The sequence below is a fragment of the Microtus oregoni genome, unplaced genomic scaffold (assembly GCF_018167655.1).
Source record: "Microtus oregoni isolate MIOR12 unplaced genomic scaffold, Mior012 000044F_ref0000062, whole genome shotgun sequence".
Lineage (NCBI taxonomy): Eukaryota > Metazoa > Chordata > Mammalia > Rodentia > Cricetidae > Microtus > Microtus oregoni.
Genome location: NW_024543218.1, coordinates 15,297,974 through 15,442,152, shown reverse-complemented (window position 1 = coordinate 15,442,152; position 144,179 = coordinate 15,297,974). Strand labels below are relative to the sequence as shown.

Genomic DNA, 144,179 nt, shown 5'->3' with positions numbered 1-144,179 from the left:
CATTCTTCCTGAGTCACGTGTGCATTTGTCTTTTGCTATTTTGTTAGGTTTTTCTTTGTCTTAAAATCTAGCCTCAGGACTGGTATAACACATAAAAAGGTGATCCTTAAATAATACAATCTGAGTCTACCTAGATTGTCTTTTATCTATCTCTTTCCACCGACTTAATTAGTATTTTTATAATTCAACATTGATTTGGTAATATTACAATTCCTTTTTAATATATATTCTATGTTGTATGCTTTGGTTTACAAGAGATCCTTAACCCTTAAGCCATTTTTAAATATAAAGCTCTACTTAATCATATTTCAAATTGCTAAGTTTGGTAAGTTCTAACCCCTCATGTCTGAGAGTTGCTTCTACAAAGTAATTGTAGAAATGAATATGGAGATTATAATATATCTTTACCAAATGTCTCCAGGGATACATAAGTGCAATGTGTTAGAATCACTTGCTACTATCAACATTAACACTACTATTTAACTTTTAAATTTCATCCTCAAACAATATTTTGGTAATTTTCTCTAGATTCACAGAGTTTAAAATCTAGGTAAAGCCAGAATCAGTGATTTAAGTAGTTTACAGGGCTAATGGATATCTTGAAGCCTCCTGCACCCCTTAAGCAGCAAAGTCATCTCTCCAGGCCATTTGTTAGTTCCCCAAGTGGGGGGGGGGGCTTACTCTCTCTGAGTAGTGAATGGGAGGGAGGAGGAACTGGGGTTGTTATAAAACATTTTTTAAGTAAAAAATGTTAATATTATTACATAACATAATAGTTTGCTGCTGAAAATATTTCCAGAAGCCTAAGATCCTTACCTGTCTGCTGTGGGATTTGTCACTTGTATTTTTATAAAAAAACACTGATTGGCCAGTAGCCAGGCAGGAAGTATAGGTGAGGCAACCAGACTAGGAGAATTTTGGGGAGAGGAAAGGCTCACTGTGCAGTCACCACCCAGATACAGAGGAAGCAAGATGATAATGCCTCACTGAGTAAGGTATCAAACCATGTGGCTAAACATAGATAAGAATTATGGGTTGATTTAAGTTGTAAGAGATAGTTAATAGTAAGCCAGAGTTAATAGTTAAAGCAATTTATAATTAATATAACCCTCTGTGTGTATTGTTGGGACTGAACAGCTGCAGGACTGTTGCGGGAGGTCCTCCCACTCCTCCAGCCTATAGCCGCTGAGATACCAGCCCATTGGGGCGTGGTCTCTCTCCCTTTAAAGAAGCGGCCACTTCCCTCTCCTCTCTCTCTTCACTTCCTGCTCCGCTGGCGACTAGACTCCCTTCCTGGTTGCATAGAGGGCTGTTGTCCGGGACAGTGATCTGTAAGTTTTTTCCCCTTTAAATAAATACCACCCTATTAATCATAATTCCAAACTGGCGTGGTATTGTTTGTGACTTACGCCTTCACAGGACCAGGGCAGGACAGAAAATTCCATCTATGCATGTCTCCACTAATCCCCTTTATACAGGAGCAAAACCAATGTAGTAGATAAAACACCCTGCAACTGCTCAGAACTCTGGGACCATATCATGTTCCAACAAGAATGAGCAGGCATGGGGATGTTCAGATTAATGATGGGGAAGGAATGAGCTAAGTTCATGTGATTATACCAACAAGTCTGTGGATCCCTGCTCTTCTGAAACTATCATGGCCTTGTATAGAGTATGGAGTGAAACTCAGCATGGTTCATCTTCCGTGACTCACTTGTGAGGCTGGAGTCATTTGTTAATCTCTCACATCAGTAGCTCATGTCTAGGGTATATATACCCTGCTCAGGAAACATCTACAGAGGCATGGATTTTTCCATGGTATAATCTGAATATATGCCTGCAAGGATTTTATTTGTCTTGAATTTTAATTTAGCATACAAAGTAATAGGTTTCATTATTGCACCTTTATATATTTGCAGCTTTATATCCTGCTCTCCTTTGGTCTTTTGCTATATGGACAAGGTCTTAAATTAGCCTTTCATTTATCGCTATCCAACATCAGCATAATAAGTAAACAACTTATATCACTACTTCATGATCTGTTAACTGAAAATAGATAATACAATATAAGGACTAATGAAGAATTGTGAGACAGTGTCCCCTAAAATCAAGGGGCTGTGTAAAGACCTAAGTGTAATCAGATGATGTGGGAGTGTCATATATCAATCTGTTGATTTCATTGGTTAAGTAATAAACAAACTGCTTGGCTCATAGCTTAGAACATAGGTGGGTGGAGTAAACAGAACAGAATTCTGGGAGGAAGAGGAAGTGAGCTCAGAAACTCGACAGCTCTCCTCTCGGGAGCAGACGCATCAGAGAGACGCCATGCCCCACTCCCGGGCAGATATATGCGATGAAGCTCCGACCCAGGATGGATGTAGGCTAGAATCTCCTTGGTAAGCCACCTCGTGGGTTACACTAGAAATGGGCTAGTCCAGGTGCGAGAGTTAGCCTAGAAGAGGCTAGATAGAAATGGGCCAAGCAGTGTTTCCGTGAAATTATTTAGGGTAAAGCAAGCCGTGTGGGCAGCCGGGTGCCGGGGATGCAGCCCCGCCGCTCCTATTTCAACAATCAGAGATGCTCCAGCAGAGGGGTACTAATTAGTCTGGGTAAAAGAGAGGTAGACAAAGAGAGGTAGTCATTCAAGCAAATGACTTTCCAGTTAGAAAAAATGTGAAGAAAGGCAAAGTCATAGTTTCATGAAATGAAGAATATTTTTCTCAAATCAGAAGGGTCAAGAATTTGGGATGGAGATCTGTTTGTGTTGATTGCTCTAGTGAGCAGAGTCCACATTCAGTAGGCTATAGGCTGGCAGAAGGACACACTGGGGAGAAAGAGGAGGAACTATGGTATTGCATGGGAAGAGAAGAGAGGCAGGACCCTATTTTGTTCACTCTGAGAAACTCTCGGGTTTATTTCTTATATTTATCCCTGGGTTTTATTTTTTTAGTAAATGATAAATGGAATCTCAATAAAAAGTTGAGAATTCAGAAATGTTGTTTAAGTCTGAAGCTAGATGTTGTCATTTAACAAGGCTGATCATCCCACAGGTGATAATGTTTTTTGCACAAGGAAATAAATATGTATCTGGTACTGATTAATAAGATGAGTAGATTGCTCAGAAAATGAGAGATCTTTTGGTGCATAACAACAATTTTTCTTGGGAATCTGTTTATCAGATAATACCACCACTATCAACATCCTCACAAAGAACTAATTAGTTATTACTTCCTGGCTTTGTTTTTTTCTTGTCAACAAACTGCCTAAAGCAATTCCTCACATAAATTGATTACAGTAATAAATAAAGATTATTCTGAAAGTTTCATCACATTGCAATTGCTTGTAATGTTCTCTGTTACTGTGCACATTTCCTGATTTGGCTTTATTGTTCTGTACCCAGAATAAAGCTATGATCTGACCTGTTCTACTTCTGCTACAACCTTAGTCTTAGTTTCTGTTCTTCTGCACAGGGACAGGTGCTCCATCACCTCACACTTCCAGCTAGTCTGACTTTGTCCATCCCGTTCATAGGCCACACCAAATCCAAGACCAAAACACGTTTGGAATTAAACTCTCTATCAATGACTGATCTATAACTGCCACGATCTTAGCCATGGTCCTCACCACCAAAGATTGCTAAGATACACTTCTACTGCATTTCTCTAATTTAACCCTGGCTTTGTAGAGACCCCCAAAGAGTCTTTAAATCCTAAGTACAAAAATGCCCTTACTTATCTGTTGAAGTACGGAGCGGCGGGCTGTGTCCCGCCACCCAGCTAGCTTTACCCGAAATAATTATACAGAAACTGTATTCTTTTAAACACTGCCTGACCCATTAGTTTCAGTTTCTTATTGGCTAGCTCGTACATATTGATCTAACCCATTTCTATTAATCTGTGTAGCCCACGAGCTGGCTTACCAGGAAAGATCTTAACCTGCGTCTGTCTGGAGTGGGAGAATCATGGCGACTCCCTGACTCAGCTTCTTTCTCCCAGCATTCCGTTCTGTTTACTCCGCCTACCTAAGGGTTGGCCTATCAAATGGGTCTAGGCAGTTTCTTTATTAATAAGAAATCACTACCACATCATTTCCCCTTTTTCTGTTTAAACAAAAAAGAAAGGCTTTAACTTTAACATAGTAAAATTACATATAGCAAAACAGTTATCAAGCAAGAATTACAGTTACAATATTTATATCTATTTTATCTTTTATCATAACTAAGGAAAACTATACCTACCTATTCATTCTTCAACTCCATCAAAGACTCCAGAAGGATATAATACTACCTAAGTAAACAAGAAATAAGAAAACTCTAAAAATGACAGAGACATCTCGCTGCCTAGACAGTCACCCAAAATTCTTTTGTACCGTTGGGGCATCCATCTTCAGCCTTCAGGCCCAAAGTATCCAGCAGACATTTCCATGAAGCAGGAAATTCCAAAGACAGTTCAGTCACTATCTGCTGTGTCCTGTAGAATGTCTCGCAGACTCTTTCATGAGTCATGAACCCCAAAAGACCGTCTCACCTTTAGGCAAGTTCAGTAGTCCTCTCTCTGTGGGTTCTCTTTGTCCAGTTTATGCAACAGTCCAGTCAAGAACAGTTTCTTGCCCAAATGGCTATCAAACTCCATAAGGATCCTCTTTGATGCCTATCTTCTTCTTGAAGTAGATTGGTGCTGCCAGGAGCAGAGTTTCTCATTGTCATGAAAAGTCCTAAGTTATTAAAACATTAAATGTCCTATTCTGTAACCTTTGAAAGACATGAAGAATGTCTATCTAAAATATATCTCTATATATCTAGAAAATCTAACTAACATGACTATAAGCTTTACTATTATCGATGATTATCCATTAACAACCTATATTTCTTAATTATACAGTACATATTTAAATGAACTACACAATCACAATACCTTAATCAAAATCAGAAACACTTATACATATAACAAAATTGACCTTAAATCTCTATCAATAAAGCAAAATCTATACTAATGCAAATTATTCATATCTATATCATATCCCCTTTAAATGTAAAAGAACGTTTATAAACCATATTTGGGAATATGGGCGCAGTTATTTCTCTCCAAACTGCTTCCTGCTGAATGGGGGCGTCGTTAATTAGGTCTTTCATGGTATAACCTGTGTGCTAGTTTCATCTCAGTTGGCAGTTGAGTGAAGTAATTTTTTGAGGGTGTTCACAGGAACTTTTCGGGAGGTCGTGGTCTATCATACCATATCGGGATAGATGCAATCCATAGGGTCTGGTCCTCTGTGAAAACAAAAGAAGACCCTTTCCAAAGCATCATATCCTTAGACCCAAATTCTGAAGTCATACCCTCATGATATCCGTTCTGGTTACACTTGGCAGTCCATATAATGAAATGTCTCTCTGTACTTAGCTCCTTCACCGTCAAAAAATTTAAAGAAAACACAATGTACATAATCCAGACTCTCTGTGAATTTTTCATTTTTACGTGGCTTATTTTTCTTTATTTCTTTTAATCTCTTAACTATCTGTACTCTGTCTCTTTAAAGACTTTACCCTTTTTTTAAGACATTTACTTTATTCTTTATATTCTTATTCTTCTCTCTCTCAAGCCTATGTACATTCATCCAACATTGTGATCCACTGAGGTCTGTTATGTCTGAATCTGTTTTATTGTGAATCTGTAATATTTTTACTATCCAGGAGCATTTCTTAAAATGTTAAGCACTTCTTAAAAACTTAAGTTGCACCATGTACAGGTAATACGGTACCACCTGTGTCCTGCCCAGTCTAAACCTTAACTGTGCTGTTATTATGGTAATTACGGTAGTTCTGCCTGAGACCAGCACAGTTCAGCATGGCAGAGCTGAGCCAAGCCGCTCCTGCCTCAGAACCATTTGGTGACCCTGAGCAACACAGAGTTCCAGGCACACAGCAGTCCACATTGCCATCAAGCAAGCCGTAGAGCTTTACTCCAAATGCTCCATTTAAAAGCTCTGTCTCCCGCAGGAGCCAGACAGAGATCGCAATGGCGGCACAGCCCAGAAAGCCGGGATTTTAAAACAGCCAGTTTTTTTCCTGCTGCTGAGTCAGGACAATTTCTTTGCGGCACGCAACCCACAAACAGCAAAAAGCTGTCTTAAATTCTCTTTCTCTCCCTTTTAAGCCCTCTCAGGTTTTACGTGGAGTTCATTAGCACGATACGGAGCGGCGCCACTCTGTTGAAATACGGAGCGGCGGGCTGTGTCCCGCCACCCAGCTAGCTTTACCCGAAATAATTATACAGAAACTGTATTCTTTTAAACACTGCCTGACCCATTAGTTTCAGTTTCTTATTGGCTAGCTCTTACATATTGATCTAACCCATTTCTATTAATCTGTGTAGCCCACGAGCTGGCTTACCAGGAAAGATCTTAACCTGCGTCTGTCTGGAGTGGGAGAATCATGGCGACTCCCTGACTCAGCTTCTTTCTCCCAGCATTCCGTTCTGTTTACTCCGCCTACCTAAGGGTTGGCCTATCAAATGGGTCTAGGCAGTTTCTTTATTAATAAGAAATCACTACCACATCACTTATCACAGTGCAGAAGCTCCTTCCTTTCATAGTAAAATCTAAGATCCCTGCACCATGCTAACAGCTTTCCTACTGTTATTAAATACTTTCTGCAGAGCATAATAGCCACCATGTTCATCAGAGCAGCTGTGACTATATACAAGGGAACCCTGAAATGGGGCCTGTTAACTTATGACATTCCCTTACAGCCTGGGATGGTGGGAAGAGTCACTGGACCCTCCCTTGAGAGTTTATGCCACTCTCCACTATACCTCTCAGCCAGTGTATGAGATTCTTTTCTAATTATGAGTAGTCCTGTGGTCCCAGGAGATGCTAAAGTATATAGAGCGATGAAGATTAATGAAAAGGAACACTTCTGCTTTGCTGGTGGAATGCAAGCTGGTACAGCCCCTTTGGATGTCAATGTGGTGATTTCTCAGAAAATTAGGAAACAACCTTCCTCAAGACCCAGTAATACCACTTTTGGGTATATCCCCAAAAGGATGCTCAATTTGCCACAAGAACATGTGCTCAACTATGTTCATAGAAGCTTTGTTTGTTTTCGTAGCAAGAACCTGGGGACAACCTAAATGCCCCTCGACCAAAGAATGGATAGGGAAAATGTGGTACATTTACACAGTGGAGTACTATACAGCAGAAAAAATAACAACAGCTTGAATTTTGCAGGAAGACAGGAGCTAGAAAACATTATTTTGAGTGAGGTAACCCAGACACTGAAGGACAATTATCACATGTACTCACTCATAGGTGGTTTTTAAACATAAAGCAATGAAAACCAGCCTACAAACCACAATCCCAGAGAACTTAGACAACAATGAGAGCACTAAGGGAGACTTACATAGATTTAATCTACATGGGAAGTAGAAAAAAATAAGATCTCCTGAGTAAATTGGGAGCATGGGGACCTTGGGGGAGGATTGAAGAGGGGAGGCGAGAGGTAGGGAGGGGAGCAGAAAAAAATTTAGAGCTCAATAAAATCAATTAAAAAAAGAAAAGGAAAATTCATTCAATACAGCCATATGGAAGTTAACATCCACCCAGTGATGAGAGTGTTTTGTGGGGTAAGGGTCACCCACTAAAGGCAGATGTTTCTTTCCCAATCCCAGCCACCAGTGCCAAATAACCACCAGAGATGTAATATTACTTATAAATGCTCAGATGATAGTTCAGGCTTGCTACTATCCAACTCTTACAATTTAACCCATTTCTACTAATCCATGTGCTGCCCCAAGGTTTGTGGCTTTTACCTCTTTCCCATTTTGTGTGTCTGATTTGTTCTCTTGTTCGCTGGTGACTCCTGACTCTGCTCTATTTCATCCCATCATTCTCAATTTGGCTTCCTTGCCTAACTTTATCCCATTAAGCTTTTAACCAATCAACTTATTTATTAAACCTGTAATAGCTACATATGTTCACACAGTGTACAGAAGGATTATTCCACAGCAACCCATGGTACTATTTACTTAATTTCTATAAGTAACTTCAATAAACTCAGTGGTTTTCCAGATTGGTCTTTGGTTGTAATTCTATTTTAATTTGTTGTTGGTATTTTCTAAGCATGATACCCCGCTTGCCTCCCAATTTTCTTTCAAAACCTTCTGTCCTCTGTATATTTGATAATATAGCCATTTATGCTCAGAGTTCTCCCTGCCTCGATGATCCACGTTTATTCCACCCAATTCCCTCATCCTTATGAAGTTTGCTCTGAGCTCTGTCTTGTTCTCCATATCACATTCTAAGGCACTATGCTGTTACCAACTTACTGTGTTTGTTTCCATGTTCTTCTAGAACATCAAGTCTGTGATAATAAGGTCTCTGGACTGTCCCTATTATGTTCTTTACCATGCCCCAACAAGCATTCTCAGGTAAGAGATCTGAGATTGATAAGCATTTTTGAATTAATAAAGTAATTTATATTTACTCTGTGGAATAACTTCGTAAAAATATTGAAAAGTGCTTCTTTGGGCAATATGATATTTCCCATATAGAAAATTCAGCTATACAGCTTGTTTAATTTGGACACAATGTTTTGGTGATACTAATATCAAGCATATAATTGGACTCCAGTGCTCTAAAATATTTTCATTTGTAAAGTGTTGTGATTCTAATCAATCGGGAGAATCAATCACAAGATCATCAATAGAATAAAATATTAAATATGTATTCAGTAGCTACTATGTGCTGCTCAGATTTTCAGAATTGAGCCGTAGAAAGAGGTCTTGAGACAAATTCTACTTATGTCTAGTTAAAACCAGAGACAAGGTGGACAATAGGCAAATAAAAGAATATGATCGTGTTAGAGAGAGAGAGAGAATCTCTACTGACGGAGTGAAAGTGTAAGGTATCAGAAAGTACACCAAAATTAACACAACTAGTTGGGCAGTGTGATCAAAGAACAAAATCTGGGATTCTGTGAGTAGCTATAGCCAGTTCTTAGGGAGTGGTAGGAGGAAGAAGGGCAAGTAAATAAAGGACCTGAGGGTAGCTTGGTGTCTCTGAGGTAGAGGAAGAACCCCTGTGGTTAGAATAAGGAATGTTGAGGGAATTCAAGAAGGTCACTAATCTTTTTCCTTTTAGGTAGCTGATTGTTTGGGGTGGGGGGGTGTTTAGTGTGAAAGAGAGCAAAACAATGCAAAATACATTATGTATATGACTGTATTTTAATTGTACACTTGTCACTATGAAGCCAAGGCATAATAAAATAATAAAAATTATTTTTATTTTTAACATATGGTTTTATTCATATCTGAAATAAAATGGCTCTTTCAATTTTTTTCCTAAACTAGATTTACTTTTCTGGTGCTAAAATATTCTCCCTTATTTGATATTTTTTTAGTCAAATGTGCAAAAACCAATCGTCTACTGTATGTAACTATTTTTTCTGAGCATTCCAAAGAAGACATTATTCTCAAATACCCTGAATATTTATTTGTAAAAGTTCTATACGGAAGGAAGGAAAACCACAGAAAATTTTGAAGCGAGAGATGAAAGGTAAACACAGTAGCTTGTTGAAACATGGTTAACAAATGATGAGGCCAACTGCAGAAAAGGTACTGAGAATTCTCTTTGGACATGGAAAAATTTTAAAGTTGAGACCCACAGATTGATAAATTAGGGAGGGAATGTTTAAGTTACTGTAAAATAAATAGTTTTCAAGAGAAAAGAGAAATTGTGAATCTCTTCCAATTTTGACTATCAAAACCAGACAGAACTCTTCATTCCTTTAACATATAACTCAAATTAGACATTTTGAAATACATTTACAAATGCCTTTTAGCCTTTAATATTACTAAATTATACAAGATAATAAAATGTTTAAATTATTTTCTTGATGTTCATTATTTTCTCGAAATAGTATCTTGGATTATAAAACAGTTTTTCCTAAAAGTATAAGAGAATTGGGGCTCACAGTAGTTTGAATGTAATTGGCTCTCATAATCTCATAAAGACTATTAGGAGGTTTGGCTTTGTTCAAGTGGGTGTGGACTTTGAGGATTCCTATGCCCAGTGTCTCAATCAACTTCTTACTGCCAATAAAATGAAGGACTCTCAGCTACTCAGCACCACATCTGCCTGCATGCTCCCATGTGTTGGTGTACAAAAGAGTTTCACAACAGCCCAGAATGGAGTATAACAAAGCTTCATTTGTTTGGGGATAAACTTGTAAAAAGAGTATCTATCCTCAGTCCTCTGTGTGTGCTGGGAAATGGAATGAAATCCAGCAACCAAGAGGCCCACACATGCTTTATATCTGCATTTATAGTACATGAGACTATGCCCAAAGTGGGCCAGTATCTTAAAGGCCATTAGCTAAAGGAGTTCCAACAGTACCCATGCTCCCTGCCATGATGATACTGAACTAAACCTCTAAAATTGTAAGCAAAGTCCCTCAATTAAATATCCTTCTTATAAGAGTTGCCATGGTCAAGGTGTCTTTTTCACAACAATAAAGTCTTAAAACTAAGACAGGACTTTTAAAGAAAAGGACAATATGTTAGTAAGAAAATGTTTAAAATCAATAAATTTGTTTTAAAAAATGAAGATAGCACAATTAAATTTTTACTAAGAACAGTATAAGTATAAAAACTTTTAGTCTCAAAAATCTTATGCACTTAGTGTTTTTCTTAGACATAACTTTACAATTCAGAGTAGACAAGCTACTCATACCTAGACAATAGAGTTTAACAATCGATATATTTGTCTAAATCTATATTAATAAAAATTAGAAAATGATATTTTTATTTTCACTAAATTCTATAAATTTCTATGTTTCCTTCCTGATTTCTTACTTTTCTCAATTTTGGTAAAGTAGCAAGATGGTGAGCACTCATGATCTTGTAGACTTTCTACTATTTCTCTTATTGTTAATATCCAGATTAAATTCATAGTAGTCTGATTTCAGGTCATAGAATTCAAGATGTAACTTCAATTTTCCTGTTTGCCGAAACTTGGTTTTTCTCCTAATATGTGGTCTGTTTTCGATAAAAGCCCATAGATGGCTGAAAAGAATGTGTATTCTTTAGTATTTGGGTGAAATATTCTGTAGAAGCCTGCTAAGTCTGTTAGATTTATGATGTCATTTAACTCCAGAGTTTCCTAATTGCTTGTTTTTTTCCTAGGTGACCTCACCCACTCAACTGTCTAAGAGTTGATCCCTGGCTTTAAATCAGTGGGGGTTTTTGTTTTTTGTTTGTTTTTGTTTGGGCTTTTTTGTTTGGTTTGATTTTTAAATTTGATGATTAGTATTAAGTGTATATATGTTTAGTATTGTTACATTCTGTTTTGAGAAGTGTTTTTCTTTTAATGACTATAAGGCATAGCTCTTCTGAATACACTAACTAAATATCAATTAATTTTTATTTTAAAAAATATAAAAATGATATAAATAAACAAAGTAAATGCTAAGGAACAGAATCTTACTATGGACATTTATCATGCTTTTTTATTAATTCCCCAAACTTGAAAGTAACCAAGATATTCTTCAGAAAGTGAATATCTGAATAAACAATACTAGATCCAAAGAACAAAATGTGATTTGATCTAAAATATTATAAACAACTAAACCATGAAAGACGTGGAAGAGCTTTAAATACATTTTGTTGAGTGAAATAGGACATGTATAATTCCAACTCTAGATGATATGAAAAATATTAACATCAATAGACTTTATGAAGAGAGTTAGAATAAGAAGAAAATGGAATTTTAGTACTTGAAAGTGCTCTGTATAATATTCTAATGATGTATACCATTTTACATTTGTTTAAACCCAAATATATTAGCATGAAGGATTACTCTAGACATTGTATGATAATATATTGTCAAAGCAGATTCACCAATTGTAACAACATGCCATTGGGCGAGAATTGTGATTATGGAGAAGGCCAGGCTTGTGTCCCCTCAAGTTTGTTATGATGTGATAGAGATAATAAAATGCTTATTGTTCTGCCCGCGTAAGAATTACTCTAATCCCTCATGAAAGATGCTTCTTTTTGGCAACAAATGGAGACTATGTCAGAGATCCACAACTGTCTAATTGCAGAGATTGACTACATGTTGCATGGCCCAACTGTTACAACTGCCATGCAACCCCTAGACACAAGAATCAGGGAGAACTGCCCACTAGGAAGCAGAAGGAAGGTAATATCCAGAGTATCGTCCCCACTGTAACTAGGTAATATCCTCCAGATACAACTAAGAAATTGCAGCCATAAAATCTCAACAACAAGGTTGCCTGAACAAGACCTACATTTTGACATCAGTTGAAATGCTAATGTAGACAGAAAGAAATTCACAAGGTCCCTCACCTAGATTTAGAACTACAGTTGGCAAATGTCTGCTGAGAACAGAAGAATCAGTTTCTCCAGGATCCTCATCTCAATCCTGTACACCTGTACATATGAGCAATGCCTAGGAGTATCAATGGGTTGTACACCCCACCCCATACATAGACACATACACACAAGAATGGTAACTAAAGAAGGGACCACGAATTTTGGAGGAGTCAGAGTTGGGGAGGGAAGGACAGCTGTAATATATAGTGTATGAAGTTCTCAAAAAATAAAATTTTATATATGCTTCTAAGGTGACTTAAGATCACTTTTAATATTTTACTGTTAATGATATTTTTAAAAGCAATCTAATTTGAAGAGAAACTCAGAATGTAGTGATTCATACCCTCTCAACCCACTCAGTGAATAAGTTCCCAAAGAACAGAGACCTCCTTGCCAAGATTAAGTCTTTTTGAAATTTGTATAGGTGCATTATAAGGACTTTATGGATATTTTTTGACATTAATTATGGGAAAACCAAATGAATCTGTTTAATAAAACATACAGTAGATCTGGCTTCTGTACAGTAATATGTACCTCAGCCATTTACAACCCCAAAGGCTTATTATTTTAAGACATAGAATTAGACCTTGACATACAACCATGGCTGATATAATGGACTCTAAATACAATTTTGTTTTATAGTCATGGAAAATATTCATAATTGATTTGGACTGCTTCTTTGCTATAAGCTGCAACATTATACAGTAACTGTTCAGCCATCTTTTCATGAGCGATTTATCAGAACTAAGGGATTTGATAAAGGTTAAACCAAAAAACAAAGGTTTTTTTGGTGTTATTGCTTTGTGAATCAAGTGGTTGTCCTCTGCTGTAGATTTTTCACTCTAGCTGACTTCCCTTCTGTTACATATTTGAGAATTAATTCCCACAGTTCAGAACTGTTTCCTATGCCTTTGAGCTATTTGTGGAAACAGTCTCTCACTGCCAGGCCTCAGTTTCTCTTTCCTAGAAAAACTGAGATCTGCCTTTCTGCAATTATCTTTATCAGCTGGCATTTGGTCAGTGCTTAGGGTCCAGGCAGAGAGCATCCATTTAAGATATTCACAGATTTCCAAGTACCTGGAATTGTCTCACTTAAGAGATTCTTAACCCCTATGCTCACTTTCACCTCAGTTTACTGATGATTTGAATTCAGGAAATTCATGGCTTTTGCTTTACATTCAAGGACAGCAGAAGAGAGAATTAACTGCAACCTAGAGAATGACCCACAACACCCATGATCAGAATGGCCAATAAAAGCAAAGCCTGGAACAGATAATTTAGAGGCCCGGGTCTCTTCTTTGCTTAGAGCAGTAAGTCTAAGTCCAGACCTAGGCCTGTAGAAACTATAGCACCTGGTGTATGTGCTAACTGATCAAGAGCCATCAGCTTCCCCCTGACATACGTTGACTGATGCACACTGATTTAAACAATCTATGCCCAATTCGTAATATTACTGAAAATAAACCTTTATAACCACCTAAAAATGTAGTGTAGTGCACTAACCTTCCCCCAATAGAATATCCTGATTATTTAATGCCTTTCTTAACTAACTTTCTCCATTAAGGAGTTCTCCACTAGCCACTCCCATAGATCTCTCTCTTTCTCTCTTTCTCTCTCTGTCTTTCTCTGTCTCTGTCTCTCTCTCTCTGTCTCTCTGTCTCTCTCTCTCTCTCTCTCTCTCTCTCTCTGTGTGTGTGTGTGTGTGTGTGTGTGTGTGTGTGTGTGTGTGTGTGTGTGTGTGTAAACCCTTTTCTGATTTTCTATGAGGCAAAAGAATTCCGGCCCTGGAACTTACTAGGGCTGGAGAATTGCTGGTTTTGAGGGTATATACGGCTGGAAGCATTTGTAATGGGTAGAATAAGGGAGAACAAGAAGGAACAATGAGAAATGGTGGACTGAAGAGGAAAGAATAAAGAAACATGCACAGATGATTCCTGGTGTGAGTAGACTTCTTACCCCTCGGATCTTTACCCCCACATTTTTAGCCATCCCTTAGCTCATCCTGGTGTCTTTAATTGAACCCTGAATGGAAGCCTTGAAGGCTAGAAATTTAAGGCTCCTGTAACTTCTTATGTATTTATATAGTGGTTTTAAAATTGCTTATTCTTGTTCTGCACTTAAATGCTCTTAAACTTTCAATTCAGAGCAACCTTTCTGAAGAGGCAGGCATTGTACTTCAGCTTTCTAACTTAGTTTAACAAGTTGAAGGAAGACTGAAAATTCTTTACTGCTATTATCATCTAGCATTCTTTAAATACCTGTGAGTTAGAACAACAGTACATATCATATAGTTCCATTCCAACGCTTATCAGCCAGTCTTCTTTCTATACAGTTCTTATATTATTGTCTTTATGGGAAAAAAACAGAATAAAATAACCACACAGCATACAGAAAAGTTAAGAAGAATTTCCCATGAGCCAGTATAAGACTGCTTCTTCTCATCAGATTCTTCTTGGATCACTTGGAGTATCTTAGGAAACTTGAAACTTATCTAATTAGAAAGTCTTGGATCCATATACAGGCAAATGTTCAGACTTGTATTTCTCCTTTCTTTGAAGGCATGGTAGATTGAAGGGGATGGAAGAAATATTTAAAACACTGTTTTGAAGAAAAAAATGATTTAAAAAAATATGTGAAAAATTGACATTACTTATGAGTGCTATCTAGAATGCTGAAAGGCTAAGATTTTACAAATATTATTTCAGATCTGAGCAAGGAAGAAACAATTGGCTTGGTTGTTCTGTGGATATAAAGACATCAGAGTACAAAAGCCGGTATCCTTTAGGAGAGTCATTGAATGAATCCCTGTGGTCATCAGCATACAAGACAATAGAATTTAGAGACAAGGTTACTCAGTGTAGGTATGATCTAGTCTATTTGTATTTGTGAATATTCATTCATTTGCTCAATATCTGTCAAGTAAACAGAACACTGATAATACAATAACTAGGGCATCTGTGGTGTATGCCTACAAAGTTTAGACTGTGAGTCTATAGGACTAGGTTAATAATATCATCTTGATAAAATGTGATTTTAGGTCACATTTTAGATATTCATTTTCAGGATTCTAGATTAAGTTCTGTTCATTAGTAAAGGGAAACCTTCACAGAAAGTAGCATACAAGACAGAAGATGTTGTTAAGAAATGTAAATAGAAGTTTCTTTCATCTCCCAGAAGCTATCCTCAGATCAGAAGGGTAGTGCCTGGTCATGGCCACTGCATAGGAAACGGCCCTGGTTATCAATGAAAGATATGATTATAATTAAAATATAGGTTTACCTCTTACTCCAGATTTTCCTAGTGATGTGTTAGCCTATTTTATTTAAATGAAGTTTGCCTAGGAAGTAATCTCTCATGACAAGCAATTTTCAATTCTTTAAAGTCCAAGTTCTGTCAAATTTCTATGCCAAACTTTACTACTGAGCCTCTACATGGGAACGTGGAGCAGTTTGTTCCCTGCCTAGCACTGGTGGAAGAGTCCCAAAAGGATGAGCAGCTTGTGAATTTTATAGAAATGACTGTGGTCCTGTTATTCACAGCTCTCTCTAACATGGATGGAAAAGAGGAGCTTACATACTTGTTTTCTTACTCAAGTGTCCCAAAAGATGCTTGACTCTCCACGTGCCCCTTAGACTAGACTTATACCTTCAGTAAATGAGATTTAAAAAACAAGTTATTAATTTCTTATTGCTTTTATTGAGCTACACCAGTTATTAATTATAGCAAAAACTGTCAATGCAATGGATCAGGGTCTACTTTCTCATATGAAAGACATTGGTGCCCCCATTCAAAGTCAGAATGAATAAGAACAGTGTGAGTGTCCTGCAATTTACTCTCTGTATTTCTGACTTTCAACTTGATTCTTTTATAAGTGGCTGAAATTCTTATCTAAAATTCAGAAAGCTCCTGGAAATAAAAAGGTTAAGGAAAATCTCTGTAGGAAAAGTCACATCTTCCTCCAAGGAGGAAGATCTCTGGGTTCAAATCTGATCTCTTCTGGGTTCAAAGTAAATAAACAAAAACAAGCCTGTTAATACTTCCTTTGCTCTCAGAAGCAAATATAAGATCAGCTCAAGCTCAGTTCTGTGCCACTATCTCCTCTTATTGGGTTACCTCACTCAATCTTGATAGGCAGGTTTGTGTCTAGTCTTAACAAAATTTTGCCATGTTCAGTTGGTATGTTTGCTAGGCCTGACCTTTCCTGAAGGGAAAAAAGAAGAGTTGTGGATAGGAAAAGATGGGACTGGGAGGAGAGGAAGGACAGAAGGCTGTAGTCAGATGTAAACTATGAGAGAAGATAAATAAATAATAAGATTAGCTAAATTTTGATTTCTTATTTTTGTGTTTTCATTTACATTTTACTATCTAAATATATCTAATATATCACATAACTATATATAAATTATATACATATAAATATTATATAATTATATATTGCTTATAATTTATTAAATTTTATTTTGAAATTTATTAAAATTTATTTAAAAATAATAAACAAAACCTATATGTATACTATTCAAAATAGAATGATCAATCAAAGACATTCTTTTAGGGTTTTTGGTTTATTGAGAAGTAAAAACATAACTACATGGAATCTAAAATAACTAATGTTTTGTTATCTCTTTTCCAAAGACTTCCAAAAAGGGGCAATAAATGCATTCCATTCTTCTAGGTATTTAGAGTATCTTGTGATGAGATTAGTCAGAATATTATAAACATATCCAACAAGAAAAAATAAAACATTTCATTTGATGTACTGAATATATATGGACCAATACTAAGTAGCCAAAAGTTATTTTAATGCCTGAAATTTATTTTATATGAAGCAGACCTCAAAATAGTAATATAGCTTCATGCGATGTCTCCCTCAGGTGCTTCAAACCTTCTGGTTGTAGAACCGATTATGGACCAGGCCTTTCATCCCAGCATTCAGAAAGCAAAGGCAGGCCAAGCTCTGTGCAAGAGAGGCCAGCCTGTCCCTACAGTAAGTTCTGTACCAACAAGAGCTACACTGTAGATCCTGTATAACAAGAATAATAACAGCAAGAACAGAACAATATATTTTGGAAAATGTGAGCAGAAGTCCATTGGACGCAAACACCCTGTTCTCACTCCGTCTAACATACCCTGACTCAGAACACAGATATATTTGCAACTCTTCGTTTTTCCACATAGCATTGTATTGATTCTCTGGTAGGTTCACATCATGCACCTGCAAGATCCTTTCCCTATCCTTCCATGTCTGCACCCCCCTGTGGTTTCCCCCACCAGAAGAAGTGAAAATAAGAAGGAAAATACCCACTTTCTAATATCTATAAAGTCACTGGAGCATAGTCAAATTCTCAATTGCCTGCCCCTTAAATAGAACTGAGTCCTTCCCTTCCCACAACTTTTCCAGAGGCTGTCAGTTGTGGAGAGCTACTCTCTATCATCTCTTTTACGTTTTTTTAAGCTCTCTTTGGTGTCTTCCCATCTGGGCTTTTACTTTGGGGTAGAAGAGGGAGTTGGAATAGGGTAGGGGTTGTCTCAGAAGCCTCGTGTTTGCAATCTGTTCTGTGGGCAGAAACCGCATGGAGGCCACTGGTCAGAGTCCCCACTGACTGTGAAGGGAACGGAGGCCACTTTTGCTGGGATATCAATGACCACAGGTGCACAGATCTGCAATTCGTTAAAACCCATTGAGAGGTCTTGTGTTTTAAGAAGCCTGAGTTTATGCTTGAGGCTCTTTGATTTTCTTGAGACTCAAGTTTCCTGAACTTTCCAGAAGAGCATTGTTTTCCCTATTCAAGAACACGGGACATATCTATATATTTCTATATCCCATAAAGCTCAGTTGATCTGGTTAGAAAAGCAAAGGCAACGTGCATCAGTTTCCCTAGAGCCCAGTGAAACACATCTAATGACAACACACAGTAGAGTTTTCATAGGTCCCCTATCCACGAAGAAACAACATTTCCAAAGCCTGGTCATACACATCTAATAACAACACACAGGAGAGTTTTCATAGATTCCTTATCAATGAAGAAACAACATTTCCAAAGCACTTAGAAGTTTCCAGATTGGATCAACTACTGTGAAAAGTAGTTTGGGAGTGAAGAAAGTGACTGCTGAAGGAACAAAGCAGCCTCACAAATTTACAGAAGTGATCTGAAATGCAGGTTTGCACAGAAGTTCCCAGGGTGCGGCGGCGCAGAGTCTTGGCCTGTAACGCGGGCTGTCCTTGATCACTCTGTTTCAGCTGTCTTTAGTCTCCAGCCTCCCTGCTATTCAGACACTATGCACGAACAGTTCAAGGAAAGTGATTCTCTAAAGCATGCAAATATTGATAACTGTTCTACAACTCAAAGAGCAACTGGCCCAGCAGAAGCACACAACCAGGTTTCCCTGCACATCTATTGTTAGTGGAGTCATTTTCAAAGTGTGGTTTACCCATCAGCTACCTTGGAAGTCCAATAACAATGGGGGGATTAGACACCTGATATCTATTAAGTGGATTATAAGAAATAAATCTACTTTTTTATTTAGATGTTTCAGTGCTATGGAAATTATTTGTTATAAAATTAAATATTTGAACACACACTTAAAGAAATGTTGCGCAAGCAATGTTATATAAGACAAATACCAGCATAAATATTGACAATACATTTTGCTACTCTGACTTTTCACTATTTTTATATTAAGTCCTTTAATTATTTTTGTAATTTTTACAAGTTAATTTTTTTCCTAGTAAAGAGATGCCTTCATTGGCATGAAGAGACACACACATAGCACATACACACACAGAAAGACGTTCTGCAAAGCAGAGGGGAGCAGGGACTCACAAAAAACCCAGAAGCCCTCTTCTTGAGGGCGGAGGATTTCTCAGTCTCCGAAGGGTCTTCCTCCCCTAATTTAGTGTTGATCATTTTGAAGAAAGACAGGATGGCTGATTGGCCCACTATCGTGTAAACCTGTCCTGACCAACCTTGAACTTGTTGAGACAGTCCCGTCAGCAAGGAAACCTATTAGAAGGAGAAAAGTCCTGCAATTCTTTTGTTCCAAGCGGCCAAGATTTTGTCTCCGAACAGGAGGATGAAGAAGCAGCCAGTTATCTCTGAAGTTCTCTGTTACCTGGTCATGCATGTCTCTTCCTAGCTGTCTGCCTACAAAGGAATCTGATTATTTACTCGTCGCCGTTTCCCCCTCTCAGAGGTAACCCTAACTGTTGTTAGGAACTTGGAGACACCGGCCTGACAACTCGAGCTTCTTCTGTCTGGCAAACGGTCCAGTGAGGAAACATAAAGCAGTCAGAGTCGCTCAGAAGAGGACTGGTCTGGGGGCTAAAAGAAAACTGGCGGCAAAGATGAAGACCGTAAGACAGCCACTCGGTGGTAGAATATGCTCTTAGGCCTTTATACGTCAGTGGGGTAGGAACTGTACACAAAAGGTGAGCCGGCTAGTGCAATTATAATTGCTTCTCAGAGAGTAGTTAGGGAGATTTCTCACCTTTCAACAAAGGCTGCTTAAAACGAGAGCGAAAGGAGGCACTAATGAGAAAGCTGAATGCTCCCCCTAGTGGCCGATACACGTTTAGCGTCCCAATGAAGGGATTTTTTTTTTCACCTTATCTTGAGTGGTGCCTAGCATCAGACTACTGAGGTCAACTGGCCCTATTAAGAATTTCAGTTTAGGAGAACACTTTACTTGTGCTTTTCTTGGAGGGGGGGATTTAAAATTATGTCAAATATCTGTTTTCATATGGATGCTCAACAATATTGAAAAGACGTCTTTTTTTTCCTTTTATTTGCCTGCTTCTGCCTTTACAGGTTATTAACTGGTAATTAAATAAAGTTTCTAGTCTGCTTAGTGACACTTTCCTGCAGTACCAACTGCTTGTTAAGCTGAAGGAGAGGGTTTACGTGAATCCAAGAATTCCAGACCAAGCTGAGCAACTTAATGAGACTCCGCCTCCAGAACAGCAAAAGAAGTTCAGTATGGTTGCGTCTCTGGGGTACGGTTGTATAACAAGAGGGTCTTTGAATGTTCAAGGAGCATACGCACATGTTGTGATTAAACAGTATATTTGGAAAGTAAATGATATATAGAAAGAAACTAACAAAGTAAAACTTTAAGTGTGATTTTAAAATATATGATTTAAAACAAATTAAGGGGGGGGGGGCTAGAGGGATGGCTTCATTGTTAACAGCAATATCTGCTCTTCCGGAGGTCCTGAGCTCAATTCGCGGCAACCACACAGTGGCTCACAACCATCTATAATGAGATTTGATACCCTCCTTTGCCTTGCAAACATACATAATAAGTATCTTTAAAAAAAAAAAAGAGCAAATTCGGAGGTAGGGAAAAGGTGAAATGATAAGACAGAAAAAAATTCCACTGTTCAAATGACTGTATTCCAATATTGTGTAGCTGAAGCTACGATAAACGTCGGTCTTAATTCATACATATGGATGAACATGAGTCACTAATGCCTACGCAGCCCCCTTCCCAGTTGTTCTGAACACCACTGCGGCCTCTCCATCACAGCTGTAATCGCTCCCGTTGAGTCAAGCGGAAGAAAACTGGTTGCCTTTAGGGTGCGTCTAAGGCACACGCATCATTTGTTTCAACTGTAAATAGTGTTTCATGTTTGAAATTAATCACCAACTCATCATAGTGTGATTTATTGTTTTGGTTTCCCTTGAAGAGTTAGGAGCTTCAGAATATGGAGTCCACATTTCTGCGTGGGAACTAGCTCTGGGAAACGCGCAGACGACGTTTCCGACATTTCCTCTGCTCCAGCCATGCTCTCCGTGTGCTCTACTGCTTCAGCGCTGCTTCACCCACTTAAGCCGACGACCTGACTTCTTAAAGGCAGTGTTTCAAACCACTGTTTCTCAGCCTGTGGGTCGCAACCCTTCCGGCCATTGTTTAAGATGCGTGGGTCGCCCTAAGGAGGGGAAATATGTGAGATCTCCTGCGTAAACTGGGGCAGGGTTGAAAGGAGATAATAGGAGCATGAGGGAAGGGAAGGAGAGGGAGAGCGATGAAAGAGATATCTTGATAGAGGGAGCCATTACGGGATTACAGAGGAATATGGGGCTACCGAAACGCCCAGGAATCCACAAGGATGACGCTAGCTAGGACTCCTAGCTATAGTGGAGAGGGTGCCTGAACTGGCCTTCTTTAATCAGATTGTGACTACCCAAATTGCCATCATATAACCTTCACCAGTAACGGATGGAAACAGGTGCAGAGAATCACAGTCAAACACGGGACCGAGTTCCGGAAGTTCTGTCGAAGAGAGGGAGGAGTGGTTATAGGAGCAAAGGGGGTTAAGATCATGATGGGAAACCTACAGAAACAACTGACCTGAGCTCATGGAACTGAACCAACAGCTGGGGAGCCTGCATGGGGACAAACTGGGCTCTTTGCACGTGGGTTGTGTCTAAACTCTCTAGGCTGAGTGCCTTAAGAATCCTGTGCAACTTGGTTAAGGAAATTGCCCTTTCTCTTGATGTCTCCTCTTGACTCTAAGTTCCCACTGCCCGTGCTGTATTAGTATTTCTTCCCAATCCCCACCACCGCAAATCCTTTCGCTATATTCTGCGTATCTAGTAGAGTAGTCCTAAATAAAACTATTTTCTCTCTTTTAGCAATTCCCAATAAAATGTTACTTCTAACAATCTGCACTACTACATACAGAAATACTGGATGAGTTCATAAGACAGTTACGTCATAGAAGACCGCACAAGCAACATCACTGGAATCCACTCTGTCCCTTCAGACATAGCCATAGCACGGACATTGGGTGGTAATACGTTCTGCAGCGCCACCTGCTGTTTCGTTGTACTATTGCATGCTGCTTTTAGTAAATACTGAATTTAATAAAATGCTGATTGATATTTCAAAACCTAACTTTGCTAAATAGAGTTACAGTTAACACTGTATGAAACATATAAACATCCTGTCTTTATCTGTAAAAAACCCTTTCCAATCTCAAGCAACGGTAAGCCATTCTCCACCTAACAGCTCAAAGAAAGAAAAGTCTAGGATTTAATTTTCAATATTCTTTTTGAGAACAAATTTATCCAAGGCAAAAAATTAAGTGATATGCCATTAAATCAAAATTGGTTAATTAAATTGTAGAAAATTTCTTCAGCAAGAGGCATATACAGCGTCTAAGCAAGAGTGTGTTCCAAAAAGAGAAACATGGGAGACCACACATATCTGAGGGTCCGGCATTTCTAACCACACGTCACTGTCTTCAGCTGAGACACGTATATGGTACAGTTTTGATGTGGGGTCTCTGGAAAGAGCACATCCGGTCTTCTGGGCTATCAACGGAATAAAAAGTGGATTTTAAGATCTAAGTGAGTGGAGGTGACAAGGGTCAAAAAGGAGAAAGTGCAAGATGCCGAAAATGGAAGGATTGTTCCTGCATTTTGGGATGCTTTCTGTGACATTTGGCAAAACCACTTCACTTTCCCAGGTACTGTGTCGTGTGTTCCTCCTCGTTACAGCAAGCGTTACTTCGGGCTTCACACTGTGGTTGTTGCGGGGAATGGAGCAGCGGGAGCAGTGTGCGCGGCTCAGCCTGGAATGCGGCTCATTCCATCTTCTGGAGTGTGCCTGTGCGACTGGGAAAGAGCAGGCCTGGATTTCTATCCTAGCTGAACACACACGGTCGGGGATTTTCCCGAGGTGAGTCCCTTGTGCACAGAAGACTTGTTATCCTCCATCTGTCCCCTAATCTCTCAGAGCTTCCGATCTGGCCTATCACCAAATGCTCCCGGGCCCCACCTTCGCCATGTTTTGTAACTAGTCTGTTCTCTGTGTTCTCCACAGAAACTTCACTCAGGCTTCTTTCCCTTATCCCGTGACAACTCTTTCTTTTTGTGCATGCATTATTCTTACTTACATTAGTGAATTTATGGTTAGAATAACATATCTGCTCCTCAAAATAAGAATATATGCCTTTTATTATGAATGGGCTAACCATTATCTTATAATTGGTACAAATGTCATATAAAATTCAAATTATTTATCTTAATAAATATTAAATGTTAAATTATTTATCTTTTCATAATACACAAATTTGACAGTGAGCCTTCCTTTAGCTCACTTCCTTTTTCTTTGTCTTACTTTTTCCTTCATCCCTTGAAGAAGGATGCTAAAAAAAGAAATCCCACACTAGCTCAGAATTTAGTATAATAATAGGTTATTTATTTAATGGCAGACTCACAGGTCACAGTCCTCTGCTGGAATGGGGGAAAGCAACTGAATCCCACAGCCAGTAAAGAGGCCAGACACATGCTTTACATTGGCATATATAGTATAAGCGGCCACGCCCAAGTGTGCGGGTAACTCAAAGGCTACTGGTGGTAGGAATTCCTACTGCACCAGTGATGCGGGATTTCCCCTCTGTGTGCTGTGATTCCCATTGGTTAATAAAGAAGCTGTATTGGCCTTTGCAGGGAATAGCGGTAGGCGGGGAGAACTAAGCTGAATGCTGGGAGAAAAGGAGGTGGAGTCAGGGAGAAGCCATGTAATCCCCACTGGAGACAGATGCCAGAACTTTAGCCAGTAAGCCACAGCCACATGGCGATACAAACTACTAGAAATAGGTTAAATTAAGAGTTGCAAGAGTTAGTCAATAAGAAGCTAGAGCTGATGGGCTAAGCAGTGACTTAATTAATACAGTTTCTGTGTGATTATTTTGGTTCTCAGCAGCTGGGACAAACAAGCAACCTCCTTGCAACAATCCCTCTCTCCACCCTCTCTCTCTCTCTCTCTCTCTCTCTCTCTCTCTGTCTCTCTCTCTCTCTCTCTCCCTCTACCTTTCTTTCTTTGTTTGTTTTCTTCTGTTGTCATTGATACTTGGGATTGAACGCAGGCCCTCATGCATGAGCCTAGGTAAACCTCCAATTCCTAGCCCTTGTGTTTTCTCAAGTTTTATTTTCAAATAGTCTTTATAAGTTGTCCAGGCTTTCTTAAACGCATTTTATATTCCGGGTCATCTTGGAATATGTGATCCTTTTTCTTCAACCACCAAAGTAGTTGGGATCACAGGCTTCTTCTTCGCAGGCCCAGACAACTCTCCTTGGTGTTTAGATCCTTTTCAAAATAAACACACGTTAGTCTCTTCTGCCTGTGTCGTTTCTAACAACAAACAGACCCACCAGACTTAAAGTCTGCTCGCTAGCTGCAGCCTCCCCCCCTCCCCATTACAAACCATCCTTAAAAAGCAACAAACACCTCTGGACTTTTTTCTTCTTAATTCCCCTTCCATTTCTGTTTACAAATGTTACAATCACTTTGTACTATCATGCCCAGATAGCAGGGTCCCCCAAAAGCTATCACAGAGGAGTCTGCACTCGTACCCAGAAGCAAAGAGACTTTATTCCATCTCGAGGTTGGACCCTTCGTCCATGTGACTTAGTGGTGAGTTCTGAGAGCCATGAGCCTAGTTAGGGTGGGGTCTTTAAGGTTCAGGAGCCCTGATTGGCTGATAGGTGTCTGGTGTGTCTTGGTGAAAGGAGATGGGTGTACAATGGGCTAAGAGACATCAGATGATCCTATCTTTAATGATTAGAATGTTAATTAATTCCCCTTTGGTGATCTGTTCCAGAGTGGCACCTAGGTGGTCTCTATCGAGACTGTAGGGCTAGGCCCTACAGTACCAATGACTTGGATGTTCTAGTAAGGAAAAGGCCTTTTGCCCCTTGATTTTTGAAACTTCTTAGCTTTCAATCTCTCATCCTGTGAAGTAACTGGTCTCTAACATTCCTGTTTCTTATCCTACATTTCAAATTTGAAAGATAAATTAATCATAATTTAATGTTTTACAAATTTCAGTCAGATATAATGGATGCACGAATCCTTTGATTCTGAGCTTTTAATACCTGACTAGTTTTAAGATTATTTGAATACATGTCTCCAAACAATTTGGATTTCACCTCAGGGTATCCTGGAGCACTACAAAGACAGTGCAGTAACTGGGCTGAACACAGCCAACTCCATTTTTCAGGCATCACTATCCTATGCCGCTTGTGAAAGTGTCATCCAGTAATTGAGTCCTGAGTCTAAAAACACTAAAAAATGCATATATTGTTTCCAAACAGCAAAATATATTACCATGGATAATCAATTGATTAACTGTGATTTGGGATTTTTGTTCTAAATAACATTTATAAAAAATTAATCCTGTTACAGTAATTCTCCTAAACTGTTGCCGACTGGGCTACAGACATAGTGAGTATCCTGGGTGTAACATGTACTATAATTCATAACTACATGTATGGCCAGCACTCAAACCAAAGTAAAAGGATAAAACCCCATCAAAACCTCAAAGAGAGGGTAAAATTAGAGAGACTTTTCCATATACCATATATCATTGTGATATTAGATAGTCACCAACATTAATGAGGCCTAACCACTTTTGAGTGGGGTGAAGTACAATTCCTATCTCAAGGTTGTCTGCATGTTCCCTGTATGCCTAGGTGCTCTTAACCAGGAAATCTCACTTCGGGGTTGAAGCAGTGTTATCCCTGCTAAATCTGATTAGGATGATAATTGGTGAAAGAGGCCCTGACTTTTTGTGCCCTTGATCTTAGTAAACTCAGCATACAGGGTTGTCTTCCCCAAGTCAATGATCCCCACCTTTTCAATCTGAAGAAATATTTTGTCATTTTCAATGCTAGAAGCAACACTTTTATGTCTTTTCCTATTAAGAACATCATAATTTTCTTAAAGAAAGCACTATGATACTGGGAAGATCCACTGCTGTCAATGGAGAAACTGTAACTTACAGGCAGGGAACATAAACTACATAGACGTGTTTGACCAGGGTATAGTTCACGTTAGGAACAACACTGCTGATCTTACCATGCTCCTCCCAACAGTACTTGATTTGACTTATGGATTATTCCTGAAATTGTCCATCTAGTATTTTTTTGAGTCATGGGGCACACAGCTAAAACTGCAGAAAGTAATGCCAGAGATAAGAGAGAGAAGGGTACTATATGTTTAGATTTTTTTTTTTAACTTCATTGGTAACAAAGTAATGAAACCGAAATAGTGAGAATCAATTCAAAGTTTATAATATAAACAGAATAGTACATTAGTGTTGTATGAAGGCTGCTTGTTTGTTTCCTGGCTGCCCAGACTCCCAAAATAGTTACACAGAAGTCGTATTATCTGCAATACTGTTTGGCCAATAGCCTAAGCGTATTTCTGACTAACTCTTATCTTAAATAAACCCATCTCCATTATTCTGTGAATCGCCATGGAGCCGTGTCTTACCGGGTCAAGTGCGGGTGTCTGTCTCCAGCAGGGCTACATGGCTTCTCGCTGACTCTGCCTTCTCCATCCAGTTTAGTTTTCCCCGCCTACCTCTATTCTTCCCTGCGCAGGCCTAGGACATTTTATTAACCAATGGTATTTACAACATACAGAAGGGAATCCCAAATCACCTGCCTTTTTTGTTTAAGCAAAAAGGAAGGTTTTAACTTTAACATAGTGGAATTATATATAACAAAAGAGTTATCAAGCAAGAATTACAGTGACAATATTTATATCTACTTTATCTTTTATCGTAACTAAGGAAAACTATAACTATCTATTCTTTAACTTTGATCAAAGACTCCAGAAGGATATAATATTACCTAAGTTAACAGGTAGTGCATTATAAGCAATTTCCAAAACTCTAGAACTGACAGAGACATCTTGCTATCTGGACAGTCACCCAAAGTTGTTTTTTTTTTTGTATTGTTGGAGCATCCATCTTTAGCCTACAAGCCCACAATATCCATCAGACTTTTTCATAAAGCAGGAAATTTTAAAGACAATTTTGCCTAAATTGGCAGTTTGTCAGTAACATTTTTTGTGTTTCCTGCAGAATGTCTAGCAGACTATTTTATAAAGTAGGAACCCCAAAGGATCATTTCACCTTTAAGCAAGTTTCACAATCATTTTTCTGTGGGCCCTGCATGTCTGCTTCATACGGCATAGCATCATGCAGTCCAGGCAAGAGCAGTTTCTTGCCCAAATCGCTAACAAACTCCATAAAGAGCCTCTTCAATGCCCATTTTTCTCTTGAAGTAGATTGGTGCTGCCAGGAACAGATGTATCTAATTGTCATGATTAGTTCTAAATTCTTAAAGTATTTTAAATGCCATATTCTGAAGATCTCTGAAAGATTTGAAAAATACCTCTATAACTGAAATATATCTCTATATAATTAGAAAACCTAACTAAAAGGACTACAAACTTGACTACTATAGATAAATATGTGTTAACCTATATTTCTTAATTATACATTACATTTTTAAATAAGCTGCATAAACACTATATCTTAATCAAGAGCAGAAGTATACATATATAACTAAATTGACCTTAAATTTGTATCAATAAAGCAAGATTAATACCAATGCAAATCCCTATAACATATCACCCATTAAATGTAAACAAACATTTATAAACAATATCCTCTTGATGCCCTGTGTCATGGAGATCTTACAACTTTGGATCTGAAATATTGGCACCATATTACATGCTCTGCAGATCATAGATGAAGTGGGCCAATTCATAGCCCTTGTTCAGAGCCTGGCTGGTAGCTATGTAGTCCAGCCCACCAGCTCTCTCTCATCCTTATCACTAGCATGAGCTCTCCAGCACTGCCCTGTAGTAATAAGAGTGGTGGGCTGTGTCCCCAGCACCCAGCTGCCCACATGGCTAGCTTTACCCGAAATAATTACACGGAAACTGTATTCTTTTAAACACTGCTTGGCCCATTTCTATCTAGCCTCTTCTAGGCTAATTCTCACATATTAATTTAGCCCATTTCTAATCATCTGTGTTGCACCCCAAGGTGCACTTACCGGGAAGATTCTAGCCTATGTCCATCCTGGGTCGGAGCTGAATCGCATCTGCCCGGGAGAGCAGAGCATGGCGTCTCTGTCTGAGGCGTCTTACCTCACTTCCTCTTCCTCCCAGCATTCTGTTCTGTTTACTCCTCCCACCTATCTTCTAACCAATAAAATGGGCCAAGCAGTTTCTTTATTTAACCAATGACCTTCCTCCATCATTTCCCCTTTTTTGGTTTAAACAAAAAAAAAAAAAAAGGCTTTAACTTTAACATAGCAAAATTACATATAACAAAATAGTTATCAAGTAAAAGTTACAATAATCTTTATCATAACTAAGGAAAACTATAACTATAACTAACTATTCTTTACTCCATCAAAGACTCCAGAAAGATACAATACTACCTAAGCAAACAAGAAAAAAGCAACTTTTAAAACTCTAGAAATGACAGAGACATCTCACTGCCTGGACAGTCACCCAAAGTTCCTCTGCACCGTTGGGGCATCCATCTTCGGCCTACAGGCCCATAGTTTCCAGCAGACATTTCCACAAAGCAGGAAATTTCAAAGGCAGTCACTATCTGCTTGTCCTGAAGAATGTCTTTCAGACTCTTTCATCAATTAGGAACCCCGAAAGATCATCTCACCTTTAGGCAAGTTCAGTAGTCCTCTCTCTGCGGGTTCTCTGTGTCCAGTTTATGCAATAGTCCTGGCAAGAGCAGTTTTCTTGCCCAAATGGCTATCAAACTCCATAAGGATCCTCTTTGATGCCCATCTTCTTCTTGAAGTAGATTGGTGCTGCCAGGAGCAGAGTGTCTCATTGTCATGAAAAGTCCTAAGTTATTAAAACATTAAATGTCATATTCTGCAGTCTTTGAAAGATATGAAGAATGTCTTTCTAACTGAAATGTATCTATATATATCTAGAAAATCTAAATAACATGACTACAAGCTTGACTATTACTGATGATTATCCATTAACCTATATTTCTTAATTATACATTACATTTTTTAATAAACTACACAATCACAATATCTTAATCAATAGCAGAAATATGCATATACATATAACAAAATTGACCTTAAATCTCTATCAATAAAGCAAAATCTATACTAATACAAATTATTCATATCTATATCATATCCCCCTTTAAATGTTAAAAAACATTTATAAACAATTTTTGGGAACATGGGCACAGTTTTTTTTTCTCCAAACTGCTTCCTGCTGAATGGGGGCATCGTTAATTAGGTCTTTCATGATATAACCTGTGTGCTAGTTTCATCTCAGTTGGCAGTTGAGCGAAGCAATTTTCTGAAGATGTTCACTGCAACCCTTCAGGAGGGCGTGGTCCATCATACCATATCCGAATAGAAGAAATGAACAGGGTCTCATCCTCTGTGAAAACAAAATAAGAAACTCCTTTCCAAAGCATCATGTCCTTAGATCCAAATTTCAAAATCAAGGCATTTTCAAAATATCTATGTTGGATTAGTTCAGCAGCATTTATAAACAAATATCTCTTAGCAGCAGTTGCTCTTTTCTCAGCATTCAAACAATTCAAAGAGAGCATAATAGCATACAGTATCAAAAGTCTCTGCGTATTTTCCATGTTTGTGCGCTTTATTTTAACCTCTATTTTGTTTATTTTTACTTTTTTTTTTTGCTTTTTGAGACAGGTTCTCTGTATTTTTGACCTGGAATAACTCTGTAGACCAGGCTGTCCTTGAACTCTCAGAGATCTGCCTGTCTCTGCCTCCCAGGCATTGGGATTAAAGGTGTATGCTAATACACCTTGAACTCACAGAGATCTGTTTGTCCCTGCCTTCTAGGCACTGGGATTAAAGGCGTGTGCTACCACACCTTGAAGTCACAGAGATCAATCTCCCTCTGCCTTCCAAGTGTTGGGATTAAAGGTGTGTACTACCACACACAACAACTCTCTTCCTTTTTTTTTTTTGTTTTTTACTTTAAGAACTTCAACTTTTAGTCTGCATATATTTTTAACACACTGTAAACCATTTAGAAATTTTCTTTATTTTTGAATCTCTCTTTAATGTATATCTCTCTTTTTCTGACCACAAGAGCCTTTAAATTACTGAGCAATATGGGTGGGATTAAAGCCGTGGCTTTGTCAGCTAGATCCAGACCATTCCTTAGCTTTCCAGCCTCATGGCGTATATACAGGCTGCAGTCATTTTTATAGCCACAACTCTATGGCATTTCAAGGTCCCTGCCAGCAAGCGAGCTTCAGGAGCCTGTGCTTGCAAACCGCCGGAACCGCCTGCATAAAAGAGTCAGAGTTTGCCCTGGCAGGACATCCCAGAAAGCCAGCATTTTTAAGCGGCGCAGCTTTTTTCCTGCTATGGCTGAAAACCAAAAAGCATGCTTTCAGCTTTTCGTCAACACCGTTTAAGTATTTCGTGGCAGGACCTCTTAAGAGCTGCAGGGTTTTGCAGCTGAAGCTGAGTCAGGAAGCCTCTCTTAGATGAAAGCGCTTGCTTGACTCTAGCAAGCAGAGCAGACCCAAGAAATTGCCATAAGAAACATGCTTTACTCTATTCTTTTCCAAGCTTTCTCAGGCTTTCTGTGGAACAATGGGAAGAGGGCATCGTATTATAAAACAAGGAAATAATCTAGTACAGAAGAATAATTATTGAACTGAACTTGCAACTCTCTTTGTGGTTGAGAGGCATCAAAAGTTTCAGTCCTTTAGATTTCCAAGAATTGTACTAACAAGGAGAAAGGCACCAGGAACGTGCAGGAACCTTAACTGTAGGCCACAGCTTTGTGGCAATACATAGATAAATTTAAAAAAAATTAAGATATAAGAGCTAGATAGAAAGCTGCCTAAGCTACTGGCCAAGCAATGTTGTAGTTAAGATAGATTCTATGTGATTATTCAGATCTGGACAGCTGGGAACCGAACAAGCAGTTTCCACCTACAAAATGGCTCCCATACATTTGGGGCTAACCCACGTGGAAAGCCACACACTTCAGATCTGGGTGCTTGTATGTCTGCTCAGGGGGGAAACAGCTGAGAGCATGCCTACCGCACGGTACCAACACCTGGGAAAGCTGCTGGGTCGTGTCAGCTAGGCACGCATAGCAGAAAAACATGGCAGATTCTACCACCATACATGGAGACATTCCCAGGCCACGCAGCACACTGCAAGACAGATTTAGCTTTTACTCAGACTAAAAGGGTTTATGTGCTGCACAGTGCCTCCCAGGGTAGAGACGGTGAGCATGGCTCCTACCCAGAAGTTCCAGAGCTGGTGGTAAATGTACCTCTGCCATATTGAAAGGCCAAGAGAGGTGGAGCCAGCATCCACAGCTGCCATAACGACATTTCAAATGTTTTAAGGACTTCAACTTTTCTTGACAGTGAGACAAGTCTGTTTCTGAAAACACAAATTACTTCAAGAGGAAGATGGGCATTGAAGAGTCCCCTTATGGAGCTTGTTAGCATTTGGGCAAGAAACTGTTCTTGCCTGGACTATTTGATGGTATGCTGTATGAACTAGATATGCACGACCCACAGAAAATGACTGCTGAACTTGCCTAAAGAAGGTAAGACAAACTTTCAGGTTTCCTGCTTCACAGGAAAAAAAAAACTGCCAGACATTTTGCAAGATACAAAAGAATACAAGTGATGAACTTTGCCATTACAAAGCAGAACAGATCTTCAAATTTCCTGCTTCATAGAACAGTCTTCCAGATACTATGGGCCTATAGGATGGATCCCCTAATGTTCCAGAAGAACTTTGGGTGACTGTCCAGACAGCAAGATGTCTCTGACAATTCTAGAACTTTGGAAGTTGCTTAAAACGTGCTTCCTATTGACTTAGGTAATATTGTATTCTCCTGGGGTCTTTGAAGAGTTGAAGACAAATAGTTATATTTGTTGTTAACCTTAGTTACGATAAAAGATAAATTAGATATAAAACTTTAGACTCACAAAGATAGGATAGATGATAGAATATTTTCCCACAATTTGCCAAATGTAAATGAACTAAATATTGTAACTATGATTCTTTCTTGATAACTGTTTTGTATGTGTAATTTTACTATGTTAAGGTTAAAATCTTCCTTTTTATTTACAAAGAAAAGGGGAGATGATGTGAGATTCTCCTCTGTATGCTTGAATATGTTTTATTACTATTGGTTAATAAAGAAGTTCCCAAAAAGAGGAACATGGGATGTACTCACTCATATTTGGTTTCTAGCCATAAATAAAGGACATTGAGCCTATAATTCATGTTCCTAGAGAAGCTAAATAAGGTGAATCCAAAGACAAACACATAGGCATCCTCAGGAATATTAACCTTCATCAGGCGATGAAAGGAGACAGAGACAGAGACCCACACGGGAGCACCGGACAGAAATCTCAAGGTCCAAATCAGGAGCAGAAGGAGACGGAGCACGAGCAAGGAACTCAGGACCACGAGGGGTGCACCCACACACTAAGACAATGGGGATGTTCTATTGGGATCTCACCAAGGCCAGCTGGCCTAGGTCTGAAAAAGCATGGGATAAATCCGGACTAGCTGAACATAGCGGACAATGAGGAATACTGAGAATTCAAGAACAATTGCAGTGGGTTTTTGATCCTACTGCACGTACTGGCTTTGTGGGAGCCTAGGCAGTTTGAATGCTCACCTTACGAGACCTGGATAGAGGTGGGCAGTCCTTGGGCTTCCCACAGGTCAGGGAACCCTGATTGCTCTTCGAGCAGATGAGGGGGGGGGTACTTGATCGGGGGAGGGGGAGGGAAATGGGAAGCGGTTGTGGGGACGAGGCAGAAATCCTTAATAAATAAATAAATTAAAAAAAAAAGAAGTTGTTTCAGCCAATGAATTAGCATAGTAAAGCCAGAAATAAGAAAAGAGAGAGAGATTAGGTGAAGTCAAAGAGACGCTGAAGGAGACAGTCACCAGAACCTTGCCAGAACTTTATCAGTAGGCCACAGGTTTGTGGCAATACATAGATTGATAGAAATGGGTTAATTTAAGAGGTAAGAGCTATCTAGAAAGATGTCTAAGATATTGGCCAAGTAGTGTTGTAGTTAATATAATTTCAGCATGATTATTTGGGTCTAGGCAGCCGGGAAATGAATGAGCAGTTTCTACATAGCGTCGAGGCAGGCTTTGAGGCTTCGTATGCCCACAGTACTTCCCGGTATCTCAGTCAGTTTCATGTGGCCTGCAAGGTTGGCACTCTCAGCCACTCTTCCAGCACCATATCTGCTGCATGTTGCCATGCTCCCTGCCATTACGATATTGGACTGAACCTCTGAAACTATATGTAAACTGTCCCAATTAAATGTTTTCATTTATAACGGTTGCTATGGTCATGGTGTCTCTTCACAGCAATAAAAACCCTAAGTAAGACAACAACCATAATATTTATGCAGAGGGCCTAGGTCAGTCCCATACAGGCTCCCTGGTTGTCAATGCAGTCTTTGTGAACTCCTAAAAGCCCATGTTAGTTGATTCCATGGGTTTTCTTGTGTTGTGCTTGACCCCTCTGGCTCCTACAGTCCTTCTCCCCCTTTTCTGGAGGATTTCCTGAGATCAGCCTAATGTTTGACTGTGAATCTCTGCATCTATTCCCACCAGTTGTTTTATGAAGCCTATCAGACAGCCTTTGGGCTAGGTACCAATTGATGAGTATAGCAGAATATCATTAAACATCATTACATTGACATTCCTTTTTTTTCCAGTGGCATCTGTGCTTGCTGGGGGCCATGTCAGAGAAGCAGTAAGTGGCAATTCATATCCCATAGGTCAGACGGATTTTAAGTCAAAAGTTATGTGGCTGGATTTATGTCCCATTTCCTCCGCTGGTAGTCTTACCTGTCAAGAAACTAGACACAGAAAACTAAATAATCTAATTTAAAAGGGGGAAACAGATATAAATGGAGAATTCTCAGCAAAAGAATCTCAAATGACTGAGATGCACTTACAGAAATGCTCAACATTTTTAGCCATCAGGGAAATATAAATCAAAACAACTCTGAGATTCCACCTTACACCTGTAAGAATGGCTAAGATCAAAAACATAAGTGGCAGCTGATGCTGGAGAGGATGGGGAGCAAAGGCAACATTCCTCCGTTGCGTGTGGGAGTGCAATGTTCTGTACCCACTCTGGGCGTCAATATGATGTTGCTCCTAAAATTGAGAATCAATCTACCTCAATACCCAGAAATACCACTCTTGGGCATATTTGCAAAGGATACTCTACAAGGACACTTGCTCAACTATGTTCATAGCACCTTTATTCATAATAGCCAGAAGGTGGAAGCAACCTAGATGTCGCTCAACTGAAGAATAGATAAAGAAAATAGTCCATTTACACAATGGAGTATTACTCAGCTGTTAAAAGGAATGACGCCGGGAAATTCAAAGTCAAATAGATGGAACTCGAAAAAATCATCCTGAGTGAGGTAATCCAGATCCAGAAAGATAAACATGGTATGTATTCACTTAAAAGTGAATGTTGGTTGTAAAGGATAACCATGCTACTATCTACAAACCCAAAGAGGCTAGATATCAGGTTGGGCTCAAAGAGAACCCTTGGAACTTCCTGGGAAGGGGAAATAGAGATTTTGGGGGGTTGACAGGGGCAGGTGGGGATGGGAACATGAGTAAAAAGATGGGAGCAGATTGGAGGAGAGTACTGAAAGAATTGACAGGAAAGGGAGTCATTTCAGGGACAGGTAAAAACCTGGTACAAGGGAAACTCCCAGGAATCTGCAAGGATGGTCCTAGCTAAGACTCCTAGTGAAAGGCTGAACTGTTATTATTAGAATTTTTTTAACCTTTGGACTATCTCATCAAAGTAGATTCTGTCATGGTAGTAGCCTAATCTTGAGCTTAGTAGAAATTCTTTATGTCTCTCTTTTCAATTATTTTTATGCTAATGTGATAATTAGCTTCAAACACATAACTTACAATAATTAAATTCTATTGTTGGAAGAAGATAATAATGGAAATCCCATGAGTAGGATAGAAGTCAATGTAAATCAATTCACGCTTAAAGGTTTGCTTGCCTGAGAAGGGAATCTTGGGAGATTCAAATACCAGAGGTGGTTTTATAAATAACACTGAAGTTCCTCTAAAGGTGAATCTATAATTAGGGAGCATATATCCTTTGACTTTTACAGTGATTCCCACTGCTACATACAAATTATTATTTTCTATTTGTTTTTGGTTTCTATTTATGTAAAATTGCTAATATGTGTATATAATAAGGAAAAAAACATAGAAGTGATCACTTTTGAATTAAAAAATACTGTAAAACATTAGGTTGAGTGGTTTGAAATTTCCTTTCAATTTTAGTCTACAAAAACTGTCAATTTCAAAGTCTCCAAATAACACATATCTTTTGCACAAAATTGATAAAATGGAAAAATATAAGCAAAAATATTTTAAGCATTTGATTTTAATTATGATCTAAGCGCATATTTTATATTTTCATTGACATTTTATTTTACACACATTAAATTATACTGTCTACGATATAACTCCATAAACTATTACCTTCTGTAAAATGTTGAGGATTCTCGCTGCCTTTGGACAAGTGTTATGCTGCTTGCTTATGCTTATTCTGCTTCCAATATTGTTGCCATTAGTTCTCAGTGATACTTTCATAATTCACTTTTGCAAATATTGAGAAATTCTACTAGATTCTTTAGCAAGCTGCTTTTCAGAAACTTTATTTTACTACAATATGGAATACTGCTTATAATTTTGGTAAGAATGGTTACATTGGCATAATTTCTAACATGGATGAATTAAAGTATTCTTATATTTACTGAAGTTTTAGAACATTTGTAGTTTTGGCTATAGTTTCTAAGAATCAAAATGGCAAAACAGGGTATGTATCTGTTTCTTGTGTTCAAAGTTTAAGTTATATTAATTATGATAAAAAAAACTCATGTCATAGAAATTGGAAGAGGTTTCCTGTGGTATTTCATTGGAGCTATTGTTTGTACATAATGATTTAGAACTCTCTGGTGCTATTGTTTCAGTTTGGTGCTGTAGGCAAGCATCGCTTCCTGCACACACAGCTAGTCCATGGCTTGCTCCTGAGACAGCAACTATAAAACCATTTCAGATCTCCAACTGGTTAAAGTGAAAATTAAAAAATAAGATACTTATAAAAATAACATGCATCTCAACAGCAATTTATAAGTACTTCATTATTCCTTTATCACCAGTGTTTAGTACTGGCTGGAAGAACTAAAACCCAAGTAGAAATGATGTTTCCCTTTAGCTTTCCTTAAAAAGTGGTTGTAAGATGTCTAAAGAAGACAAAACCATGGGGTTTCATTTAAATAGAATATTCTACACTGTAGAAATGAGAAACATAAAGAATCAAAAGAATAAACTGGTAAGGGGCATTCTACAAGGAGGAGGATATACAATCATAACTTTACACATTAGTATGTCTATTGGTATTGTCTTTGCTCAGCTCATGTTTAGGTACTCATCTTGATAAGACTTTATAGGTGTAGCTACTGACATCCTAAGAGACACAGTCTCCCAAAAAACTCCTGATCCTCTGGCTCTTATAAGTCTTCATATCTCTGAGCCATAGGTACCGTGTTCTGTAGATGTATCCATTGTGACTGGTACAACTCTGCATGTTGATTTGTTGTGGCTCTCTGTAATAGTTTTTGTTGGAATTAAAGTTTTCTTTGTTCCAGGTAAGGACCACACTTACATGTGGATATAATGACAAATATTTAGAGTATAATTAGAGATTTTGTTCCTTGGAGAAGAATAGAGGGAACCCAGGAGGCCTTAATGCTACAAAGCAAACCAAAGGAAGCTAAGAAATGCTAATAGCAATAAAAATTGTCTGGACAAGAGAAGAGAATTTTGTAATCAGTTATCAGATGGTCAACCTAGAAAACTAAGTAACATACAGACAGAATAAGTTGTACTTATGTATTTAGGATGTGTATGTGTGTGTTTCACAGAGGAATTGATGATAAAAGATGAAATTAATATTAAAAAGAGGAGAGTGTTCATGATAGGCTTTGGATTAAAAAAAGGAAGAAGATTATACAATTATAATCTTAAAAGAATTTATTTAAGGTTATTCGTAAAACAATGTCTGCTGCCACTAGATGGCAGAAAAGAGCTGAGATCTCATATTATACAATGTTCTTAATTCATTGCATCCCAAAAATCTCAAAATATAGCTAATTAAAATAACACACACACACACATATATAAATTCAAAACAAATATTTTAAATACAGAAAAATAAAATGCAAAACCATCAATACTGTGACCTGATCCTGTCTACAATATTCTTTCTGGCATATTCAGTGGCTTCCCTGCATGGTGCTCAATAAATACACAGTAATAAATAAAAGCGAAAAGATACATTCTTTCTCCTACATATCAAATGTATGCACTTAGTAGATTCCAATTTTCCTGATTGTATGATTTTTTAAATGGTAACAAAATTTATTTCTCAAAAATGGCAGATTAGGCAACAATTATTCTCACATTGAAATAAAATTGAATAGTAATAATATAGATTATTTCTATATTGAGTTAAAATAAAGAGGGTTCATTTCATTCATAGATAATTTCCTATCCTCTCTTATAATTTGGGTACATTTTATTTATTTTTCTTATCTGATTCTCCTGGACAGTATTTCTAGTACTACACTAGATAGTAAGATCAGGTGACCTTATTTTCTTCCAAATCTTAGAGTAAAAATTTTTGGATTTTACCCTTCAAATACTATTCTGCCTGTTCTCCTTATTATGCTGAGGTAAATTCCTTTTACATCCAGTTGTAAAGAACACTTTTTTCAAGTAATAGATTACCTTCTTCTTCAGCACCTCTTCAGATGAGCCTGCCATTTTCATCTGCAGTTGTTAGTGTGATTCATTTTGTTAATTGGTTTATATATGCTGAACATTCCTTGCATCATGTTAAATCCCATTTTCTTTAAATGTATAGTTCTTTTTATATGTTGCTTATTTCTGCTTTCTATTATTTTGTTGAAGATTTAAAGATTTATTAATTTGTGTGTGTGTGTTTGCATGTGTAGGTGGCGTGTGTGTGTGTGTGTGTGTGTGTGTGTGTGTAGTTTTATGGGGTAGAAGGGGGCTTTGGTGTCCTCTTTATCAGTCTCCAACAATTATTTTATGTAACTGGAGACCGTTTGCTCCTGACCTCCTAGACCCGGATAATCACACAGAAACTATGTTAATTACAATACTGCTTGGTCTATTAGCTCAGCTTTTTAATTAACATTTTAAATTAACTCATTTCTACTAATCTCTGTGTATCACCATGAGTCTGTGGCCTACTGATAAGGTTTTAGCATCTGTCTTCTTCAACAGCTACTTGGTATCTCCCTGACTCTGCCTACTCTCTCTCTATATATATATATCTCTTCCAGCCTGACTAGAGTCTGCCCTCCCATAGGTCCAAACAGCTTCTTTATTAACCAATGGTAATAAGATATATTCACAGCATTATCTGATTCTGGCTCTTTTGGGAGTCTCCAAAATGTCACCCAACATCTGAAACATGGATCCACATAAGACCTTTTTAAAAGCTTTTTAAAAAGGGTTTCTAGACCCACAAAAGCAGGAGCCAGGCACAGATTCTTGGTAGCCACATTTTTTTAGATAACTTCTATTTTGCTGATGGTGAACAAAGGTGTAGCTCCTTTAAAAGAAAGCTTCCCGACTCAGCATTAGCAGCAAAACCTACATGACTTCTTAAAGAAATGGTGGCTTCTTGGTTCATGCTGACCGCACAAACATTGGCTCTTTGGGGAGGCCCTTCACCTAAATAGGGTTAATGAGCAATGTACTACAAGTTCCTTAATGGCAACATAGACCTGCTGCATCCCTGGAGCTGGGGTGGTGAGTATAGCTAGCAGAGGCAGTGACGTAGCTCCACCAAGTTGGATGGGATGGGGCCAACAGGCATAGTCATAGAGTTGGTCCTAGCCTCGCCCACTTCACATTAAAAAACAAAGAAAGACACTCCTGGACAGAAAATTATTACAGATACACAATAAGACAGATTCAGACAAAATTTTGCATGGATGTACATGGACTTATGAGAGAGAAGAAAGAGTATAGAAAGTCATAGTTTAAAGGAGTAAAGATATTTAAATATTACAAAGTAATAAGTTTAAAAAGGCCATGTAAAGATGAAAGATACATAGAGTTTGGATTATGCATATTGTAGTGTTTTCTTTGAATTTTTTTTTAAATGCAGAGAGACATTTGATTCTGGAGGCTGCTAAGTTAAATTGACATATATATTTTAAACAAACCTTGACTTCAAAATTTGAACCTAATTTAAAGGCATATGGTGTGGAAATGAACATTTAACATTGGTAAAGATCTTGGTCTATTGATATAAATTTAAAGTAAATTTTGTTACATGGTGTATGTGTATTTTTGCTCTTGTTTAAGGTATTGTTTTTGTGCAGCTCATTTAAAAATTTAATGGATAATTAAATACAGATTAATAGATAGTCATCATGTTAATTAGGTTTTCTAGATATATACAGACATATTTCAGTTTGGTAGATAACTTTGAAAGACTTCAAAGACCTACAGAATATGGCATTTAAAATTTTTAAGAATTTAGACTTTTCTCTACTGGGAGACATGTACTTTTCTGACAGCACCAATCCAATTACTTTAGAGAGTTTGATGGGCGTTGAAGAAACTTGTTATGGAATTTGCGTTCAATGTGACAAGGCTAGCCATTCGGAAAAGAAACTGGTCTTGCCAAGACTGCTTGACTATATGCTGTTTGAACTGGGTATGCAGGACCTATAGAAAAATGACTGTTGACCTTGCCTAAAGAAGGTGAGACATTCCCTCAGGGTCCTGCTTCATGAAAGAGTCTACATCCTGCAGGACCCAGAATAAAGTAACTGACAAACTGCAAATATAGGCAAAATAGTCTTTCAAATTTCCTGCATCATGGAAAAGTTTGCCAGATACTATAGGCCTGTAGGCTAAATATGGGTGCCACAATGTTATATAAGAACTTTGGGTGACTGTCCAGGCAGAAAGATGTCTCATCAATTCTAGAGTTTCAAAAGTTGCTTACAATGCACTTCCTTTTAACTTAGGTAATATTGTATCCTTCTGGAGTCTTTGATAGAGTTGAAGACATATAGTTATAGTTATAGATTTCCTTAGCTATGATAAAAAATAATTTAGATGTGAAACTTTAGACTCACAAAGAAATATTGTAACTGTAATTCTTGCTTGATACATGTTTTGTTATATGTAATTTTATTATGTTAAACTTAAAACCTTCCTTTTTATTTAGACAAAACAGGGCAGATAATGTGGGATTCCCCTCTGTATGCTGTGAATATGTTTTACTACCATTGACCAATAAAGAAATTTTGGCCTATGGCAGGACAGAATATAGCCAATATAGGGAGAGAATTCATGGAGTCAGGGAGACATTATGTAGCTGCCAAAGGAGACAGACGCCGGAACCTTACCAGAAGGCCACAGCCTCATTGTGATACATAGATTAATAGAAATGGGTTAATTTAAGATGTAAGCATTAATTAATAAGAAACCTGACCTAATCAGTGTTGTAATTAATACAGTTTCTGTGCGATTATTCAGGTGTGGGAGGCTGGGAATGAACGAGCAATCTTTAGTTACAATTCTAAGGTAGGGTCTACCCTTAAATCTGGGACTCAGATTTACTAGTTTAGGCTGCAAACTAGTGAGCCTTAGCTATATTTTTATCTCTTTCTCTCTTAGAGCTGGGGTGCCATATGTACAAGGCACGCCAGGCCTGTCTCTCTTAGAGCTGGGGGTCCATTTGAATGCGGGATGTCAGGCCTGTTTGATGGGTCCTGGAGTCTGAATATTTAGTCCTCATGGTTACACAGTACATGCTTTTAATCACTGAAACAACCTTCTTGTCCCTATTGAGGATTTTTGCATAAAATTTGTCATGGATCAACCTAGGGTTTTCACATCTTATGATGTCTTTGAGAAGCTTCAGAATCAATGCAATGCTGCTCTCTAAGAAGTGTCCTCATCAATGTTTTCAAAGAGTTTGGAAAGGAATGATATTAATTCTTTAACTGTTTGGTACAATTCAGCAGTAAACCATTTGATCCTTGGTTGTTCTTTGATAAGTTGTTTTGCTTTGTTTTTCTTCTGATCCAATCTTCTACTTGATACTGAACAGCATAGGTTTTCGTTTTATGACTACAAATTGTAGTAGATTTTATGTTTCTGGGAATTTACCCATTTCTTCTAAGTTACATAATTTGTGGTAATTGTTTATGATTTCTGACAATGCTTTTGGCTTTTATCAGTAGCAATGTCTTCTCTTCCATTTTTGAGTTTACATGCGCTTTCTCTCCAGTTTTCTTTATCAGACTAAAGATTTGTCAATTTTACTTACCCTTCAGAAAAACAGCTGTTGGTTTTGTTTATTTGTGTGCTGATTTCAAATGCCATGATCATTAAGAACATGTCCTAAAGATAACAAGACTTCAGAAAGCTGCTGTTAAAAGTAAACCAGTTTAATAAAAGTTCAAGTCAGAAAATTAACACAAAAAGTCCATTGCGTTTCTGTTTATACAACTACCAAATAAGAAAATAAAGACACTTTACAACTAATAGGAGCAACAGAAAAAACTGAAAGCCTGCATTTAATTTCTTTTCTTCCAATCTGATTATTACACCTTTTCTTTCTTACATTATTTTTCAGGATAAAATTCTAGCACAGTTACAGTAGAGTGGACTCTACCTCTAGGTGGAGACATGTCTTTGCTAGACCTTAGGGTAAGACTGGCTGGTCAGGGACCTGACTAAGGTACTGTCCCAAGAAGGCAATTTCATCCTTGAGATAATGTACTTTTTCTCCTTAGGGCTCCTGCCCCTCACCCCTCAGTGCTCCTGAGAGCTATCCTGGTGGTCAGCTGTGTCTGCCTGCCTTCCTAAGTCCTAACTCATGAATGTGTACCTATTATCTATTTTCCTCTTCTGTCCTCTTCTTTCAGAAAGTAGCCAAAACCTGAGTATGTGTTCCCTACCTTGTCTTTGGGCTTTCTTACTGTTCCTCTAACTCGCCCCTTGATATCATGTGGCCTGCTTGTCTGCCATGTAACTGATTCCATGCTGACATAACTCAAGGAAAATTTTTTTCTTTCTTTCTCTTCTCCATTCTCCTCTAGGCAACTGCCAAGACTTACAGGTCATCTTCCCTAAGGTTTTTCTGTTGAATACTAATTGTCTTTGAGTTTCTGACCCCATGCTTAAATTCTTTTACATTTTTATAGATTTATTTTTATTTTATGTGTGTGGATGTTCTGCTGCATGCATGTCTGTATAGCATGTATATGCAGGGTACCCACTAAAGCCTGATGAGGGTGTTGGATCCCCTGAAGCTGGAGTTACTGAAGATTGTTATCCAGTGTGTGGGGGCTGAGAATTGAACCTGGAATCCTTCAAAGATGAGCAAGTGCTCTCTGTCTTCCCAGCTCCTTAAATTCTTTCTTTAAATTAGACTAAGGATCCAAGAGCAGACCCCAGTTTTTCTGGTATTGTATGGCATTCTGCTGAGACTCCCCAAAATTTCTAGTTTTGTGTATTCTATACCCAAAACACATAAGGTTACAGTAAGAAATAGACCTGGGCTTGGTGGGACACACCTTTAATTCCAACACTTGGGAGAAAAATTCAAAAGAAATTCTGGGAGTTCGAGGCCAGCCTGGTGCAAATAACTCTTTTCAGAATAGTCAGTGGTATACAGTGATGTCATGTCAAGAATGATAATGAAATAAAGCAAAAATATATATACAAAACTACATCGAACTAAAACATTCTGTAGAGCAATAAACAGAACAGAGTGAAAGGTCAACCTACAGACTGAGGGGAGGAGGAGTGAACCGTTATCCCTAAGACAACTACAAAGCACCTACAACCCAAATGCAAAACACAATGATTGACTTCAGTAGGCATTCCTCCAAAGAGAAACGTGTTACTATCTGGAAATCAACGATTGAAAAGCAGTTACTTGGGAACTAACCAACAAGAAATCTTCATGAATATTGATGTTGAATGAACCTATTTTCTATAGAATAGCACAACTTAAAAACCACTGTGTCTTCGAGGGGACTGTCTCAATAATGATTACTGGAGTGCATGCCTGTGGCAAGGAGGCATTCTCGTCCTCCCTAACAGCCTGAGACATGTATACAGAGAGAGATGAAAGACAGCAGGAAGGAAGTTGGGGCCTGCGTTTCTCTGAGCCTTGAGCTCTCATGTATAGCCTTTAAAGGCCAGGAAAAAAACAAGCTGGCTCTGCACATAACTCTAGGGTGTGGGGTTCCAGTAAAACCTCAGTTCTCAGCTGTGGCAAATCTCTTCTACCAAGGTCAAGACCTTATTTGGAAAGAAGTGAAACTTGGAATCAAGACATCTAGAAGGCATTCCGCTTGAAACACAGTCTTTTCTGAACCCCTTAGCCCTGTGGAAATGGCCCAACCCACTCTGGAAATGAGTAGCAGTCTCCATTAAACTGGAAGGCAATGCCTTAAAATTTCCTTTGCAGGTAAGTGACAACTGACTTTCACGTTCTCGCCTGGTTACCAGACTATTAACTAAGATCCAGAGGACATACATCCTTGGGGGGGGGGGGGGGGAGTTGATTTTGCCATGGAAGAAGAAATGTATTTCAGTCAAGTTGCAAAATGGAGCAAGCACAGACTAGAAGGAGCTTCAAGTGGACACGTGAGATTAACTCCTGAGGATGCTGAGCTTGACAGATTTACAGTACTGTTACAAAAAAAAAAAAAACTGATAAGGTAATTCATCAGTTTGAGAGTAGAAACTACGAACCTCGCACAAATCACAAGGGACAACATTTTACTACTAAATTTCCCTTTAAGATGGAAAAATAAAAGGGCCTCATGAAACTAAGTAAAAATAGAATTTTTTCACAGAAAATAGACAAAAGCAACAAAATGATTTTTAAAATGTGATTATAAATAAAAATATATTAAAAAACAAACGTTATCTGTTGTCTATGCTCTATAAGGGAACTCCAAAATACTGCATTATTCAATATATCAGTAAAGAATTCCTAATGTACAGTGTCCCTGCTGAGAATCCCAGGGGGGAGCTGCCGTCTGCAAGCCAACGGTGGCAGCAGACATTTGACAGACTCATCACGATTGCAGTGGGGATGAAAGCATGCTAATACGACAGAAACCATCCACGTGAAGAGTCAAGATCTAGAACAAGCCATTAGAAGCAGTGTGGTGACATTGAAGGCTGGGAAAGTCTGTCCCGATGCAGGGTGAGGATTCTCACTAGGGTGAGATTCTCTGCTGCATACAGCAGTTTGCAGCCTGCCCAGCTGTGCAGGTAATGGAACACTCTCTCCTTCAGTGCTAAAGGCACTTGTACACACATGGTTAACATATAGACAAGGAGACAACACCCATACACACAAGTAAAAACAAGTTTATCAGAAAAGTGGATTGTTGACAGATAAGAAATTGTCACACACGTTTGACCTTGTCTTTCAAAAATAAACATTTCCCAGAGGTCTAATGAAGAATTTAGTATTATAACATATATTTTATTTTCTAAATTAATTCATACAATGATTACCATTTTTAAATACATTAAAACAGTTATTGAGATATCATTATAATCTGAGTAAAATTTCAGTCTATTTTTTGCCTGCTTATTAGGATATCACAGTAACTTTCTTAAAGGCACACAAGCAGATCTTTATGACATATAAACCTTAGCACAGATGCAGTAGTAAAATTCAGATGCATCAAATCATGTGACAGGCTACACAAAAGTACTTGGATATGTTGAAAACCCTGGTGCTGTTTTATTGTGAAAAAGCTGTGTTTTCAAAGACCTTTTCAAACAGAGCAAGTGACATGAGGATATAGTGACCTTTCTTCTAGTTAAAGTCAAAATGTCTTCTGTTAAAATTATTTTCTCTTCTTAATAGTTCAACTTCTTGACATCCCCTGTCTGGCTGTTGAATAGATATTACATTCTGTCACTGGCGAAAAGGAAAACACTGGATTAAAACCTTAGTAAAAAATTGAATATTAAGTATTAAAATATAACTTGATTAATAAAGATAATGCCAATGAAATATTGAACAATATTAAGATTATTGTTATTGCTATTGTCACATATGTTTTAAAACTTATTAATTATAGTGAAAATGATAATGCACCCCATGATACCAGGTTCACCAATAATTAACCAAAATGCACCCCATGATACCAGGTTCACCAATAATTAACCAAATAATCTCAACTGTATGTTCATTGGATTATGTATATAATGTATGAGAAAGAATAAAGACGAGGGATTTAGATTAAATTTAATTGCCTTAAAAATCATAAGCATATATTAATTTCTTCTTATCATTGCATTCTGCCAATGAAATTCCTTCACTCTCATTAAATTGCATGAAGCCGCTTGGATCCTTCAGGAACTCTTCACTCCACTATCACTAACATCTTGTTGAGTCCATTTGTCAAGGTCTTGAAGAGCATTCTCACTGAGAGACTAACAATGAATATTAACAACGCAGTATTTGAAAATCTCTTTTACATTCTAAATGACCATAACCATTGCTGGAGCTCACAACTGAAGTGAATAATATGCCTGGAAGTCACTTAAGATTTAAGACTGCCAGCCTACTGTGTAATCGAAATATTTGCTTAGCCTGCCTTTATGAGAACATTGTAACAGCCAACTTTACTTGCTTTGAGCATCCCATGTGTCAACTTTCTCGACCTAATCTAATATAAAGCTGCAATCTTTAATTCTATACTGCTCCATGCCCTGACCCAGAGTAATAGGTATCATTTCCTAAAGGCAGTAAGTACAGAAGTTTAAAGTAACTTCCCAAACTCTAGTATAAGAGTTAAATGCAGAGACCCTGTCTCAAGGAAAAAAATTTTCATTTCATTTTGACTATGAAATAACAGAATTGAGATCATGATGTGCATTTAATGTTAACCAAGGTCAAGGAAAAAGAGGGCCTGGTAGTACAAGCCTAACATTCCAGCTACTGTGGAAGCTGGAGCAAGATGGTCAAAAATTCTAGATTTTTCTGGGATACTCAGTGAGTCCCAAACCAGCCTGGGTTACAGAGTAAAATGCTAAAGAAAATAATGTAGAGCTCAATAAAAATCATCTCAATAAATATATATATTTTTTTTTACATCTTTCATGGAGCGGTAGCACTCCATATGGAATATCTGGAGAAGAAGGCATTCTTGCAACTCTTGTTCCAAGTTGCACAGAGTGGTAAGGAAGAGCTTTGGAAGGGCAATCTTTGATGGGAGATAAAGGTAATGCCATGGAACTTGGATTCCTTATAACAAAAACAATTAGAAACAAAATTAACCTGTGAAATTGGCAAAACTGTACTAGCTTTTAATCAATAAAAAAATTAACAAAATTAATGCTCTATTTCAAATAAGAAGCATATCATTCCTTAAACACAAAAATGAATAAAGAGCATGAAACAAATAATTGGATGTTGATGATAACCATGTCTTCCTTCCTAGGGTCTACTACCCTGCACTTGTAGAATAATGGCTTCCAAATATGCACACACATAATCCAGTGGCCATAGGAAGTTTGCTGTGATTTGTTTTCAGTGTTTTAAAGTTCACATCTTTTCTTGTACTTTGATGTAGAAGTCAAAATAGTGTAGTAGTCCACATATACACACTCATGTGTGATGCCAAGAGGCATTAAACTTGTTCCTGGAAATGGGTCATGTGTTCCCTGACAAAATAGGAAATGCATGGAATATAACAAGAAAGCAAATAAATGCCATGCTTGAATTCCATTTAACTCGTCATCAAACTGTATTCATGTTATGTACTGCATGCCTTGTGCCCCAGAACCTAATGATGGTGATGTGGGAGTGAAGAAAGGTTGGACACACAAGCACACATACAGAGAAGCTGCGATCAGTTGGCCCTGGTGGAGAGACACCAAAACTATACAGCAACCTCATGTTCCAGCACATTTATCATGTTCAGCAGAGGAGAGGAGCCAGCTAGCCTCCATAGGGGCACAGTCTCAGGGTTCAGTTACCAGACAAAAGGAAGCTGTGCTACTAGTTTAGGAACTTGCTGGTCAGTCATTGGTAAACTATTGTATGTTGACCAAAGCGTGGCTTTCCAAGTCTTCAAAGTTGACCCCATAAAGGCTTTGTAAATTCCCTTTGGTGTGTAATGTTGGGGTCCTTGTCAATAAGACTCATTCATTTAGGACTTCATATGTTTCTTACACATGTACTCAGGACTTCCTTCACTCAGCAAATATTCATATAACCATAACTATGTGTTATGGATGGCAATTTATTAACTTGAAGGATAAAATAATGGTTGCTTATAGAGACAGAGAGTAAAACTTATAGTACACATCTGAGTCATCAGAGGCATAAAGTGGTGGTTCCTTTATTCCACCCTCATCAATCCAAAGTGTTGTTTTAGGTACAAGTGTCAGTAACTCCTGACAATAATGACAGCTACAGATTACAGATGAAGGGACAGACTAATAATTTACGGGAATTAAACAATGAAATTATGACTCCAAAGTATTCCCAAACTCCAGCCTCTCTACACCTTCCACATATGAATCAAACAGTATATATTGTTTACCTCACTTCCTATTTCAATAAAATATCCCCGTAGCTTATCATTACACATAAGACAGAGATACAGAGACACACGGAGATGGAGTCCAGACGTAGAGCCTTATGCTATCATAGGACAAAGATAAGTTATTACGTGATGTCCTCTATGCTGTTTACCCTCCTCTCTCCTAAATTACACTTTAAAAAAATCTATGGAAAAAATAGGTTGTACCAGATTGCACATATTGTTGTGACTAACCGTTTAAACTATGAAATTTACTTTCTTAAAGGGTACCAATAATATCTTAAATAGAAAACCCCCTTTAATCAAACACAATTTGAATGTCTAGTATTTATTTAACACAAGGCATAATAGTTTAACTGGCATCCCATACCGTCTTCAGAGATGTTTGTAATAAGGTTAGCAGAGATCAGTGTTATTATATATGCTGGTAATTATTTTGTAAGCACAGTGGAGACATGTACATTCAATAGAGTTTATTCAGAGGCTATGAATTCTATCCTGCTTTTTTTTAGATATTTAAGAAAGTTAAGTGGGTCAGAGTAATCTAAATTTTGAAAACTACATAACCAGCATGTATTCAAAGATGTCCTTTACCAAAGAACAAGGGCCTGACACATTGTGACAGAGTTACAAACCGCAAATGTCACGACAGTATCAGAAGTGATGAGATATATTTGGGGCTCTCGATGCTTAAGAACAGTGAAGACATTTTCATCTCTGTCACCCAGTGAGTTTGACAGTATGTTCTTTGCCTCAAACCTTTACATCCTGTAGGAAAAACTAGAATATAATTATTTCTATCTTTGTAGACTGATCAGGAAGGAATGAATATTGGAATGCTTTTTTGATCATGTGGGCTTGGATTTGTAACAGGTTTCTCCAATGTTATTCATGGATAGCTTGTGTCAATATGCAATAGAAATGGATATAGTATTTGAACTGTTAAAAATTACAGAAAGGAAAGAGTAAGGCAAATTAGGGGTAATTTCTAGGCCTGAAAAAAAATTAATTAAGGCTGTTCAGGTAAAAATTGAGATTAATGGGAGATAATAGAAGTACTCAAAACTACTTAAATCAATAATGAGGTCTGTGAATTTTTGAAATATACATTTCAAGAAAAATGTGATCACAAAAGGAAGCAATGGCTATTAAAGAGTAAAATAACTAATAATGCATTTGGATCTTTTAGCATAAATGAGCACCTAGAGTTCCCTTCCTCAGTATCTTTAACATAAAGAAAACTTGACAGTGTGATACAGATCACCCAATAACGCACTGTTATGAATATTTCCATGTGTTAAAATCAGGAGCTTCTTTCCAGTATCCATTGCATGTCCATCATAAACTACTGATGGAAGAAATAAATTTATAACTATTTTATTCCAAATTTTTATCACTATATAAAGTTATTGATTTTATTAACCACCTCATAAATGTTAATAAGAAAAATGCTTTACAATATATTCTATTGTCCCAGAGTCCTTTATACATCAAGATATCTGACAACAGGGTACTTAACTTAATACTATTTACCATTATTAAATAATTATTTATAACATTCAGAAGACTTCCTTAGAGTTTCAAAGCAATTTGCTGGTTAAAACATCACTCAGTTCACTGATTACTGTTACACAGTTTCTCCAGGATTCTTAGAAGGAACATGTAGTACTACCTTCCTATTGGATTTCTTACAATAGGCTTAGAGAACTCAAAACTGGGCCAATTCTTTCCTAAACTGTGTGTCATAGGGACCTGAGTAAGAGGTATACGAAGAAAATATTGATTATGTGAGAAATATTTTTGAATTGGGTGGATATTTGGAGGTTAGCATCAGTAGGCAGTCAGTCTCCTTCCTAAGGTTTGTATGATCCCTAAACGGATGAATGAAGTCTGGAGAAGACCTTGAGAGAATAGTGGGAAAAACAAATAACAGTGACTACCATCTCAGTTCTTGCAGTTAGGCAGCAGAAACAGGGCAAAGAAATGTTTTGATGAAATCAGCAAGGGGAACACTTAGCATAAAAAGAGGTGATGAGCAGAGGGTGCATCTCAGCACCTAGAGGGTAGAGCAGAAGGTTTCTGAGGTTGCTTTTTAAGAGCCCATGAGAGCTTTTAAAAGCTTTACATTTTTAATTGTGTGTGTGTGTGTGTGTGTGTGTGTGTGTGTGTGTACAGGTATCCATTAAGACCGGAGGTATCTGATTCTGGAGAGTTGGAGTTACAGGCAGTTTTAAGCTAATGGTTGCAGGTTTTGGGAACCAAACTTGTGTCCTCTATAAGAGCGATATGATCTGTGAACTAGTAAGGCATCTCTCTAAGCATGTCTGAGAGAGTTGTAGAAATAATTTTGTTCCTTTTTATTGTTTGAGAAGTATGCAGAGATATCACAGTTCAAAGTGAGAAGACAGAGATGTTCTGGAAATAAGGAGAGAAGAAGGACTACGAAATGACATCATTCAAAGTAGGAAGGTTAATTTACTATGAATCTATAGTTAGCGTGGTTATGTTGAGCTGTCGTTCGAAAGCATTGTCTTAAGTTGTATTGAGTTCAGAGGACAGAATTACATTATTTTCCTAGGAAACACAGGGCAGCTTAATATTGCCACGCAATAAACTGATCCATGGATTTCATTAGGACTGGAAAGTTTCCCTAAACGAGTTTAAATGAGATGGTGAAAGAAAAAAGTGAAATGATTGTTGGTAGAGTCAAGATGCTAGAAAGTAAATCCCAAGAAAGATAGAAGCAAAGTGCAACATTAGATCAGTAATAAGGAAAGAAAATGCATGGCATTCTGGAGATGGCTCCAGGGTAAGAGCCACTGTACTGTGGTGAGCCCACAAGTATTATACAGTTTGAGTCTCTTGTACACAGTTAAATGCTGGCCATGGTCAAGTATGTCTCTAATCCTAGACATGGGGTGGAGAACACATAACTCAGAGGAATCCCAATGTTAACTAGTAAGCCAGCCTAGACATTGAGTTCTGGTCTCCAAAACTAAGACAAAAGGTGATTCAGAAAGATATCTAACATTGACATCTGTCTTTCATATGCCCACCAACATGCACGCGTGTGTGCGTGCGCACACACACACACACACACACACACACGGGGGGGGGAGGCCGACAGAAAGGAGAGATAGAAAAATGCACTACACACAACAAAGAAAAAATTAAGAAGCATGACTATCAACATAAATGAGAGGGGTGAATTGATAAACACCTGAATATTTTTTTAATCAAATTGGAAAATAACCAGGGAGGATATATTTTTAATCTGTAATTTTGAAAGTGTTAAAATTTTTCATGGCAGTAAAGTCTTGAGGGTAGCTATAAGAAAACTTTTCTAGACTAGGGAGAATGACTGAAGAGGAAGAACAAAGGAATTAAAGGACTCATTGGTCATGATATATGTTGGCCAATTTTTGAAAAAGTTTAATATTCCATGAAAGATGCCAAAGACACACTGGGAAAGACACGTTGGAGCCAGAGAGCAAAGCGTTCAATTAGTTCAGGGGTAACTTGAACAGGAATAGTGTTTGTAAATGGTACCTATGTCATAATACAGTAATTTGGAGGAGGAAAGAAATGTGCACAGGAAGAGGAAAAAGGATTTAAAACTAAGTTAGTGATTGCCTCTACATTCCTTGAGATATTATGATGTGGCTGTGCATAGGACTTCAGTGGTAGTGCTCTTCAAGTGAACAAACAACCCTCTGTATCAGTGAAGGCAGAAGAAATCACGTGGACAATGCACACATGCCTGTGCCTACGACATGACAGAGCAAGAGCGAAGGATGTGGAGACTTCTGTGGACGTATTTAACTTAGACTAGTCGGGAGAATCAGAGACTAAGGGACTGTGGCACTGTGAATATGCACACAGAGTCCTAGAGTATAAGAAAGGCAAAAGAGAGGAAGGCTGCCCAAGTGGAAGGAAAGGTTGTGAAACATCTTGGAGTTTGTAAACCAAGTTCTGTGCCAAGATAAACATGTGTGATGTTTCTCCATTTCCCATCTAGAAGCAATGCAACTCCTTTGTGTGAACACTCATGCTAAGTTCCTGTGCAGTTTTCCTAGATGTTCTACAGCACAGGAACTTTGTAGATCTCTGAAATTCTGTGGAACTTACTACGTGCAGAACACAATTGAGAATGTATCAAGTACCAGCATTATTCCTTCCAATATTTTATTTATTTTTTTCTCCTAGCTGAAATATGGCCTTAGAAACAGTGAAATTCATGTTCAATATCTCCTTTATAGTTAGATATTGAATAGTTGTCCATTGAATTAATATTATTGATTGTCTTCGTGTTGACTTGAAAACGTTTTACTTGTCAAAGATACTGAACCACATATAGTTTTAGACAAATCTATTTCTGTAACATCATGGTTTAAAGTTATTCTTTTAATGGCAATCTACGTCACATCTCCTCTTCCTAAGGTGAAGAGGGACAGAAAGTTTGTAAAAGCCAGTGGATGGCTACAGGACAGTGTTTATGAGACACACATAACAGCTTGGCATATAAAACCACAGCAATTGGCAAAGCACATACAAGAGCTGCACATGATAAAGCCAGACCAAGTCCCAGCAATGAGAGGGAAGGTGGTCATGTAGTCCCACCCCTAGCTGAGGAGCTATTGACAATCCGTGGTCTCTAGGAGAGGAAAAGTTAATTTTCTCTATGGACACAGCTCTCGTGTGGGCTAATCATGCCTCAGTAGATAACCCTTCCTTTTTTTCATTTTTTTTATTTTTTTTAATTTTTTTTAATTTATTTATTTATTAAAGATTTCTGTCTCTTCCGCGCCACTGCCTCCCATTTCCCTCCCCCTCCCCCAATTAAGTCCCACCCCCTCAGCCCGAAAAGCAATCAGGGTTCCCTGTCCTGTGGGAAGTCCAAGGAACCCCCACCTCCATCCAGGTCTAGTAAGTTGAGCATCCAAACTGCCTAGGCTCCCACAAAGTCAGTGCATGCAGTAGGATCAGAAACCCATTGCCATTGTTCTTGAGTTCTCAGTAGTCCTCATTGTCCACTATGTTCAGAGAGTCCGGTTATATCCCAGGCTTTTCCAGACCCAGGCCAGCTGGTCTTGGTGAGTTCCCAGTAGAACATCCCCATTGTCTAAATGTGTGGGTGCACCCCTCACGGTCCTGAGTTCCTTGCTCGTGCTCTCTCTCCTTCTGCTCCTGATTTGGACCTTGAGATTACAGTCCTGTGCTCCAATGTGGGTCTCTGTCTCTGTCTCCTTTCATTATACACATATTTGCAGCCCAGTCTGAGAAGAAACCACCTTGGTTTGAGAAGAAATACTGATATTCCCAGCGAAAGGATCTCTAGGGGGATTTGTAGCAGGAAGAATGGGAAGGGTGGACTTGATAAAACCACATCACATGCATGTATAAAATTCTTACTTAAATAATAAAAATGCAATAAAAAGAGCATATACTCAGTGAATATCCCAACAGAAACTTTTTCAAGGACAGTTTGACACGTGACAAGTATTCAGTGAATAAGTGAATTGCATAAAGATGAACAGGCACCACAGTTACTCTTAGCAATGACCCTGCTAGATTATCTATGTAATTTAATTTCACCTAAAGAATGAAAAAAGGAGACCCGAAACTATCTCAACAATACCCGAAATCAATTTGACCTCTACAGATGTATCAGCACTGTCCCTTGCCTCCTCATTGACATCATGAGCATCAAATCATTGAAAAATGGGTGGGAACTCTACCCCCTCCAAGTTTTGCTTACCCTTTGAATTGAATTAACTAAACTCTCTATTCTGTTTATGAGTTCCTATTCACCAGTTCTTACTCACAAGTGCTTTTCTGTCATCTAAAGTCTATGAAATGGAAAAAAATATATAAATACTCTGAACTCTACAGCTTGTTTTTTTTTCTTTTTGTCCTTACTTTATCATTTCCAGGCAGCAAGTTTGGTCTTGTATTCAGTCTGAAGCCAATACTCAGTGAGTCTTCATACCTATTACAGAACATATTTGAAACATTTACTTTACTCATTAACACAAAATACATTTTCCCATGCTAATGTGAGAAAACAATGAATAACAGTCTACTTTTATAAATCACTAAGTATACCTACCCTACATATGCAACACTTAGACAGTGTTAAAAGTAGCTTTAATAGCTTCTGATATGTTATCAGAACTGGTTGTGTTTAAAGTTCAGACTGTAGTTCCTATTGTTAGTGTTTTATATTATCTCTTACATAAATAAGTAATGTGTTTTGATGGTATGCTAAAAAATTCTATAAAATACTATATTCTTATTATTCTAACCTGAATTCCCCTTGTCATTGAATAAACAAAATGATTTATAAAGTACAATGATATTACCAGTAGTAAGATACCAGGACTATATTATAATTCTCATTTCAAATCTGACTTTGCTCTCAGCTATGATCCCAGACCTAGAAATAAATATTGATGAGCAAGGCTACTTTAAAAATCGATGTAAAATTTACAGGTAAGATTTAACATTCCAAAGCCCCAACTGACATTACCTATATCTAAACTTAAAATAAATTGAATCACTGAAGATTCAACTTGTAGGGCCTCAAACTTCTTTGTCTAAATCACTAAATCTGCTTTACCTTGGTACCTGTGCAGCTTCCTTTTCAGTGAGACGCGGTTGACTCTGCTGTCTGTAACAGTGAGGAAACAGTCGTGAGCAGGCAGGAACACTGGAAGGAAGGAATCAAATGCAGAGAGTGTCAGTGCAAGGGAAATTCAGTGCTCCCGTTTCTTCCCTGTCCCCTGCTGCTTTCCTTTGCAACAGTGAGTTCTCTTTTTAGACCATTCAGTCCACTTACTATTATTTGTATGTATAAGAATGAAGAAAAATTTACGGGACATGTATAGCCTTTCAAGGCCTGCATCCCTGAAGAAACTGACTCCCCCACCCCAACGCCAACAGCAGTGAATTGCCAAGAGCTTATCAATTAGGGATGGGAAATGCATCCCCCCGCACTGCTGCGATTCTGGTTGGCTTGATCTTGTGCAGGTGTTATGCATGCGGTCTCTGATGTTGTGAGCTCTTGTGTGTGACGGCCCTCCCATACCCATCAAAGGATTCTTACATTTCTTTCAGCTGTCCTCTTTTTTCTTTCTTTTTTTTCTTTTTTCAAACCTTCTTGTTAACCCTTCCTTCACCTTCGGGTGCTGCCATTTTTTTTTTTTTTGATTTTTTGAGACAGGGTTTCTCTGTAGCTTTTTGGTTCCTGTCCTGGAACTAGCTCTTGTAGACCAGGCTGGCCTCGAACTCACAGAGATCCACCTGCCTCTGCCTCCCAAGTGCTGGGATTAAAGGCGTGCGCCACCACCGCCCGGCTAAATATTTATTTATTTATTTATTTGTTATGTATACAATATTCTATCTGTGTGTATGCCTGCAGGCCAGAAGAGGGCACCAGACCTTATTACAGATGGCTGTGAGCCACCACGTGGTTGCTGGGAATTGAACTCAGGACCTTTGGAAAAGCAGGCAATGCTCTTAACCGCTGAGCCATCTCTCCAGCGCTTCCTTCACCTTCGGATCATGTCACTTTGTCTTTCAGAATATATAGTCAACTTTTCAGGATAAGGCCCATGGTTGTAAAAAATAGATTCGTATGAACACAGTTGCATTGTTATGCTTATGAAAAGGAGAACCAATTGCCCTTGGTGTAGATAAAGTGTTTTCAGCATCCTTCCTTTATTTTTGCTTCCAATTGCTCTTCAAAAGACCATTGTGATAACCCTTTCTCAGCAAAACTTTCTCTGGCCAATTTCATAGAAAGATGCTTGCGTTTCGGCCACACCCTTATCACCCTGCTCTATGATCTGATTCTTTCTCTGTTAAAGGATGTGTTTGTGCAAAACACACACTGTCTGTTACTGTGCCCTTGTGTTGCTCACCTCTCCTCACCCCAACCACGAGAGATCACAAGATGCTTACTGGGTTATTTCAAGCTTTCTCTGATTACCCTTCAATTGCTTTGGTCTCTTTGTGACTGCTGTCGGTCCTTTGATAAGCAAATATAACCAGGGATCCTGACCTTGATTATGCATATGGGTAGTTAAAATCTCATTTATGATCATTTTTAAAAATCAAATGGCTCTAAGCTAGAATCATTTCATCAACAATTTTGGTAACAGATATTGGTTTTCAGGCAGGAAGGTTTTCCTTAGCACTCAAAATCCACATGTAAAGCAGTTGTCGTGATGAAGCCAGAAAAGCAACACAGAAATTTCTCCCAAGTCTTTGTCTCCATTTTCATCCTTTTCCGAAGGCATACTTGATAGATGTCATTGTAAACTGATTCAAAGGGAAGCAAAAAGGAAAATCTTACTCTTTGAAGAGGCACCAGGCAACTGCGTACAGACACATCGCCAAGAGCACTCCCGTTAGAGTGAGGGCTGCAGGAAACCAGCTGTCGGGCTTCCAGTAGTGGGAGATCTTCCTTAAGACGGAGGTAGTAATCTGAGGGAATGCAAGAAAAACGTCCTAAGCATCGGAAGTACAACTGTCAAAAATATAAAATACAGTGTATACTGAAAAGATTTCTCTATATTCGTTTTCTTTATGATTATTCCTGCTAGGGAATAAACTCTTTTTGAAGAAAAAAAAATATGCCTTTGTGGAGTCTATGAAAATCTTGGCAGGAACATTAATGACTCCTGGCTAAATGACATAAAGAATGAGTCAGCAAGTATTACTTCAAAATGAACCGCAGCATTATTGGCCTTTTCTGCCTCCTGCCAAAAAATCTCAGCGTGTTTTTCCTCCCAGCATATAAATTCCTATTACTATCTCAACTATGACCATTAAGAAACCACTAAGGAGGAGAAGGTTTTCATGGATGTTGACTATCGCCCTTGCCTAAGGAACAGTGGCATCCAGCAGATGGCAGTGTAAGCTAGGGTAAGCTTGCAAACACGCGCATTAGGTGTGACATTTAAGGTAAAGAAATATATAAAGCTAATTTCACAAAGATGGCATGGAAATAGGGAACGCCAAAATTGGAACTTAAGGGAGACCTTTGCCAGAAAGGATCTGTCAGCAGGAGAGGTGGAAGAAGTCTCATTGCTTATCTGGCTGAGTAAAAGGAATCCTTTCACTGTTGAAAGTGTTGAATGTTGGTAGTTGTCAAGATTAAGCATTCTATGACTAGTCATTCTGCTTTACAATACACAAGTGTAGGCATGTCCAAACAAAGGAAGATGGGGAAAACAGATTAAGCTTAAGAGATGCCCATTAAAATGCTGTGATCTAATTTTCATGAATAAATAGTGTCGTGCTGTGTTTCTAAATAAATAGATTGAAAGGTTGACAATTTGCTAGTCACTTGGTCATATAGCTTTATTTTCAGATCGTTAAGAAATAGCTCGGTGTGATGCCACACCCGTACAGTTCCAACTACTCCGGAGGCAGAGAGGCTCAAAGATTACTAGTGCCAAGGAGTTCGAGTTCAGAATAATAATGCTCTCACAAATATATTTTCCACCGTATAAGAAGATAGATTCTAACTTGCACTTGCTCATTCTTTCTCCCTACTGCCCTTTCTCCCTCTCTTTCCTTCTAATAAGCACTTATTGAATATTTGTTGTGCTCTGGGAATTAACTGATAAAGGTCATACACAATCGGAATCCCGGGCACAACATTAATCTACCAACCACTGTGAACCACGATTCAGCAAAAACACTTTTAGTTAGTTATTCTCCTAATTCTCATCTCAGAGGAGTGGGGCTCACTTGGAGGAGGAGCTGAGCTGAGTGGTACCAGGCATCCTGGACAGGGCCAAGTTCAAGATGGCAGCAGTGGAGTTCACACAAGTCTGCATGTCTCCAAAGACCACAAGCTTTTTACACATTCTCAATACATACTCTCAAACTTAACAATTTTAATGTTAAAATAGTCCACCCTATAGCAAGGCACTAAGCTACACTATTTCAAGAGCTGTTGTAGCTCCCTCTTACACACAGCCATCTGTAGGAAGTTGACAGCTCTTGACACCTGGTGTGTGTCAAGCTTACTTACTTGACAACAAGCAAAGATTTTTGAAGTGGGTTTTATTTTCTCATGTGCTCACGTAAAATTTATATAATGCTTTTTGTTTGCAAAATGCCATGCTTCATTGTGAAATATGTCAGTCTTCTAAGGTGAGTCAGGATCATACCGAGATGTGGTGTAAAAAGAGCAAAATCTTTCTACAGTTATTAATACAATGTCAATGGATTGCATTTACATAACATGCTTATTACAAGACCTTTCATTTCTCTGGCTTCATTTGATACTTATAAAACCCATTGTACAACACATAGAATTATTCTAATCCATCTAGTAATCGCTGTAGACTTAGTAAATATTTAGAAGTGTATTTTGTGTTGGCTGGACGCCCTTGCTACACCCTTCTCATGGTGTGACTCAAAACAAACTTGAGAGTACTGGATGTAGGACTTTATATTCTTATCGCCCTCTCACAAGGCATATTAAGCTATCACTTTATGTTTTAAATATTTTCAAGTTTATTAGAGACACCAGAGCCCAGAAGTCACAACAGAGCTCAGTGCTTGCTTGAAATTTCGTTGTAGCACCTTCCTGTCTAACTTTCTTGTCTCTGTTCCTTTTTTTTCCTTTTTCTTCCTTTTTTTTCTTTTGCATTTTGCTGCTCTCCAAGCTTTGTTGATCTGCCTAATATCTTCATTATCTCTGTATCAGACCAACCGCGCTCTCCATCTCAAGACACACTTGATCACCCTCCTTTTATGAATAAACCATGTGCTCTCGCATCTACCTTTCCTCATCAGTGGTTGTTTCTTAATGTCTGCTCTTCTCGTTCTGTCCATCAAGACCTACCTAAAATTCCACTATCTCTCCTGGGACTTTCTCAGATCCTTCAGGCCAGAATTTGATATGATGTCTGCCCTACGTTTGTTTAGAGTGCTTGTCAAAATGACTTGTAACTTAATTTGCTGGAAACCACCCTCTGGACTCATGGGAACGTCTTATATGCTAAGAACACTTTCTTCTATTTTATACCTCAGTTGCTACACTGGTCACATGATTCCTCAAACTTCAAGCTTCACTGTTTCTTTAAGGATTGCTATTGATCTCCCTGGTTCTATCATTTAGTAAATCTGTGAGCTTTAGAAAATAATTTGACCTCGAGAAAAGAATTTGGACTTTCAGCATTTCAGTTTCAATTTTGTAAAGAGACAAAAACCAAATCTTTGTGTTTGACTAAATAAAATCACTTTTTAAATGTGAAAACTCAAATACGGATGTATTTAGAAACATAAATCTCGTTCCTAGGTAAGAAGTCTCATTCAAATATTAGTTACACAATGTTATAAGAAGAAAACTGACTTTAATTATTAAACCCCAAACTTCACAGAATCCCTCTTAAATTGTGCATTCATTGTTGTACAAAGTGCATGGTTTCTATATTTGTTTAGAAATAAAGCATGGGAGATTTTCGAATGCTCCCAAGTTTGCCTAAGCAGACAACCCAAAGGCACTCATAAACTTAGACACTGGAGTGATGTCTCCTCCTGGTGAAGAAGCTGAAGACTGAGGTCACGACCTGCTCAGGACTGGCAGACCATATGTATCGTCAAACATTTCTCTCACCCGAAGGTAAATCACTGGTGAAAACAAAAGAATCCCATCTGTCACTCGGCTATGCTCTAAGCTTCTCTGCTGCATGCGACTAATTAATTTTGCGTCATAACCTTAATTACTTTACAGAAAGGACAATAATAATGGTGTTCCCTGTCATGGAATCTTTCGACCGTGTTCAGAATCTGAGTCACAACAAGTGTCCAGAGCTGCCTGGTCTACCGCCTTTCATGTTATTCCACTTAACGCTCACTGAACCACACATTGTAGAAAAGATGTCAATAACAATTTTTTTATTAACTTTTTGTTCTCAAATATTTTATTAAATGCAGACTAGGTGTCTACTGAAAATGTCAAGTAACATTTAATAGTAAAACTGCTGATTAGAGCAGAAACAGTGTTTTTTTTTCTACTTCCTTAGAAACCACAAATAGTAAAAGTTGTGAAATTAAATATTAGAAAATTTTAGTATTATAAAGAAAACATGGAAACTTGTTTTTCCTTAGTGGGAGCTGTAAATGAGAAGTAAGTGGTTTGTGCCTAATACTTCAAAACAAGAAACAATCTATTTCTGTATGTTTTCCGTTAATAAAATATATTATAAAGCATGCTATGTATTAATGACATCTTATGTTCTGGCCAACACACTGGGACAGGCTGAAGACATCTCTGTTCATAATCCCTATGACAAACTGGAAACTGAGGTGTAGTATGCTAAATGACTCAGCACAGGTTTACATGGTGATGGGAAGGGCAAGCTAAGAGTCAAGCCGGGACCTGCCTTATCACTAAGGCCACAACCTGCCCCTCCATTTGGGCCTAAGATTGTTTACCATCAGGATAAAACTATTTTAGCAAAATCTACATGACCTAAGATCATTACATAGTCTTGCATTTCAATCTTTATTTTCTCTTAGCATGGGGAACCTGGTCATAATATGAATGAACGGCTATGCAGAACATTTTCAGATTTAAAGTTACAGGTGTTTGCTAAGAATTCTTATAATTAAAGGACACCTGCCACACGGATTTTACATCTTTAATAATAATAATGGTATTCAAGTTTCTTATCTACCCTTGCATATTAGGTCCTAGTTCAATTCATACATTCCACTAATGGAAAATAACTGCATGAAAAGAAGGAAAAAAGGACTTTAAAACATAAAGAGGGACACTTCTTCCAGAGGTCCTAGTGCCCACCTGAAATTCTAGCACCTGGGAAGCCGAGATGGATTCAAGGCAGCCTACCCCACGCAGAGTTTGTAGCCATTTAAAACACTTGTTCTCTTACAATTCATTTGTAATGGGTTCATTTCCTAGCATTCCCATGATATCTGAAATCCATCCTAAGTCCACTTCCAGGAGAACTAATGTTCTCTGACTTCTGTGTATGCCAGGCATGCATGCCGTCCACATACATACATGTGGGCGAAACACCCGGTCCCATATTAAATCTAAAAAATCTAAAAAAAAAGAAAAAGGAAAAAAAACTACAATGAAAGTTTAAAGCAAGCCTGGACTACATAACAAGATTGGTTAAAACAAAACACAGAACAAAAATTTAAAGCTATTAATCACCTGTCTTCCTTTTCAAACATGAAAAAAAAAAGAACAGGGAAGATAATGTTTAAGAAGTCCAATAAAAATGATGTTAAATGAATTAATTTATTTCTCGAGTTTCTGATTTGTCTCACTTCGGTGGCTTAGTCTATTGCTGTGAAGAGAAATGGCCAAGGCAATGCTTATAAAAGAACACATCTACTTGGGGCTTGTTTACAGTTTCAGGTGCCTACTGAACTATCACCTTGGTGAGGAGCAAGGTGGCAGGAACACAAACAGGGTGCTAAAAAAGCAGTTAAGAGCCACATCCTCATCCATATGCAGTATATATCCCAATCCCAAATCTTTCAAATTCAAAACTATTCTCTAAATTTGATTGCTCTTCGAGCTGATGAGGGAGAGGATCTTGATCGGGGGAGGGGGAGGGAAATGGGAGGCGGTGGCGGGGAGGAGGCAGAAATCCTTAATAAATAAATAAATTTAAGAAAAAATAAACACGACAATCACCAAAAAAAATAAAATAAAATAAACATTTAAAGCAGTTAGAACAACATATAAAAGATTAACATAAGGAATGTTCTCTCTCTTTCTCTCTTTCTTTGTTAGGGAAGACTCTACTTTCCTTAAAAAACTAGGTCGAATTTTTTTTTTTGTAAGGATAAGTCCAGTGGGACTTAATTTGTACTTTTAGGCATAGGAGTAATCAAGTACAATTATTAAAAAGAGAATTAGATATCTTTTCTCTAGAATGTAGTTCACTTATGAAAAAACAGACATGACAGATATATACCTGATTTTTTGGCTGATTTTATTCTTTTTTAAATCATTTTTATTGAGTTACACATTTTTCTCAACTCCCCTCCCTTTCTCCCCTCACCCATTTTACCTTCTCCCATAATTCCCACACTCCCAGTTCACTCAGCAGAGCTTGTCTTTCTCACCTTCCTATGTAGATCCATGTATGTATCTCTTAAGGTCCTATTTGTTGTCTAGTTTCTCTGTGGTCGTGCCCCATAGGCTGATTTTTTTCTGTTAGTTTTATCACTCTGTAGTACTCCATAATGCACTTGTATCACATTTTCTTCATCCATTCTTCAGTTGAGGACCATTTGGTTGTTTCCAGGCTATGACAAACAATGCTGCTATAAAACATAGCTGAGCACAAGTCCCTGTGGTAAGATTGAGTGTCTTTTGGGTATATACATAACAGTGGTATTTAGCTGGGTCTCTAGGTAGATTGTTTCCTAATTTTCTGAAAGAACTCCATACTGATTTCCAAAGTAGTTGTACAAGTTTGTACTCTCACCAGCAACGGAGGAGCATTCCCTTTACCTCATATCATCTCCAACAAAAACTATCATCAGCGTTTTTGATCTTGGCCATTCTGACAAGGGTAAGATGGAATCTCAGAGTTGTTTTGATTTGCATTTCTCTAATGGCTAAGGATGTTGAGCATTTCCTTAAATGTCTTTCAGTTATTTGAGATTTATCTGTTGAAAGCTCTCTATTTAGGTCTATACACCACTTTTTTTTATTGGATTATTTGGTATTTTGATGCCAAGTTTCTTTGATGATATGCAAGATATTCGTCAGTATTGCTATAGGATAGGGTCATTTCAGGTTCCCTATCCTCAGCTGCCCAAGGAACTAACTGGGGACCTTGGCTTGGGCATCTGGGAGCCACTCTAGGTTCAAGTCTCTTGCCAACTCTAAGGTGGCTCCCTTAACTAAGAATTGTGCTTCCGTGCTCCACTATCCAACCTTCCTTTATCCCAATCCTCCTTTTTCCCCAAGTTCCCCCCATTCTCCCCTTCTCCCTTTACTCTCCCCATCTCCCCTTACCACCATCCCACCCCACCCCCAAGATCCTAATTTTCTCCCCGGCCATTTTGTCTACTTCCCATAGCCAAGAGGACAACTATATGTTTTTCCTTTGGTTCACCTTCTTACTTAGCTTTTTTGGGATCACCAATTGTAGACTCCGTGACCCTTGTTTGTGGCTAGAAACCAATTATGAGTGAGTACATCCCATATTCATCTTTTTGGGTCTGGGTTACCTCACTCAGGATAGTGTTTTCTATTTCCATCCATTTGCATGCAAAATTTGAGAAGTCATTGTTTTTTACCGCAGCGTAGTACTCTAATGTGTATATATTCCATACTTTCTTCATCCATTCTTCCATTGAAGGGCATCTAGGTTGTTTCCAGGTTTCTTTAAAGTTTTTTTGTATATTTTAGAGATCAGCCCTTTGTCCAATGTGGGGTTGGTGAAGATATTTTTCCATTCTGTAGGCTGCCATTTTGTCTTGTTGATCATGTCCTTTGCTCTACAGAAGCATCTCAGTTTCAGGAGGACCCATTTATTAATTGTTTCTCTCAGTGTCTGTGCTACTGGGTTTATTTAGGAAGTGGTCTCCTGTGCCAATGTGTTCAAGTGTACTTCCCACTTTCTTTTCTATGAGGTTCAGTGTGGTTAGTTTTATGTTGAGTTCTTTGATCTCTTTGGACTTGAGTCTTATGCATGGTGATAGATACAAATAAATCTATCTTCATTCTTCTACATGTTGATATTCTGTTATGCCAGCACCATTTGTTGAATATGCTTTTTTTCCATTTTATATTTTTAGCTTCTTTCTCAAAAATCAGGTGATTGAAGGTGTGTGGATTGATATCAGGGTCTTTGATTCAGTTCCAATGGTCCTCTTGTCTGATTTTATACCAATACTAGGCTGTTTTTATTACTGTAGTTTTGTAGTAGATTTGGAAGGTAAGGACTGTGATGCCTTCAGAAGTTCCTTTATTGTATTGTATTGTACTGGATTGTTTTGGTTATATTGTTTTTCCATATGAAGTTGAGTATTGTTCTTTCAAGGTCTGTAAAGAATTTTATTGGTATTTTGGTGGGCATTGCATTGCATCTATAGATTGATTTTGGTAAGATTGTCTTTTTTACTATGTTAACTCTACCTACCAATGAGTATCAGAGATCTTTCCATTTTCAGGTGTCGTCTTCAATTTCTTTATTCAAGGATTTAAAGTTCTTGCCATACAGGTCTTCTACTTGTTTGGTTAGAGTTACTCCAAGATATTTTATGTTATTTGTGGCTATTATGAATGGTGATGTTTTTCTGATTTTTTTTTCTCAGACCATTTATCATCTGTGTACAGGAAGGCTATTGATTTTTTTAAGTTAATCTTTTATCCTGCTACATAACTAAAGGTGTTTAAGAGTTGTAGACATTACTTTGTAGAATTTTTGGAGCTACTTATGCAAACTATCATATCAGCAGCAAATAGTAAGAGTTTGACTTCTTCTTTTCTGATTTGTATCACCTGGATTTTCTTTTGTTGTCTTATTGCCCTAACTAGAACCTCAAGCACTATGTTGAATAAATATGGAGAGAGAGTAGACAACCTTGTCTTGTTTCTGATTTCAAGGGATCACTTTGAGTTTCTCTCCATTTTGGTTGATGTTGGTTGTTGACTTGCCATATGTTGCTTTTTTATGGTTAGATATGTTTTTGTATCCCTGCTCTCTCCAAGACCTTTATCATGAAAGAATGTTGTATTTTGTTGAAGGCATTTTTGGCATCTACTGAGATGATCATATGTTTTTTAAATTATTTTTTTTAATTTTTCGGTTTGTTTATATGGTGGATTATATTGACAGATTTTCATATGTTGAACCATCCCTGCTTCTCTGGGATGAAGCCAACTGGATCATGGTGGATACTTTTTCTGATGTATTCTTGGACTCAGTTTGTCAGTATTTTATTGGAGTATATTTTCAACAATGTTTGTGAGGGAAATTGGTCTGTAATTCTCTTTCTTAGTAATATCTTTGTATGGTTTGGATATCAGGGTAATTGTAGCCTCATGAAAAGAGTTTGGCAGTGTTCCTCCAGTTTCTATTGTGTGGAACAATTTGAGCAGTATTGGTATTAGTGCTTCATTAACAATCTTGTAGAATTCTGTGATAAAACCATCTGGTCCTGGGCTTTTATTTTGGTTAGGAAACTTTTATTGACTGTTTTTATTTCATTAGCAGTTATAGGCTTGTCTAATTTGTTTATCTTGTCTTGATTTAATTTTGGTAAGGAATATTTATCCAGAAAATTGTCCATTTCCTTTAAGTTTTCCAATTTTGTGGAGTACAGGCTTTTGAAATATGATCCCATGAAAAATAATTTCTTCCATGTCTGTTATTTCTGTTTCATTTCTGCTTTTGTTAATTTGGATATTCTCTCTCTCTTTTGGTTAGTTTCGATGAAGGTTTGTCTATTTTGTTGATTTTCTCAAAGAACAAACTGTCTCATTGATTGTATTGTTTTCTTTGTTTCTATTTTGTTGATTTCAGCTCTTAATTTGATAATCCTGCTGTCTAGTCCTCGTGGGTGAGTTTGTTTCTTTTTGTTCTAGAGTTTTCTGGTGTTCTGCTAACTCACTGATGTGGGATTTTTTCCAGCTTTTTTAAGTAGACATTTAGTGCTATGAATTTTTCTCTTAACACTACTTTCATCGTGTCTCATAAATTTGGGTATGTTGTGTCATCATTTTCATGGAACTTTAGGAAGTTTTTTATTTCTTCCCTTATTTCTTCCTTGGCCCATTGGTGGTTCAGGTTAGCATTGCTTAGCAAGTGTTTGTGGGCTTTCTGGAATTAGTGTTGCTGTCAAATTATAATTTTAAGCCAAGGTGATCCAATAAAATACATGGGGTTATTCCAATTTTTATGTGTCTCTGGAGGTTTGCTTTGTTACCTACTATGTGATCAGTTTTTGAGAAGGTTCCATGATGTCTGAGAAGAGGTTTTTTTTTTTTTATGTTTGGATGAAATGTTCTATTGATGTCTGTTAAGTCCATTTGGTTTATAACATTTATTAGTTCACTTATTTCTCTGTGAATTTTCTGTCTGATAGACCTGTCCAGTTGTGAGAGTTAGTTGTTGAAATACCTCACTATTATTGTGTGGGGTTTAATGTGTGATTTAAGCTTTGGTAGTGTTTCTTTTACATATGAGGATGCTCTTGTATTTGGGGCACAGATGTTCAGTTTTGAGATTTTCTTTGATGGATTTTTTCCTGTGACTAATATGAAATGTCATTCTTTGTCTCTTTTGATTAATTTTAGTTTGAGTTCTATTTTGTTAGATATTAGGATAGCTACACCAGCTTGTTTCTTAGGTCCATTTGATTAAAAAAAAATTTCCCAACCCTTTACTCTGAGGCAATATCTGTCTTTGAGGTTGAGGTGTGTTTCTTGTATGAAGCAGAAGGATGAATTCTATTTTTATATCCATTCTGTTTATAGGTGAGTTGAATCCACTCATATTAAGCAATATTAATGACCAGGGATTGCTAGTTCCTGTTATTTAAGTTTTCATTGTTGGTGATGTTATTTTGTGTGTTTCCCTTCTTTGGGACTTGCTGCTGTGAGATCATCTATTGTATATGTTTTTGTAGATGTATCTAACTTCCTTGGGTTGGAGTTTTCCTTCTAGTACTTGGTATAGGGTTGGGTTTGTAGCTAGGCATTGGCTAAATCTGATTCTGTCATGGAATATCTTGTTTTGTCTGTCTATGTTGATTGAAAGTTTTGCTGGGTGTAGTAGCCTGGGCTGGTATCTGAGGTCTCTTAATGTCTGCATGACATTTGTCCAGGACCTTCTGGCTTTCATTGTTTCCATTGAGAAGTCAGGTGTAGTTCTGATAGGTCTGCCTTTATATGTTACTTGGCCTTTTTCATTGCCACACTTAATATAAGTTTTCTTCTATAATTTTATTGAATATATTTTCTGTGCTTTTGAGTTGGACTTCTCCTTCTTCTATTTCTATCATTCTTAGGCTTGGTATTTTCATAGTGTCCCATATTTTCTGGATGTTTTGTGCTAAGCTTTCATTGGATTAATTTTCTTTGGCCGATGAGCTTTATTACTCTATTGTATCTTCAGCACTTGAGATTCTCTCTTCCATCTCTTGTATTCTGCTGCCTATGCTTGTATTTTTGATTCCTGATCATTTTCTCATAATTTCTGTTTCTATAATTCCCTCGGTTTGTGTTTTTCTTTATTGTCTCTATTTCAGTTTTCAAGTCTTATATGGTTTCTTTTTTATATGTTTGATTGCTTTTTCTTGGTTTTCTTTAAGAGATTTGTTGATTTTTTATTTTTGTTTGCCTTTTCCTCCATTTCTTTGAGGAAATTTTTTCATTTCCTCTTTAAGGTCCTCAAGTATTCTCTTAAAGTTATTGTTTAGGTCATTTTCTTCTGCTTCATCTGTATTTGTTCAAGTCTTGCTCTTGTAGGACTACTAGTTTTTGTTGGTGTCATGTTGCTTTTTATGTTGTTGAGTGTGTTCTTACCTTATCTACCCATCTTTTCCTCTGATTGGTGTAGTTGGGGCTCTGACTCTGGTGATCAATCTTCCAGGTGCCAGTAAATCTAAGGCTCAGATGGCCTCTCCTCATGGTACAGTAGGACCATGGTTCAGTCACCCTAGAAGTCACTTGGTGTTTCCAGAGGTAACTTAGCACTCCCAGGGGTTACTCTGCAATCGGTGGTATCCTTTGGTCCTGCCTCCATGGAGGTTGCCTATTTGGGGCTGCTCCCAGTGAGGTTGCTGTCTTGGGCCTGCTCCAGCAGAGGTTGCTGACTCAGGCCTGCTTTGGTGGAGGTCATTGACTTGGGCCTGGTCCTAAAGAGGTTGCTGGCTTGGGCTTGCTTCCTTGAAGGTTGCGGATTAGTGCCTGGTCCCACAGAAGTCTCTGGCTCAGGCCTGCTCTCTCAACAGTGGCTCCCTTGTACCTGCTCCTGTGGAGCTCATTGCCTCTGGCCTGTTCCAGCTGAGGTTGCTGGCTCGGACCTGTTCCCACAGATGTCCCTGGCTTGGGACTGCTCCCATGTAAGTTCATGTTTTGGGCCCATGAGGTCTCTGGTTTGGGCCTGCTCCCTCCGTGGTCACTCCCGTGTATCAGCTCCTGTGGAGATTGCTGGCTCAGGCCTGCCCCTGTGGAGGTCCCCAATTTTTTTTTCAGTATTGTCATTGCTTTTCCAAATAGTTCCTTTCATACATTCCTTCAGTCATTCTGTATTCATTTCTTATGAGAGTTACATGAGTACTAAGCCAAGAAAAGACTAAAAATGCACAACTTATGCATGCATATTTTTGTATTTGTTTTTTTTTTACAAGGCGGGATTTTTCTTTGTAATCCTGACTATCCTACAACTAACTTTGTAGACCAGGCTCTCCTCTTACTTGGAGATCAGCCTGCCTCTGCCTCCCAAGTGCTGGGATTAGAGGCATATACCACCACCCAGTTATGTATCTTATCATTTAAAAAATGGTTATTGTGGCATAACACATAGAAGTGAATTCTCATTCACTTGTCTAACATGTAACTTCCCAATATAGCAGAAAATGAAATGTTTTCAGGGTCTTTAAGAGCCTACTCACCAGGTACACCTGAGAGAGAAAGGTGCACTTTTTCACAAGTGCTCATATCTGCAAGTTAAGAACAGTACATAGTCCAACAAATAGATCTTGAATACTGGAAGGCTCAAGCTATGTAGTAAACATTTCCACCCCTATACGCTCAGGGTACCTGTTATTATTAGTTGTATGATAAAAGCAACTCTAAAAAATCAGAAAAGCAAAATCCTAAGAGGTGGCATTTGTCTACCGCTGCAATATAAGCTCCTCCACCCTGATGAGTTTATTAATTTCAGTTTATACCAGAAACATATCAGGAGGACATTAATTGCAATTGGTTTATGGGGTCCATATTAATAAGTATTGCTTTTCTGGTGATAGGGAATCAGTCTTGGAAACACAGTGTGCACTACAGGGAAACAGAACACAGAGCTACATGTGTACAGGAAAGGCTCAGTATTCATTTTTAAAGATCAGATTCAGGAAACCCTGTCTCGAAAAACCAAAAAAAAAAAAAAAAAAAAAAAAAGATCAGATTCAGTAAAGGCCATAAAGATTCAGTTTTTGCCACTTTGTACTCTAATGTCTTTTCTCATTTTTTCCCCCTGATAGGATAAAAGCCTTTCGGTTATACTGATGTGCACAAGGAAGTGTGGATGTGCTACTCAGGGCTGATGACAAGACAGGACAGTCATGCACGGACTTTCTCTATTCTATGAAAAAAGAATAAAGATCATAGTTACAAATGAGGATGATTTAAAGTCTCTACCATCATCCCTTCTGTCAAAATAGACATTAGTCCTGGAATTTTTATTCTGGTCTCAATTTGCTGCACACAGTCTCTGGAATTTTGATTCATGATTCCTTTGGGGAATTGTATTTGCAGGAAATAGTGTCTAGCCAGTTACCTCACTGTCTCTTTAGACAACATGCATTTAAGCTGAAGAATTTTATTCACTTCTTGAAAGATGACTTAGTGTCTCTCTTCTCTACCTTCTCGCAAAAGTCTGAGTGAGGTTTGGGGTGATCTTGGGACCCTTTACAACAGCTCTGTTTATTTTCATTGGTCCATGTTCGGGCTTGTTTGCTATCAGCCCTTTATCTAACTTGCTCCGTAGTTGAAGCCATTCGATCTTGCTTTCTTCCCTCCTGGAATCGTGTTACTTATTCTAATGTCTATCTTGACAAGTGTTACCACCTTTAAGGAGTGTTTTATAGTGCTCTCAGGGGCTCTGTACCCTGTCTTCTCTGTTTACTTTGTTCCAAAAGACATATATTTGTTCATTGAAACCTTTTTTTTTTTCACAAATTCACAGGCAGGGAATGCTGTGATGTTGCTTTCTTTAAGGGGTTTTTAATCTGGGTTCCAAGGATGATCTTTTACAAGTCTCTGAAATGAAATGTAAAATTGTGCATATGCAAGCGTCTTTTTCTGCATAAAGGGAGCAAAGATTTCATCTGATTCTTCATGCACCACCACCTTTCTCAACTAAAAAGTGCCACATGCTTTCCTTGTAACATATAGCATTGGTTCTTTGACCATAATTGTGCCATACTTGGCACTGTAAAATATGCAGAAGTCTGTGGAATGTCCTCAGTACGTTGCAATTTCTGAGATACCCTCTATCTTTTTTCCAATAGATACAGGAAACATTTGTTGATCTCTCTCTGCATTTACAATGAGTTTCAGACTGAAGATGCACTCTAAAGTACTTATAACATAATTCAATAAAATGAATTCCTTTAAGCTTTTTATCATCCGAACCTCATTTCTCTAGAACACACAGGCAGACATTGTTAGCTATCTGTTTTTAAGAAAGTTCTATTTTTATAACTTGTGTTTGAGGTTGTACTTTAGGAGCAGATAAAATTCTGGCAGTGTACTTTGACCATTTAGAAGTGTTTTTAAGTTTTCATATCTAATTCAACACGCTAAGTAAAAAGATCTGCTTTATATTAATAATAATAAAGATATAGCTTATTGCTATTTAGAGAAATCTTCTTTCTAATGACGTATTATATTCATATTCTTTGACCTGTTCCTATAAAAATGCACGAAAACTGTTTCATAAACATGTTTTTGATGTAGCAATGCAAAGAAAAGACAAAGGTCTTATTTTCCAGGCTCCTGTATCTAAATCATTACTACAAATGACTAATCGCTACTGTGGGCATTTCTTCCACAATCTGCCAATATTCACTTAGAATTTTATGTACCCTTATTAAACCCTACCAAATATAGAAACACTGTGTCTGGCACAAGTATCTCCACATCTCTCTGAAGACCCTCCATAATGGAATATAGAGTCAATATTCCTTAGACTGGCACATGTTTCAAAATGCTTCCATGGGAGTCTGCTACAATGCTGAACACAATGCTATTATTGAAGCCATATCTAGTCACATCTTTTGTTATCTATTTTTCTTTAGCATACTCAACATTGTATACTAACAGCTAGCCCAAAGTCTGCAGAAGAACTAAATAAGCAAACAGCTAAAGGCACGGGTGAATTTTATCTGATAATTTTATAATATCTTTAAATGAAATACTAGCTAGCTGGTGATCCTTTTAATGAAACTTTAGAAATATTCTATTTTAAAACTATTCTATAATATGTAATTGATTTTGCATATGTGTCTACCCACTCTCAAGCTAGCATATGGAAGTAGAATTGTTTGAGCAGCATTTATTTTTTTCCTCTATAATAAACAAGTTGGACTACAGAACTTGTAAGGTAATTTCTGGTTTGGTAAAATTTTTCTGCAAAAAAGAAGTACATATATCTCCCTGTGGAGATCTGTGTATTATGTTAGTGCACATACAAACATTAACACTGATATGGCTTGTGTGGAAAACACTTACTTATTGGAAATGACTTCGTAGATTACAAGTTGGAAATCACTTCCAGACAGCTTTAATTGCCCTACCTCTCTTAGAAAGCCTATGTGTATCACCAAGGGAAGTGTATAGATTACAATACCACTTAGCTCTACTACAAAAAAAAAAAAATCTTGTACATTTTCATGTAGAACATCTTTATTTTATCTAATACATTTTACTATAATGGCTTCTGCTTTGCTAGATGTTGCTTTCAGCCTCTTGAGTGGCAGAAATGTGGATATAAAAGTAAGTTTGGATGGACGTATTTATCCCCAATAGCAATGTAGGCTAACATAATCTCTCAGAGAAGAGCAGGATCCATTAGAGTAGAATGATTCAGAACAAAGAGGTGAGGTTCACATTGACCCAGGAAGGAGAAACAATGCATTTTAACCCTTTGAAGGCTACTCTAACGTCTGACCGCATTACCAACAAGATAGGCTTTTGGCAATGTTTGCCTGACTGATAAAATCACAGCATATTTGTGGAAATTCTATGAACATATATCCTGGAGTGAGAAAGAGAGACTAAAAACTAATTGCTTATGACCAGATGAATATTCATATTTAAAGTAAAAAATGATGGAGTTTAACTGAATAAAATGTATGACTAGAGTCCCTGAAGCAGAAGACAGAGCTTCAATCAATGAGTAAAACCAGTTCAGTTATGAAGGCTGCATAGGAAGGAAACTCGAACTCTTAAATACTAATACTTTATAATAATTCACTTCACTTCATTAAACACTTGGGAGAACAGTCAGTACTGTTCCATCAAAATTTCATTTATTTTCTTTAAATTTAGAATAGCAAAATTTGGATTACTATGTTTTTCTACAGCTAACACAAAAGTTAAATATGAAATCAAGAAATATTTTCTAAATTCATTCAACAAATGACTATTTTCTTTCAAGTGTGTCTCTTTGGGTTAGTATTGTTACATAGACTGTATCAAAGACATGTTAGTAAGATCACAAATATGCAAAGAGGCGTGGCTGTCGCAACTTGACTTGTCTGAAGTCATACAAAAAATCAACTCTACCACATTGACCATGCTTCTTTGAATATTATTAAAGTCTACCAAACACTATGGATTTATCTTCTCTGCTGTGAAATGGTTGCAATTTCAGGTCTTTTCTAATCCCAGCCCTCTCAGCTTCAAGACCTCCCGTGTTCCAATAGTTTACATACATGCCAAGCATGATCTTCTTCTTTCTTACTAAGCTACATGCTCAACACTCTTTGTCCTGAAAGAGAAAATAGCTTACAGCATCACTGCCTTGCTATTTATTATATTCTTCCTGGGACAATTGGTGCCTATTTCTTGAAAAGTTTTTTTCTCTTTACATAGAAATATGAATTATATTTTTAAAAAAGAACTACATTTTTATTTTCCTGTACAATGGAGAACTAAAGACTTCCCTGGAAAACTTACTTTATTTTCAGCCTCAACTACTGAAACAGGTGTACCATAATTTCACAGTGTGTAGTTTTTACAAACTATATTAAAATTACTAACTTCAATGTGTTGAGGACTGATGCTTCTGTTTCTTTCAAAATGCTTTGTTATAATCCTAACCAGCAATGCTTCTTAAAAGAGGAAGCTGCCAAATGCCTTTTCTAAGCATAAAATGACACTTTTACCACAGCAAATTAATCCAGAGTACTGATTTAAACAGAAAAAAACACACTATGATATGAATAAACAACACTGTGGCTGGAGAGATGGCTCAGTGGTTAAGAGCACTGGATGCTCTTCAAAAGGACCTGGGTTCAATTCCAAGCACCCACATGGCAGTTTACACTTGTTTGTAGTATGAGTTCCAGGGGACCTGACACCCTCCTACAGACATACATGTAGGCAGAGCTGTAATGTACACTAAATAAATAAGTAAATGTTTTTAAAAAAGATTGACCAGAACTACTAGGAATTCTAAACAGCAAAGACTACAAAAATGATCATGTTTAATATATTTGTCTCACTTCAACACAGATGGCTAATAGCTACAATAGTTTGGATGTACTAATGTAACTGTTTCAGTTCAAGTCTTTCAGTGACAAAACAACAGGATAACTCCTATGACTGTGCTCAAGAACTTCCCGTTTGGCCTCATTCAAAGGCCTTCAGAATTACAGGTCGCCAGTGTTACTCACTGTAGTCGGAGCTGTGCTTCTGGAAGAAGCTGGCTGGGCTGTGGTCCAGGGAAGCACATGAATGATGGCTGTAGCGGTGGCCGTCAGCTGACTAGCTGTACTCCCACCCAGTTCATCAGTGACTTCAATAAGCAACTGGAATGTCACTGCATCTTGAGCTCCTTGGAATAGACCATACCGGAAATCCTGACTGGTGGCCAGAAACGGAGACTCGGCACCTTCTCTCCAAAGCGTGAACTGATTGTCTGTGTTTCCTAAGAATGGCGAGTTAACAAAACAAAGGGAACTGTATTATGAAAGCTCATTTTCATTTGCTTGCTTAAGTTTTTGTTTAAACTGTATTTTGTGGTATGTCCTCAACAGTCTCAACGCCTCTGACGTGAGACTCTGATGAGACAGCATGGAGGTAACCAATGTCAATGCCCACGCTTTACCTGCTACGATGGAATAGCTGAGATGATCCTGGGGGGAATCCTTGTCTAAACAATTGAGGCGAGTGAAAGGACCCCTAAAGTTGGCATAAATCTGAGTTTCTAAGTGTGGTGGTGTGCAGACAGGAGGCTCATCATTCACATTCTACAACAAAAGGATATTTTCTCAGATTAAATCATATTTCAAAACTATCACCATGTATAATTAGTCAGTTCTCTAACTTTCATTGTGTCTAGTGTTGGCCTAGATAATTTCCAGTGAACTATAGAAATACATCATACACACACATACACTCACACACACACATACAGACATACACACACAGAGAGAGACTTATAGTGACTCTGATTCTATGATCGCAGAATAATAATGGTCATTTAAATATTCAAAGCTGATGTCCACAGGATTCCTCACCTCTGCAATTTTTATCCAATGTAAACCTTTATTTCAACACATATTTTCTACTGGTTTACTCCCTCACCTTTCTCTTGTCCTCGAGTTACTAGCTTGTGAAATGAGACGTATACACTGGACAGCTGACGCTACTGGTTAGAGCCAGCAATTGCTCCTTCTGAACAGCACGTATGAAACAGTGCTACTTAATTTTCAAGTGCTCACGCCTAAAAGCCTTGTGATGGTGCTAAGGAGCACCATTGTCTTTATTAAGGCTTATAATTTCAAGTTATGAACTGATAACCAGAATAATCCAAGTTACTAGGAGAAAAGTAAAATGGTAGGAACAGGAATCAATAAATTGATTTGAATGTATTTGGAAGGATTGTGGTTATCTTTAAAAATTAATCTATGTTCTTAACATAGTAAAAGCAAGCATAAAAAATGATTAACAATTATAAAAAAATAAACATGTCATCTTAAAAAATACAGAGCCAAGCAAATATTTTTCAGAAATAAATAATCTAAATGCTTTTACAAATGCCCGTTACTATCATACACGGCTCACACTTATTGGTGGACTCAGCTCATCTCTAAATAACCTGCCGGGACTGTAGTTCTCCACAATCATTTTGATATTCCCGTTACAGTTTGAAGGTCTGGGAACATTTTGGAAGAAGGAAATCCTTAGTGTTCCAACATTATGGCCAGATTTTAAGCTCGCTCTTAAATTAAGCAAAGGGTGCTCTGCCAACCTTGAATCATCAGTTTCTTATTTTTGAGGTGCTTGCTGTTCCTATGGCTTGGAATTTAATATATCATTCCAATCTTGCTTGCCAGAATTAATTTTGGCAAAAGACCATCATTTTCTTAAGTAACTGGATCTCTCCTCACATTAGAACATAGCGTGTTCGTGTTACTAAGTTATTATTCTGTATGGAAATTGGACCAATACAAAGAACACAAGAAAGCAAAACCATGGCTTTAGTTGTTCATGCGACTAAAAAACTAGAATCACCAAAATTCTGGAACAAACATACACTGAAATCTTATGACATGTATTTATTGACTAAATTTCAATAAATAAAAACAAACAGCCAGCACATTTGGTAAGTTCTTTAAAACCTGTTCCCAATTAAAGAGAAATAAATTGAGTTGCAATTATCTTCGAGTAATCTAGAAAGGCATTTTCAAACCCTGTTTTGTTACATGATTACCTAAAGTGATTATTAAATAAACCATACTATTTAAATTTTCTTAGTTCCTAATAAATAAAATGTAGTCTTAACACATAAATCATAATTTAGCAATATTTTTCACTTTTATTTCACTTGGAACAGAATACATTGTCTGTTGAGGACCAGTCTTGACAAAAAATACCTCTTTCCAGGGTAGAGGGATGGAGATTTAGAAAATATTAGTAAAGAATATGAAGACGCAAATAAAAATAAAACAGAAACATATAGAATGGTATAGAGAGGAAGTTCCAGTGAGTACTGGAATTCACCACCTGTGTTTAATTTCCAATTGCTTAAAATACCCCTGACCCCAAAAGGTAGGAGTAAGACAAAAAATAAAAAAAAAATGTATCATGCATTAACATGATACAAGGAAATTAATATCCCAATTGAAGATGGGGGGGAGGGGCGCTACCTTCAAAGTTAAACATTCTGTTGCTAGAACTAAACAAGTCCTGCTCACACAACAGACTAAAACATTCTGTAGGCAAACCACCCCCTGGGTGGAATCCAAATTATCTCCTTAAGGGAACCGGAACTTAGTGGAATCCACAGACTTTTGTTACTTCTCTATTCTTGAAATACAAAGTCTGGCTGTTAACCATGCCTGTTGACAATAACCTTGAGAGAGCAGAACTCTCTGGTCTAAATCTAGGTGGGACCTTTGTCTGAGGTAGAAACACAATAACCTTGATGGACGAGAGGTAAGTTCCAACTCTCCGACCTTTGGTCAATGTGGAAATAGGCTCACATTTTTGGGCCTCTGCGATTGTCTTCCCACACAGAAGCTCACCAAGCTATTCATTGCAGGAGGTGGAGCTGTGGCTCAGGAGTTCAGAGCCTTCACTGTTTCTTCTGAGGACCTAGGTTCAGTTCCCAGCACCTATAGGATTTAGTGGATAACTGGGGTTCCAGAAAATCAAGAACATTCTTTTGATCTACTGGGAACCCAGGCATACATGGTGTGTGTCTATAGAAGCAAACATGAATACACAGACACTAGAAAACACAAGTAAGTAAATCTTTTAATAAGTTTTTAAATACAGATATGGTAAATTTGGACAACTCAGGACGCTGTGGATCATTTACTCAATATGATTTGGACTCTAGATTTTAAAGTAAAACAGAAACAATAAGTGGATCAGTCATGAAGTTGGGGACATATTGTGATGTCCCCTTGTGGATTTTTTCCTTAATGAGGATATAATATCCTTCCATACACCTTCTGATTTGAGCTGGGTTTGGAAGTCTATTTTATCAGCCCCTGCACTGAAGGGGAATTGGTCATAAGAATCCCTTCCCTAACCAAGAAGCTATTTACAACTGACACCTGCTGGAAAAGGGAACATTTCTTCAATGAAGGAAACTGGGTATATCTACCACACTGCAAGACAGACCCCACGCCCCTCTCTCCTCTCTATCTCTCCTCTCTCTCTCCTCTCTCTCCTCTCTCTCTCTCTCTCTCTCCTCTCTCTCTCTCTCTCTCTCTCTCTCTCTCTCTCTCTCTTTCTCTCTCCTCTCTCTCTGCACACCGACCTCACCAGGCTTGTGTACCCACCCCCAATAAATTTTTAAGCTGGTTTGTTGCGTGTTCCCCATTTCCTTCTCACTCATACCAGGTAATTTCAGATACCAGGTAAGGTGGTTAAGAAAGAAGGAAGTATCTAAGAGGAGTTGTGGCAGGGAAAAAACATGACAAAAAAATTATTTAAAAATGTAAATATAAAACAATTAAAAGAGGAAGAAAGGACAAAATACTTGGTAAAAATAGTCATGGGTGGTACAGGTTTGTAATGTTGAAAAGAATTTATACCCTTAGCCATATTTACTTTTTTTGTATGAGTGTGATCTTAATGTTTGGGTCCAAGTGTCACCCCAGGCGCCCTGGCATCTATATATCCAAGGAGTCTGGAATATTTGGTGGAAAGTTCCATTCCTAGGCCCCTCCCCTTGGAGTTGCTGCAGTCCAGACTCCACCTCTGAGAAAGCCTGCCAAACAATGACCCCTCCCCAGAGAGGGTCAAGACCACTCCCACAGGCTATTTAAACTGCCCCCAGAGAACAAACACGGGTCTTCCCTGTTCTCCCCCCCTCCCTCCCCCCCCCCCCCGTGTTTCTCTGTGTTTTCTCGGAGGGTCACCCGGGAGCACTGGCATCCATTAAACCTGGGCTTTTTCTAATTTGGTTTGATTTGGTCTGATTTGGATTATTGCATTGGCGGAGAGGTTTGTCGAGCCAAACCGAAAAAACTTACACTTAAGCAATTAAAAACATAAAAGCTCTCTAATAAAATGGCTTGCTAGCTCTTCCTGAGTTTTAAAATATATGTATCTATTTCAAGAGAGGAGAAACCATCACATATAAACTTCTGAAATAAGGAAAGAATGATGGAGTACAAACAAATTGTCATGGAAACCGTATTATGTAGACATACCTTGATGGTAAGCTAATAATTGTTAATTGTCCACTTGCTGGAATCTAGAATCTTCTAAGAAAAGAAGCCTTCAGGCACATCTGTGAGAAATTTTATATTCTTAGCTCGCTGCTTCTTGACATTAGCTACAGTGTGGTCAGCTCCTGCCTCTGACTCCACACCATCACGGACTCTATGGAGAACTGTGAGCCCAAACAAAGCCTGCCTCTTTTCACTTGTATATGTCAGATAATCATATCACATCAACAGATAAGTGACTAAGACACATTTCAACGCATTATTTTTACATAAAATAAAAGGGGCCTCACTAAGATGATGCAGTGGTAAAGGTACGGGTCTTCAATCCCAACAACCTGCGTTCTATCCCTGGGAGACACAGGGTTGCTGTGGAACACTAGTTTAAGGTGTGTTACATTTGTTTATGCTGTGGAATATGTCTTTAATGATGTAAAGATGTGTTGCATTCTTTTCTCTTGCATTTGCTTAACTCTGTGAGGCTGTGCTACTTTGCCTGTCTAAAACGCCTGATGATCTAATAAAGAGCAGAGCGGCCAATAGAGAGGCAGGAGAGAGATAGGCGGGCTGCTAAGCAGAGAGAATAATAGAAAAGAAAAAGGGAGAATGACAAAAATAGAGGAGAAAAGACACGAGAGATCAGCCACCCAGGCTCACAACCAGTCATGGAGTAAGGAAAGAAAGATATATAATAGAGAATAGTAAAAGCCCAGAGTTAAGTTAGAAAAGCTGACTAGAAACAAGGCAAACTAAGGCTGGTCATTCACAAGTAAGACTAAGTCTCCATGTATTTACCTGGGAACTGAGTGGGCAAGACCAAAGAACAAGAGTAAAGAAAAGACAACTGCATACGGTAGAAGTAAAGACCGGACTCCCAAGTTGTCCTCTCAACTCCACAGGCACTCAGATGAATGCATACAATAAATAGATGTTCATTAAATTAAACATAGAGAATTTCATGTCCATTTGTATTTAAAAGCTTGAGTAATAAAAAAAAAACTACGTAGTGTGATTAAAATCCCCAAAGCTAAAGTATGTACTGATAGTGTGTATATTAAAGAGGCACATGAAAATAGACTTAAGTTTATAGACTGAAGTTGTTAGGAAAAGTTCTCAATAGTGATGCTAATGCTGAAATTTATTAAGGTTTTAATTATTACCCATGATTGTCTCTTATGTTTTGTGAAGGGAGATCTGGACTTCTCGTTCCCTGACTCCTCTGTGCTGCCTGACATTCCCGAGCGCTTTAGCACAGGAAAGTCCTAGCGGCAAACTACCAAGCTATACCCACAGAAGGAAACCTTTTCCTGTGTTTTCATCCTGTGTTTACTATTATATGGCTAAGTGTTTTGCTGTGTGTGTGTGTATGTGAGAGGAGAATTCAGCGTAATGTACTTTTAATGTTTTTATTTTCGCATCAATTCCAGTAATGTCCCATATGATCTTGTCTTCACTGCCAGGTAGCACTCCTCAGTAGATGGCTCCAGTATGGCCCATGTCCTATCTGCCCCCTGGACTTTGAGTAGCCCAGGTAGAACGTATCTGGTCAAGCCAGCTGTCTTACCAAGTGCTGCCTCTGAATCTGCAGACCAGGCTGGTTCCTTCTTCTCAGTTTGCTTTGCATTCTTTATCTTTTTCCCTTTGTTTGAACTCCCATTCTGCCTACCTCACTGATGTGGGAGTGTCATATATCAATCTGTTGATTTCATTGGTTAAGCAATAAAGAAACTGCTTGGCCCTGATAGGTTAAAACATAGGTGGGAGGAGTAAACAGAACAGAATGCTGGGAGGAAGAGGAAGTGAGCTCAGAGAGAGACGCCATGCTCCCCTCTTCCAGGCAGACGCACGCGATGAAGCAAGCAGCCAGGTTAGACATGCTGAATCTTTCCCGGTAAGACCAGTGCTCACAGATTATTAGAGATGGGTTGATTGGGATATCAGAATTAGCCAGTAAGGGCTAGAGCTAAAGGGCCAAGCAGTGTTTAAATGAATACAATTTGTATGTTGTTATTTCGGGCATAAGATAGCAGGCGGCGGGGTGCTGGGGACACAGCCCCACTGATCCTATTACAACACCTCACCTTCCCGAGTGCTAGGCTTTGCTCTTCCATTGACCGTGGCTGGCTGTAGCACAGATGATTGGAGTACTCTGAGGTGTTTTCTATCCAAAAAGGAGGCTGTGTCATCATCTCACAGTGCCATCTCATTGTCCTCCCTTACTGTGCCTTGAGGAGGTGCCTTTTTATTTCCACCACTACTTTGGAAACACTTTACATTCCTTTTAGGACCATTGTAGCTGGTCTGCTACTTTTTAATTCTTAATCGGATTCTGAATATTGTATATTCAATAGTGCAATGTCTACTTTAGTTAGCAAAGTGATTATTGATATAATATATTCAGACTGATGTCTACAAAGTATAAATATATTGTCCTTTATATTAAATGTTGCTTATTTTTGTAAATGGGCTTCAATTTGCTTCATGCCTTCTTAATTGTTTCCTGGGTGATTTTTTGCCACTGAGAAAAATGTAATATGTAACTCAAAACAAGTAGAAAAAAAGGTCATCATAAATGGAGAAAAATGTAGAAAAGGAAATATAAGCATAGCTGGTAATGTGTTAAATAAGATAATAGAATAAATTATGAATATAATAACAACACTAGTGAATGTAAAGACAAATACAAAAATAATATTAAATCATAAACCATAAAATTACAAGAAAATTATTTAAAGGCAAAAATATAAGGATATGAGTTAAAAGGTAAAAAATAAAAGAAAGAAAAAGAAATAAACAAAAATGACAGAACAATATTATCATAAAAATAGTTGGGTGTGCCGGGCGGTGGTGGCGCACGCCTTTAATCCCAGCACTTGGAAGGCAGAGGCAGGCGGATCTCTGTGAGTTCGAGACCAGCCTGGTCTACAAGAGCGAGTTCCAGGACAGGCTCCAAAACCACAGAGAAACCCTGTCTCGAAAAACCAAAGAAAAAAAAATAGTTGGGTGTATTCACAACTCTCAGCCAATTTGTCATTTAAATGAATATCACTGTAAATTGTCAGTGACCATCACAAAGCTATGAAGAAATGCAAGCTAAACACCAGTGGTTAGAATAAAATAGTGATAGCAGCAAATGATGAAAGAATGAAATTGATTTCTTGCACTTCATAGATGGGTATAAAGTAATCCAACCACCTTGGGAAAATTGTGAAGAGTTTTCTGATACCCAAGAAGACATTTTTGGGTGTGTCAGTGAATTTAACAGATGAGTTTAACATATCCTAAGATATGTAATAAGAAATACCCAGTCATGAGGGTGATGTTATTCAATCCACTGAAGACTCAGGTTAGGAAGAAAGGCCAGGGGCTCATCTCATACTTTAGTTGGGCATGAGAGCTCCAGGTTACTTAGTTTTGATTGTTCAAAACTAATCCAAATGTCCCCATTCCCAATCTTGGTTCTCAGGCCTTTAGACTGGCACTAACGGGACAGTGGCACTAATCCTGCGGGCTTTCCCTCCGCGGTCTTGAGTCTTCAGGGATAGATAAAGTGTGAAGCCCAGTTTCAGCAAGGTCTTGTTAGCTTCTGCTCAAGAGAACACAGCTCTTTTCCTCTCTGACTTCAGATTTGTCCTAGTCTTAAGTTGGCGAACCTTAATGAGAAGTGTATTATAAATTCTCACAGCCTGGTCTGTGAGAGCGAGTTCCAGGACATCTAGGGCTACACAGAGAAACCCTGTCTTGAAAAACAAAACAAAATAGACTAAAGAAACATAGGCTACTTTCGTATGTGTTCATGCTTCTTATAGTTTATGATAAAATCACTGATATCCAGTTTCCTTTAATAACTCCAAACTATGTGGCCAAGGAGATGGTTTGGTGGTAAGAGTACTTGCCACTAAGCCTGAGCATCTGAGATCAAACCCCAGAACCACATGGTAGGAGAGAACCAGCTCCCAAAAGTGTCCCTCTGACCTCCACACGGAAATGATGGCATGTGCCATGCTCAGACATGTAGGCACACACAAAATAAATAGGTAAAGAAAAATAAAAGTTCATCTGCAAGGGGCTAGTTCTCCAAACAGAAACAACGCTCTCTTTGATGTTCCTATGGAGGTCATCTGCAACTTAAATTTGCTACCATTTAACAGCATTACTTGAAAAAGAAAACACAAATTAAAATTTTATATAATACAAAAATCTAATAATGTATGCCTTAGCTTTTTCTCTGTCTCTGTCTTCCTCTGTTGCTGTTTCTTGGTCTCACCCTTTCTCTCCCTCTCTTTCTCTCTCTCTCCTCAATTTTCCTTTTTGCAAGTAACAAGATAGTGTAGGAAGTTGTGTAAGATTTGCAAGAAAAGTTAGAAAAGGTCCTTGAAACACTTGTCAGATCCCCCACTTCAATTCAGTCATACTTTTTGGAAGTCAAGATAAAAGACTGGAATATGTCCCTTAACTAGCACAGTGGGATTCAAAACTCATTCCTTTATTATGTTTTTCTTCTTAGTTTATGGGATCAGTTTCCCATATGGTATTTGTAGTACTTACAAGAAAGTTTGTATGTTGGCTTTCTCCCTTGTAAAACATATGTTCTTGAGATTTTGGACTCTGAGTGTACATCCTCAGTCCCAGAGGACACCCAGGGACTGTTTTCATGTTATCTCCTTGGTCTAAGCACACACTACCTCTAGCCTCAGTCTGGGCTTTCACTACTCAAGAAGCCTTTTGTTCCAGGTGGGCACAGACCTGATTTTCTTGTCTTTTTTTTTCTTTTAAACTCATTCTAACCATTTCTGAGCCAAATAGCAACAACAACAACAACAACAAATTAATATAGTTCCCACCCTTCTTTTTGTTGTTGCTATGGTGATTTGCTGAGCTGGAAAAATGACAAGCAGAGTAGTTCGTATTAAACAACAGCAACATTGGAATGGAATTAAGCTCATTTACAGTGTAAAAAATAACAGAAATAAAAAGCAGTCCCCTTCAGGGTTTGTTTCTGCATTTTCCTGTTTTGGCCAAAGAAGAAAGAGAAGCCTCTGAAAAGCTCTCCTGTGGGTAGACCATCCAATGTTGCTGTCATCCCAGTGTTCAGAATCTCAGGAGGAATCTTGGTTTCCACGGCAAGGGTAGTTATATGTCTGCCACGCTGCTCGAATACAAGATGGTATGGATGTTGACAGACAGAGAAGTGGCGCTGCAGCCAACACAAGAGTGTCTGCTAATCATAACCTGGAACTTGCTTTGTTATGGTCTGGCCGACTTCCAAGGATCAAACCAAAGTAAAAATAGTAACACTACTGGGGATTCTTGAGCAGTCCTTGGTCCCAGTCTGTCGCAGGTCCCCTTGGCTTTCCAAAACTAAGCTGCAGATTGTTTCTTTATTTTCAGAATACAGCCCCATTTATTTTAATAAAGTCATCTTGGGTTTTCAAGAATAAGTTCCTTAGATTTTTAGCCCTTAAAATAAAATTGCAATAGTATGTACCTATTGCATCTTTCCTAAAACATGATTTCTTATATAAGTAGCATCCATTCACCTACTCAAGAGCATCCCACTTGGTTCTAAATTGAACGGTTATAAACAGAGATGCTGTAGATATCAGAACACTTTGTGTGAAGTGCTGGCTCAAAAAAAAATATAAATCCGTAGTAATGAAGATGGTGTCCTAGTATGAAAAAACAAAGAAATAAATAGCACAAAGCCAAAGTATTCAGCAAAGACAGTATCTACAGTAAGTAGCGTTGGAGTGAGGCCGGGCGAAGACCTCATGCTCTTGAGAGTCTTTATTCTGTGTGGTTTGACATCTAAAAGTAAAACTCCTAGGAACTGTAGAAGAATTCAGGGGTACTGTTAGTACCAATTTTAAAGATACAGCCTGGACATGGGACACAAGGAAGAGCTGACCAACCGAGCTTCACCAAAAGTCGTTAGTTTTGCTTCTCAAAGGTGATGTCCAAAAACTTAAAGAAGAGCTACAGGGTGAGAGATAATATTTGTAAGAGACCTGCCTGCTTTAAGACTATTGTCCAACATAGTCCAAAACTGCAAAAGATAGTTTAGCAAGGCATGAATGACAACAGAAATGAAAATCTTGAGCAGATATTTTACTAACAGTTTGTAGGTGGAAGTAAGCATAAAACAATCTTCCCAACAGTGTGATCACACAAACTTAAATATTAAAACTATAATGAAAGACTAATAGATATACATTTAAATGGTAAGAATAGAAACACTGGCACCCCACGGGGAGCAGAAATGAAGTCTGTCACAATGGGTGTGGACTGAGCATATATTAGACCTTATAGCCTGATTCATACTGGTACACTTCCTCCAACAAGGCCACCCCTACTCCAACAAGGATGTATCTCCTAATAGTACCACTTTACATGATCTAAACATTCAAACACATCCAAACCACCACACCATCTATTGGTGTAATTGTGCCAATTGGACTTGTCTAGAGTAGACATATAGTATATAATACCTATAATATAAATATTACATAGGTATAATAGATTATAAAAATATTCAACTATATTTGTATACCAGGAATAATTACATGATCATGATGTATGAGTATCTCTGCAAATTGGTGAAATGATTTGCTATATTTGACTGTAGATGCTTGCATCTACATTCATGAAAAGCAGTGGTCTGTCATTTTTCTGATATTTTTCATCTGTATCTTACAAGTAATTTTGCTAAGTTCATTTTTTTCCTTTTCATAAATAGAATATATAATTCTTATGAAGTGCTCCTGCCGCTATTGTCCAAAACCTAGACAGGAATGCTGATAATATTTTCAATTACAAACAAGACAGGGGCCTCTATATGCTCTGAATGCAAGAAATGGTTTATGAAGGCACAGCATTTCTCTATATCATCTTTGAACCTATAGGATACAATAAGGATCAGAAATATCTTCTCTTTAGGAAAAAAAACATTTTGCTGATGGTATAGTACTTTGAGCGTATGTTTTCAAGATTGAGAGGTGCTAATTTCTCACTTATAAGAGAAATTTATCCAATTTATTTATCCAATCACCAGGTAAATGCTAAGTATCCAAATATTGTTTGATGGGAATAATAAAAAATGAAATCTAATCATTTGTATGTTTTTGTTTATTTATATTGCTTCGTTTTCCTTTTTGTGCTCACTGTGTAACCATAGATGGTATATAGTTGATCTCAGTGCCTCTCTCTCTCTTTCTCTCTCTGCAAATTTCTGCAATGTTCTTTTCTTTGCAAGATCTGGATAAGCAAAATCTAGTCACCCCAGATTTTAGAACTATTTCTTTGATATCCCACGAGGTTCTAGAGATAATTGCTTAAATAATTTTTGACATTCAATGCATACATATTCAAAGCTTCATTTTAACTTGAACACATTATTGTTTTCTTTGGACATTGACAGTCACCTAGTTTTAAAAATTCTACAAACTTTGCCTTTTTAAAGTGTTCACAGATATTTATATATTTGAGGCCACCAGTCATGTCTCTTGATATTATTTTAAACTCCCTTTTCAATACAGCAGTTGACTATGATGGCATATGTAATATGTAGGCTGATTTCTGTCCCTCCAAAAACATTTCATTTTGTATTCTTAAGTGATACAGCCTGAAATCATGTTGGAATGATGCTGGAATTTAGTCCAATATGTCCTTCCTTCTTATAAGAAATTTCATTATTTAGTTTTGATTTTCTTTTTTCTTGCTTTAAGTCTTTGGTTTTTTCCTTTTTTGAAATATAGAGAGATGGAGTGGGAAGACCATAAACTGGATTGATAGATGGGATCCAGGAGTAGTTGGGAAATGGAAAAAATAATGCTCAGAATATATCATATGAAAAAGTTAAATATAAAAAGACAGAACATAGATTAAAAAGAGAGAGATTGGAATGATATGTTTCAGAGCTCAATAACACTGAATATTAATGTCTTTCAGCAGAAGTTAGAAGAAAAATTTAGAATATAGTATTCCCTAAAACATTCTCCGAAAACACTGCTTACTATCACCTTGAGATGTCAACACTCAAAAGGTAGAATACATTGCTGTTTTAATATACCTCGTTCCTGTCACTTTGTTTTGGAAGCCCTAGAAAACTCAGAAGTCATCAACTAAATTCAGTATTAGAGTTAATTAGTGCATAAACTCAATATAGCTATACAAATGTCAAGGCATTATTACAAAATAGTTAATACAAAAAAATAAATCCAATGTCCTAAGTCCACCATGTAATTGAAAGAGTTAAAACTAACATATATAAAACTAATATTTTATAAGTTCAATTTAGAAAACAAATATCCAAGTTGATATTTTCAAATGTATTATATATGTTTTCATTGTTCTTAATTTGCTGAAATGAATATTGGGGGTGGAACACATGCTCTGTGAATAGAGATGGTGGAGAAGAAAATAAGGTGTACAGATAGGGTTAGGCAAATCAGGAAACATACAGAAACTGAACACTTCATAACATTATTGAAAATCATATATTTAATAAAGAAAACTGTAACAGATACCCAGTAAATTAGTAGATAATGCTGAAATTTGCAAAGGAGAGAGAAAGAGAGAGGCACTAAGATCAACATCTACACACATCTGCATCTACACATGAGCTCAAGATCTACAAGAAGGAAAAAATATAAATAAACAAAAAACATGCAAATTATGGTCATTTCTGTTGGTTTCTTACTCAAACTAGCTGGTAAGGCCCTACTGCAGAAGAATGAGAAGCCTTCTGTACCTGAGGCTGGAAGTTGCTATTCAGGCAGCTTGGAGGGAGAAACAGTAAGGTCTTCCCCAGTCTTAGACATTGTGTACTACAACAGCAATTTGCTAAGCAAGAGAGGCTTACTGACACAATAGTCAGGTGACTGCTATGGGAATAACCTCTTGATTTCTGATTGGACAGGGAACATTCTTCCTAGGCATACGTTCATGTCTGTTACTGTGGACTTGCTCAAGGGCCCATGGCTTCAGAAATCATAAAAGCAAGAGATGAACTGAATACTTCTGTTTTATTAAGTGGACATATGGCTAAACTGCTTTCTAAATATCTATTTTTATAACTGTAAACTAGTATTTTCATCAGCCTTGATCAAAGGAACTTTGCAGAGAATGTCATTAATGCAGAGGCTCATGGTTGCTCGAGTTACAGAGAACAAGTAAGTGTTGTGTGCTCTATGGGACATCCTTATAGCCTCCTCCAAGACACAGGGCGAACCTTGGGAAAGAACACACAAAAAATAGAGGGCAAAATGATCAGAAGTATAGCTAGTAAACGCTGGTCTATGAGTATGATATGGCTGAATACTCAAATTTGCATCAGTTACGGTCACAGCCTTCACAAGACTGATCCTGCGAACATTCGGTCATAGATAGAAGAGGGGGTCTAGATCCCTGTCCTGTGCAGGGTTATGAATGGCAGTGGAGGGTCACTAGAGGAAAGGTACTTATCATTGCTGTGTTACTCATGCTTCCATAGGTACATTCGCAGCTGTTCCCACATAAGAGACCCTGATTAAACTCAATGGATCAGCTTGGAGCAAGCAAGCGAACAAACAAAATAAAAACAAAATAAGAACCAATCAAACAAACAAAAACAACTAAACAATGACACTAAGATAAGAGAAGACTCGGGGCAGAAGATGGTGGGAGGGAGAGGTACAAGATGATGGAGAGAGGCATGTAATCAAAATTACATGGATTAAATTGTCAAAGAATAAGTTAGTTAAAAGATCCTTCATTCCTTTTTATAATACTTTGTAGGGAATCATGTTTGTGATTAATTCTAACCTTCATTTGCTGATGAACTAACTCTGGGCAGAATTTTAAATGCTAGCCAGGAAATAGCATTTTATGTTCATATTTGTATCATGGTTTTATTTGAAGTAATCATCAGATTCTGTCTTATTTGATAGACAGAGAGGTGCAAATATACGTGCTTAAATCTTCCCCATGTATGTTGGTGCATTTGCTTTTTGTATATAATCAAGGAAACACATTGTATTAATATAATTATACATGGTAAACTTGAGTTATCATAACTTGAACAAGTTTTTCACTAAAAATAATAGATGAAAGTCAGAAAGAATGCTTATTGGAGACAGTTGGTCTTAAGGAGTGATGGGGTGGGTCTGAGTTTCCATTATGTACATGGGAGAAGAAATACGTTTCTGTTCAATATTCTCTAGCTCTAATATTCTCCTTCTTGTGATAACATTTAGGGTTCGGGGCATTTATTCTACTCAAACTTTCTTGCCACACTTCCAATATATACTATTGTAGGTAAATATTTAAGGAAATACTTTGATAATTAGATAATGAGAAAAGATATATGAGAAAGATTTCTGTCTTCAAGGGCTTAAGAACATAATAAATTAAAATTACTCTGTTATAATTTAATTCAGAAAGATCTAAATACACACACACACACACACACACACACACACACACACACGTAGAAACCTGGGGACACTGAAAAGAACGATTCCTATCCAGCTCAGTATCCACCACGATGTTTGGTGTTTCTGTTGTCTCCTTCAGCTTAAATTCCTTTTCCCATCCAAATGTGATGTTACACAACTTATAAAGAAAATCTGTAGTAGGTTAGCTCTTTATGCTATATTTTAAAATCCCCCCAAACTCTGCCATTCTTAGCGCATGAAAGGTATTGATTTATAGTTTTTACAGTTTAAGTTTCCTATTAACATAAACAATTCAAGGAACCGCGTGCTCTAAAAGGTACCCAAGATGAGGAGCATTTCTGCTCTAGCTTTAATCCACAATCTGTAAAATCAAGAACATTTTAAACATGTTTATCAGTCATAGCTAAGTAGTTTCTAGCTTTTATTTTATGGAAAAAATGATGAAAATCTCATCCTGATAAAATACGTTGTGCCAATAGAAAAACAACGCCAATGGGGTGTTTCTCCATCTGCGGAGTGGTCCTTGTTTGTTTACAAAAGATGTGTACAGTATTCGCTACGAGACTTGGAGTGCTTTACAGAGAGTTATGTTTAAAATTCAGTTATGCTGAGGGATTACATAGTGTATCCTCAGTATTTTATGATGAAGAAACAGTTTAAAATGTTTCAATAGCCTGTCCTATTTCCCCAATAGTAAGCGGGAAGGCTGGAATTCAAACCCAAGTTAAGCTTTTTAAATCTTCACCCCTTGCAGGAACAATGGGTATAAGTGAAATGAGATGGCGTGTTCCCACTTAACATGGGCATATAGTTCCTATCATACAGATTCACAGGTTCCGGAGCTAACAGATCCAACTTAAAGATCTCTGTGTATGTATGTATGTATGTATGTATATATATATATATATATAATCTCTGTATATATTTCACTAGCAGAAACGTACAATGTATGTGCAAACCTTCCCACTTCAGAGGGTTATTTCTGTTTAAAAGAAAAGTTAGTAAAACTCCCCTTCTAAACAGGTAGCTCCCCATAAAGCCACACCAATTTTGTGTGGACATTGCATGCTGTTAGACTAATGGCTTCCTACAGAATGAGTTTTGAGCCTGAGACTACTCTTTGCAGACAATCATTTCTTTTAGCCATTATTCAATTATTATTTGAGATGTAAAGAGAATGGCAAACCTTTGCATGTTCCAGAAGCGGAGCATGCATCTGGCTTGGGAGAGCCGCTGTACTTATGTCTGGAAACAAAGGGCATATGTTTGGTAACAATTCCTTCAAAAAGAATCACGAGAAAGACAGTGATGATTTAGAAACTATCCTCCGAGGAAATCGATCACGCTCTTTGCAGGAGACAAAACAGTCTTCAGTTTTGTGTGCAAATTCTTGTCAGCAAGTACATTATGGTGTAATACACAATATATGATCATACCATGAGATGATTTTTGCTTGGGGATTTTTTTTTCTTTTTTACTTTGTTTTGCTTTTACTTGATTCAAAGCCTCGACTTTGGCTTGCTTCAGACTCTGGCAGGCACGCTATTGGTATACAGCTTGATTTGCTTACCTTGAGTGTTAGGGATACAAAACTTTGGTCTTTGGGAGACAAGAATGGTGTCTTTTAGGGATTTTATTGCTCCGAGGATAGGCTCCTTCTATCAGTTTTCCAACATGAGTTGTTGAGTTATTCTACCTATTTATATACTAATTCATTGCTTAACCTCCTTCCATTTACCTATCCATATGTTTTCTAAGGATGTAGATTTAAAATTATATCTTTCAAATATTTTTTCAAGCCTCCGTGGGCTGCCATAACAAAATACAAAAGCCTGCCTGGCTGAAAGAACAGAAATCGACTTTCAGCAGTCATAGACAGCGATCTGTTGGGGCATCTGTTCCAGCGAGTGTTTGCTCCAGTCGGATTTTCTCAGGACGTCTACAGAGTGGAGAAAGTATTCTCCCTGCAGAGATCATTATCCTCTGAGTATACTAATCCCATCAGACTGGACACCACCTTCCTGTTTTCACTTACCCAACGACCTCCTAGTACGAATGCAAATAACACCAAACAAATCACACTGGAGATCAAAACTCAACCTAGAAACCTGGGTGTGTACGGCCATTCAGTTTAAAAGAACACTAAGTTTTCAGTTCACAAAAAGCACAGATTTTTGTTAGTTCATCCTGACAAAATTATAGATGCATTCTTATGCTTTGATTTAAGTAATAGAACACAACTGCATTTATCTTCATTATGGGATTTAGTCTCTGTTAAAAATAAGGAACTTTTTCAAAACCTGTGCTTTTAGAAATTTTGGCCTTCACTGTCTTTCTGAATAAAATATTAGTAACTTTCAAACAGTATCCTCTGGAATATTTTCAGTTTAAAGGGTTTGCAATTCTAAGAAATGTACAATCTTGGCCTGATCTCAAGATACCAAGTATTTTTTTTTACCTGATTGTATCTTTCTAATTCCAATAAAGAAAGATATAAGAGTGCCCCATCAATGAAGAATCTAGCAATCCTCAGTACTGGATCTTAGGCATGTCCTGTAGAACGCAACGGCAGTAGCAGGTACAGAAGTGCTCTCACTTCGGTCCTCTCCCAATAAAGAAACTGCATGTTTGAGTAGGCTAAGGTGTATTTCTGGAAACTTGTATCATCCAGAAGTTTCGTTAGTTCATTACATCCTGAGTCATGGTAAAAAGCATTAAAGTCACTTCATTAAATTTCTCTCTAAAAAGAGTTTGGCCCGGTTTATTGCATTTTCCAGTCATAATGAGGCTGTAGTGGGGAATTACAGCATGATGCCATAGGCACCACTGAGAGGTTCAGCCCACCACAGCACATGTGAAAATATTCACCTCAAAACATTATGCAAAGGCTCTACTCAACGTCTGCGGCTTTAAATCATCATTTGTTTAGAAATTCCTGCCTTTTCACTGCCATCCAGGGTAGAGAAAATCTTACAGTTCTCAAACAGTGAAAAGAATACAATAGCTTGAAAGAAGGGGAGTCTGGCTCTATCTATATAAAAAATAATTCATATTTCTGCACACTTCCACCAATAAAAGTGATGTATTTGATTGTATTGATGTAAAACTCAAACACGTCAGGTCAACTATATTCTCACACTGATTGTTTAAAAGTCTTTGTGTCTATACTTCATGCTATGAAACTCTGACTGATATGTTAGCCTTTACTATGTAAAATATGAAGGTAATCCCACATCAAAAGAAAGATATGGAAAATACATTAAGATGAACAAATACCCAAATTAAAGTACATCAGAGTAGCCTCCAAAATCTTTTAACTATGTTTATTTGTTTACAAAAATATTTTGTTATATAGTTATATTTCTAATAAATTAAGTGCAACTTGTGATACCAGACTCTTTCTTCATACAAATTCTGATTTGTGATTCATTAACACAGTATTTTGCATGTACTGACAGTTTTATCATTGTTCATTGCAGTTAAAAAGTAGTGAGAACACACATATCACTGTGAACTTAGGTCAACATCGAAAGACTCTACCAACCATTCCCAACTATCCCTTCTCTTCATGTTCTAAGAGTAAGTCTGTCTCTTAAGTGTCAAAAATACCTCCAGCATCCTTACCAGAACATGAACGGTCACCTGAGCAGTAGCGCTTCTCTGCCTGAGAGGGTCAGGGAGGGCATCATTGGCCACATCTGTGATTCTCACAGCTATCTTATACTGAGAAACTGCTTCCCTGTCTAGGGAATCCAACAACTTTATCATTCCTAAAACAAAACAGGGGAAAGGTTGTTACCTAGGTATCACTTAACAGTCTCAATCAATGCCGTATTATAACCTATAGAAATGAAGTCTTTATTACAGTAGAAAATAGAATTTACACGATACAATTGATTTTTGTTACACTTTCATATCCTTGCTTCCACAGTCGAATCATGCCAGATGTTAATTCCTGCATTAGTCACCTACTGTACCTTCTTAGGCATTTGGAAGAACATGTGTGCGAAGGCTTTCTGAGCTTCAATATATCAAAGATCAAAGACTCAGTGCTCCCTCTGTGGTGGCTAAGAATTATGGATGCAGTTAACAAAGCAAGGTGAGCACTATATGGCTCAAGGGAAGGCTTCTGATGAAAAGTTTTCATCAGAATAAGCTGCCTTCCAAATGAGATGCTTATTTTTCATCTTAACTTCTCAGAGTTTCAGACATGAGTACACTGTTAGTGTCTTTTAAACCTTTCCCTATTGTTCCCCTGACTCCTTCCATATCCCTCTCGAGTTTATATCCTTTTCTTTTATAACTATTATTGTTGCGCATAAATACATACTTACATATTGCACTTATATAGATTTATATGCATATACACATGTGCATATATACACAAATACATCTGTATGTATACAATCTACTGAATCCAATTAGTGTTACCTGCATGGACATGTGTTTAAAGTTGACCACTTAGGATTAGGAAACCTATCAGGGGCTTGGCCCTGGAGAAAAACCTATTCTCCTTTTTGTTATTAACTAATATCATTGCTTTTACAATTACCTGTATCTGGTTCGATGTAAAATTTGGGTGGTATTCCAAAGTTGCCTCCAACCATGGTATATTGTACATTGTTAAATGGCCAGTCTTCATCGGTATATGTAATTTTTCCAACTAGTGTATCAATTGGGCTATTTTCAAATACACTGAAGGTGAATGACATCATAGTCCCAATAGGATTGAATTCATTTATACGGTTCACTCTTAATATGATTCTAATAATTGCTATGGAGAGAAAGTTCATGTGAGTAAATAGAGCGATGCTATGTCCTCTTCAGTAATTCTTATTTTTTCTTCAAAGCAAACATATACTATATATTATTTGTGTAGATTTCACAAACATATTTATGTTTTATTAGTAAATTATTTACTTTTAGTTATAGAGTACTGAAAACTAAGTTTAGCACAAAAGCACTTTATTGACAAGTTTGTAATATTATACAATGTAGAATAAACTGATTCCTTGCTCAATATTTTAAACATGCAAATATTATAGGGAGATTATATTAAATAATTTTCAAGTGGCTGCAAAGTTCTGTATTTAACATTTGGGAAGCATTATTTCAAACTAATTCTAGTTTTATCTTGGCTTTCAGTTTTTAAATAGAAATATCCATGAGCTAAGTAAGCTAATTTACGGATAACTATTTAATTCATTATTATAACATATGGTTAGAGCATTTTAACTATTAAAAAATCTAAGAACTAATATTTAAGATGCTATTTATCTTACTTAATTCAAACTATTTTAAGATATTGAAGTTACAATTTTTTACTTGAGAGCACGGGAGTTCCTTCATCAGAGACTCTTACAAACAATGTATATTTAAAGTCCATTCCTGCAAAAATGGTATTATCATAATCTAGATGTGTAGGTCCAATCTGCAAATGAAAAATAACATGCCTTCAGTTTTGTTTTGAGTACATGTCAATTTTGCCAGTTACGGATCCAGAGAGAAGATTGTAAACCATTAAATAAAAGTGTACAGTACAATACTACAGTCTAGTTGAATATCCTATGAGCTACAAGGGCATGGATGTAATTTTAGCTTAAAAAGTAACCATACCAAAAATTAAAAACATACATAATTAATTATAATGAGTGTGCTTTTATTCTATTCAGGCAACTTTATTTTAGGCAAATACTTTATTCGGGCGAGCATTTTTAAATTGGTATTGTTTGAATAAGAAACAAACAGGAAAAATACTGAAGGCAAATGCAGTCATTTGTTAACAATAATCTGGTTGAGATCATCAGTTACTTCACAGTTGCAGTGCAACCAAGAAAAGTTCAGGTGTTCAAAGATGCGCTAAATACACTGGCTTCCATGGGAAAGTTTGAACTATTCCTGGCTAGCTATCTCTACACAGCTGCTCAGTAGAGTGCACCCAGCCCTCCATCAGCCATGGCATCATGAGAAAAATTCTACTTTTCTGCAGCACACCATGGTGCTGAAATATGGTGTACCATCCCTTACAGAAAATGGATTTTCAACTTATGAAATGTTCAATTTAGAAATGGTTAAACTGGAACTTAACTGATATTAAGTTAAGAGACATGTGAAATTACAGTTGTGCATTTAGGATATTTGCAATGACATTACAATAAATTAATGTCCTTTTTTCTAAAAATGAGTTAAATCCTGATTAGAATTAACAAGGATAATATCTCAAAAAACAAGACTAAATTAAGAACTTCAAAACCAAGCCAATACAAAACTTGAGGATGACTCTCCCAAGGGGTCTGAGCATGCCATATTTTTGTCCTATAGCTTTACTCTCCTAGGATGGGTGCACAGGGCAGACAGGATGTCATCAGAATGTTTAATAACGGTAAATACACAGGCAAAGCAATCTAAAAGTCTTCCATCCACATATCTTGTGCAATCATATAATCCTCACAGTGCTCACAGCCTGGACTTCATCTGAGACTTTCCGAGAGCATAAGGAAAGCATGTGATTGCTGCTGGCGTCTCCAGCTTATCTGAGGTCCTTTCCGTGCCATAGCCGTGTCGATATTAGCTATTTTTCCTAACAATAAACAGTAATTATTCTGGAAAATTGTGTGTAGCATTCAAGTGATTAGTTGGCACAGAAATATGTTGCTTTTTAAAGATTCCACAATTTTCCAAGACTTACAAAAATAAAAAGCTATGAACATTAACCAACTGTAAGAGAAGGAGTTTCTTTAGAAATTAATGAAGATATTAGGTGGCATCTGAATTGAAGCCACTGTTAAAATTTTATAGTCTGTGTTCTAAGTATAAGGGCAGGTAAAATAAGTAACATCAAAAGCAGTAGCATCAATAACTCAATTAATTTGTAATGGTCGTGCTCCACTAAAATTATTTCCTCTGGTAAGCCTATTTGTGTTTTATCATACAAAAAGTAAAAATAAAATGAACACGGGAAGGAATTATAGATACTGTAAGAAAATAACCAAGGCTAGTACAAACATTATAGAAATCCTATGTGTGACAGCAATAACACTGAAGGCCATTAGAGAATTATGACTCTCAGATTCAAAGTTTGAGATTTCAATATTCCTGAATGACAAGAAGTAAAGAATAGAATTTTTATTTTCCTCCAAACTACAAAATCCATTTCTTTACATCTTGAAAAATGTAAAATGGAAAGAAAAATCATTTCCTGGGCCAAGGTGCTCAAGGCTATTTCACACTTTGTCTTCTCTGAGGTTCAGTCTATTTGGATTTATGGTGCAATCTTTGATTCACTTGGACTTAAATTTTGTGCACGGTGAGCTATGGATCTCTTTGTGTTCTTTACATGCTACCTCCAGTTAAACCAGCACCATTTGTTGAAGTTGCTTCCTTATTTCTATTGCATAATTTTGACTTCTTTTTGAAAATCAGTTGTCCATAATGTGTAAATTTACATCTGGGTCTTCAATTAGATTCCATTGATGCACCGTCTGCTTTTTAATGCCAATACTATGTGGCTTTTGCTACTAAACAACTTTCTGAACAGGACACAAATAGTACAGGCACTAAGGACACAACTTAGTAATTGGGACCTCATGAAACTGCAAAGTTTCTGTAAGGCAAAGGACACCACCAATAGAACAAAATGGCAGCCTATGGAATGAGTAAAACCCTTCACAAACTTCACATCCAAAAGAGGACTGATTTCCAAAATATACAAAGAACTCAAGAAACTAGATATCATTAAACTAAAGCAATCCAATTAAACAATGGAGTACAAATCTAAACAAAGAATTCCCAACAGAAGAATATCAGCTGACTGAGAAAAACTTAAGGAGACGTTCAACATCCTTAGCCACCAGGGGAATACAAATCAAAATTTATTAGAGGCTGTGGACCCCCAGACCCTGAATTTCTTGTAAACAACGTATTGTCCTTGCAGCTGCTCTGAGCAAAACAGCTTGTTTTTCTGTGTTTGCAACTGTTCTGATCACGAGACCCTCAGGAGTTATGGATGGCAGTGGAGTGGTTTCTGGTGGGTTTGGATAGGGTGTGGCTATCAGTTAAGGATCCCTATATAAGCTTCCCTGGAACACAATAAAGGGGGTATTCTTGGAGCACTCAATGATGACCTGTGTCCCTGTGTCTCTGTCTGTGTGTGCACATGTTTAAATCTCCAGCCCCTTTCCCAGCTCACTAACCATCCCTAGAACAGGTATTAGCTACAGGCGTAGTACCGTAGTACACGTAGTACAGGTGCCACAGGACCACAGTACACTTAGTAGCATGGATGCTGCACAAAATGACTCTGAGATTCCATCTTACTGCTGTCTGAATGGCTAAGATAAAAAACACAAATGTCAGCTCACGCTGGAGAGGATGTGATGCAAGAGGAACACTTTTCCATTGCTGATGGAAGTACATACTTGTACAACTGCTTTGGAAGAAAATGCAACTGTTTCTCTGATAACTGGGACCACAAGACCCAGCTATACCACTCTTGAATTTATACCCAAAGAATGCTTAATCATATCACAAAGACACTTGCTTAACAATGTTTATAGCGGATTTATTTGTAATAGCCCAAACCTGGAAACAACCTAGATGTTCCTCAACTGAGGAATGGATAAAGAAAATGTGGAACATTTGCAATGGAGTATTACTCAGCTGTTAAAAACAATGACACTATTGTGGCGCACGCCTTTAATCCCAGCACTGGGGAGGCAGAGGCAGGTGGATCTCTGTGAGTTCGAAGCCAGCCTGGTCTACAAGAGCTAGTTCCAGCACAGGCACCAAAGCTACAGAGAAACCTTGTCTCAAAAACTAAATAAATAAATAAATAAATAAATAAATAAATAAATAAATAAAATTAAATGCCACCAGGGAGTTTAAAAGAAATGGATGGAACTAGAAAAAATCATCCTGAGTGAGGTAACACAAACCGAGAAAGACAAACAAGATATGTACTCACACATAAGTGGATATTAGCTGCAAAATAAAAGTTAACTGTGCTACAATCCACATACCCAGAGAAGCTAGGTAAAAAGAAGGGCTCATGACAGGAAGCTCAGATTTCCCTGGGAATGGGAAATAGAAGATATTTTACTAGCGCACGCAGGTGGGAATGGAAACATGAACAATCAGGTTGGAAGGAGTATGAAGGGGAAGAGGACTTAAAAAGCTTAATGGAAGGGGAGGGGAAGTGAGGTAAAAACATGGTATAAGGAAATGATGAATCCACAAGGATCATCCCAGCTAATATTCCTAGCAATAGCAGAAACATAGCCTGAATGGCCAGCTCCCTTAACCAGGCAAGATTTCAAGTGGGAGGAGTGGGAAACCAACCTAGCCACATCATCGTTGACCTTTAGACTGTCCTGTGATGGGGTATGCTGGGGTATGGGTGACCTAGAGATTGAGGGAGTGGCCAATCAATGACCACTCTAGCCTAAAACCCATGCCAGGAGAGTAAACCCACACCCAACACTGCCTGGAGCGCCGTGATACATAAGCTGAATGGCCAGAGACCTAGGCTAGAACCAAACATGACTGGGGGAAAACAATGTCACTGTAATGATGTCTAAGAATATTTTGCTTTAAGCATAGATTGATGCCTAGTTCAATTGTTTTCAGAGTCTTCATCCAGAAACTGATGGAGATAGATACAGATCCACAGTCAAACATTAGGTGGAGCTCGGAGAACCATGCAGAAGAGGGCCAGAAAGGATTGTAGGAGACAGAAGAGTCAAGGACACCACAAGAAAACTCACAAAACCAACTAACTTTGGCTCATAGGGGCTCACAGAGACTGAATGGACAACCAGGGAGCCTGCATGGGACTGACCCAGGCCCTCTAAACATATGTGACAGTTGAACATATGTGCTTGGACTTTCTGTGGAACTCCTAAAAGTGGGCACACGGGCTGTCTCTGACTCTGGGTTTCTTTTGTTGTTGTTGGTTGGTTGGTTGGTGGGTTGGTTGGTTGGTTTTGGTTTTTGAGACCGGATTTTTCTGTAGCTTTGTCTCTGTCACTTTTACTGGCTTTTGGGAACTTCCTCCTCCTCCTCCTGAGTATTGTTGCCCAGCTTTAATACATGGGGAGGTGCTTAGACCTGCTTTTTAAAGGTGTACCTTTAATATTTGACATTTAATACGAGAGGCTATCTTTTGTAGCTTATTTATTTATTTAATGTATATGATTACTCTGATGTGGGACGTCCTTCTCTATATGTGTTGTTTTTATTGGTTAATGAATAACGAATCTGCTTTGCCCTGTGATAGAGCAGATTAGAGCTAGGTGGGAAAACTAAACTGAATGCTGGGAGAAAGTAGGCGGAGTCAGTGGGAAGCCATACAGTGACCACCAAAGGAGACAGAAGCCTGGGAACTTTACCGGTAAACCACAAGCCTCATGGTTTAATATAAAATAATGGAATTGGGTTAATTTAAGATATAAGAGCTGGCTAGAAGAATGCATAAGCTACTAGGCCAAGCAATGCTTTAAATGATGTAGTTTCTATGTAATTATTTTAGGTCCAAGTGGCTGGGAATGACTGAACAGCCTCCGACTACATTATACTATTATTGTGCCAATATAGGGCATCAAACCCCACTACAGATTTTTTTGAGTGATTGCTGGGAATTGAACTCCACTTCTCTGGGAAATTTGCCAGTGCACTTAACTGCCAAGCTGTCTCTCCATTCCAAAGTACTTAGTCTTACCGCAACCTGATATGCCTCAGTTTATTGATACTCAAGGGAGCTCTGCCCTTTCCTAAGCAGAAATGGAGGAATGGATTGGAGGTAAAAACTGAAGGGAGTAGGGTGGGGGACTAGGAGGAGAGGAGGGAGGTGAAACTTTAGCTGGGACAGAAAGTTAATTAATTAATTAGTTAAGAGGGTTGGTCAGTGGTGGCAGACATCTTTAAAATCCAAGCACTTGGGGGGTGGGGGGCAGAGGCAGGTGGATCTCTGTGAGTTCAAGGGCAGCCTAGTCTACAGAGTGAGTTCCGGGACAGGCTCCAAAGCTACAGGGGAATCTTGTCTCCAAAATCCAATAAGTAGTTAGAAAAACAAAAAATATATGTATAAAGAAAGAAATAGCCGGGTGGTGGTGGCACACGCCTTTAATCTTAGCACTCGGGAAGCAGAGGCAGGCGGATCTCTGGGAGTTTGAGGCCAGCCTGGTCTACAAGAGCTAGTTCTGGGACAGGCACCAAAGCTACAGAGAAACCCTGTCTCGAAAAACCAAAAAAAAAAAATAAAATAAAATAAATAAAAAAGAAAGAAAGAAAAAGAAAAAAAGACCAATTATTAAAATCTTTATTTAAAATGCAAAGACTTATGTATAGCAAAGGCACCATCATTCAAGACTTGTGGCAACCTATAGAGCAGAAATAAATCTTTACCAATTGTACATCTGAGAGGTTAGTTTCTAGAATATATGAAGAATTTAAAACCTGTACATCAAGGACTTTATTCAATTAAAAGTGTGTTAAAGAACTAAACAGAAAATTCTCAAAAGATGAACCACAAACAGCTGAGACAGATTTTCAAAATGTTCAGCATTTTTGGCTATAATGGAAATGAAAATTAGAACTACTTTGTAATTTTATCTTCCCTTGGTCAGCATGGCCAGAATCAATAAAACTAGCAACAGAACACATTGAGATGGTTGCAAGCCCAGGATAGCACTTAGTCATTGCTGGTGGGAATGCAAAATTGTACAAGGGTAGAAGCTCTTTAAAACACTGTAAATTGCTCTACTACAAGATCTTGCCACTCTCGGGCATGTATTCAAAGGACTGTACATCCTCCTACAAAGACACTTGCTAACTCATGCTCATTGCTGCCTTCATCACAACAGTCAGAAATTGCAAACAGCCTAAATGTCCAAAGAATGAAGATAGATAATAAAAATGTTGTACATTTATACTATAGGATATTATTCACCTACTAAAAAATTAAATTATGAAATTTGAAGTTAAATACATTGAACTAAAAACAATCATTGTGAATGAGGCAACCCAGAAGACACCCAAAGACAAATATTGAATATTTCCCTTGTGTGTGGACGTGGCTTTTAAGCTGTAGACATGTGGTTTGAATCCAAATAACCAGAGTTGAGATAGCGAGTAAGGGTCCACACGAAATCCCAGCGTTGAGAACGGGACATAGATACAAAGTTCCATGCTAACTAACTAGTTGTTTGCAATTGATATGTACTGGGAAGGGGGAAAATTATGGGATATCGCTGGATTTATCAATTGTACTCCAGGAAGAGCCATGGTATTGGAATCCTTGGCCTATAAACAGACCTCACCTGTGGTTTTGTTTGGGTGTGTAGGGGAAGCTTTTGTTTATTTTTTGTTTGTTGGTTTGTTTGGGGGTAGGGTTGTTTTTTTTAATTTGTTTTGTTTTGTTTCTGTCTTATTGTTTCTATAATAAAATTTTTTTTGTTTGTTTGTTTTTACTTCGTTTTGTTTGATTTTTGGTGAGAAAGAAAAAGACTGAAATTGGGTGAATAGGGAGGGGGAGGATATGGGGAGAGTTAGAAGAAAGGAAGTAATTTGATCAAAATATATTGTATAGATTTTTCTTTTTCTTTCTTCTTCTTTCACAAAATACATCCTGACTGCAGTCTCCACTTCCTTCCCTCTCACCCGTCCCCCACACCCACCTCCCCTCTTTCCCAGAACTGTTCTTCTTCCATTTGCCTTAAAGTCCCACAAGAACCCCAAGCTAACCAATCACAGCAGATATGCAGAAGACCAAGGGCAGAGCCATGTAGGCCTCATGGTTGCCTCTTCCCTCTCTGTGAGCCCCTTAATTGATTCTGTGGGCTGTGTTTTCCTGGCGTCCTTGACCCCGCTGGCTCCTACTAAAACCATATTTATTATTTTCATATAAATTTTTAGTGAGTGCTCTTAGGCTTAGTTTTGAATAACTGTTAAAGCTATCTTCCGTTTTTCTGTAACATACATACCATTTTTGGTTATCTGATAGCTCATCGATTTTAGTTTTACTTTTAAACACTTTATATGTAAATTGTGATCTTCTTGTTTAGGAGTTGAGTATTGTTGGAAATCTATGTATGTTTTCTTTCTATATTTCCATAATTATATTTAATTCATTAAATATTAAATTTGTACCATTTTCTTTAACTGGCTTCTCTTCCCTTCCTTGGAGAAGGATAAGAATTCAGGCATTTTAATAACCTTTGAAATCTTATTACCCTTTGAGGAAAGCACTATTATTCCTATTCCAATTATACACCAACAGGCAAAAAAAAAAGAAAAGAAAAATTGTGTAATCAATCAGTATGTTTAGCTTGTATTTGATTGAATGGCTTTACTCCTATAAATTGTATATGATTGTTTTCAGGAAATTAGTAAAAATTAGAAAGAACTCAAAACAATAATTTGGTTGTTTTTTCATATATTTTGTATCCCCATTAAAATTCCTTAATCAGAAATATTTTAAAGAATTGTAAACATTTCCATCATTTTCATATTTTCAAGAATATTGATATCGTATGTTTCTAGCATTATCAACTTATAGAAAGTCTTAGATTGCCAAGATCTATTTTCATATTGTGATCACATCCACATTTCCAGGGATGAAATATCACCTTGAGACTTTTGGAAGAAATGTGTTGCAATACCCCACAAACACCTACAGTTTTCTCCATCATGAATTCGGTCAAAAATTAGTAGATATCTATCCAGTAGTAGAGAAGTTCCAGACACTCATTTGATATTGTAATGTGCTCTTTCACTGTCTAACTAGGGACATTTGAAATGTTTAACTAGTGCCACAGAGTGACAGACAAGAAATGTTGAGAAAATCCAAGGCGAAACGTGTGAATGTGACAAAGGGCAGAAATGTCAGAAATGGATACATAGGAGAAACGTCTCCAGAAACTTTTAAACTGTACACAAATACATGCAATGGAGGCACAGAAAGGGAGGGGTGGATGCACTCTACAAATCTCAAAACTGAAAGACTTCTGATTTAAGATGATGAATGTGATTCTCTGCAATTCATTCACAGCACATGAAGGCACAAGAACAATAGGAGTTTGCATGAAATGTATCCTGAATGGTCAATGCAATGGAATCCATATCAAAACAAGATGAGATTTTGATGGGGATTGCATTGAATCTATAGATTGCTTTTGGTAGAATTGCCATTTTTACTATGTTGATCCTCCCAATCCAGGAGCAAGGGAGATCCTGCCATTTTCTGGTGTCCTCTTCAATTTCTTTCTTCAAAGACTTAAAGTTCTTGTCAAATAGATCTTTCACATCCTTGGTCAGAGTTACCCCAAGATATTTTATGCTATTTGTGGCTATCGTGAAAGGTGATGCTTCTCTGGCAATGGGTTTCTGATCCTACTGCACGCACTGGCTTTGTGGGAGCCTAGGCAGTTTGGATGCTCAACTTACTAGACCTGGATGGAGGTGGGGGTTCCTTGGACTTCCCACAGGACAGGGAACCCTGATTGCTTTTCGGGCTGAGTGGGGGGGGGGACTTAATTGGGGGAGGGGGAGGGAAATGGGAGGCAGTGGCGGGGAAGAGACAGAAATCTTTAATAAATAAATAAATTAAAAAAAATTAAAAAAAAACAAGATGAAAACACGCAAGTTACTTCCATCTTTCTCCTGCAGAGAACATTGGGCTGTTCATGAGCCGTTGTTCTGATGAGCTGTATTTAATTATTGTTGAGCACAATGCCTAACCTTATTATGCCTAGTTTACTTTTAAAATGTATGAATGTAACTATATTTAGCCTGACTTATACTTCAAAATGTATTGGAAATAAAACACACACACACTCATATATCTATCTGTTTTTCTATACACACACACACACACTCATATATCTATCTGTTTTTCTATACACACACACACACACACACACACCTAATTAGTGAAAATATTTGAGCTGCTGCATGCTACAGTATACAAAAATAAAATGGGCATCTCTGTTCTATTCATAGTCTCTGGTAAAAACATATTTAACTTATTTATCAAAGGTATTTTAGCACATTCCAAATGAATACACAATATTTAACCTAAAACTATTGTTCTAAGAAATTAATAACCTTCTGAGTCCAGCACTGGTGATGAAAACTGCATTCCAGCACTCATCCCGAAGCAAGCTAGGCTTTCGGCAGTTTAAGGTTCAGTTGAAAACCCAGGAACAGATTCTGCCATCAGCTATTTGAACTACTGCAATTCATTAACAATTTTATAATAATAAAAACACATTTCTTTCTATCTCTGGTTAATCACAGGGCCACAGTCGGAGAGTGAGGTTATGATACTTACTTTCAATTCACTGTTTGTAAGAGTAAAGGTTCTATTTGAAAATGTGTCTTTAATCAAATGATAAGATATGTTGTTGTTGGGAATCGTTCCATCCCTATCTGTACAAGTTAGGGACACTAAGGTGGTGTCAACTGGGATGTTCTCAGGAAGTTCAAGTCTGCAATGAGACGAAAAAAAAAGTGTTATACATTGAACTTGATTTAGGCAGATGATTAAATTTAATATAATGCATCATTTGAAATGCTGTGCTTATAATTTAAAAAGCCATTTTGACAATAAGTATTTTATAGTATCCATGAAAAATTGCCCAAGACATGATTTAGCATTTATGATGAGACCGGGGGAAATGGCATTGCTCTTATACAAGATTTCTGAACAGAAAATTTAACAAGAGGAAATATACTGAACAATGACAGTTTAATCCTCCTCAGGTTTAGAGTGTAGACTTCCAAGCTGTACTCTTTAAGTTGTGGCAAAACACAGGGTGTTATAGTTATCTATAGTCACTGTATTGTGTATTAGCCTCCCAGAACCTCTGTTTCTCCCCTGCCACTATCCCAGGCCTCCAGGAATGATCAGTAACTCACATCTGTCAGACCACAAGCATTGACTTTTACAACTCCACAGAGCAGACCTATTCATTTTATGTGGAGGCTGGTACTGTGTCCTATTACTTCTAAGTGATATTGACATGTCTGCATTATTTATACTGAAGGTCTTTTTAAAGGGAGAGACAAATTATTCAAGAGAAGGCTACCATAACCCCATCGCAAAGTATGAAAACATTGTTTGTGCACTCAAAGTAAAAATTTCCAGGAGTCAGGAGTGTTCACTCTTTAGCCCATAAGACAATTTGCCCTTCACTGTGAATAGTTGGCTTTATTCTTTACTTGCTGCTTAAACATTAAATAGACAATCCTAACTTTCCCACGGGTTTTCTGCATATATTCCATATCTGTCATCATGTTGGCTTTCTAGGCATTCTAGATTTTGGAGAATTTCAGTATTGATTTTTACCTTTGTGTCAACAAATGAAGCAAGTCAACTTGTCTAAGCAGTTAAAAGCACAAGCTGTGCCACATGAGAGGAGAAAGTAAGAAAAGAATGAGAGGCTCCTGCCTCTCTTCTAGGATAACTGATGCCCCTCACTCATTTGTGCTATGTCTTCTCTCTACAAATACACGAAGACCCAACAATCAGTGACATAACTTACACGTAAATGTCCTGTGAGCATCGTGGAGGGTTGTCATTGATATCCTGCAGAATCACTGTGAGTGTCCCAGTTGTTGAGTGTGTTCGCTCACTGTCATACACTCTAACATACAATACCCAAGATTTCGGGGTTGTTTCATCTTCATAGTCTAAAGGGTAGGCCACAGTGACATCTCCCAAGTCTGAAAGGTAGGCATATGGATGTGTTTGCCATCCACCAGATAAAGGAGATATGCATTAAAGTCATGACATGAATAGAGTACCCCTAAGGATAAAATAAAGGTCAGCTGCCGACCTAACGAAGTCACAAACAAGTCACGATTGTGGGAAATAACTGTTGAATGCATGACAGAAATAGAAGCCACGTGTATTACGCGGGTCGTCTCACGGGACATCATGACGGCTTCAGTGGGAAACAGTGAAGCTTAGAATGATTGTGGGAGAGTGGCAGGAAGAAAACGGGGGTTTCTGGAGAGGGTGGTGTTGGGAAAGCAAACAACAACCCAAAGCAAAAAGGGTGTTTCAGGTGGGAATTAACTTCCTAAATACTTGTGTTACATCTGTACTGCAGCGCGTGCAAGCTTTAAGGGTAGATTCTGATTTACAAACTATAGGTGTGTAAAGAACTGATGTATGTCTCTATGGTGCTGGTAAATCTCCAGCAGGATGACCTCTTTATCGCTTACCTCTCTCTCACGGCAGCTTCTCTGTGGAGTCATTGTTTTTCCAGATACCAACATTTTAAAGGACTTATTTGTTTGTTTATAATTATGTGAAGTTGTAGAGAGGGGAGGTAGGGGTAAAGAGCATGTTAGTGTAAGTGTCCGGGAAGGCCAGAAGAGGACATTGAGTCCCCTTGTAGATGGCTGTTAGTCAGCCGGTGTGGGCACTAGAGAGGAACCTCTGTAAGGCGAGCAAATCCTTTGAATCACTAAGTCCTCTCCCCAGATACTGTGTGTAAGCTTTGGAGTTCACGTTTTGTGTTTTCAGTTTTCCTAAATATGCTACTTTTTGATCTTACATAATAGGTGCCAGAGGAATAGATGCTTATAATCTAATCAATGTCTATTTTCTTGAAGGGAAGTTCAAGTATTAGCCATGTTTGTTTTTTACTGACTTTTTCAGGAATTTTATAATATGATCCAAGTACCTTCTCTTCCTTTAAAACCTATCATCTCTCTCTCCATTGTGGTTATTTTTATGGTGACTGTATTTGTAAATAATTAGAAGTTTGTGAAACTTCTGAACAAAAAGAGGTTAAGTGCATGACCTAAAAGTTTACTCTGACTGGAATTTGCATTTCCCAAACCGAGGTATTCTCCAACATACTTCACTGATTTTCTCAATGTTTTAATTTTAAAATAGTTTTAAAATACATAGTTTAGAAGCATTCCTTGTCATGTCTCTTTAGTCAGCCTGGGTGGTAAAAAATAAATCCATTTACCTCTCGAGTTTCCTAAATACATGTATTAAAATGTTAAGTTCATCCTGATACTGTCGATTTTAGTTCATTGACGTATGTTTCCTCCAAATTTCCCACTTTCCATTTTTATGAGGCACATCCCAGAAAGAAGAACCCAGCCATTGCACATGCTCTGTCTCTCTACATAGGCTCTGCCTTGCCCCGCTTGCATCCCTTCTATAGGCCACCTTCCTATCCATTCTACACTCCATGGGAATCTTTGCATTGATAACGATGAGAAGTGCATGTTTAATTGTATTCTGTTTGTGTGTGGATCAGTATGTTTCCTCCTAAAATGAAGAGAAATATTTCTTTCCTCCATGTTCTAACCTCATGCCTAAATTGTCAGAGACACAGAAACCGCTGTATATCTGAGAAACATTTACAGTCCGAAGTGTCTGACTCACAGCCTGAACTCAAGTTTATCCTGTGTATCCCGAGATCCATTTAGAGTCAAAAGTATCGGACTGACAGCCTGAACTCAAGTTTATCCACCACACAAAACTTCATTGTATGTGTTTAGGCTGTGGATTTGAGCAGCTCAGTGAGAGGGCATCCATAAGGCCCTGCCTCTGATCTCTTCCATGGTGATAGGAGGTAGAAAGAAAAGCTCCTCCCAGGACTCCATTTCAGATGGAGACTGATACAGGAAAAACTCAGTGACTTTTATGCATGTAATGTAGTTACAAGAATGGATGACATCAAATGGATATTCCATTTATGATAGCTAACATTCTGTTTTCCATGGGAAAATTGGTTTCTCAGAGAAAGGTCATTAAATACGTTTCCAGCCCAAACTCACATATCTGAATGGGCAAAAAGTCTGCAGGGCAGAATGACACAGAGAATACTTCTAACAAGGAAGGAGGGATTACCGTTTCTGTCATAAAAATATGCTAAGTGCTTTCCTACATATTTTGAATATTATTCCATCCGGCTATAATGACTTCGGAGCTTAGTTTAACGAATAAAATAATGTATAGCATGCTTTCTGAAATGGTTAGCCATAAAAATTATTATACCTTCATCTATAGCAAAGGCTTTCTGTGTACCTATAAATTCATAATGTACAGCATCCTCTATATCTCTGTCTATTGCCGTGAACTTGGCCAACTTTGTTCCAACAGGCAGATTTTCATTAATATTTATAGGTGCATCTGGTCTGTATCTATGGGACAAAGGAGAAGTTCTTAGAACTTGACGTAAACAAATGTCTCTTTCCATCTATGTCACAGGGAAAATATTTGAAATTTCACAAGGTACACTTTTGTGACAACGTACAGCCCCAAATTCAAATGACCTGAAACTTGCTTTGTATACATTAGCCATTGTGAATGTATTTACACACCGCTTAATATTTCATCCCTTCTCTTCCTTTTGTCCTTCACCTGATTGAGAAATTATAAATCATAACAGAAGGGAAAAATCCATAAACACTTCAGCAACAGCTATATATATATATATATATATATATATATATATGGACAGATATTCATGACAAAGCTATTTACTACCCCAATCTCGAGTAGACATATTGATCTCATATGACGACCATTATCAATGTTCATTTCTATATTACTGTTCTTATTAATCATAAATAGCAGGAAGGAGCAGGAAATTGTGATTTCTAGTCCATAAAAAAAATGATCACTTTCTGTGGTTTCAAGAACAAAATACGAATGGAGTTGATTCTGTTTAGCGCACGTGAGAGAAGAGCAATGCTATAGAGTTCATAGACATTTGCTATCTAGGACACTCTGACGTTATAAGAAATTTTGCAATGAAAAAATAGTAGGACATTGATATTTGTTCTGCAATAAAAATGTTTCAATGGTTAATCGAACATTTAAATATTTAGATTAAGCCTTGCTTACATCAGAACAGGACTCTCGTCATTGACATTCTGGATGTTTATAGTGACGGTGCCAACACATGACTCCAGGGACACGCTGTCCCTGGTTCTCACAGCAATGACCAACTGGAAAAGCTAAGAACAAACGAGAGAATGCTTTAGCTCTTTTCTCTTTGGAGGACATAAGACATACAGCTTCCTTTACATTAAAAATAATGTTTCATGAATTAAATGAAAAAAACTGGAAACACAAACCTTTTCCATCCCTAATTACCTTAACATTTGTTGAAAGGATTATCTCATATATATATATATATATATATATATATATATATATATATATATATATATATATATTTCACCAATATTTCTGCCTTCTAACTATCATAGATTTTAGGTTGTATTTTAAACATCACTTTATTACTTTATAGCAACATATCTGAATTCAATTTTTTACAGTACTAAAATCAAATGGTGAGCTAATTCTCATTGTTCAAAAACATCTGAAACATATTGCACTTTTAGAAAATACCAATAACAAAGTTTTTTTACCAATTTTAAATGTGTAAAATTTTTTAAAAATATGATTTCTAGAAAGCCAACAATTGTGAAATATAATCTTACAAGATAACAAGTCTGAAAAAGTCTGATTTCAGTTTTTATTTATTAAAGTTAATTCTGTAATCATTATGCAGATTAAATATGTATTTAAAATTCTCAAAAGTGCACTAAATGAGAACCTCCCTTACTGAAACCTCTACTCCTGGAATATTTCAAATCAGTAAGAAGAAACTGAAAGTCACCCCACTAAATTCTCATTTGACTATATTCCTTTTCTCCTTTATATCTTTGTATCCTATCTCCCCTTCCTTGGAAAGTTAAATGGATAAAGAAAGGGGGGCAGAGTAGAGAGGAGAATCTGGGGAAAGAAAATAAAATTAAGGGCCTTTTAAAATATTTGTATAGAAAGCTGCTAAGGCCTCTTCCGCTGGGTGGATTTCATCACTAGACAGGCAGAGGCAGGCAGATCTCTCTGAGTTCAAGGCCAACCTGATCTATAGAATGAGTTCTAGGACATCCAGACTGTGTATCAAAAGAACATAAAAAAAAATAAAAGAAGCTTTGCAAAATAAATACAGGTGATGGCTTTTGTCTTATCTTACTGTGTCTTGTCAAGTTTGGTTGTTGTCTTTCGACAGGGAGGGAGGGTTGACATCTAGGGGAGAGGGGAGGTGTGGAGGAGCTTGGAGGAAAGAGGAGCTGGTCAAGATGTATAAGAATCTATTCTTAAATTTTTGTAAAAGAATAAATAAATGTGAAAAGCTTATAGATGTCAATTAGTCTCAATTTAATTTAAAGATGAATGCAGCTAGAATTAAAATACCAATGTAAAGGAGGATTAGGGAAAGTTGTGTGTTCCACCAGACAGGATATTGCTGTGCAGGACCTGGGTGGTGAAGAAGGTAAGAAACTCCTGAAAGGGGAAGGCTCAGGGATCCAATTGAAGTCAGACCCAGAGACTCCTGGCAGACTAACAGCTCTGGGTCCTTCCAGGTCTCATGGGAGTTCATGTCTTCTCTAAGGAAGTTTGCTTGCTTCTTTCTCTCTATGGCTGTTGGTTTTCTGTACGCACTATTAAGACCATCTAGCTACATCTGATATTCACTTTCCTGGCATCTGCAGTTTTCGTTACTTTCACTTTCTCTCTGTTGGTCTCTGTCTGTCTTTTTCCATCCTAAAAAATGTACTGGATGGTAGCCCTTGACGATCACGCCTCATCCCAAGATCCCTGTAACAAATACATCAAATGTGCTTCTCCACATGGTCTTAAATGTATTTCTATTGATCTAGATGAATTGGGTGGCTTCTTATGCTTTGTTTCATTTTAAGTAAATTCCAAACATTTTGATTAAAGCGTAAATAAAGGCATTTGTTATTTTTTAAAAAAAAAAAAAACTGCTCATTCTCACCTTTGGATCTGTTTCATAATCCAAAAGAGGTTCTAAAGTTTTTGAAATGACACCACTATGTGGATCCAAAGCAAAGTAGGCAGTGGCATTGGTTGAAGAATTTAATATTAAAAACTAGGAATAAAAACCACAAACATGGCTGATATATTATTGTTAAAGCATGAATTTCGAACTGACATTTTTGGTGCTATTATTTGGCAAAAGCTCTACTCAGCTTTATTTTGTGAAGACAGTACCCATAAATAAAATCTGAATTTGCTTTTGTATCCAGACTTCAAAAACAATACAAACATTCCTTCACGTTTTCAGCTATACTTTTTCCATATTTTGTTTTGTACTTAAGATCTAGGGCATTTTTGGTAAATAGCTCTCATTGGCTTCATAATTAGTTTACTTTCTAGTGTTACATTGACAGCTTTTTTCAATATAAAACCCCATTCCCTCTTGTACATTGAAGAAGTGTATCTAAAGAGGTACACACAACAACATTCGGTCTCATCCCAGTATTGACTTTAGGCATGAAAAAAATAAAACGAAATAATACTTTAAACAAACAGATTGTTTTCAAGAGTAATGGCATCGTCTTCTCCAATGTTATTATAACACTTATAACACAGTAATGGGGCTCAGACGTTAGAAAAATATTATAGAATGCAAAGCTAAACTATACAAAAGCAAAATAAATTTACATCCTGGTTTTGGTAAAAAGAAAAAAAGAACCTGTGGGATGCAATGATTAATGCTTCAAAAAAGACATGACGACCATGTTGATGGACACATTGAGGTACTTTCCTTAGCTGTTTTTGAACCAACAACCAATGTCAGTTTACTTTAGATTAGAACCCACTAAACATTTTTATGGGAAAAAATTCTTTTATTTCTTCTCTTATTATCGTGGTTTTGGATTTGATGAAAATAATTACCTTCAACATATTTGTGTTTTTTTCTCATTTTAATGACTCATAACTCAAACGTCTTTATTTCATTTACAGAAAATATGCATGTTTACATACACAATACACATGTTTACACATACACACATTCATACATACATGAATGGATATCCCACAGCCTCAAGTACACAAGACTAGATCATATTCTTACATTCTCCACTCCACCAACACAATACACTCTCATAAATGGGGCTTTTGAGTCCAACAAGAAGGAATTATATTTTCCTGTGTGGTTTTCTCAGTCTAAAAACTTGATAAGGTAAAATACATAAATCTGAGCATGCTTACCAATGGTTCTCAATCAAAACAGAGTAGAAACTCCATAAAGTCTCCTGAGAGCTGCCCTCTCAAATTTTAGCTTTAGAAGTATTCCCAAGTTTGATTATAAGTCAGTTTTACCAGCGTGAGCAAATGGAAAACTCTTGTCCAGTCTATCAAGACATTGACTAAGCTACTAAAAAGAGGGAAGAATATTCCAATCTGTTAAAATGATTTGTTACACTATCAAGAAACTAAATCTTTTCTTAGAAATATAATTGGGTTATGGGCTACATTACACCATAAAATGTTTGAGAAAACACAATGATAAATTTCTTTCTTCCCCCATTAAACTGTAACTGTTTCATCATCTATTATTCATTAATTCTTATTTACAAATCATTGCTGAAACCAAAAACAATATGAAGACCTAAAATATCCTTTATGAAAGCTCTGAGTCTAGGAAAGAAATATAAATGGAAAGAAAAGAGGCAGGAAAGAACTAGAGTGTAGAGGCATCATCAGTGATAATAATGGCTCACTCTTATGGTGTTTTCAGACCATTTAAGATCTATGGACTTCTAATTTCTCTTAGCATTTTCATTTTGCTGCTATGTTCACAGCTTAAATTCCCCCTCTCACTTCAGTAACCATCACAAAATACAAAGCCAAGTTTAATTAAAGCTTGAGGAAATCATTTTTTTGCTCATTGAAAATTAAGCAATGCATTTTGCTTTTCCCATTTTGGAAAAACATAAAAGACAATTAAAGACTTACTTCAACTTCTTGTGCCAGATCTGGATCTCTTGAAAGAATTGCATATATGAAAGCAGAGGAAGGGATGTTTTCAGGAACAGACACTGAAACACCTACACAATCACACAAGTAATCAAGAGTAATTAAACGGCCCCTGCCTCTGTCTTGTTTTACTCCATGTGGCCACTCTAAGTCATCAGGCTGGGTAAAAAGTCTCTAGTGAGTAATTTCTTTCAGGATAGTTTCTCTAGAAAACACTACAAGTGTTTATTCACATGAGCATCAATAGTAATCTTTTTCTTTAACTTTATTTATGTCTTAGGGTAGGGACGATTGAATGTTTACTAGTACAATTGCCCACTCAAACACGTATAAGGCCAGAGATGGAGGTTCCTGTGTTATCCAATCATTCCTTGACCTGATTTTTTTGAGACAAATCACCTCCCTTCCATGGAGCTCTACTTCATCTGTGCTCTCTGGCTAGTGAGACCCTGGGGTTGCGCTTCATCTTCCCAGTAATGGGTTCATGGATGGGCATTGTCACACCCAAATCTTACATATGCAATAGGGAAATATCACCAGGTCTTCAAGCTTTCAGACATAGCACTGAAGCACTCAGCCACTTTCCCACCCTATTTACGTAAAAGGACAGGAAGCCTTGCTAAGCTTTCCAGGCCTGAGTCCAGGCAACCCTCCTGCCTCAACTTCCTGACTATCAGAACTCTAACCTGAGAACACCCAACCCAGACATCTGCTTTTAAATTTGGATATTTAAAAGAATCAACATAATTCAGATATTCACTTTTAAATTTAAATATTTGGTTGAGGTGGTGAATGAGACATTTCTCAGTGTCTGAAATATTAGTGCTAACAGGAATACTTCCACTTACATTTACATATGCTGGGGTATTGAAGTTTTTATTTTTCCCCAGTAATGCATAAAATTAGATGACGATAGTGAAGTAAAGAAAAAATGTGTTTTAATTTAAGCTGCAGTGCTATTCTTATATGTACATCATAGACAAAGCACACTTTAAACCTTAAGGTAGCTTTCAAAATTATGGATAATATGTACAAGTCTCTCACATCTCAACAAATCCTACTATCTGCACACTCTGCCCTTTATCTTGGTTCTAATGTAACCCAGTGTGATTGGATCTCACCCCACCAAAAAACCAAACTAGCACACAAGAGTATGTAAATGTTGTTAGTTTCTTCATATGGTGAAAAACTGATCCATATTTTAAAAACATATGATAGATACATGTATGCATGCATGCACATAGTCACACCATATGCATAAACATAAAAAGAAGGAGCAAAAAGGAAACATATGGAGAGAGAAGAATGCAGAGACAAGCAGAAAAGATATAATTGCTGACATTCAATAGATCCAGCAAGAATTAACTGAGTTAGTCTATGTTGCTTAAGGCTAACTATATGCAAAGTCTTATAACATATTCAAATATGTTATAGCATTCTCTACTTGAGGATTCTTACTTACTACACACATCAGTCTAACATCAAGTCTGGTGGATTTTTCAAAGATTTATTTATTTATTTTTATTTTACGTTTCTGTGTAAGCACCTGAATATAGATGGATGCACTGCATGTATGCCTGAACCCGAGAATGCCAGAAGGGTCAGATCCTCTAAAATGGAAGTTCCAGGTGGTCATAAGCCACCATGTCGGTTCAAGGGACAAAACGCAGGCCCTCTGCAAGATCAGCAAGTGCTCTTAACCACTGAACATTCTCTTAGGTTCTGAGGCTGTTGTTTATAATCTATTTTGGTAGTCCCACAGCATCCTCATGGTTTTTTGATATTTCTAGGGATATGAACAGAACAACTTTGGGGTAAACTAGGACCAGTTCGCTTTGAATCTTTGGTCTACACTGGATGTATGTGGACAGATGTTCTGATATAGTGATTCACTCTGGAGAGCTATGACCTCGAAACAAGTAGAAGCAGTAAGAGAATTGATTATACAGGCGGTCAAATCAGCAGGATGAAAACTGTATTAATGTCTTTGGGGGTAAATTCATGAAATTTTACTCTTTGTTTAATTCAAAGTGAGTTTTTCATAATCTGTCTCAGTTACAAGGATCCACTGATGCGCTGGGGCAAAGTCTCCCAGATCTCAAGTGTGCCCCAGCAGTTCAGCCAAGTCTATGGTGGAAATCAGGTCATCATGACCTTGAGATCCATGCTCATCTTTTAAGGATGTACTATAATGTGGAGACAATAAAATGAAATTACCAAGAACATCAAATCGTTTCATAGCCATCCAAAAGATAATATCTTCATGAACACTTAAACAGAAAGCTAGTCTGCACCAGGATCCATGGAAGATTTGCTTTATTCTTTAACTATATTTTTTAAAATTGAGATTTTTAAATAACATCATTTAATCTAATAACATCATTTTCCTTCTTCCCATCCCTCCTTCCAACTACACCATATGTTCCTACCCACTTGTTCTCGATCAAACTTACGGCCTCTTTTTTATTATTTCCTAGTATGTGTATATACATGTGTGCCCGTGTGTGTGTGTGTGTGTGTGTGTGTGTGTGTGTGTTCCTAAATATACGTACAATCTTCACAGTCTATGCAATGTTACTTAGATGTATATGTTTTCAGTGATAACTACATAGTATGGAGGAACCAACCTGTGTGCTTTATCCTAGGGAAAGACTATTTCTCCTGTTCTCAGTAGTCCTTGGTTGCCATTCATTCTCTGACTAAGTTTGTGCCAATTGCCTAGGCTGACTGGCCAAGCTACTTCAGAAACCCACCTATGGCTGACTCGGCAGCAATAACATTGCAAGCACATAACACCAGCTGAGTGTTTGTTTGTTTGTTTTACCATGGCTTCTAGGGGATTTAATGCAGATCCTTGCTCTTGCAAAACTCACTTACAGATTGCACTATCTCCCCAGACATATGAATCATATCTCCCTCTTTATATTTTTATACATTTGACAAGTTGTGAAGAACATATTGACCCATATGTTATAGATTCATTTGGAAATCTTCTCTGTGTACCATGTAAACTAATAGCTATAATTGGAATTTGAACTACACAGGTGTTATTTTTTTACTCTTCTTTTATTTCAACTTTTTCTGGCTGTTTATTTTGTTTTTTAAAAAATAACCCCTTTCCTCTCTTCAAACACTCCCATATACCTAGCTCTCCTTGTTTTCAAGGTATAGCCTCTTTCTTCAAGGATTATTGTTAATAAAGTTTTTCAAACTTAGTAGCGCACAGTTAGAGAGTGACATATTAGCACACAGGGACACAGTAGCACGCAGGGACACAGTAGCATGCAAGGACACAGGGACCCAGTAACACACAGTGACGCAGTAACACACAGATGCAGTAGCACACAGGAACACAGTAGCACACGGTGACACAGTAGCATCACAAATTCAAGTCTAGCCTGAGTCATGAAGTGAGCCTTTGTTTCAAAAACCCGAGAAGGGCAGCCGTAGCTCAGTGATGGAGCATGCCACTACATACATAAAGTCATGGGTTAACTCCTTAGCGCTCTTCACACTAAATCAAATCACCAAGTAAACTCAGCTATGTTTCCACTGTACTTCTTATAGGACAGCCTTTCTGAATCTTTGAAATGAAACAGACTTGGAGTATACCTGCACCTGTTGAAAAATACGGATCACAGGAGATAGGATCATCGACGTCCTCCACAAAAACTGTGAACACGTACGAGCTGGTGTTGTTGCCATCATCCCTGGCCTCTATTTCTAAAACATAGTTTCTGGAGCTCCTTGGGTTGTCAAGAGTCAAAGACTGACGAACAGTGATTATACCTGTGACTAAGAAAGGAAAAAACTTTTAAGCACAATTATTTATTCCTATGCCAGTTTATACTGATGATATTTAAATTTATATAAAAATACAATTCTCATTTATAAGAAAGGTGATATTTGCCAAGTATATATCCATTGCAAACATGGAAAGCTTTCTTCTTTTAAGGTCACAAAAAAGCTCCCAAGTCATGACACAGTGATTTCTTATTAGTTATGAATTCTCAGGCTAGTTTAGGCTCATTTCTGGCTAGCTCTTTTAGTTTAATCTCTTTCTCTTTATCTACCTTTTGCCTTAGAGTTTTTAATCTTTTTTTTTTCTGTGTATCTTATATTCACTGTTGTGCCCTGCTATCTAGTAGCTGCCTGTTTTCCTGCCCTGGGCCTGTCCCTCTCTTTAGTCCTCCTTCTTTTCTTCTTCCTGAGCCTAGATTTCTCCTCCTACTTATTCTTTCTGCCTGCCAACCCAACATATTCCTCTCTCTGCCTAGCTGCTGACCATTCAGCTTTTCATTAGACCAATCAGGTGCCTTAGGCAGCGACACATCCTTACACAAGAAAACAAAGGTGCAGCTGGACAGTGGTGGCGCACGCCTTTAATCCCAGCATTCCAGAGGCAGAGGCAGATGGGCCTTTGTGAGTTCAAGTCCAACCTGGTCTACAAGAGCTAGTTCTAAGACAGCCTCCAAAGCTACAGAGAAATTCTGTCTCGAAAAAAACAGAAAAACAGAAAACAAACACAGCATAAACAAAAGTAAAGCATCTTTATATAGCTAAAATAGCATTCTACAACAGTGTTTTCTTTACTACATGTTTGTTTTAAAGTAATGCTTATTAAAATTATTTCACTATATTTCCTCTAAATTTCTAAATCATCATAGAAAGTATCATTTCTAGTCTAAATATCAAATGCAGGAAGTCACATTTGATATTGATTATAATAACATATTTCTGTAGTGAGTGTGAGAGCTCGTCCCAATCATTCATTGCTTCTGATAATAAGCTCAGCAATTGTTTTAGACATAAATGTGGAAGGAGGATGAGCTCAAGGGTCAGACTAAGGAAAGTTTGCCGAAAAGTGGTGACTGTTCATCCCAGGTGCCACCCCCTATTTCCCTCTAGGACTTGCTTCTTTTTCTCTGCAAGGACCTACTTTGACCTCATCCTTCAGATCTTCAGCACGTTCACAAGCCTTTGGGACTCTACGAACCTCTTCTTTTATCCTTCCACTGATACCTGAATTTGAAGATTTGTGAACAAATAAAAAACTATGGGTTCAAATAAATCTCAAATAATAGCTGATGAGAACTAAGGCTTTGTGATGTGCCAACCTGATGAGTCTATTCTCGTGTGCTCCTCATGTTGGTGGTCCACGGGGAGATGCTTGGTCAAGAGGGAGGCTGGAAAAGCCGTGGCAGTCTTTCAGTTTGCTGTAATTTAGATTCTAATGTAAATTTCGGCTGTTCTACTATTTTGCTGCTGAGATGAACTGGCTACCACTGAATCTGTAGCCACCTTATCTTCCGCTCAGTCTTTTCAACATTTGCACATTGTTGCAACACACTATACTCTACAAAGCCCATGCTCAAGAATCAGGCAGTAGAGTTATACAAAAATGGAAACACACACACACACACACACACACACACACACACACACAAATCCCATGTTTTAACTAGGTTTATAATTTTGTGTTACCATATTCATAGCTACACACGGCCTCAGACTGACCACACCTGGAACAGCTCTCAGCTTCCATTGACTTCTAGATTAAGTGTGCATACGAAGTCTGAGACGAAAAGACCCAGCTTCTGTAGGACACCAACACCATCAAAGTCAGAGGCAAGAAGAACTCTCACAGTTCTTGTTGATGGAATCTCTCTTATCTGTTTGTGTTCTAATGTACCTTGCATTTTTTCACCCTATGCCCACTTTCCTTTCCTGATTTCAGGTTCTAGAATTAAATAGCAACTGCAGCTATCTGAAACTACACAGTCAGTTTCCACAACATTTTCTTGTTGCTTCTGTTTTGTTGTTCAATTACCACATTTGATAATACCATGTGTAATGAAACTCCGCAAGAACAATCTTTCAGAGCAACTATGCTGTCCACATAGACACAAATCGATCCATAATCAAATATTTAACGTTAAATTACCTGGTAAAAGTGCCAATTTTTACAATTACCAAAGAGATAGTTATGTGTTCCACTGATGCATTCACGCTATTTCGGAAGGGCAATGTTCACAATAGACGCAAAGTTTTAGGTAACTATTTCATGAGACTGTCTTTTAACAAATAGGGAAGTCATAAGTATAAATGCCACATGTTTCTGCTATGCTTTCTACTCCATGTTTAGTTTTAGAAGAGTAATTTTAGCAGCCCAAGCTCGAAGGGACTGTAGAGCTAGGCGCATGTTTAGCTAATGTATTCTAGAAGTATTTATATAAAACTTACGTGGATCCAAAGCGAACATTTCCTGCTGGGTTTTAAAAGAATACGTAATACTGCTGTCTTCATCGCAGTCTGTTGCTTTTACTCTCGCTACAAAGTCTCCAATGGGTTTCTTTTCAGTCACATTAATTGAATCCATAGGAAATGGCCTAAGAATAAAATCGTGAAGAAACAACTCTTACAATGTAATTACTGACTATAAGTAAAGAAACTTCTCTATTTATAAAACCCTTGCCTCTTGTCAAGAATTTAAGAGTTCCTAATGATTCAAATGTTGAGAAAATTTATTTGGGGAGCAAAGTTACATAGATTTTTTTAAAATACGATTTTCCTTTTATATAGTTCCTGCTATCAGGCCAGATTATCAGGAACTCCATGGAATAAGGGAGATGGAAAATGAAAAAGAGAGTGGAATAATGCATCTCTATTGTTCCAGGAAGTGGACGCATGGAATAGTTGGCAAATGAACATAATATACTGGATGCATTCACTCGTCTTGTAATCTCTAGGATGAAGGGCTGCCCAAAGCTATAACTTAGAGCAAGATACTATGTCAATTTCTGTAACATTATTCATTACCTCTCTGAGTTTCACACAATGTCTCTGATTATCCCCAGAATATTTCTGAAATGTCAGTCTCTTTATTTTGCATCTTTAAGGCATCATACCTAACTGATAACTTGGGTGCCATGTGAGCTCCAAAGACGAGAGAGTTGAGTGTACGATGCTGTGCTCCCGAACAGCATTCTTGATCACATTTCATTTCCCTTCTCTCTCATATCAAACATAATAAATACAATGTTTCCTATAACAATTATATTCTGGAACACTTTAAATCTCTTTCTTTTCTGTCTCCCTATTACTTAATAGTCTGTGCATCTTCAGATATAAAAAAATATTTAGAAACTAAAAATAATTTGGCCATGGTTCATATATACTTAGCAATAAATTATGTTATATAGGCAATAATTTATATTTATTAAATGCTGAGAGAAGCAGAATATTATTCTTAAATCATGACGGTACTTTTACTACAGATATAGGTAGACTTTCAGATCGATTATTTTCATATATAAGAGATTATTAAACCTCTAATTTTGCTTCAGTCTCTCAGATACTCTATCCAGGTGAATTGAGGAACTCGATAAATTCTTCCCTATAGTTATGTGGAGACACAGCTTAGAAGCAGGAGGAAAGTGACCATAACACTATTACATTTTCTCTTTACTACTATAGGAAGTTTTTGACTACTGCCCTATTATAGTAGAATATTAAATTAAACTACTACATTTTAGAATATAAAAGTTACATACCCACAATTTACAAATATGTCCCCTTACATTGTACTTGGGAATATGAAAATAAAATATTTAAATATTCTATACACTTTAAGGTCACTGTAGTTATGAAAAATGATCATAAGGGATTTGAACGTCTTGGGAATCTTTCCATTATATTACATTACATTACAGGCTGAACACTTCTAAACTTGGTTCAGGTATCTTCTCATACACAATGTACTCTGTATGCATGCGTGCATCAGCCTTGGTTATACCAACATGCTTTCAACAGAAAATGCTATCATTTTCTCCATTATCACAGACTATTTATTATCATTTGTAATATATACAAAAGGGTTTTTTTCAACCATTCCCCTATGCTGACACTTTGAAATAAATGTGCTTACTCAAATTGAGGCTTCTCATCATTTACATCTCGAATATTGATAATTATCGTCCCTTGACAGAATAATCCCACTGAATCTGTTGCTCTCACTGATAGCTGAAAAGTCTGGAAGAGAGACCTTGAAAATTTATAACATATCCTTTAATAACTGGCATATAGATGTACTTTGTACATCTATTACATATATAGTATACAAATATATATGAAGAAAATACTATTCTGAATGACTATAAATTATATTATATATAATATATACCATTATACAACAATAGTATAAATATTCGTTAACTGCACTCACAATACATTTCAAAAAGCTTTATTTTATATCCCATAAAATTTAACTTGGAGGTCTTTGTCACTGGGCTACTCCCTAAATATAGAAGCAATTAAAGCAAAAACATGAATGAATTCTATACTTAGCCATAAACCCAAAATATAATGAAGTGAAGTTATGAACAGAGCCAGCTGCTTTAGGCTGATCCTTAAACATGGGACCTCAAGCTATTCTTTCAGATAAGAAGGACTGCGGATTCTGAAGGACTGAGGATGTCACCAGACTTGAGTGTGCTCCTTGTGGGCCTGTCCCCCCCTCACCCCTTAGATATTCTTATCCTCAAGTGTCCCTTTCAGAACACAAACTAAGCACTGCTCACAGAGTAAAGGGTCCCTAAGAGACTTTGAACAAATATCTATAGATGCCTAGAACATATGAGCTTCCCTGCTGAATGAGAGACAATGGTTGTGGGGGTGACCACACGTGCAATCTCATACAATTAGTTGACGAAGAGTATAGTGGGGATAAAGAAGGAAGAAGTTCTAGAAATCTGCCTGTGTTGTATGGAATGTACAAGTAAAGATGGGAGAGAGGCAGGGGAACACCAGAAATGTCAGATCTGAACTAGTTACATCCACATCGAAGTAGTATTCCTAACTTTCAACTCTTTTCCATCTTACTTTAATCTAATACAGTACCCATAAAATCTGTCATTGCCCAAGATCTCCTGTGTAAATTGGGAGCATGGGGACCTTGGGAGAGAGTTGAAGGGGAGGAGAGAGGCAAGAAGGGGAGCAGAGAAAAATGTAAGCTCAATAAAAATCAATTAAAAAATCTGTCATTACCTATTCTACGATTCTGCAACACTCAATATTTCCAAACTGGAGTTTAGGTAAGATTCGTTTTTCTTCAAATGAGAAAGTGGAAGTCATCTTCAACTACTCATCTGCCTCTTAAATAGCATCAGCGACTTCCTGAATTTTGTTCTAGAGCAGCAATTCTCAACCTGTGGGTCTCGAGCCCTGATGTTGCATATCAGATATTTACATCATGATTCATAACGGTAGCAAAATGACAGCTGTGAAGGAACCACAGTATAATTTCATGTTGTGGTGACCACAACACGAGGAACTGTAGGAATTGGTCACACATTAGCAAGGCTGAGAATCGCTGTTCTAGAGTCTTCCTTTTTCTTACTCAGTAGCTTTCAACTGCATCATGAATTAGCATATAGGGTGTCATCTCCAAAATAGGAACAGTTTTGCAATAGTAGTAATAGCAGTAATAACTACATTCATCTGCCCTTCACACTTGGTTATTCCAATGGTCATTTAACTGGGTTATCTTTGGTCATTTTGTCTTAAATGTCTTGAAAAGCTTTTAGGTAGTTAAAGTACTATCCCTACACTATGGTAATTGTAAGGGTTATGTCTACACAAATCCTTGCAAATGAATCTTACAAAATATTACCCCTTCTGTAATGTCACAATGTCTCTAAATTTTCATGAGGAGTTCAAAGTTACTTTTTAATTCTATTCCATTCTTAATAGAGAAATAAATAAATTTAAATTACATGATATCCAGCATCAAAGTCCAAGTCACCTATTAAGCTAACAACACCATTTACAGGATCTACTCCAAAGGAGTTTGCTCCCCTCTTCGGTCCAGATAACTCTGTCACAATGCTGTACTGGAAAATAAAATGTATATTACTTACTCCAAAATAAATCAAAAGGCACAGAAATATTACTAATATACAATAATGGGACAAACATAAAGACAGTTTCTTATTTTTTCATAATTATCATTCTTATGAGCTAACTGCTATAAAATCACTGGTATATTGTCATTTGCAGAATAAGAAAACCAACATACTTGCTTATACATTCCTTTGATAAAGTTTATAGCCACATTTTCCTCCAAGAATCTGAAAATGCCTAATTCTGATTCTACAAATTATTTTGTATATAAATGGATATACATACAGAATAAATTTATTTCCACTTTTTAAATTTCAAAAATCAAGATTTACACACACACATTTTAAAATCTCAATTATTAATACAATTATTAAAACTTCACTGAAAGTTCTCCAGTAATTCGAGGAGAGGCTAAATTAGATAAATCTGTTCTCAAAAGTAGCTGGCAATAAAGTGAAATAAGATAATAATTTATTAGGGAAAGGTCCAGTTATTATTTTGTTATTTTTAAATTGATCTGAATCCTATACTCTAACAATTTAACTAATTCTCAAAACCCTATATTTTGAGACTATCACCCACTGGTTCCTCTCATATTCCTACAAATGGCAGACTGACAATACTATCTTCAGCTGTACCATAGGTTATTTTTATTTTATCTACTGAAAAAAAACATTATCAAAATGGAAATATCTCGAATTTCTTATTGACTAGTCTATAACAATATGACTTTGATTAATCCACAAGGAATTGCATTTACTTTGACTGACAACAGCACTTATATCATTGAGGGGTAGGGAAAGAAAAAAGTATCTTCCCATTGTGGATATCAAAGGCAGAAGAGATTATATGACTACCCCAATGTCACCACACTGGTCTGGGAAAAACAAGAACAGCCCAGGTCAACTGACAACCCAGCAGCCATTGCTGCTCCAGTACCTCACCGTGAGAGCTACTGAATTAGGTATAAGGGCTGTCACTCTGTGTTCAAATGGAACAGTTGCCTGGCAGTGATGGTGCATGTCTTTAATCACAGCACTCAGGAGGCAGATGCAGGTGGATCTTTGTGAGTTCGAGACCAGCCTGGTCTACAAGAACTAGTTCCAGGACAGGCTCCAAAGCCACAGAGAAATCTTGTCTTGAAAAACAAAAATCAAATAATAACAACAAAAACAAAAAGGAACAGTTGCCGGGATATCATGCCGACTTTAAGAGTTTCTGGAGCACACTCTCCAGAAAGAACTTTAGGCTTTATTTTTCTTCTTGACAAGTCTATGAGAAACTGTATAACCATGAATCAATTACGAGAAAATCTGTCTCCTTAGGTTAGATACTTATGAATTAGAATGACAGAGCATCAACATCACACACAGGCACATACGTCCATAGACGCTGATTTATAGTAGTGTATGTATATACACACACATTTTATTGTATAATTACATTAAAAACAACCTATTAAAATGTTTTTTCAACTTTAACACTAGTATTGCACTGAATGATTGGCTTTCTTCGTTAAAATACATTGTCTACTCTTCGAAACAGTCTCAGATACTTGGCCCTGTGTGTCAGCTTCAGAAGGACATGCATCTCTCACAAAAAATGCCACCTACGGTCAGCCTGTCCCCATGTGCAGCGTCTTCATCTGTAGCCTTCACTTTATAAATGGGTCGAAAGAGTGGATGGTCCTCAGCAATTTCAAATGTAGCTGTGAAGGAAAAATCAAGACTATTATAGCAAAAGCAAAATATTAATTGTGTTCATGTGAATCTTGGATTATTATGGGGCTGGGCTAACGATTTACGACAGCTAGTTTTTCTTTCTCCCTTTTATCTTTTTCTCTTTGGCATCTTTCCTGTCATCTTTTCTGCCTCACAGAGTGCTTTCCTTACTCCTTAGTATTATTGGCAGCAACTATTAGTAAGAAAGAAGACGGCACGAGGATCCACTAGGGTGCCACAAAGGATTTCCGTGTATGCTAGGGTCTGTTTCTTCCAGAAGAAGGTGGGCACTCTCACAAACCTTGTAACATTGCTTTAAGACACAGGTTTTAAATAATGCAGAAAACTTATTAAAAATGTGGCATTGATGGGATGGATGGAGAGGGCTCAGGAAAAGGCAGGTTAAATGAATTGCTTTCTTCATTTCTGAAATGAGTACACCTGTGCACACACACGTGTTTCTGTGTGTCTGTGCATGTGTGTGTGTGTGTGTGTGTGTGCATTATTAGGGTTGTGTGTCTGTGTGCTGATCCACTAGAACTTATTGAAACTTAAACTCAACATCAGTGACAAAGCATTTTTAAATTTGCTAATTCTTATATAAGTAATAAGCTTAATTGAAATTTATAATAAAATCAAACTTTACTAAACTGTTCAACTAAATTTAAATTTTCTAACGTTTAAAGTCAAACTCTACAAGATTTTGGCATAGCTGAGGATAATGCCGTTACTTAGGAGCATGTCTCTCAAATATTCTCCAGAAGCAAAACAACAAGGAGGAGAAAGAAGAAGTAGAATAAATATCAATACTCAAAGATTCACTTTAGCATAATTTAAAGACATATCATCACCCAATTTCAAAGTAATAGATAAAATAAAATATGAAGAATAAAATCTTTTCTTTTTTTTTTTTGAGACAGGGTTTCTCTGTAGCTTTGGCACCTGTCCTAGAACTAGCTCTAGTAGACTAGGCTGGCCTTGAACTCACAGAGATCCACCTGCCTCTACCTCCTGAGTGCTGGGATTAAAGGTGTGTGCCATTACCACTCGGCTAAAAAATAAAATCTTAATAACCTTAAAAATTAATGTCGTAATTTTTCACTTTACTATGATGATATATGCCAAGAAAGAAAATGCAAACTGTCACTAAGAGAAAAAAACGCTTACACTAGGTCTAATTATTCTGTGAAGCTGTTGCCACAAAAATTAAATCTATTGAAAGTGCAAAAAGTAAAATTCTGTTCAAAGCATAATGAGTGTACAGTAATAAAATACAGAAATACTTTTAAAAAAAACTCTGAAAGCTTGTTTTTTACTATATGATAACAAAGTTACTTTTAGATAATGGTTCAGATGTAAAAGAGATGAATGAATTACATCCTAGCTAGACAGATGCAGGCATCTAGAACTCAGCTTGGTTCAAATGACCAAAACACTGGACCTAATGTCCTTTTGAATTGTCCAAATGCTGGCCAATTGTCAGATTTTTTTTTGAGTCTTTATAAGCCCAAACTCTTATCAACAAAAAGAATTGTTAAAGGTTTAACTATACTGGACCCTCAATGCTCTGAAGCAATTCTTCATTAGTGCCCTCTTTAACTTTCTACATTTCTTCAAACTTTGTCTTTTCCCCGTACACCCTTAAGCCCCTATCATCTATCTTGCAGTCCAGAGAAGAACTATCAACAAGAACTTCAACAAGAACTTCAACAAGCTAACAGCCACTTAGGCTAGTAGGAGCTGAGCTTCCCCCAGGGGTTCTGCACAACCTCTAGAGCTGGCAATTCTGTCCTACAGGAAGGGAAACCACTTCTCTGCAAGGGGCAAACCTGCTCACTGTCCAGCACCTCCCTTGCTCTTCCATTTCTTTCACCTCTGCCTCCTCCTCTATAGCACACAAACAAACGCATTCCTGAGCAAGCACTGATTGCCTATGGCCCCGACTCTCCTACCCTTCGTTGTCGGGTTTATATGATCTTTTCCTCTCCTACTCAATCTTAAATCCACTCTACAGCAGAAACAATTGTGCAAAAACTTATTTCTATGTCCATGCTTGCCTGACAAATGGACCAAACATGGTATCTATGTTATTAATTTTCCATCAACATTTATTCAAGTGATTCTTTAATCACTTGGCAGACACTAGAGCACCACGAGGAAGGAGTTTCTCTAAAACTCGAGAATCTATGGAAAACATCTCCTGGGAATATCCAAGTTGGCAATCTCATGAGTAGCTATTAAGTCTTTGATAAGGTAAAATGCTGGCACGCATTTTTAAATCGTGTCCAACAGTGAATTAACAACCCATGGTATCTAGTAACTATCTCCCTTATTCTGGCATCGCCAGGCACACATCTTTATCCCCTTGTAGGCAAGAAGGGAACCCAAAGTAAGAGGTGGGTAGTCATCACGCTCAAGAGACATAGGAGTTTGAGATTCGGAAAGGGCCCAGGAACTCGGGTCGGAGGTGGGGAGAGATCAAGAGGGATAATCTGGTACCTCATTTCTTGACTACAATAGGAAGGGAAAAATGAAACACGAAAAGATCACGGTTAATTCATTAACTATACAGTCAATGCCAGTGAAGGTGTGTATGTGTGTGTTTGTTTGAAACCAAACCAAACTGCACATAACTGCCAGGGAGCGTTTTTCATAACAGTAAAAAGAAGTCAGAGCGTGCATTACATTTCTCCATGTAATCAGGCTTCCTAATGAAGTAAAGGCAATAGCTGAGGGCAATATAATACAGGTACTTTCATATACAAAAATCCTAATTTATTGTATGATCATTTTTTAAAAATTCAATATGGCTCATTTAGGAAATTGAACACTTGATTTTGCTTTGTATATTTCAAACCTTAAAACAGTATACTCAAAAATTACTTTATGTTTCAAAAAAATTATAGTCCAAATTCATGATCTTCAAAATGGAGGTATAGTAAATCATCTTTTCATGAACCTACACTTTAATTGCAGTGATAAAGATGTCTTTCGAGTAGATACTCAAACTGACACACTCGGGTCACTAGTAATGTTCTCAGAATGTAGAGTACAAGCATAATTTGAAAGGAGAAAATATAAAATTTCAAGGCACTTCTTGATTTGATAAACAGAAAATAAATTAAAATGATAAATAAAGACATATAAATGTTTAAAAGAGAGATGCGAACAGTGATAGATGTTTCATTAATTCCAGCTGGGCTTTTTATCCCACCCATTTGTCCTTCCCATCATGTGTGCTCAATTTTCCATTTAAATGAATTCTCCCTGTTTGTTTGTGAAATTACCCCCATGTCTTCTTTTTAAAAAGAAATAAACTAGACAGGAGTCTTGCAATTCCATATAAACCAGTCACTGCCTTCTCTCCAATTACATATTGAGATGTTTAAAGAAATGTTTTCTTTTCTCAGACTCGCGAATCAACCTGTAACACTCTGGCTTCTGCTTTGTGACATGGTAAAATAGCTCCTAGACTCATTTGTTATGTTTCCTCATGTTGTGTGTGAGAAATGCAATTCCCCATTTGAGTTAACTGTACAATGCAATTCTACTTAGCAAGCCTCTGACATTCTTCTGGGATGTCCTTTTCCCTGTTGTTCATGGCATAACGCTTCCTTTGTCTAACACCCCTTCGAGTCCTCTTTCTCTCCTTGGCAGGCTAACTTTCTTCCCCACGTCATTAAACGTTGTTCTTCAAGAGTTGGCCCTCTGCCTCCCTTTTCTCTAATTCCCCACTGTGATTGAGCAATTTCATCCAAATCCATGGTTTCAATTACAAAACATGCATAGCCCTATACATGACCTCTGAGCTCAACTGCTAACTTAAATCCCTACTTTGATACATGTAACAAGGGCATATCAAAAACAACGTGTTATGCACGATCGCTTGCATGTCATGCTTACACTCTATTTATTGCCTAGGCCCCCAAAACACAACCAAATAGCATGTTCAAAGTCATCTCACAGTTCTAGTCAAATGGTGTCTGTTTCTCACTTTCCCTTTTGTGCTTGAGGATCTCTGCCTCAGTTTACCAAATCAGAAACCTGAGCACTTTCCTTCTTCCTAGTGTATTTTGTTTATCGTTGAGTTGGTTTGTTATCTAACCATATCAAGACAATGCGTGACACTTATCTCTGTCACATCCCTGGCCGAAATGCACCATACCCTCCCTGGGTTATGACAACAGACTGTTGGCTGGCCTTCTTCTATTTGTTTTCTATATTGTTAAAATTATTCATATGGGTTACAGCTATAATATGTCTGTGCCTCTATGGTTTATGAACTAAAATAAAATTAAAAGTCCTAATAAAAGAAAATAATTGAAACACACAAAGAAGAGAGATGATACATTGTGACACCAGAAAGGCTGTATGAAGCTGATGTTCCAGCATTCATAAATAACAGCAATACACCTGCTTGCTGTCAGCTGTGCATGGCTGCATTGCTGCTGCAGGAGTAGAGCTGGTTGATGGCGAATTCATCAGCTCAAACCGTACCCCAGGCATCCAATTCTCAATAACTTATCATTTTTCCTTCCTACATCTCTTCCTTATAATCAGAAAATAAGAAGGCACAATGACTGACATACTTTTAATGAAGGTGAACTAATTTGTTGTTGAAAAAAATTGAAGGAAGTATTTATCAGACAATAGTTCTATAATTAAAAGAATCTGATCCTTCACAGAGAACACAGACTAAGCACTGATCACTTAAATGGAAAATCACTGTCAGAAGAAGTATACTTTAAATGAAATATTTCACGATGACAGATTTTATTCATAAAAAGAAATAAAAATAAAAATATAACCAAAGCAGGATTCTGAAAGTCTCACTTGTTAGCCAAGAAAGAAGAGTTATTCACTAGGACAATCACTTATATTTCTCTCCTGTCTTCCTATCTACTTCTCTTAAAAAAATGTTCTTAAGAATTACTTTCCTAAAAAAAAATAAATAAATAAAAAAGAATTACTTTCCTAATTTTAGTATGTTTGCTTTCTAACATCAGAAATGTAAGTGAAAATTGCTACTTAGCACATGCATTTTCAACCTAATCTTATTGAGCATCTGTGTGTTTTCTTATATACATATATATTGACATGTTTTTGTATCCTTGTATCTACTACGTTCTCTAATAATGTTATCAAATATTCCCATATTAAACAGTAAGGATGTCTCATTTCTTTCACTGTAGCTTCTGTTGAAACTAAATAATAGGAAAAAGCAAGAGTCATACCTGAACCTGAAGAAAAGAGGGGGTCAGCAGTGCAGTCTGGAGGTTCTGGAACATCGATTATATTAATGGTCAAAACATGTCTCATGACCCCTCCAGTATCAACTATAAGCAGAAACCTGGTTGGATCAGTTTCATAATTAAAAATTTTTGTAGCCGTGATGACACCAGAATCTAATAAAGAGACAATTAAAATCTTAAACACTGTCTATCAATCTAGCTCATAGAATATCTATCTATAAAAATATACCTAAATGACTAAAATCATGTCAGAATTGGAAACTATAATTGTCATATAAATGAATTAAATTGACAATGATATGATCTAACCAAACTAGAATAATTAATTGCCATTCTATAAACTTTTCATGAAGAACAGAAAAAAAGGAAATAGGTATAAAAACATTACTTACAAAGAAAACATACAGACAAGTAGATATAAATGATTCACATTTTTTGGTCTGATAAGTTGTGTTTTTACTAAAACATTTTCATTTAAAATCATTTCCAAAATCACAGAGGCTATCAGTGGCAGAGATTTTATTACCCTCATAATCATTTGGTATTAACAAACAAAAAGTAAATTGTTTATTTATATAAAGCCTCACTAATTATAATAACTTGACCCTAAATCCATGATATAAGATCTTTATGGGTTTGATAATGTGGATGTGGTACAGTGGTTTACATGAAATTGATGTTGGTGTCTTCCCCGGTCATTTATTACCTTGTGTTGGGGCAGGATAGCTCACCATTTGAGTTAGCTGACTGGGTACACTGGCTAGCCAGCATGCACCGTGGGTCTCTCTGTCTTTACCCTTTCCCACCTCCAATGGATTACAGAAACCCACTGCTATGCCCAGTTTTTACATGGGTGCTAAGGATCTGACCTCAAAACATTCATGTTTATATGGGAACTAGTTATCAACAGAGCCATCTCTTTCGTCCCTGTGGTCTGGGTTTTGTAGACTTTTGACCTGAAACTAAGATAAAATTTCTTACCAAGAACTCTATGTTGCAGAAGGAGATATATTGCTCCTGCTAGACTAATCTGATTCTCAGGATTAACCTGATCAGTTAAATAAAGATGAGTAGAGACAATAAAGATAAAATGAAGAAAAATATAGACAATTTAGACATTTTTTAATTATTAGGCATATCAGTTTTATTGTCTGGATTTATTTATTTGAAACAAGTGTCCACAAATAAGTTGCTTGAAAGTAAATATATTACTATCTTTTAAAGAATCCTATTGAATAGAGAGAAAAATGGTTATATATTCTGAGAAATTCACTATTATTAACAGACTCTCTTTTACTAGATTTTAAAAGATATAAACTTAGTGGTACTAGCTTGTGAGTTTAAAAAGGACAAATATTAAGTTTTCCTGAAGCAAACTCTCTATAAGTTCTTAGAGATTTCCTTTTCAATTTTATGGAATGTTAAATACCAAATAAACTCAAGTCATAGCAGGAGACAAACATAACCCTAATTGAACATCACTTAAAATGAAATGGAGCTTGTTATTGTTCCTAACTAGTCAAGAAATAATTTCAAAGTATAGTGCTAGATCCATCATTGAGGGAATATCAAAAGCACAAATGACAGGATTTATTTGCTATGGTGTCTTTTAGTAGATCTCATTTTGTTAGATTTTAAGAACTAAACTTGACTGAATGACACTGTAAGTCTTCTCTAACTCCCTCTAAAGATTTTAGTGTTAAGGATATAATGTGATGTTGCCTGTATCTGTGTAGATAACATGTAAAATCTGGGTGCATCTTGGGTTTAAAGGCCCAACTACTAAGAGAAGTAAATTCCTAACAGCTCATACTTCAGTACTAGTGTAGTGCCAGACGCTTGTTGATGAGTCCCCAGGAATAGCTCTAGGATATGGTCTGCAGTGAATCTAAAATATTCTATACAATTTTATGTGTTAATAGCTAAGTTCCATCTTTGTAATATTGAAAGGTGGTGAGTTCTTCAAAAGTTGCGGAGTAGTGGCAGGTCTTCGTGTTACCAGGGGGTGTCTTATAACAGAATTTTGCAAGCTCAGTCTTTTTTTTCCCCCTCTCCTTTCCTATTTTCTCTCACTACCTTCCTCTTTCTCTCTCTGTCTATGAAGTTGACTGTGTTTCCTTGTCATGCCTCCCTACCTTGTCTTAGAGTTTCCGGGTTTAATAGCAATAGAACCAACCTATCATGAACTATAACCTTCAAAATCCTGAGCATGTTAGAGAAAGTAAATAAGACAGGGTAGTTTGAATTAGAATAGTCTCTAAAGCCTCATAGACTTGAATGCTTGGTGACCAGGAACTGGCACTATTAGGAGGTATGGCCTTAGGTGTAGATTTGTTGGAGGGAGTGTGTCACTGAAGGAAGTTGTGTATTGAGGCTTCAAATGTTCCAGCCATGTCCAGTGGCTCTCTTTCTTCCTTCTGCTTGCCTATCATGATGTTCCTACTCATGTTTGCGTACATGCTGTCATGCTTCCTGCCATGATAATAAGGAACTAAACGTCTGAACCTGTAAGTCAATCCCAATTAAAGGTTTTCCTTTATAAGAGTTGCTAAGGTTATTGTGTCTCTTCACAGCAATAGAATTTTGATTAAGATAGAATGTCTAGATAATATGGATAGACTTGTTCCATGGATTGATCAAACTCTTTGAGAAAGATTTGAATAAATTTTCAGAATACATAACTCATGAAGGATCACAGGAGTATTAGAAAATTCACTCAGCCAACTCTCAGAACTATAAGAAGTGAAAGAGCAGAGTTCTACAATGTGTGATTCCTCTCTGTATGCTGTGAATACCATTGGTTAATAAAGAAACAGTCTTGTGCCCGTGATAGGGTAGAATCGAGCTAGGCAGGGAAATCTAAACTGAATGCTGTGAGTAGGGAGGCAGAGTCAGGGAGAAGCCATGGAGCTGCTGCCAGAGACAGACATGTTGGAACCTTGTCAGTAGGCCACAAGCCTCGTGGTAAAATAATGGGTTAAATGAAGATGTAAAAGTTAGCCAATAAAAAGTTAGAGCTAATAGGCCAAGCAGTGATTTAATTAATGCAGTTTCTGTGTGGTCATTTTGGGATTCTGGGAAGCAAGGAAATGAACAAGTGGCCCCCTACAACAGCTCAAGACTATTTTGAAATGATTTATTATGCAGCACAATGAAATAGAAGAAGCATGCAGATCTAAAGAATTGGGTCAAGAATTAGAAACAGGGACTTGAGTTCACTAGTATAGGTACAGACACTAAAGAATCAGAAGCTAGGCACTTATCCTTAAGCAATACAATCTGATAAAGGACAGTAAAGACTTACAGCACATGGGGAGAGTCGGGCATGATGTCCCACCACCATGATGTTAATACTCCCAAAGGGATAGTGTTCTAATTTAAGGTCAGTTTGGACTACTTAGAGAGAATATCTATGGGGAAAAGTGGAAGGGAATCGAGGAGAAGGGAAGGGAGGAGAGAGAATGGGAGGAGAGTTAACAGATAAGGGAGCATTTTATCTAAAGTTGAGATCAGAATGCATTCTAAACTGATGTCCTTTACTTTTTTTTTCTCAGCTGAAAAATCAAAGATGTGAAGGAATTGTTTAGGGGAAAAGCAAAAACCAGTGACGTGATAGGAGCAAAGGGTATGCATAGAAGACTTTGATTCATACATAAAACATGCAGCCAGAAGTGTTATCTTTTAAAAACAGAAGTTTAAAAAAAAGGAGCCACATTTTTAGAAAGACTTCTGAAATGGTTTAAGGAGTTTTTCTTTTTATCTTGAGAAAATAGGAGCCTATCAAATAATTATGTGGTATAACATAGATAGGTGTCAAAATATTGTACTAAATGATCATATTTGCTTTTTAATAAAAGGTCTGTCAGTAACAGAATAATAGTGGAAGAAATCCAGAAGCAAGAAAGCTGTGGTGGAAACTGGTATAAATATTAGATGAGATGTGATGAGGAATGGCTTGGAACGGTGATTTTAAAGACAAAGATTATATACCAAAAAATTAGAATCACGTGTGCAATGTCCTGCAAAGCAATAGCAGTGCTGGCCACAGGGTCCTTGAAGATTATATGGTCCTGTACAGGATTGTTTTATATCAAGAGAGAATGTATTATATACAGAACTCACACAAATGTTAAAGGAGAAGTTGGTTTTAGGAAAAGCTATTGAAGCCATATTTAAATAATTGAATTTTAAGGTGTTTCTGAGTAGCTCTTTGCAGTAGATATGCTGACCTAGAGGCAACTGATTTTGATAGCCATCTAATGTTTGATAATATTTGGACTTTATGTGCATTTTGTGATCATTCAAATATATTTTACAACGGTGATAATGTGCTAAATAGGTGAGGTTTTAGTCAAGAGATGCATACAAAGTTGAATAAGTCGACATAAACTAATATAGTACCAGCAGGGCGGTGGTGGAGCATGCCTTTAATCCCAGAACTTGGGAGGCAGAGGCAGGCGGATCTCTGTGAGTTCGAGACCAGCCTGGTCTACAAGAGCTATTTCCTGGACAGGCTCCAAAACCACAGAGAAACCCTGTCTTGAAAAACCAAAAAAAAAAAAAAACTATAGTACCAAAAAACCACAATGTACAAAATAAGCAAGGAAAATACTGGGGTTGTACAGAAGATGAGGTGGAGGAAAAAGTGTAGTAGGGGTAATTCATAGACTGCAGTGCTATAGGAATGGAAAGATGGAGAGATAGCTCAGCAGTTAAGAGTACTATTTATCCAGAAAACCCAAATTTTAGTCCCAGCATTCATATGGGACTAGATGACCATAACAAGCATCTGCAACTTCAGTTCTAAAGGATCCAACACCATCTTCTGGATTCTAGACACAACTTGTACATATGGTACATAGACATATATGTAGGCAAAGTACCCATACACATAAAATAAAAATAAATGCAACTGTAAAACATAAGTGTGCAGGTAGGGCAGTTGTGGGGCGTGCCTTTATTCCCAGCACTCCGAAGGGAGAGGTAGATGGAACTCTGTGAGTTCTAGGCCAGCCTGGTTTACAAGAGCTAGTTTCAGGACAGGCGCAAAGCTACAGAGAAACTTTATCTTGAAAAACTAAGAGAAAAAAGAGAGATAAGTGTGCTTCTTTTACTTACAATAACAAAAATAAGATTATATGAGGTAAGAACCAAACTATATCTTTGAAACTATCATTAAAGTAGAATGATGTATTTTGGTGGAATTGTGTTTCAAACTGAACTTTATTAAAGACTGTATGACAGATGCAAGAGCTAAGAACAATGCTAAAGAGAACTCTTTACAGACATTGAATAATTTAATGAGTATGAGATGGTTCGTGGACACACGAGCTTCACTCAGAATGATGGCTGAAATGTACCAAAGTGAAGAAGCAGATGAAGAATATAAAAGAAAAGGCTGATCTGAATGATATAAAAAAATACAAGAAAAGATTGATCCAATAAAGAAAGTATAAAAAATTTCAGTCAGGATAATTACTGAGAAGGGGATTAAAACATAAGGGGAACGCAGAGGAATTTGAAAGGAATGGTAACAGGTTAAATAAAGTACACCTGGAACAAGAGAACAGAGAAGGACACCTGTCTATAATGAACCAAGGAATTCTACTGATCACTTATATTCTTTACCCAATATGTGATGTGAATTAAGTTGATAATAAAAAAATGTAGGTATATCAGAGGTTTGAAATACAGAGAAAGAAACATGGTGGTCAATGAAAATGGATCTGATTGAGCCATTTTGGATGATCACTCAGACAACTTTTGAGCTAAGGACAATTTAGGATTGATATGATCGTTCGTGTGATCTTTCCTAAATATTCCTTGGCCCAGGAACAGCAGAACAACAACAATTGGGCAATCAAATGGATGAATTCTCTCAAGCAAAATTACCAAGAACTACATGCTGCATGGTTAGGGAGGGATGGATAGAGGGATTATAACAACTATAGAGAGCAAAGGGATAATTTACAAAAAGAAAGAACACAAATCAGTGGATTTGGGCATTAGTGATTAGTAATTCTGCATTAAGAGTTTGAAAAATAACTTGAGTCTGAGATCCTGAAATTAAAATTAAAAGAAAAAAGACTGGAAGATTGCTCCATGGTTAACTTGTCCAAACGCAAACATCAGAGTTCCGATTCCCAGAACCCACATTAAATCTAGGCAGACATAGCCTGCCTAGATTCCCAGTCTTGGAAAGTAAATACAAGGGTTTCCTGGCAGACACTGGTTAGCCAGATAAGCAATACTGGTTAGCTCTGAGTTCAAGTGAAAGACCCTGACTCAACAAATAGGTCAAAAGCAGTACCAGAAGATACTCACTGTCAACTCTTACCCCCACCAACACATGTTCATGAGCATCTATGCTTATGCAACACATATAGGTGCATATATATATATATATATATATGCAGCTATAAACATGTGAACACACATATACTCAAAAACAAAATTGTTCCGGGTGTTGATGAAATTCTGGATACAACCACAGGGATGTGTGGATGGCAATTTATTTTAAAGTTATACAGGGTTTTACACTGGCTCACATAAGGGATTGAGCATTTGGGACACTGGGTAGGATATAGCTTGAAGATCAAAGAGAAGAAACGCTTGTGGCAGAACACAAAGTAGAAGGAAGCAGTATGAGTGACTTCATCGGGTCCCCAGAGAAATGACTACCAGGGTGTGGGATGAAGTAAAATATCCGGAGCTGAAAATAAGCAGGGGAAATTCCAATGAGGACCGCAGCCACTCAAGAATCAGTTTGACAGACAGAGAAGTTTGCTGATGCCCGGCTTCCTGACCTAGAGATATGAGATCTGGGGGAGTATGAGTAATATCAGCAGGGGACATGCTACGTTTGTCCATGAAAATGAAAATTTGAGGGTAAGACGAGAGGCAGAAAAACATCAGAATAGGATACGAAAAGAATGATTCTTTTTTCCAAATTGATCTTTTCATAAGTGGAACATATGGGGGCAGAAGTGAAAGTTCTGGGTACACAAGACTGCATGGCATTAACATAATGAAGCAGCTGGGTGGGATGCTGATGAGCATGGAGGTGAGGATAAATGCTTGTTTGCAAGAACTTTCATCTTAGGCAATAGCAGGAACCAGTAGATGAGAGATTATACACGCATGTTTTTGATAATTCGATTTGGGTAGATTCATGTTATAAAGAAATGGTGAGCGAGAAATATGGAGTGATCATCAGTCATTCAAGTCAAGATTTACACTCTCCTTGTAGCAGAGGTCAAATAGGAAAAAAGAATGTCTTGGATCAAATGTCAGAGGTCAAATAAGAAACAGTAGCAGGCAGCTCAAGAGGCTTAGGAGAGGGTCTTCTGCAATCTGACTAGGAAAAGTCAAAGACCACCTGGGAAAATAGATCTGTAAAGTGTTTCTGCCACTAACCTGAGGATCTGGATTCGGATCAACATCAAAGACGAGCTCAGGCTCATGTCTCATAATGCCAGAGCTGAAGAGGCAGAGGCAGAGGCAGAAGGATCCTTGGAGCTTTCTGGACAGTTGACCTAGTCAAACAGATGAGCTCCAGACTTAATGAGAGAGCCTATTTCAAAAGAATAAGGTAAGGAGCAGTTGAAAAAGACTCCTGATGTCAGTCTTTGGCTTATACAAGGACATTTACAAATGCCACATGCAAATGATAAAAGAGTGAATAAGTAAATCAGAGGTCCTATTGCCACAGAAAGATTTGTAGACATACTGTATTCAGAATAAGTTAACGCTAAATTTGATGTTTAATGTAGAGTCTCAGAAACTGAGTAGAGAAAGAGGGTCTGATAACAGAAGTTGGGAACGACCTCTGCGCAAATGGGGCTGTTAAACAGTGTAGAACAGGCGCTGGTCTCAGTAGAACATTCCAAAGAAGACACATGGCTGGCAGCTGAGACACAACGCGATTTCTATTTTTAAAACCAATTTTCTTACAATTATGAAAATTATGCTAGGCAATGCTGCGACATTTCTTGAGTATAATGTACAAATAAATATGTACATGAACTTTAATAACTGTCTGAAATATAAATAAGAGCTACGCTAAGATACAACTCAGTTTACAATTAACACTAAGTTAACTTTATATATAATTATAAAATCATATAATTATGAAAAAAATCACATTTTGAACAAAAAGCATTATAAATAAACACGGGCTGATGATCTTTTAGCAATCACCGCTAGGACCACGTGTATCCCAGAGACCTGGAACATGTCACCTGTATTCCCAGGGGCCTGGATCACGTTACCTGTATCCCTAGCGGTGTGAATCATGACACGTGCATCCCCAGTGACCTGGATCATGTTACCTGCATCCCCGTGACCTGGATCACATCACCTCTATCTCAATGGCCTGAATCATGTCACCTGTATTCCTAGTGACCTGGATCACATGTTAATTGCGGGAAGGAATGAATTTTGCTTACTTCTTCAGTGTTTTAACTGAGAATCTCTTCCTATTACCAAGTGACCAAGCGCACAATCTACCTAGCTGGGCGTTGCCGTAAGTGTGGGAAGTGATGTGTGCTTCCTGCCTTAACTGATGCTTCAATACTCCTCCTCATAGAGACACTTTCAAATTATTGTTCAAAATGTTTTCCTTGAAATTGGCTCAAAATATAGATCCCAAATCTATAGAAAGGAGGGAAGACTGAAGCCAGAATGTAAAATAAGTAAATAGATTTATTTTTTAAAGAAAGAAAGAAAAGGAAAGAAAAGAGAAATCAGAGGGCCATGCTGAGCCAGCTCCACCCTTCACTGTTTGCTCTGAAAAGGAGGAAAGAGAAGCAGCTCTCGGGCTAATTAATGGACTCAGGGAAGAACACTTGGGGCAATCAATGTCTCATTTGAAAGTGGAGTAAGATGGAGGGAAACTGTAACTATCTGAAGCAAAGTTTGAGCAAACATTCTAATGCACCATTGAAGTAGAACTAAGTCGTTATTTTCAGAGTCTTACTTAAAAGTAACAATTATAAAATAAATAAAAGTCCATAAAATGCTAATTTACTTGCATCGATGACAAAATATTTTGTTTTGTTCAAAAAGCGATAGGCGTTTGGTTTCCCGGCCACATCTTTGTCGTAAGCCCGGCTTAGTTCTGTTCCAGGAAGCTTATTTTCAGGCAAATTCACAGGGTTGATTAATATCTGAATTTCTGCCACAATATTGGAAAACACTAGAGCTGTAAGACAGAAGGACTTGAGTAAAACCAAGACAATGAAATTTTTTACCAATGATCACTCTGTAGGTTTGTAATCATCAGTGCATGCAATTGAGGAAAGTTTGTATGTAAAATCAAACTGGTGTTGGTTTTCCCTTTAAATGACATTTTAATACACTTTTTCTGTTGGGCCTTGCACAAACTATTTTGACTAAGTTGAGGTTCAAGCCTTATTTAATCTTTAATTACGTCTCCATTTAACTCGGCTGTTGAACTATTATCGAGTGCAATGACTGTTCTTGTCCAAAGGAAATTTCACTAATTTCTTCTTTGTTATTGATCATTCAAAGAATTTTGTGTGTTTGCTTAAACTACATTTTAATAGAAAGTTTATTGTATTTTTATTTGAAACACCACTTCAAAACATCACTGTAATGTCTGTTCTGGTTTTATTTGCTTTATTATTTTCAATGTTTTTCTTCATCGTGAAAGATAGACTCCATTTTGCTTTCAATGTGACTCACTATAGATTCATAACGCCACACCTCCTCAGCCAAAAGCAGAAATAAAATATTGTAAACTCACTCCCAAATTGTGAAATACAACACAAAGGATAATATATTAGCATATACAGTATCCAATAAAACAACAATCAGAAAATTAGTCATAAACTTAAAAAATGCATCATACGATCCTGTCACATAGTAGACGTGAGGGTAAAAGGAAATACTGCTGCAAAAAGAGGAGTCTGGGAAATACCAATCGGAGTTCTGCTTGAAATAACCCAAGGCCGTATTAAGTTTTTCTCCTTACTCGTGCCACATACGTGTACTCAAGAATAAGTAAGAAGTTAAGGAATGTTGACAGAATCTAAAAGGATGCCCGCACAGATCCAAGACTTCATACCCAGAGTCTTCTAAAGGCGAGCAATTAGCAAACTTAAACTCACCTCCACACATTAACACAGTCTTGAAGGGATTCATGCTCCTGCTGGCTTCTCCCACGTCTACAGCAAGAACTCCTCACAAATGCACAACTCCGACTATTTATATAAATTCAGTCTTCTTACAAGTTAATCCAGCAGGTCAGTCAGCTGTTACTCAACCATGATGACAGTAGATTTGTTTGTCTGAGTGACTGTGCCCAGGTCTTATTTCAGCTCCTGTGTTTGTTCCCACACAAATCTGGTAAGATTATCGGCAAAGCTAGGATTGCTGTGTGCCACGCATTTAATGTACACCTTTCCAGTTGAGGGGTGGTTTCCTAAGGAGAATTTTTGGTGAGGAGCCAGGTGATCTCTTCGTTAATCCTTATTCATCTAGAAACCCTATGCGTTCTTTCAAACCCTGCCTGAGACATTGCAGCCGGCCATGGCTGTAGTATCATGTCTGGACTTATGGCTGCTGAGTAGTTGCTAGGAGAAACAAGACCCATACTTAGGTAGCTCATAACCGAGAAAACATAAAGGATGGATAAAAATAACTGTACTTCCCAGAGGGACAATAGGGGCTGATAAAAAAGCATGAAAGTTCAGATCAGAAAGAAACACTTAAAAAAAGAAAAACCCTCAAAGAGATGGCACTACTTTACAACAACAGACTCCTAATATCTTGTTAGAAAAAGGATTGTTTATGCTTCCCAGTACTTACGTGTTTACGTATTTTTAATTATTCATATACAATTTGGCATAATTTAGAGTTATCCATACAAGCCAGAATAAATGTAAAAGAGTAATATAATTATTTGAGTATTATGTTACATTGTAACACATTTATGACCATAAATACATTGAAAATGATGTAAATATGGCATGATAAAATGTTTTAGCATTGCTAATGCAAATGATGTATTTTATAATGTGAATTATTACTATTTTGTAATATTAATGAGATGTAAAGTGAAGTAAATAAAAAGCAAATAATATTTCTGTAAAAACACATTTCTAGGAGACAGTAACCATTTTCCTGGGTAAACTGTAGAGAGAGAAGAAGGGGGGATGGGAACATGAGAAACCAAGAAGAGTGAGTTGGGGGAGGGTTGCGGGGGAGAGCAATGAAAGAGATATCTTGATATCTAGAGGGAACTATCATGGGGTTTGGGAGAAACCTGGTGTTTGAGAAATTCTCAGAAATCCACAAGAATGACCCCAGCTAAGACTCCTAGCAGTAGTAGAGAGGGTGTCTGAAAGGGCCTTCCCCTGTAATCATATTAGTGACTACCCTAATCATCACCATAGAACCTACAACCAGTAACAGGTGGATGCAGATGCAGTGCTCCACGGCCAAGCACTGGGCTGAGCTCCTGGAGTTCAGCTGAAGAGTGGAAAGAGGGATCATATGAGCAAGGGGGGTCACAGAGACAGCTGACCGGAGCTAATGGGAGCTCATGGACTATGGACTGACAGCTGGGGAGCCTACACGGAACGGAACTAGACCCTCTGAATGTGGGTGACAATTATGACCCTAGCAGTCACACCAGGACCTATCCCAGGTGTACAAACTGGTTTTTTGGAGCTCATTCCCTATGTTTGGATGCTGTGCTCAGTCTTGATACAGAGGTGGACTGGCTTGGTCCAGCCCCAAGGTTGTGTGCCAGACCTTATAGACTCCCCAATGAAGGCCTTGTCCCCTCTGATGCGAGAATGGGAGATAGAAAGTGGGGGAGGTGGGAGGCAGAAGAAGGGGACGGAGGGGGAACTGGGGTTGGGATGTAAAATGAAAAGGTAATTTTTAATAAAAAGCATGAAAAAAGATTCCAAAAAAATGTATTTCTATTTGGCCCATTAACTGTTCAAAGAAAATTTTATTTACTAAGCATTTTATTAGCTACATATATTTCTGTCATATAGAATACAAAGTTATAACAGCTCATTATATGCCTTAAAATACTTAGATTGAAAAATTGATAAACGCCCTAAATAAAAGTGTGATTTTTTTGTTTAATATAATATCTTCTATTTTTAACAATTTAATACATGTAAACAATTCACCTTGAATATAGGAACACTGCACTCTCCACTCCCACTCTGGCTTGGCCTCTATTCTTTTTCATAATTCACTGAGTTCAATTAATGCTGCCTGTTGGAATGTTGATGGGTCTTGTCAGCTTGATCTTATACAGGTAACCAGTTCATGAGTTCATGAGTGCAGGGACCATGCACAGAAGACAGCTTGTCATAGCCGCCTTCCCTGTCATCCTATGCTTAACATGACTTTCATAAATTCTTCCAGGGTTCTCTCTTAGCCTCGTGTTAGGGTGGGGATGATAATATAAATGATCAGTTTTGGGTTGGATGCACAATAGTCATTTATTCTCTGTGTAAGTGAATGTTATTTTAATTGTTTAATAGATTTATATTTTCATAACTGATGCCAAAGCTCATATGCTGAAGCTAGAGAGTTGGCTTGGTAGTTAAGAATGCACGCTGTGCAATACGGGGTACTAGGGATTGAATACCTATGCATATGGAAAACCAGGTGTCTTCACATTGGTAACTTCAACTCCAAGCAGGGTACAGACATTATGTGATCATTGGAGTTTTCAGGCTTTCAGGCTAGCCTAGGAAAGGAGAGCCTCGTGGGTAGGCAGAGACCTTATTTCACATAATAGGCAGGGAGCCAGAGAGGAGCTATACAGGGCTCTCTTCTGGGCCTCCCCGCAGGCAAAAACATGATGTACCCACTTGTGCACGGGCATGTATGTTCACACAGTAATTAATTAATCTTTAAAAATTCAGATTTTGCATATCTTGGAGGTTACTATACTTGGAAGGGTGCCAACCATGTCTCAGAAGTACAGGTATAATGGAAGAGTTCTAGTGTTTGACACATAGCCACAATACTCAGAACTGAGGAGCACCAGTTGTTAAACAGTGGTAATGTTGAAAATTCACTGACATGTTTCATTCAAACTTCCCCTCCTGATATGCTATGTGTCTAGAGCATTTATGTGGTGAACAAGGGAGGTGGGACTCAAAGTCCTACCCTGTAAGATACTTCCCGCAATTAATACCTGCTAGAAAAAGGGCAATTGGTTTGTTTCAATGGAGTGTCACTGGGTACATCAACCCCACTACAGGGCAGACTCTGTACCCAGGAGGCAGTTCACCAACACAAAGCAGAACCCATGGTTTTCTTGTCTTGTTTTAATTAGGGATCTCTTAACTAGTTGCTTTTGTTTCTTTTGGACATTTTTTGTTATTTTTTTAGGCTCAAAGGGGGAGCATGAAATTGGGTGGGTAGGGAAGTGGGGAGCACTTGGGAAGATTTGGGGGAGGTGAGGAATATGGTCAAAATATATTGTATGTAAAATATTTAATAAAACTTAAAATAGAATGTTTTATATATATGTAGAATGATTGTGTGTGTGTATATTATATTTCAAATATGCCTTTCTGTCATATGAGTTTCCTTATATAATACAGTTGCTTTCCTACTCCTCCTTAAATGACACATTTATTTTTAAATCATGGATACAATATAATTTCTTATAATAACACACAAGAAACTTGAATATTATGGAAAATAATAAAATATAATCTAAATTCACGTTTAAGAAGGTTGTTCCAGGACAGGCACCAAAGCTACAGAGAAACCCTGTCTCGAAAAAAAAAAAAAAAGAAGGTTGTTTAATAATAAATATAAGACTTGACATCATATGGACATTGAAGAGTTAACTATTTATTCTAATCTTGCTTTTGCTGTTGGTGTTTTGTTTATGTGCGCACTTCTGCCTTATTTGGCACAAATTCTAAGCAAGTTGCTAATTTTCTCTGAGCTTTTCCTCACTTCCTTTGCTTCAGCCCTGAAAGGCACTGGGTTCAGATTTGCTGGATGTCTTCTGTAGGTGCATTATCACTGTTTCAGAACTAGAGGGCAATCTGAGTCCAAGTTTCTCTCCTCTGCCCTCTCTGTGCTTATTCCTGAAAGAACCCGGAGCGTGCCTAGGGAGGACGCTCTGTTCTCACGACCTAACCCAGGCTCCAGCATCATGCCTGTGGTCACGAGTGTCCCTCTGCTGTGTTTTACCATAGCCCAACAATCTATAAAGAAGAGCGTGCCATGGGAGTCATACTAAAACCTTCCCACTGAAGTGGACTTTTCTCCAAGACCACAGCACCCAGACACAAGTTATCTGGCTGGTTTAGAAATTCTAACAGCAGGGGCTATGTGCTTTCCACAGGCACTTGAGCTGTGCTAGATGCCCTGGGCTCAGGCTGATGCCAAGAGGTTACTGTCAGGGTCTCCCAGGGTAAGGCTTGATTTCCTGCATTAGCACTACATGTCAGCTTCAAGTCTTGCGTTCAGAAACTTCTCCTGCCCTCTGTGAATGGACTATAGTATGCTACTATGCTGCCAGAGGTTTGAGTAGTGTTGATTAAGACTGTCCCTTGCCATACAGACTTTTGCTATCCCGGATCTTGCTTGTTTTCAGTGGTGGGCAAAACCCACACAATAACTTAAGTGGCAGGCCAAAACATAAACCCATTCAACTGGGGCATATCTCTCTCTCTCTCTCTCTCTCTCTCTCTCTCTCTCTCTCTCTCTCTGCCTGTTGCTTGGCCAGTTTTAGGGCTCTATCTACATGCACAGTCGGGATGGCAACTGTGCTGCTCAGGATGGAGAAAAGGAAGTGGAAACAGCCCCTTGTGCACTGTAGCAAACCTCCAGCTAGACCAAGGATCTGGCCATTCTTGAGACAGGGACAGATGTACTATAAACTTCAAAGAAAAAAAAAACTGATTCAGGCTAAAATTGCAGTTGA

The 144,179-nt window shown here is 37.6% G+C and overlaps 1 protein-coding gene across 1 annotated transcript; it reads right to left on the bottom strand.

The window, feature by feature from the left end:
* Positions 1-52,363: 52,363 nt before the first annotated feature.
* LOC121434708 (protocadherin Fat 2-like) lies at positions 52,364-139,399 on the bottom strand. Its single transcript, XM_041633613.1, has 22 exons — positions 139,366-139,399; positions 138,264-138,431; positions 129,218-129,388; positions 123,876-123,970; positions 122,136-122,252; positions 120,290-120,393; positions 118,606-118,751; positions 115,975-116,157; positions 112,342-112,433; positions 108,406-108,518; positions 107,554-107,699; positions 105,071-105,251; positions 103,858-104,014; positions 93,858-93,963; positions 93,085-93,306; positions 92,157-92,302; positions 74,022-74,163; positions 73,588-73,841; positions 56,300-56,430; positions 54,563-54,652; positions 53,863-53,932; positions 52,364-52,378 (listed from the first exon to the last, which is right to left on the bottom strand). Exons 1-22 carry the CDS (start codon positions 139,397-139,399, stop codon positions 52,364-52,366), a joined length of 2,883 nt encoding a protein of 960 aa, XP_041489547.1.
* Between the last annotated feature and the right edge of the window lie 4,780 nt (positions 139,400-144,179).

Coding starts and splice junctions, on each gene's coding strand:
- LOC121434708 (XM_041633613.1), bottom strand. CDS start 139,399: ATGAATCCCTTCAAGACTGTGTTAATGTGTGGAG. Junction 138,432..139,365: donor GACTGTGTTAATGTGTGGAG/GTGAGTTTAAGT, acceptor TTACAGCTCTAG/TGTTTTCCAATATTGTGGCA. Junction 92,303..93,084: donor TTACATCGAACCAGATACAG/GTAATTGTAAAA, acceptor GTTTTGTTTTAG/GAATGATAAAGTTGTTGGAT.